Source organism: Carassius carassius, chromosome 20 (assembly GCF_963082965.1).
Source record: "Carassius carassius chromosome 20, fCarCar2.1, whole genome shotgun sequence".
Lineage (NCBI taxonomy): Eukaryota > Metazoa > Chordata > Actinopteri > Cypriniformes > Cyprinidae > Carassius > Carassius carassius.
In genome coordinates, this window is record NC_081774.1 from 28,692,145 (window position 1) to 28,836,323 (window position 144,179).

Here is a 144,179-nt window from a genome sequence, read left to right on the forward strand (position 1 = left end):
TCTGGAAAGTATTGCGTTACATTACTTTTGCAGAACTTTTTTTCATCTGGGCTCGGCTTGCTTGTTTTTTTTTTATTATAAAAAGGTTATAATTTTAGTATATGTAAAAGGCTGAAGGAAATGTAAATAAAAAATGGGAAAACAAAGTAACTGCAGTACTTATTTGAAAAAAGTAACTCAGATATTTTCTGCGTTATAACTTGCGTTACTTGTAATGCGTTACCCCCAACATTGCTGATCTGCAATCGAGATCATTATATATAGATCAGTGGTTAAAACATGCTTTTTGGGCATTAAATAATAGTACAAATACAATACTTTTTAATGCCTAAAGAGGGTTTGCACTGGTGTAAGGTATTAGTAAATCTGGCCCTAGATTTGATGCTGCTTCAGATTTTAAAAATGATACATTTTTAGTACTTGATACTTCTTAAGTGCGAGTGGTGTGTTAACCAAGTAAGAATACACTGTATTAACAGAGTGTTTTTGGAGGTAGATGATTAACTAGCAAAGATTTAAAGAGAATGTAACATGCATCCTTTTCGAAGTATAATGAGAAAGTTACATACAAATACTAAATGAATCTGAATTCTGTAGGTGAAACTGATGTGATGAATGGAAGCTAGATGTTTTCTCTAGTGAGGAGAAACTCAAACTCTTTGATCAGGCCCTTGAAGTCCACTCTGTTTTCTGGTGCGTGACTCCAGCACCTGTGCATCTGAGTGTACACCTGCAGCCACAGACACACGTCTATTCAAGAATCTGCCTGTAATGTAATATAATACAATAAAAAGTCAGAGAAAAGAGAAATCTCACCATTTCAGGGCACGAATCTGGACATGGCATCCTCCAGCCTTTCTCAAGAGCTTCTACCAGCCTGGCCATGGTCATCTGCCCATGAGACCGGCCAATCGTCTTCAGGAATACCTGCCAGAGAAACCAGGAATTATCCGATGAGTCTCTGTGATTATAATACCTGATGTATTCAATATCAGGTTTGTAAGGCTCACCTGTGGGGGGCTGTTGTCGCGGTCACAGTAGGTCATGATTTCATAGAGAGTGACCCCAAATGACCAAACATCAGATGCCTTGTAGAACTTCCGATTAATCAGACATTCTGGAGCATACCTACACAGAGGACATGACTGGGGTTTAGCTGGACCTTCAGCTGTGCATTTAAGCTTTGTCTCACTTTTTATCAATTTACTTTTTTTTTTTTTTTACTGCTTACACACAAAATCTTCACACAATTTCTGAAACCTTACACTCAGACACCAGAACCACACACAAAATCTGCAAAACCATACACTAATTCTCGGCCTTTGACTTCAATTTCATAAAACACAATGCACAATTCTCCATGTAACACAAAAAATCTAAAAGGAATTAATATTATAGCAAAGGTGTTTGCAAAGTTTTGTTTTTGAGTGCTTCATTTTGCAAGAGATGTGATGCATTTTGAGTGCAAATTCTTGGATTTGTGTGCAAAGTCTTAATAAAAAAAGGGGGGGGGGTTAGAAAATGTGTGTAAACAGTTGAAAAAAAAACTAATACATCCTTGCTTAATAAAAAATATTACCTTTAAGATGTAGAAATGTAGAAACGTTCTTTACAGATGCATTAATAACAAATGTATTTATTTAAAAAAATATATATATAATATATATATATATAATATATATATATATATATATATATATATATATATATATATATATATATATATATATATATATATATATATATATATATATATATAAATAAACACACACACACACACATGTAATTAATAAAGTACTATATTCAGAAAGCACAATTTGTTGCATTTTCATCATGGTACTGTAGGTGTTTGAATTCAAAGGGAGAAGATAATAGCTTTTGCAAATGTATAAATCATATGTCCTTTATAGAACTATTCAACAAATTTATAAGCAAAAATCTTAAACAGTGATTTACATAATGATTGTAATATATAAAGGAGTGTTAGCAGGAATGAGTGCTGCTTTACCAGTACACAGGACTGTCCTGTTCTTCGGTCACTTTGTAATATTCCTTATCATCTTTGATGCTCTTAGTCAGACCAAAGTCCCCGATCTTTACAAGTGCTTCATTCTCCACCAAGATGTTTCTCGCTGCCAGATCCCTGTGGATGTAGTTTTGAGATCCCAGGTACTCCATACCCTGATAAACACACAATATTTATACTGATTTAAACCCAAAAGATGGCAGTTATAGTGATTGCTTCTGTTGTGCAGTGTAAAAAAAAAAAGCATTTTGGAAACTTAAGTAACAAATAATATCTGAATATAAGTAAAAATGGGTGAAGCTATCTATATATCTGTTGTTATGGTTACATTACCTGACATATCTGAAGAGCATAATGCAGCAGTCTCTTCTGATCGGTCTTGGATTTGTTACGGGGCAGGTATTCTTTCAGACTGCCAGAGGGCAAGTACTCCATAATGAGTTTGATGTTCGCTCCTCCTGAGTGACACACATTCACCCCAAGCAATAATACAGTAAGTACATATAAATGGGCTATATATTCATTTGTAACAGAGGTATATAAACCATCAAGATTAGAAAGCGATGTAAACATTGTGTGTAAACAGATCCTTTGTGTTTGTGGCTGTGCTCATGCCTTGCCTTCGTCATTGCAGATGCCTTTGTATTTGACGATGTTTTCATGGTACAGGTTTCTGATGGTGCTGATTTCTCTCCTCAGGTTGCTGCTCTCATTTTCCGTTTTCAGAGATTTGACAGCCACCAGCTCACCTGTCTGATCTCCCTTAGGATCATACAGACACAGTTCCACCATCCCAAAGTTACCCTGGACAAGATTGATAAAGAACATAAGCAGATAATGAATCAAGAACATGGGATTATGGGATTTAGGAGGGATGAGAGGAAATGCAGACATCTCATTGTGAATGAATCAAGTGTGAGACTGTTTTAACTTGGTCCAGAATTCCAATTAGAATCACTAGTTCGAAATTCTAATGCAATTTGCACCGTATTCCTATTGAAATCTCTAAAAAATCTATAATATACTGTACACTTCCTGTAAACTGGTTTTGGTGTACTGGGGTTACTGGTAATCATAATAATCCTTTGGGAACAATAGTGTTGTTATTGTTAAATAAAACTTAAACAAAAATCAATTAACAATCATTTTCGTTAATATAAATAAATTTGGAATAAAACATTTAATATTAGATGAAATGAAATGATGCCTTATTATCTAAGCGAAATCAAATTAAATTTAAACTGTGAAAAATGTATTAGAATAAAGATAAATATATATAAAAATAAAGCATAGAATATAAAAATAAAAGCAAATTTTATATACGGATTACTATATATTAATACTATATAAATAATATTTATACACTTATACATACATTTCCAAGTACTTTTAGTACTTTCCAATTAGTGGTCGACCGATAAATCGCCAAGGCCGATATATCGGCAGATAATTGGCATTTTTCAAATATCGGTCTAATAATCAGATAGAACAGTTAAAGAAAGGCATTAATGTACACAGAAAGTATTTTAACGACTGTTTTTTTATATTAGGCCTATTAGTAATAGAAAGGCAAAGATTATAATACTTTCTCTTTTGCTGTCAGCATTAAGCAAATACGCATTTAAATAATTTAAATAAATATTTGAAAAATATGATTCCCAGTGCACACAAATTTCCCAGAATACTGAGTGCTCTGTTGGTTACAGTGTTTACTTCCTTTTTTTTTTTATATTTGTATTCAATATTTATTTGTGAAAAATACCTCCATCTAAAGTATAAGCATGCTTCTTTTACACATTCACTTTTTAATCCATTGTCAAATAATTTAAAATTTCTTAAATATTGCTAATAATAATTTAAAACATCATATCTGCTATCCCCCCCCCCCCCTCTGTTTTCCAAGATATCGGCATCGGCTGTCAAAAAACACATATCGGTCAACCCCTATTTCCAATATAATCCAGTAGAAATCATGTACATCATGTTCCTTTCTTTGACTAGGGAAAAGTAACAGTACGTGACAATCATAAACCAGGAAAACCTCAGTACCTCTCCAAGTTTTCGGATTTTCTTGAGAAATCTTCTCTTGAAATCTGTAGGATCAGTCTCCTGCGGAGGAATTGCCTCCATAAGGTGAAGCGCTGTAAATAAAAAAAATACAATAAATTCAGTAACGTATATACGTAATACAACCACAAAGGTTACTTTAAACTGTGTTTTAACAATTAAATAATACACTTTTAAGTAAGAGTAATAAGAACGAGATTTGTAAATGAAGGTTGTAAGTGTGCTGAATTGTCATGATATTTTTTTTAAATCAAAATATTTTCCTTCTTTCTTTTTTTTTTAATATTTAAAAATTGTATGTAATTGATGACAAGTTTTTTTTTTTCTTAAATTTACTGCATAAAGAAGAGGTAAAGACTATTAGTGTTTGTAATGATGGTGTGATATTATGTGACAGATACCTTTCTCGTGCTGCTCTTTGATTCGTCCCAGCTCTCTCACTATGGCTCTGAAGAACGGTCTCTTCTTGGGGTTATAGTTCATGCACTGTGTGATCAGATCAGCCAGTTCACTGATGCTAGGTGTGACCAGAGTACCGCACACCTCATAGAATCGCTCTTTCTGTTTATGCACACACAGATGTTAGATTAAAAGTATTACAGTCAGAAACAATAAAACAGCTGCTGCTTTGGACAAGTATAAATGTAGAGTCATCTTAGAATCGGAGTCTGGCACCTCTGAGAGTTTCTTTTCACGCAGAGGCACCTCGCCATTGTAGCAGATCTCCCATAGCGTGGTCCCAAACCCCCATTTGTCTGCTGCGATGCTCAATGCTTTGGGGTTTTTAACACACTCTGGGGCGATCCAGGGGATCCTGTCAATACACTCTGAGCACAGGCACAATCAGGAGTGTTAGCAGTGCAAAACTGTCATAGTAAAGTCAATACACATTATACTGTTTTTAGTAGGGAAACATCACTTTTTAAGACCTTCAAAATACACATTTTTTACAGTTATTTTTAAAGATATATACAAGAGTTAAATTTTTGGCTCATTTTGGACCCGGGTATGTATGAAGTACCACTAGGTGTCGAAAATACTTTTGTAATATGATCTTTGAAGTTATTTTAGTGTCAAAAGACTTTTGTAAAATATATTTAGCTTGTTCCCCATTATCTCACACACTTTTGGGACTAAACTTTGTTAAAAAAAGAAAAAAAAAGAATATATACTCCTATTGACAAACCATTGCAGCATGCAAAATTTATCATTTTTTTTCATCTGAAGGTGAAAAGTCTATGCAGGTAAAATGAATTTATTGTGTCTGGAAACATTTCAGAGTAGTATTTGCTGTTTTGATGCTGTTTTATTAGAAAATTATTTTAAATTCAAAGAAATGTATTCACATTACCGTATTTTTCAGACTATAAGTCGCACCTGAGTATAAGTCGCATCAGTCCAAAAATACGTCATGTATATATATATATAAGTCGCACTGGACTATAAGTCGCATTTATTTAGAACCAAGAGAAAACATTACTGTCTACAGCCAAGAGAGGGCGCTCTATGTCTTCAGTGTAGACTACAGGAGCACTAAGCAGCATAGAGCGCCCTCTCGCGGCTGGAGACGGTAATGTTTTCTCTTGGTTCATGTCAAATTAATTTTTATATACAAGTCGCACATGACAATCTGTCATCACTCTGCGTTTACGTTCGCACTCTCCACGAGCGTGTCTTCATTTATGTGGCCGCTCGCTGTCAGCATCCGCTGAACTACTGATGATAAAGATGGCGCCGGTGTGCTTGGCTGGCCGTCTGCTCTCTGTCCTGGCTTTGTTTTTTATTTTTATTCCTAAAGTTTTTACATTGATTACGTATGACCGTCAATTGCTTTTAAACATAAGAGAATCTATTGAGGCTGTATCAAACACTGATTTGAGATCTGAGAATTTTAACAGCCCACCCCCTCCCTTCTTGACGAATGTCCCGGCCTTTCGAAGCCAGCTGCCATGGAGCTTTCCTGGAAAGAAGCGCCGCAGAAGAAGGGGGAAAAGAGGGGGTATTGCGGTCAAATTAAAGTTGCATCTAACAAGCTTACATCCATCATGCCATGGCTTGGGTCGCTTTGAGTTGGGATGTGGCCGATTTGCATCATGGCGCTCGCTCGAAGTGGCGTATTATTGGATTTTACCTGTGACTCAGGGCAAGTATTCCAGCTCTCCTCGTCTCCGGACACCACGTCTTCGCCGCGGGGGTGTAAATCTCAACAATCTTCGCTCGCTGTGCTGTGCTACACAGACGAACTGCGATTCGGTACAGGTAAAGATGGCTTTGGTAAATTCAAGATCGTTGATCAACAAGACATTCATCTTGCGAGATTTCTTTACCTCAAATAAATTGGATTTTTTGTTAATTACTGAGACTTGGCTGACTGCGGGGGATACAAGCCCCTTTTCCGAACTTGTGCCAACAAACTGCTCGTTTTTAAACTGCCCTAGAACTTCTGGCAGGGGCGGTGGGCTTGCGTCGGTGTTCAAAAGCCGATTTTGTTGTCATACCCTAAAGACTGAATCCTACTCAAGCTTTGAAATACTACTCTATCAGCTAAATAAACATCAGTTATCGATTGCAGTGGTTTATCGTCCTCCGAAACCAAACAAGGACTTTTTAAAGGAGTTTTCAAACTTTTTGAGCGAAGCTGTTCTTAAATATGATAGGCTTTTAGTTGTGGGGGATTTTAATATTCATGTTTGTTGCGAGTCAAATTCCCTGGCTAAAGATTTTCTTAGTCTGGTTGACTCTCTGGACTTCATTCAAGTGGTAAATGGTCCCACTCACAAACAAGCTCATACCTTAGATCTTGTATTATTGCATGGTATACCAGTTTGCAAACTTGAAACTCTTGAATTGAGTTTTTCAGATCATATGCCTATTATGTTCACTTGCTCTCTTCCAAATGGTAAAACTATGAAATCTAAGAGGTTATCACAGCAAACTCGGCTTTTTAATCCTTCATCTAATGATGATTTTGCTGTTTATTTTAAGGAGGCCTGTTTGATATACAATCTTGATTCCTCCTTAAATAATTCAAATGTAGATGAACATCTTTCATTGTTTAATTTCATTTCAAATGATATTTTAAATTCTGTGGCTCCTGTGCGAGAAAAACGACTAAAATCTAAACCTGAACCCTGGTTAAACAGTACCACACAAGAACATAGACGAGTTTGTCGTAGAGCCAAACGGAAGTGGAAAAAAGATAAACTACAAGTATCTTTTGAAATTCTACGTGAATCATTAATTGGGTATCAAAAATCAGTTAAACTGGCAAAATCTCAGTATTTTTCAGATATCATTGCAAAAAATTGTCATAAACCTAAAACTCTTTTTACCATTTTAAACTCTGTTTTAAATCCAAATAGTGCTGTTTCTTTGAATGCCTCAGCTGCAGTATGTGAAGATTTTCTCAGGTTTTTCACAGATAAAATAGTTGACATAAGACAGCGTATAGTATCTTCAAATTATGACCTATCTGTCCCGCATCTCTGCACTCCAATTTGTAATGAATTCCAGACAATCTCTTTTAGCTCCTTTCAAGATATTATTAAGCATTTGAAACCCACTACATGCCCACTTGATATTGTTCCCACTCGGTTTTTTCTCGAGGTCTTTGATGTTGTTGGACCAAGTATTTTAGTTATAATAAATAAGTCACTTCTTACAGCAACCGTTCCAAGATATTTTAAACATGCAATTGTTAAACCACTGCTTAAAAAACCTAATCTCGACCCGGCCGTCTTATCAAGTTATAGACCGATCTCAAATTTGGCTTTCTTTTCTAAAGCCTTAGAAAAGGTTGTTTTAGAACAATTACAGAGCTTCTTAGAATCAAACAATATATTTGAAAAATTTCAATCTGGTTTCAGGAAGCGTCATAGTACGGAGTCTGCACTTTTAAAAGTTTTAAATGATATTTTATTAACTGTAGACTCAGGGGACTCAATGATACTTCTACTTTTAGATTTAAGCGCTGCTTTCGATACAGTCGACCACAAAATTCTTATATCGCGCCTAGAAAAATATGTGGGTATTCAAGGTCGCGCTCTGGACTGGTTCAAATCATATCTCGAAGATAGGACTTTTTCTGTTTGTCTTGATGGTTTTTCTTCATCCAGATGCGCCCTGATGTTTGGAGTTCCTCAGGGCTCCATTTTGGCTCCTGTTTTGTTCTCCTTATATATGCTTCCTTTGGGGTCTATTTTTACCAAGCACAAGCTGTCATTTCATTTTTATGCTGATGACACCCAAATTTATTTGCCCCTGAAGCACAACGACAAAACAGCTTTGAGATCCTTAGCTGCATGTCTGGCTGATATTAAGTATTGGCTTTCTTCAAATTTTTTGCACCTTAATGAGAGCAAAACAGAGGTTATGGTTTTTGAGCCTTCAGGCACCTTTAATTATGATTTGGGAGACTTAGTTTGCTATGAAAGACCCTCTACAAAAAATTTGGGTGTCATTTTTGAATCCTCACTCAAATTTGACAAACAGATAAACTCTGTAGTTAGATCTTGTTTTTTCCAACTACGATTGAACGATTAAAACCAAGAGTTTTTTAACCTTTTCTGAGTTTGAGAGAGTGATCCATGCATTTGTGTCATCTCGGCTGGATTATTGTAATTCTCTCTATGTTGGAATTAGTCAATCTAATATAAATCGACTTCAGATGGTTCAGAACGCAGCTGCCAGACTTTTGACTGGTACTCGCAAGTTCGTACATATTACCCCTGTACTGCGCTCCTTGCACTGGTTGCCGGTCCACTACAGAATTGATTTTAAAATTTTACTTTTTGTTTTTAAAGCTTTGAATGGTTCAGCCCCTACTTATCTTTGCGACCTTGTGAACCCAAAAACCTCTGTTAGATCTCTGAGATCCTCTGAACAAAAATTACTGATGTTCAGTTCAGTATCAGTGTTCTGATTTGCATTGCGGTCTTTATTATATTTATGTATGTATGTATGTGTTATGCATGTTTTTGTGTATAGGTGTGTACTGTGTGTATATACGCATGTATGTATATTTGTGCATGTGTACATGTGTATGTGTATATATGCATATGTGTATATCACTTATTTTATACCTTTTTTTAGTATGACATTGTACAGCACAGTGGTCAACTATTGTTGTTTTTACTGTGCTTTATAAATAAACTTTGATTTGATTTATAAGTCGCAGGACCAGCCAAACTATGAAAAAAAGTGCGGAAAATACGGTACATTCATTCTAATGGGGTTAATACTGGTTATTATCAGATCAGAATTATCAGATGTTCTTATGATTGTGACATACAATGATTTATGAATACTGAAATAGTTTTAATTTCACTACAGTTTATAGTATTTAACAGTTTTTTTCACGTGTAATTTGACATTAAAAAAAAATATGTTTTTTAAATGAATAAAAATGCAATAATAACACAGTAATAACCAGGCAACATTCAAAACCGAATTTTTTTTCACATTCACTCATTAAAGAGAAGTTGTTGATTGGTTTAAAAAAATAATAATAATTATGAATTATATTTTATAAAATTCACATTCCAAATGGACCTAAAATGCAAAAATAGTTTACAGATTTTCAATGCATTATGGGGGTTAAATTATTTTACGATTAATATATTTGATTAAATGTTAAATATGTGTTATTAAATAGTCACTGCACGCTTGTATGGTTCTCTGGGTGAGTGTGAATGAGTGTGTGTTACCTGTTTGGCTGAGCACAGTGATGGACAGTCCAGGATCACTCAGTTTAATGAAAGGACCACATTGTCCTTCCAGACCATCCAACTTCAACAGGACATTTTTAGCACAGACATAGCCATGGACAAGCTTCTTATCCTCCTGAAAGAGAGAAAATAAGACATTTCTGCCTCAAACATCCCATTAGAGAGTTCTGAATTATACAGTATATGTACTTTATGAGTAAAGCAGGATATCAATTCATCCCCTAGAAAATGGATACTTGATAATGTTATTGTTGTGATATAAGAATAACATAAATAATTACAGTAAACATCTCTTTTGTCTGTTTTTCAGTAACTGAAAAATACATTAAAATGCTGTTCATACAGACAATGATTTACAAACATATGTTCTATGATGATCACACTAAAAATTACTAAAACAAACTAACAAAGAACTGAAAATATAAAAATAAAAGCTAATTCAAAATACTAATAAATACTACAATATTATTATGGCTAAATAATTCTAAAATAACACCGATTCAAAACTAAAACATGTTCGAGGTTTAATTATTTTTTAAGATGTTTACACCTTAAATTCACATTTTTATTTAAAGTCATAAAATCACTGACCCATAAGTTATAAATAGTTCGCAAAATGTAAACAAGGGTGAAACTAAGTCAAAGTTCAAACTTAAATATTGTACCAAATAGCTGAGGACACTGGAGAGTTGCTCTGCCACTTGGAACTTCCAGGAGGGCGTGAGTTCAGAGCGATGATTTCTCATGAACAGATCCAGAGGGCCGTGCTGAACAAACTCCTCCACCATAATGACTGACAGAACAACGAGACATGAGATCATCTGCAGTCAAAGCTCAACTATTTCTTTAACTTTAAGTATTGCTGCAGTTTTGTCTGGTGGAGCGGGCACACTTACTGTCCATGCTGTGCATGCATACGCCATACATCAGAACCATGTTTTTATGTGAAATCTGCTGCATTACACTGACTGTGTCCAGGAAGGCCTAGGAGCAGTAGAGCAGGATTTGTGAAAGCAATTACCAGTAGTAGAGTTATATCCTACTGTATGTATCAATAGATGTGGTGCATCTTACAGAAATGTGTCCTGCTGCCAGCATCTTCAGAACCACATCCACCACCTCATGGCCTTCCAAACCGTCATCATCCTCATTTCTCAAATTCAGCTTCCCAGAATATATGTTTGTGCAGGTGCCTTGGCCCAAGTGTTTCTCCTGTTTTATTAATAACAGTTTCAATACATTGCTTTCCATTTCTAGGCTCCATTATTATTTATATATGACCCTGCTGGAATATCCAACTTAAACTCTAACACAATAACTAATCTATGCTGCTTCAGTACCTCGGACCTGGTCTAACCAGCTTCAAGACATTTTATTAATTCCTATTTTTTAGCAAAAACATCTAAACATAATCTAAATCACTTAATAAAATTTTGTTTTACATTTTACATACATTTTTCATTTTAAACATTAATCTCAATAAAATCTAGATTTATGACTAGGGCAACTAATAAATTAGTTGTTTTTGACCATCTTTAATTTAATAAATAAGCTTTTATGACACCATTTCAGTTCTATAATTCTCAACTCCAAAAACTACTAGTCTAAAAAAGTTAAGACGATCAAACACTATTAAAGACAACTGATATAGTTACACTGTAGCATATAAAGATACAAAGATACAAACTAAACAATGCTTTACGGTGTCCGAGCATGATTATCTGAGCCCGGCATGGAGCGCTCACAATGGAGTGGTCAAACACATTTAAAACACTTAAGACGTAAGGGACTGTTTTCAAGGATACTTGCCAAGATGGGTATTTGACAAACATTTGTATGTATTTGTCCATTCAAGACACAGAAAGAAAATAAGAGGCTTGCACATTGCCCGTGACACAGCTCTTTGTGTGTGCGCTATGTGCTCTGAACACACACACTGAGTTGTTATTTGCATCTTCTTGCGCTTGGATGCTTTAAAATCACTTGAATGTTCTAAATAGATAGATATATTTGTCTGTTAAAGTGCAATAAAGTTGTGAAAATAAATTCTTGCGATGTCAGAGACACAGCTCTCAATGTGCGCACTGTACACACAGACCACGGCACGCCAATTCTGAATTAGTTCTATCAATTGCACAATTGCAACTTTTTTTCTCTGAACAGGGTTCCTACACCTAAAAAATTCAAGGACCTTTCAAGGACTTTCCAGGTCCAATATCCTCAAATTCAAGGACTTAATGTTCATTTCAAGTGAGAGCGAGGTTACATCGTGTTATCTTGTAAGATACATTGTTATAGTTTTCATGTGTCAAACACAACTATGCAAAAAAGATTTTTTCGCATACATTTTTGGCCATATGACAGAGATCTGATATTCTATTTGTTGCATTTCTGTTTTGCATAAAACGGAAGAATATTCAGTTAATCCTATACTGTATTCTAAAATGATTTGATATTAATTTTGCATGGATTTTATTGAAAAGAGCTTAGGGTCATGTAACCAGAAGTTTTAAGATATATGCATATGCTTTTTAGTTTCTCTTGCCTCATGGGTTTATATTACCTTAACATAACAAGCAAAGCAATTCAACATTAATTTCCGTGCAAGTGACAAAATAAGTAATTTCCATTCCTAAAATACAGATTTTACAGTCACTGTTATGCATATTGATCATAAACACAGCTAAAAAAAAATCTTCCTACCAGTGGCCCTCCTTCAGAAAACTTAACATCTAGCACAGTTTTAACATGGGCAGAATGCAAAATGTTTCAATACAAGCATTTTAGTCAAATGTAATTTAGCAACATTTCAAACCTTTAACCCACGGGGGGAAATCAACCCATTAACAGTTTAAAAGTACCAATAGGAAGAGAAAAAAAAATGCGTACGGCAGATTTAAATACACTGTGTATTGATAGCGGCTTCCCCGTGGGAACCCTGTCTGAATTTTGTGCTTACATCACACAATTCACCCCGGAATCATTTCCTCCAAATAGTGAGTGATTTAGTCAATATTCAAACATAAATGCGAGTATTTATGTCACAATTTTGACCTTTTTTTCTTGCCGTTTTCTAATTTTTTCCCCCCATCATAAGTCACATTTGCCTCTCGTACATTCCTGTGTATCTTATTATTTAAAACTACAGTATGTGATGAATAAAAATCTTGAATCTTTTTTTATTCTGTGGAAGAATCAAGCTTCCATAGAAAATACTATTTAAAAATATGTAAAAACAGAAGCTGGTTAGACCTGGTCAATGTTCTGCTGGTCATTATTGTTATCTTTTACATAAAATACTACTTAGATTTTAGCAGTGCAGCATAATGGTTGCTTGATCAGCAAACACCAGCTAGAAACCAATGACTTCATTCCAAACCACAGATCCCAGTTTAGGAAATAACTTGAAGATTCAAGATTTTTATTTGTCACATACATGGTTATATGGAGAGCATATGACCAGCAGTGAAATATAAGAAAACTTCTCACTATAGAGAAGTTTGCTTGTTTTCTATGAAAACGGTTTGACTTATTCACATCATGCATACAAGCAAATAGCTTTTAGATGTCCAACCTGGGTAATGTCATTTCTGAGGATCTTATGGATGACTGCATTATTTAGGGAGGATTGTGGCAATGCTGAATCTTTCCTGGTCACCATGACAAGGTTGGATTGCTCTGTGAAGAAGTAAATGGAAGATTATTCATGTTTCTGCCATCTTCTAAGACATAAGGATGATTTTAGCACAATAATAATCTAGCAAAAAAAAGAGTAATATTTAAAATACACTTATTTTATACTAAGTATTAACAAATTAACTTGAGATGTACTGATATAAAACTATAATTAAAATTTCTTTAGATTACTACTTGTGCACAATGCACGTTTCTTAAAATGTGTTTTAACGATGATGATTGAATGATCTTTGAATAATATCGGTCTTTAAATGCAAGATATTAAGAGTGTACCTGAAGTATACTTGTAATATTACCACTTTTTTACTGCACAGTTAAATATACTTCAGTATGTATTTAGTTGGACTTCTGCACATTTAATTATATTTATAATAAATATATTTATTAAGCACATAAATATGTATATGTATTTGTAGTATACTTAACATGCAAAAAAGGTATTTAAAATATTTTTTTTATATTATTTTTTCACTAGGTATACAACCAATTACAAATAAAACATCTTCACTATCATACCTTTGCATGCCAATTAATTTGATCATACAAGTGTTTCCTACAGGATTTATTTTTATCCTGTTGTTCCCAACATACTGTACATATTCATGCAACTTTTATGTTTTAGAAAATAAAAATCTAGTGCAGTTTAAAACAAAAATGAAATGATTTTATTAAGAAGACAGATTATAAACCGCTAGCTATCTATATTTGAAATATCACTGTTGGTGTGAAGCTCCAGTACCTTTGGGTTGGGGTGGACAGCCACGCTCAAGTCTTAAGCTGGTTTGGTCTGTTGTGAGACTCTGGCCAGACAGGTGGTCAGTCAGCTCTCTTAGAGTGGGCTTCACAATATCTGTCCCAGTCAAGAGGAAGCCCTGTGCGCTTGCCTCAATCTGGAAGTTCTTGAAGGTTTTGGTGATGCTACCATGACAATCCCTCTAGAATAAAAAGGTCAGTTTTTGCGTTACTTACTCTGGATGAAACACAAACGTATTTACATATAATGTCTGTTTGTTTATTCTGTGTTTGCTTGACATACTGAACTTTTACTTTTAGGTTTCTTTCCAAAAGCAGCATATACATTAATAAAGCCAGTACCTCGTTGCATATGACAGTCAGGAGAACATGATCGAAGTCGTGAGTGCTCCAGCGCAGCAGATACATGCCCTCCTCATAACCTTCCTGCTTGAGTTTATGGATGGCATATTCATTACTGAGGGGTACAAAAGATATACCGTTACATCAGCTGTCCAAAGACATTCTTCTCCGTCATTTTTATATTAGACAGTTCCCTTTCGAACGTTCACTCCCGTTATGTATGGAAAAACATCTAAGGTTACGTATGTAACCCTGGTTCCTCGAAGGAACGAGACGCTGCGTCGAGAACGTTTGGGGAATGCGTCCAGCGTGACGTCTCTGAATAATGTGTATAATCAGTCAAAAGGAAGGGCGAGACGTCATAGGCGGGTGACGTCAGAGACCAGGAAGCATAAAGCATGAGCGGCGAAGCCGGAAACCAGCCTCAAAGGATGAAGCAAGCGCCAGCCAGAGATGCCGGAAGTGTGGCACTGCGACACAGCGTCTCCTTCCTTCGAGGAACCAGGGTTACATACGTAACCTTAGACGTTCCTCTTCAGGAACTCGAGCTGCGTCGAGAACGTTTGGGGAACGAGAATGCCCACGCCGCAAGACTTTCAAATGTCTGCCTAGTGTGGAAGAGCACAGCTAAAGCAAGAGAAGGAGCCTGACAGAATTCGGGGACAACCTGTCCAATGGCCAAACTTCAGAAGGAGTGAGTCTTGACCCCCAGGAGAGGGGAGATCAGAGGACTCTAGGCTTAGGATAACATCCTGATCACCGCTTAGCATAAACTTCTTCTGGCTGGAGGCCTCAGCCTCAGCGCACCATGGAGGAAACATGTAACCAGAGGGTTTCTGCCCACTGACTGGCCACCGAGAGGGGCGCGGTAGGCCACCATGGCCGCCACGTAGACCTTCAGTGTGGAGTGGGTCAACCCTGTGGAGAGCCTGCAGGAACTTCAGCACTGTACCATACGGGCAGTTAACTGGGTCGAGCTGGCGGTCTCCGCACCAACAAGTGAAAAGCTTCCACTTCAAGGCATACAGTTTCCTCATTGAGGGAGCTCTGGATTGGAGAACGGTCTTACAACCTCGGTTGAGAGACGGGAAGCTAAGAGTTGTGCCTCTTCAGAGACCACACCTACAGTCTCTAAGCTCCATGCGGGGGCTCACCCTCCGTCTGCGAGAGGAGATCTCTCCTGACGGGAACCTCCCATGGAGTGCCGTCAAAAAGAGAAATCAGGCCCAGGAACCATTCCCGGCCCGGCCAGAACGGGGCTACTAACAGCAGCCGGCTCCGTCCCGGTGCACTCTCTCCAGAACTTTAGAGAGCAGAGCAATCGGGGGAAAAAATTTACAGATGAAGCCTCGGCCACGTCTGTACCAATGGCGTCCAGCCCCAGTGGAGCTGGATGAGTCAGAGGAAGCCAGAGGGGACAGTGCGATGTGTCCCGAGTCGCAAACAGATCCACCCGAGTCTGGCCGAACTCTCCAACTCTGCTTCATCACCTTGGTGTGAAGCCGCCATTCCCCGGGCCTTGGCCCCTGCTTCAACAGGATGTCTGCTCCCATATTAAGATGCCCAGGAATGTGAACTGCTCTGAGCGAGAGGAATTCGTCCTGGGCCCACACAAGGATCTGGTAAGCTATTTGTATAAACGGCGTGAGTGCAGACCTCCTTGGTGGTTGATGTAAGAGACCACCGCTGTGTTGTCGGTGCGCACCAACACATGGCGACCTCTTAGGTCTGGGAGAAAATAACGAAGTGCACGAAGCACGGCCAGCATCTCCAGGCAGTTGATGTGCCATGTCAGATGGCGACCACTCCCCAGACCGCGGGCAGGGTGGCCACTCATGACCGCACCCCAGCCGGTGAGGGACGTGTCTGTCGCTAGCATCCCGCGGCGACAAGGAGCTCCCAGCACCGGGCCCTGAGACAAGAACCAAGGCTTCCTCCACATATCCAAGGCACTTAGGCAGCGCAGGGGCGCCACGGCCACCCCTGTATAAACTCTGGCCACCCCTGCGGCCACCCCTAGGATTATTTGCAGTGGGTCCTATTAATTTAAATGCAGAATGTAAATTCACAATAGTTTAAGAAGTGAAAAAAAGTGCAGCACCTGCTGCAGCCACAGTTTTGCGTCTCTGAGCAACATTAAAGTGTTTTGTTCCTGAATGAATCAACCGTTTAAATGATTCGGTTCAATCGCAATGACTCACTTATTAACAGTGACTCGCTGCCACCTATTGGCGGTTTTAATTTCACATTTAATGGAACGTTTTCATTTTTTAAATAATTTCAAACATCAGTTTTCAATGTTTTATCTTTAAAATATCAAAACATTATTTATTCATTTGTAACTGCAGGTTAAAGTATTCCATGTTCCACGGAGCTGCATCAAACAGTGTGTAAAAACATCTAAATGGCACTTCAGATGCAGCTTATTTTATCTGCATTGCAAAGATCAATTTTGTTGATACTGATTGCATTTGCTTGGTAACAGCCCAAATGCAAGTATTTAACCTAAAATATGGTGCACTCTTTTAGAAACAATGGTGTAAAGGTAAAAAAAAAAAAAAAAAAAATCAGGTGTCAGCACAATTAAAAATAAGATATCAGCACAATAACACTCAGCAAAATAGTGAAATTATCGTTATCTATAAAATCCTAGAACTCACAGAGATATAACTTTTTGTCTATATTGCAAACCCTTAATTTTTTTCTTTATTTTAATGTGCCACCCCCAAAATTTACTGTGGCCTCATTTGGCCACCCGTTAACATTTTCTAGGGGCGCCACTGCGGCAGCGCAGCGTGACATTTAGCATGCGAAGTGGGTTTCCCTTCAGGGAGAACCCCTTGGTCTTGAGCCACCACTGTAGGGGTCTCATGTACAGCAGGCCAATAGTATTCACGTTGGACGCAGCTGCCATCAGACCCAGCAATCTCCGTGACTGCTTGACAGTGAGTGACCGGCCTTCTCTCACTCCCGTGACTGCAGTGAGGATCAACTCGATCCGAGCAGGTGACATACGTGCCTGCATCGTGGTCGAATCCCACACCATGCCCAGATAAGTGGTTCTCTGAACTGGAGAAAGCACACTTTTCTTGGCGTTAAGTCTTAACCCCAGCTCTTTCATGTGAGCCAGAATGGCATCTCGGTGCAGAACCGTCATCTGCTCAGATTGAGCTGATATCAACCAATCGTCAATGTGGTTGAGTCGTGAAAGTGTGGGGTGAGAGTGCAAGGCCAGTGGAAGATCCGTATTGGTAGGTTTTTGCCCCCAAAAGCAAACCTCAGGAACTTCCGATGAAGAAGGATGGAGATAAGTGCATCTTTTGATAGATCGTGACACACCAGTCCTCGGACTTGGCCTGTGCAGGCGTGATAAACTTCAGTCCCCTGACTGAGAGGTTCAAAAAGCACAGATCTAAAAAAAAGGACACAACACCTCATCCTTCCTTGGAACAGTGAAGTACCGGCTGTAGGACCCGGACTCTGCAACCCAAGGAGGGACCACATCGATGGTCTCCGTCCTCAGAGAGTCTACTTCTGTTCCATTACCAGAGCCTGCTTAGGGCCCACCAGAACTGGATTCTGTGGCCTCTCACTACAGTGTGCCGGACCCACTGAGACAGCCAAACTAGTTGCTCTGGAAACCTCCCAGGAGGTTGCAAGCCTCTTACCACCGCTACGTTTCCAGGCGGTAACTGAGAGAAGCGCTCGCTGGAGACCGCTGTGCCCTGGAACACCGGCAGGGTTGGCAGATCGTTCTCCTAAGGGCACTGAGGAGAGACGGGCACCGTGTAATGCGGTGTATACCGCTCTTCCCCAGAGGGGCCTGCCCTCCGAGGTCCTGAGCCGCAGCATCAGGACTCTCGTAGCTGAAGTCTCCTAAAAACGACGGTCCTCAGACCCACGTCGTCTGCTAGGAATACTAGGCCAGAGCCTGCTCGGGGCAGGACCCCGTGAAGTACACTTGGCAGGGGCTCCCACACCGCCATGTGACCTCCTAAGGGAACCAGTCTTGCGAGACTGGCCTCTGGTGTGCCTAGAGTCACTAGCTCGGTGTCCTGAAGTGGCGGACCGGCAGGGGACGACCATACTAGCTGCTCTAGAGACCTCCGTAGAGGTTGCGAGCCTCTCAGCACCGCTACGTTTCCGGGCGGTAACTGAGAGAAGCGCTCGCTGGAGACCGCTGCGCCCTGGAACACCGGCAGGGTTGGCAGATCGATCTCCTGAGGGCACTGAGGAGAGACGGGCACCGTGTAATGCGATGTACACCACTCTTCCCCAGAGGGAGCTGGCCCTCAAAACGTCCTAGGCCTTACGCGTCAGGACATTATGATGAAGGCTATCCAGCGAAAACAACGGTCCATAGAACTGCTTTCCACTAGAAGCCTTCGGCCTGGGAGCGCCACTCTGACTCTAGCATCTGCGGAGTACAAAAGTGACACCCCCGGCACGAGGGGCTGGAACATGGTTGGGACTGCTCCGCCATGTTCACGTTTGTGTAGCTGCACAAACCAATGGCGGTTTAGCCCGCCAAAAGGGGCAAGTCCGACCGCTATACAAGTCAACCCGTAGTGCCATTCATCAGATTATTCTCCTTCAGCGACGAGGATCATCTCGTCGCTGACACTTCTGCAAGTAAAAGCCATGGAAGAAGCTCCAGTTTTGCTCACCGCCGTGGAAGAAGCAAGAGGCAGAGCAGAAGCAGAGGTCGACCTCTTCAACCACGACTGGCCCAGGGCTCACCTATATGCGTTTTCTCCTATCGCTCTGACTCCCCAGATCATCAGGCAAGTCAAGGAAACCAAACGCTCCCTCCTCTCAGTAGCTCCGCTCTGGAAGAACCAGGCTTGGTTTCCAGAGCTGATGCAGCAGGTAACGATGGCCCCGTGGCCCATCCTGTTGAGGAGGGACCTTCTCTCGCAGGTGAAGGCATGATTTGGCATCCCCACCCAGAGTTGTGGAGCCTTCATGTCTGGTGCCTCGACAGGAGTCTGATAGGCTCCCAGCAAGAGTAAGCAACACCATTCTTGAGGCAAGGGTGCCATCCACAAGACGACTCTATGGCCAGAAATGAGTAAGTATTCCTCAACTGGTGCACTAAATGGCAAGTAGACACGTTTTCATGTGACATGTCTTGCATGCTGATTATTCTGCAAGAGCTGCTGGATAAGAGACGCGCCCCATCCACACTCGCCACTGATGAATGGCGCTACGGGCCGACTTATATAGCGGTCGGCCTCGCCTCTTTTGGCAGGCTAAAGTGCCATTGGTTTGTTCAGCCACACAAATGTGAACAAATCAGGCTTCAGCAGAAAGGAAAAAAAGGAGTTCTCCCATACATAACCTTCGTTCCCTTATCTCAGGGAACTAAGGTTACGTTAAGTAACCGAAGCGTTTTAGATGCTGAAAAACATGCAGAAACAAATTAAATAGAACTACAGAAAGTTACATGGATTAAATGATGAATTCAAGTTATTAAATTAAGTTATTATTACACTACCACTAAAAAGTTTGGATTTTTTTGTAAGAAGTCTTATATGCTCACCTAGGCTGCATTTATACAGTCAAAGCAGTAATACTGTGAAATGTTATTGCAATTTAAAATAATTTTCTATTGTAATATATTGAAAATTTAATTTATTCCTGTGATCAAAGCTGAATTTTCAGCATCAATACTCCAGTCTTCAGTGTCACATGATCCTTCAGAAATCATACTAATATGCTGATTTGCTGCTCAACAAACATTATCAATGTTGAAAACAGTTTAATATTTTTGTGGAAACTGTGATGCATATTATTTTCAGGATTATTTGATGAATAGAAAGTTAAAAAAACTGCATTTATTTGAAATCAAAATTTGTTAAAGTGTTAGTTCACCTGAGAATGAAAATTTGTCCATCTTCTACTCATCCTTGAAGCATCCTAGGTGCATGTGACTTCTTTCAGAATAATCCAATCTGAGTTATAATAAAAATTGTCCTTGCTCTCCCAAGCCTTTCAATGAAGGTAAGCAGATGTTTTTTGTCAACAGTTCAGAAGACGTGAAAGAAAGTGCACGCATCGGTAATAAAACTTCCCGCACACGGCTCCAGGGGGTGAATAAAGGCCCCTGTAGCGAATCCATGTTTATATTTTTTTTTTTTATAAATATCCAGATTTCACATTTAATAAAACACTTTTTTTCTCACTTCTGCTGGCTGTGGGGAACTGGAAGACGTCTAGGCGGATGTTGTAGTTTGTCAGCGCTGTGTGGTTAGTGATGAGTGCAGAGAGAGAACAAAAAACGCTGGTCATGAATTAGAAGCACAAAATGAGGATTTGTAAAGAACAATTTCTGAGGATTTCGAAATAAGCCAAGAGGAGTTGGTTTTCTTTTGCTAAAGAAACAAAACTTTGTTTCCTTTGCTCCTACATTTCCCAGAGGCGCGCGTGTGACGCATATGTCTTCTGCCTCCGATTGGATTATTCTATAAGAGGAAAGTCACCTAGGATGCTTCGGGGATGAGTAGAAGATGGACACATTTTCATGCTCTTTAACATTACAAATTTCTTAACTGTCACTTAACAGTATTAATTTCTATAAAGAACATTTTGAAATCTTACTGACCCTTCACTTTTGAACGTGAACGTCGTGTACAAATAATATAAAGAGCATACTGAAAATTAGGTTGTCATTTACCCTCACATCGTTCCAAATCTGTATGACTTTCTGGGACAACAAGCAATAAAATGGCATTATAAATTGAATATGCAGAAGCACATCATATAATATTTTGGTCTGTTACTCTATTAAGGTATTTTTCTGATTCAGAAGTCAGTGCTTGACAACCACTGCTTACAGCTGGCCATTGTTTAATAGAAAAGAGCAGGGACCAGCTGCATAAACACTGCCATTGTGTCAGGACATGTCTTATGAACTAGTCTGACTAGAAGTTATTACGGTGCCAATCAGCCTCTCTTTTCGTTATCAAATTAGATGAAGCTACGTTTTTATGTAGCTGACTTCAATTAAGTTATTAAAGGGGTGGTTTTATGCTTTTTCAACTTTAGTTAGTCTGTAATGTTGCTGTTTGAGCTTAAAAAAGATCTGCAAAGTTACAAAGCTCAAAGCAGAATTCAAAAGGAGATATTTAATTTAACAGAAATCACTTTTCAAAAACTACAACGAATGACTCGTTTGGACTGCAACGCATATTTTCAAGGATTTGTGATATCACAACATCGACGAATGGGATAGAGACCTGACTGAGCCGCACTAGAGAAGAAAACGAGTGCTATCACTATGCCGGAGACGCTCTACTGTTCCCAAGACAGACGAGCTTAGAGAGGTTACAATCATCCGGGTTTAAATCACGCTCAAATTGATTTGATTTTGACGCAATATTTAAACTGAAGCTCGCAGCAGGCAGCTATGGTAAGAGGTAGGTCATCAATCATAACACACACTGGCCCAACTAACCAATCACACAGCACATCTCGTATTCCACTTCATTTGATACAGGAACTATTCGAGCCGTTCATGCCAGACTGGGGAGAGAGGTATTGTAATCATGTAAAATTGGGTTTTTCGAACAACCTAGTATGAGAGCCTGTTCTAGTACAAAATCAAAACTTTGTCAAAGAGCATAATAGGACCCCTTTAAATCTTAAACTTGTAAGACTAGTCTTAGCAGTTTATGTAGCATGAATATTTATTAAAACATCTCCTTTTGTGTTCTGCAGAAGGAAGGAAGAAAGACATTCAGGGTTTGGAACAATATGAGTTCATTATCACTTCTGGAGGAACTATTCGTTGAAGCATGACGATCAGTACATGTACTAACTTGATTGGACCATGGCAGCCCTCTCGTAGGTTCTTTTCTAGTGAGATGGGAGCCACATCCCTGCAGAGGAAATGATGCGCATCTACGGTGAGCCTAAAGTACCCATCTACCAGACTGGCAAAGGACAGCGCCTCATCATGGGATGCCAGCTTCAGTTCCTGAAGAAGATCACAAACACAAAACTGGGTTTACGAAAAGTTCTGATTTCCCCTAAATGAGCCAAACTGATCACAGATCTCACGGTAAGTCTCACCATGTTTTTGTTGTCCTGTTTGTGGATGGTAACCACGGAGTATTTGATGACAAGATGCGTTATCTCATTAAAGTCTGAAAAGAGTGTCCATCTGTCCTCTTCTTCATCATGTGATGCTACTTTACTCAGTTTCTTACTGTCTCTCTTTGATTTACGTCTCTGCTGACTGGTCCACACATCAGAACTGGCCTTAAAAAAATAAATGTGACATTAAAAAACTGTAGAATTAGAACTAATAGAAATATTGAAGTGTGAAACTATAGCACTGACACTACCATTCAGAAGTTTGGGGAGGTGTTTGTTTCGAAGATTAATAATTTTATACATCAAGGATGCATTCAATTGATCAAAAAGATTTACAGAGTAAGGAAAATTTATATTTAAAATAAATTCTGTCTTTTTTAAACTTTCTATTCATCAAAGGATCCCGAAAAAAGGTTTTAATTTGAATTTGAATTAATTTAATATTGAAAATGTTTAATATTATGAAGCACCAGGGTTATAAAATGTTTAAAACTAAAACCACTGAAAAATTAAAAAAAAGTTAACAAATAAAATCAAATATAAAGATTACATATACATTTACAACAATTACATGTATTTTTTCCAGCTATTTACATGACAACATTTCTCATTTTTCTTTAGTTTTACCTGATGAACTAAACTAAAATTAAAACTGAAATAAAATAAAAATTTGTGAAAAAAAAACTATATAGACATTTTTAAAAAACTAACAAAATTATTACAAATTAAAAATTTAAATATTCATTCATAATATGAAAATGAAAATAAAAACTTCTTCAAATGTACCTCAATGATGTACTATGGCTATTATTTGTACTTCTGCCTTCTTACCTCAATGGGAACTTTACACCAATGAATACCAGAGGTGCCACACACCAGGATCTTGTAATGAACACCAGCAGCACTGCTGGAGTCTGTGATCATTTGCTCATTCTCATGTATGATGAGAGAAGAGGGTTCAAACACCTCCTGGCCGAAGTGTTTCGTTAGAGTCTCTAAAGTAGACATATATTTGACCTTCAGGTCATGGGTTTTGATCTTGTTGCCTTGCACAGTGTTCCTGGTGAATTCCTCAAGGAACACTTTAAAGACGTTGGCGATGCGCATACGTGTGAGAATGTTCCTGTGACGTATGGACTTGTACAGGACCTTGGGGATGTAATTCTTGTACCTGACAATGATAAAGTGAAACAGTGAAAATTACAGGGAGTTAATAGTTCTATAATTACTCCTTATTGGTGAATTTGTTTCTCAGATCACAATGGGGTGAAATCAGAGATAACTGATGGCTAAAATTCAAATTTACACCTGTAAACTATCTCAGTGACAACGGCACCATAAGGATACACATTTCCTACAATACTGAGTCTACATGGTCATGTGCTGTATATCAGAATAAGGGCAGATAAAGATTTTTTTTTATTTTCTTTTTTTTATGGTTTTAGAATTAACATATAATTATTTTAATTTTATGTTTGCTGGGAATATAATTACATTTTACTTTTTTCATTGGTGATTCTTTTTTTCCCCCAGGTTTTATTTAGGTTTTTTTTTATCAGATTTTTTATTTATTTATTTTGTTTTAGATTTGTCTTTGCTTGCTTGTTTAATGTTTTTGTTTATTTTATCTGTCATGTATTGTCTTTATTTAATATTTATTATATTAAAATAAAATATTATTAATTTAAATTATTTTTCTTAACTTTATCTTTTGTTTATATATATATATATATATATATATATATATATATATATATATATATATATATATATATATATAAACACACACAAAACTCACCCACAAAAAAATAAATACATGATATATAAACAAAAAAATAATAGAAAAAGAATGTAATAAAAATTATATTTAAAAAAATCTTGCTATAGTCTGAGTCATAAAAAATATACTTTTAAGACTAAAAAAAGTAGCATAAAATACTCTTGCTCTTAAAATGCTCTTACTCAAAATCACAGACAGGAAGGTTTTTTTCAATGGCATCATGGGAGATGGCCATCACCGCCATCCCCAAACACTCATTTTCTATCTGCTGGACCTCATTCTCATTACGACCGATGCGCAGTGGTGCCAGATCACTCTGAAAGTCACACTGACTCTGCAAAACACACATTCAAATTAGCAGCAAATACTTTCTTGAACAGTACTTCCTGTAATAGCAATACCTGTAATAGCAGGCAATGTTTCTGTCATTGTACCTGTGCGTAGAGGTACGTAAGTGAAACTACATCCAGAACAGCCGTTCCTGTAGACCCCGTCCCTCGCTTGAGACAGTGTCTGGACACCGGAGGACATGTCTTGAGAGGAGCTGTCCCATGCCAGTTTGTAAAATAGAATCTGCCCCACAAATGTCATTATAACGTAAATATGTAACATCATTTCAGATATCACACAAAACAGGGAAGGAAAACTAAAAGAGAAAGACAAGTCCAGGAATACCTCAGGCGATAGTAAAGCTTCAATCTTGTAGTCTGATCAATAGTGAATGAGTGATTGGGTGGATACCAGATCTTGCTAAATTCATCATAAAGGGCGAACAAACTGCTACACAGTGGAGATATACCTGTAATAGCAAGACATTATTGAGTCTCCCTTATGAAAAAGGAAAAAGTTTATTTAAGTGTGCTATTAGTATACTTCTTTTAAACTAAAAATAGGTATGCTAAAAGTATGCTTTTAGTTTACTTTATGTACTCCTCGTAAATATACAGTACAGACCAAAAGTTTGGAAACATTACTATTTTTAATGTTTTTGAAAGAAGTTTCTTCTGCTCATCAAGCCTGCATTTATTTGATCAAAAATACAGAAAAAAAATGTAATATTGTGATATATTATTACAATTTAAAACAATTGTTTTTCAATTTATTATACTTTAAATTATCATTTATTTCTGTGATGCAAAGTTTCATAAAATGTTGACCGATGAAGAGGTAATATTTACAGTCAAGCTTTGGAGTGTTGATCGACTCCATCTACATTTTGATTATCATTCTGATTCCAATTCATAGTCTCTTTTCAGCTGTTTTTTCAAAATGTTATTTCTTTATTTTTTTATGAAACTTGCTCACATTAAAGTGTTTAAAAAAAGAATGCATCAAGTTAGAATAAAATGGTTTTGTTTACAAGCAGATACCCTGTTCTTTCTTTGGATGTTTTGGATGTTCAGATATTCATGTAACAAAATATATATAAAATAAAACCTAAATAGGGACATAGTAGTATACTTAAAGTATGATGTGAAGTAGGGCTGGGCGATATATAAAAAAAAATGATATCTCGATATTGTCAAAATTTTTACGATATTCGATATAGATCTCGATATGTTTGCATTTGCATTTAAATAATACAAAATAAAACATGATTTTCTTTTGCCCATTAAAAAAAAAAAAAAAAAAAACAATTTAGATTAAACAGCTAATTTAAGCAGTTAAAAAATCTAGACCAAGAGATCACTTACTGCTTTTTATTAAATGAATACATGTAGGCCTATATGTAACTGAAGCAGTGCAAATTAAGTAACAGTTACAGAAAGTGCATTCTGTCAACTTTTTAGTGCATGCAATTCACAATTTAAGCTATGCAACTGGGATAAGTATTTTATTTTAATTTTCAAATTTTTAAGCTAAGAACACAACTGTCTGCGGTTTTAAGAGAAGCTCTGTGGCATGAAACTATGTTCCCACTGACACTAAAAACCCTCTTAGATGGGGAGCTAGTTCCTGAAGCACATAGCTATTTCTTATATATAAATATATATAAATGAATACCAAAGACTTTTGCATTCTCTCTGTCTATATTATGGAAACTGGTAAACATATCAGTGAAATTCCCCAATAGTAATTCCAAATGGCCATAGCCTATGTTTCTCTATTCAAACATCAGCGGTCGAGTAAGTGCATTTATTTTGCGATCACAAATGCAAACAATACAGTTGAGATCTCACGACAGAACACAGACCGGCTGAACGACGCTTTCATTAGATCGCTCAATTCCAGCTTGTTAGTGTTTTCAGATTATCGTCGGCAGCTCTTCCGCAATGAGGAGTGAGCATGTGCGCATGGTTGCCAGATTGCTTAAAATAAGCAAACACTGGGCAGAAAATGTATCCTTGTAACAGTGGAGCTCTGATTCGGAGATTTAAACTCTTGTTATCTAGCAACCGCTATCATTAAAGCTCTCGTAGTAGAGGGGCGTAGAGCAGTCAGCAGTTACAGGTTCCTTTTTTGGACATTCAGCGCGTTCTTTTGGGAAAGTATGCTTGAATTTGAAATATTGGATATTCCCGATATATTCAAATTGTATATCGTCGTCAAAATTATTCCGATATTATCGCTAATATTCAATATATCGCCCAGCCCTAATGTGAAGTTCACTTAAAGAAAACTAATGAGTATACAGTACTTGCAGTATAGTTTACTGAGACTATACTTCAAAGTGTACAAAGTATTTAATTAGTAAACTCAGTATTAGAGTCCTGCACGGGTTCGGGTACCCGCAAATTTGGCTGAAACGGGTGAAAAATATCCAACTGTGTCGCATACGGGTGCGGGTCGGGTCGGACACAAGGGAAACACGGGTCTAAACACGGGTTCAAAACAGTCACGTGCAAACGTAAAAATAGGCCTACGTTCCACTTTTAAAAAAATCACAATTGCGCGAACGGCTGCATGAGTCATTAGTTAACAGACGTAAAAGATCAGCCAGCAGTTTTTTTTTTTTTCATTGTTTTTGTTTTCCGTTTATATATATATACAGAATCTGAATTAAAATGTGTTTGATTTAAGCCTATTCCAAAATTTGTGTCATAAAATTATATCAAGCATTCAGCTCAACTAATGCGATCGTTATAAAGGTGTTTAAACAACAAAACACTTCCACTTGCATTTATTTGACAATCGGAATATCAGATATTTCATTCCATAGCTAACACATTTTAGCCTAGAAATCTAGACGCACCCTAGCGGCAGCAAAATGTATTTTGCAGCCTAGAGTACAGTCTAGCAACTCTCAATACACCTTCTAGCAGCAAAAACCCAGATTGGGTCAGGCCAATCACGTCGTGTATAGAGCAGGCGGGGCGGGCTTAACATATGACGACAGAGAGTTGAGACGGCTGCCACTTGAAAACAAAGAATGGCGGCTGCAGCTGTCGAACAACGATCTTTTGAATCGGCTTTGGCCGCGACTCTGGAGGACTTGGAGTTAAGTTTCTCTTTAAGAAAAGAGCAAAGAACGGCACTTAAGTCATTTTTAAAAAAGGAAGATGTGTTTGGAGTTTTGCCGACTGGATACGGAAAAAGTTTAATATACCGCTCTGACTACGTCACCTTCTTCGTTGCTCTGATTGGTTGTAGCGCTATCCTATTGCATGCAGAGGGATTTTGAGAGACAGCCGTTTATCCCGCCCCTTGGAGTAAGCCTCGTCTATGGAGAGTTTCCAGACTAAACATCTTGATGTAAGTCTGGCTGGCCAGGCTAAACACATTTGTGAATATGGGCCTAATCTAGGCTAACCAGGGTTGTTGTTTTTTTTTGTTGTTTTTTTTGCATCTGAAAATGACTTTGTGCAGCTCATTAACATGTGCGCTCTGGTGCAGATCCGCCTCTCACGATGCTCAGCTGTGGACGATTTAAAAATGGGTGCGTTCGACTTGAAGCACAACCTCAGACGGTGGTATATGATTCGCTCTTTTGTTGTTCTGTTTTCTTTCAGGATCAAAAATACAACAAATGAAAGCATTCATCTGTATTTCCGACTGATGAGAACTATGCATATAAATTCATAAATCAGTCAATTTTGTATTTTATTATGAGATATTTTATTCTAATGTGATCAGTGACTCAAGCACTGATGGACCAAAGAGCACGTATTTCGACATTTGCAGTAAAAACGTGAAATATAAATTCTCAGAAAATGCATTTAATACCAATATATTAAAACGTCTGTTTATATAGCCTACTCCATTAATAAAGGAGTTCAGTCATTGGAAAAATATCAGTCCACATGCGTTTATATTTAATATGAGGGAAATAGACATGCATGCATGCGTGACACAAAAAATATTTAACTTTTAGGTAGCAAAATATTTTTTAGTAATTCTGTCAATTACACTATAAGGTTATTACATTGTCCATCCATCCATCCATCCATCCATCTTCCTCTTATCCGGGGCCGGGTCACGGGGGCAGCAGTCTAAGCAGAGAACCCCAGACTTCCCTCTCCCTAGACACTTCCTCCAGCTCTTCTGGGGGGACACCAAGGCGTTCCCAGGCCAGCCGGGAGACATAGTCTCTCCAACGTGTCCTAGGTCTTCCCCGGGGTCTCCTCCCAGTGGGACGCGCCCGGAACACATTCCCGGGAAGGCGTCCAGGAGGCATCCGGAACAGATGCTCGAGCCACCTCAGCTGACCCCTCTCGATGTGGAGGAGCAGCGGCTCTACTCTAAGCTCCTCCCGGGTGACTGAGCTTCTCACCCTATCTCTAAGGGATCGCCCAGCCACCCTGCGGAGAAAGCTCATTTCGGCCGCCTGTATCCGGGACCCAAAGCTCATGACCATAGGTGAGAGTAGGAACGTAGATTGACCGGTAAATCGCGAGCTTCGCCTTGCGGCTCAGCTCTTTCTTCACCACGACAGACCGGTACATCGACCGCATTACTGCAGAAGCTGCACCGATCCGTCTGTCAATCTCCCGTTCCATCCTTCCCTCACTCGTGAACAAGACCCCAAGATACTTAAACTCCTCCACTTGAGGCAGGAACTCTCCACCAACCTGAAGTGGGCAAGCCACCCTTTTCCGACTGAGGACCATGGCCTCGGATTTGGAGGTGCTGATTCTCATCCCAGCCGTTTCACACTCGGCTGCAAACCGTCCCAGTGCATGCTGAAGGTCCTGGCTTGATGAGGCCAACACGACAACGTCATCCGCAAAGAGCAGAGACGAAATCGTGTTGTCACCAAACCTGACCCCCTCCGGCCCCTGGCTGCACCTAGAAATTCTGTCCATAAAAATCATGAACAGAACCGGCGACAAAGGGCAGCCCTGCCGGAGTCCAACACGCACCGGGAACAAGTCTGACTTACTGCTGGCAATACGAACCAAGCTCCTGCTCCGGTCGTACAGGGACCGGATAGCCGGATAGTAGAACCTCGGATTCAGGAGGAACAGTGTGGTTTTCGTCCAGGCCGTGGAACACTGGACCAGCTCTATACCCTCTACAGGGTGCTGGAGGGTTCATGGGAGTTTGGCCAACCAATCCACATGTGCTTTGTGGATTTGGAGAAGGCATTCGACTGTGTCCCTCGCGGCGGCCTGTGGAGGGTGCTCTGGGAGTATGGGGTCCGGGGCCCTTTGCTAAGGGCTATCCGGTCCCTGTACGACCGGAGCAGGAGCTTGGTTCGTATTGCCAGCAGTTGTTATTACATTGTCTGCTATATATTTGCTTCTTCTTAATTAAATACGGGCAATTGATTGATAAAACATTAATCAAAATTAAGATAAAATGTATAAAAAACGAATATCTTTTAAAAAGAGTTTTCCTTAAATAACTTCTGTATGACCTGGCAATAAAATTCGAAAAAAGTGTGTCTAATGTGATTGGCTTAACTGATTTGATTTCAGGTGCGGGTCGGGTGTCGGTTCTATTTTAAGCGGGTTGGGTCGGGTGCGGATTTTAATTAGTGCTGCTGTCGGAAAACGGCTCGGATGAGGTTTTAAGCACTGCGGGTATGGGCAGGTGCGGATTTACAAAATCGGACCCGTGCAGCTCTCTGCTCAGTATACCTATAAGTTCACTTTTAGTATAATTGCAGTAAAATCTACAAACACAGAGGTAAACTAGTTGTGTACTCAAAGTTTGCTACTGTTATACTTAAAGTATACATAAAAGTATACTTTTATATACTAGAAAGTGGGCCAATTTAGTCCCAAGGAGTATTGAAACAGTACACTGTAAACAGTACAAGTATATTCCTAGAACACTGATATATGTATATTTGCTACATGAAGTATACTTAAAAATATACTTAAATTAAGTATATACTTAAGTATAAAACTTTACTTAGTAAAATAAACTTGAAGTATACTACTTTTTCGTAAGGGCTGTGATGATTACAGTGTTTATTTTGTGGAATAGCTGAAAAACCTACCCAACTTCTTGGCCGCTTCAACACACAGCTCCTCTGCTGTGAAACTTCCTGAGAGATGAATGATCTGGTGTGTCTCTGGCAAGTAAAAATGTATCTCGAGCCCCTGTAATATCACTGAGGCCATGGCTACTTCTTGTTTTTCAGCGCTTTATTAATGAGGTCCCGGCAATATTCCATTCCAACAATGTCCTAAGTATATTCAAATAAAATTCTGTCACCGCACATATGGTATAGAACAACATTTTCCTCTTTAAGAAACTTGTTCTTAAAGAACACTCTTTACAAACCGTTTTAATAGAAACTGAAAGTTCGCTGAAGAGCTCAATTCACGACTAACACATTTCACATTTCTCATCTATTTCTGACTGACATTAGTGTGTCTGGATTCTTACAGCGAGATCGAATGAACTTTAAAAACAAAAAAAGATAGAAATCGTGGAAAACGAATCTTACCTTAACGTCGAAAGGTCGTCTGGGCGAGCTTCGCTTCCGAAGAAATTGATGATGACGAGATTCGGATAACTGACGTGACCCACACTGAATCTGATTGGTTGCTTGACGTTGACGTCACCTCTATTTAACCCTTAATTCAGTCGAGTTTCTGTCACTGTAACATAGTCATGAGACAGACCTCTTGAGAAAGACTCTGCATCATTTTCCAACGAAACCTCGGTGTTTACGGGAAGTGGTCTTAATGAATGCCCGTTCAAATTTCCGCCCTGTGGGATTTTCTATTCTCGAATGTTGTCGTTTTGTTGATTTTCCACCCAATACAAACTTGCACAGTAAATTCGATTGCTTTTTAGGCTATTTTAAGATGAACTAGGCTAATATAATATTCATTGTTATTAGACAGACAGACAGATAAATATATATATAAATATAATTTACTTTATAAAATAAAAATACTTCAAAAGTATTTTTTTAATCTAGTTCATGTTTATTTCAACAGTTTTTAATATTCAAATCCAAAGTTTTATCTGGTAATGTTATTTAACGGACCTGAGCTAACATGTTTTAACAATAAAACAGTCCAAATCAAAACAGTTCATTATCAAAGATAAATAAATACTGTAACAAATGTATTGTTCATTGTTAGTTAATGCATTAACTAATAACAGTTACAGACAGAGACCGAACCGATGTAAACTACTAGGCTACTATTAGGCTAATAATAATAAAAACAACAATTATTTATATGTTTGTTTTTCTGGAGATCATTAGATTATTTTTTTATAGCCAAAAATCAGTAACATACAATATCTTATCAAGAAACAACAAGAAGAAGAGGTAAAAAAAAAAGTTCAAACGCGCGTATAAATATATATCAAATAAATAGTCTATATTATAAAGTTCACAAACTTAATAATAATAATAATAATAATAATAAGATCAGTAAATTCTCAATAATAATAATACTAATAATAAGAATAAAATAAAAGTTTTTGTAAGACTGCTCCTTTAAGGGTGTATGAGTAATTTGGTAGTTTGAGGAAATAGGAAGTCAGTCCAGTAACATTTAGTACAAAGACAGTAAACAAAAGGCGCTTGTGAATGATGGCAGGAATAAAAGGTAAAGCTAAACGATAATTCTTGTTCTGATCAGTGCAACACTTTATAACACTTTACAACACTTTAAACAGAACACGCCGATGCTATAACGAGTGCATCTGCTGTCGATAGAAACCTAAGTCTTGTATAATTTGTTGAAGTTTCATAACTACAGACTGCTACGTAAAAAGTCTAATATAACTGCAGATAGTGCAGATTGGTTAGTTAAAGCAAGTTAAAGTCTATTAAGTGTCATGTGGCGATGGTAAATAATACGTTGTCAACTACGGTTTAAGTTTTACTTAGGTTTACTTTAGTTATACTGTTGTGCTGCAGGCTTTTTTCCGGTCGTATTCAGTATTTAACCAATGATAATCAAATTGGGAAATGATCTTAGAGATGACAAATCACGGAATTTATTTATTTGTGGTTTACTAAGTACGTCACTCCTGCAGTTGCGAGCTGTGGCCGCAGGGGGGGCGATACAAACACACCTAATGTTTCAGCGCTCAAACCCTTGGCCCTCGACTAATCTGAATGATTGCTTTTCAGCTCTTGTTGCGTTATCCTTCAGTGGTGCACTTGGACTGACTTTTCTCCTTTTGGGATGTGCACTGGAACATTTTGGGTAGGTCTATTATTTTTTTGTCTTCTGTAAAGATCTGAAGTGCAGTAATTGAAGATAACCTCAATGTGCTTCTTTCCTCACAGAGTGTACTGGCCAATGTTTGTCTTGTTCTTCTACATCCTGTCACCTATCCCAAATTTAATAGCCAGAAGGCATGCGGACGACACTGAGTCAAGCAATGCATGCAGGGAGCTTGCATATTTTTTAACCTCTGGAATTGTGGTGTCAGCATATGGGCTACCCATGGTGCTTGCACGAAAATCTGTGGTGAGTACAGAATATGCTTTATGTCCTGCTTCTTGACCATTATGCTAAATAGTGAATAGTTCTCCCAAAAATTTAAATTCTTTCATCATTAACTGACTTGTGAGTTGCTTTCTTCTGTTTAAAACAAAAAAAGGTATTTTTAAGAAGTAATTTTTTTAAGTTGGCAACCAAGCATTTTATGGTAGCCACTGATTTACATAGTATTGAAAAAAGAAAAAAACTACGTAAGTCAATGGCTACCATCAGCTATTTGGATACCAATGTTATTCAGTATATCTTCTTTTTGGTTCAACAGAAGAAAGAAACTCATACAGGTACGGAACAAGTGGATGGTGGGTCATCATAAATAATACATATAATAATATTATAATAATACAATAAAACGTACAATTTTAGCGTATAATAAAAACATGTCCAAGTCACGTTTAACCTAAAAAAGTTTTTATATATTTTGTATTTAATTTCACTTACTACATTTTATAAAATGTTTAATCAATTAATATTTTTCATACATTTTAAACTATTTAGAGATGCTATTATAGTTAATTTATTATTAATATAGCAAGTTAAGTAATCCTTTGAAACAGTTTTATTTTAATATTTTCTGAATTTAGTTTTAGTCATTTTTTGTTGTTGTTGCAATATATATTTTAATAAATGTCTATATAGTTTTATAACAAAACTCGCTAAATTAAAATGTTTTTTATGCTGTATTTGATTTCAGGTAACATTTCATTTCAAGTAGTATTCATTTTAGTTTTTATAAAAAATTGTAATCAAATATAATAACTGATGAGAATGTGGATGTTTCTGCATTATTGAAAATTATGGTCGAATAAAATGCAGACACCTTACTGGTTTTCCGTTCTTTCAATTATTATTTCTTGCTTGTTTAATTAGATTTCCAGGTAAATATGACCCATACAGCTCAAATAATAATAATAGCTTAGAGGTTATAAGTGAATTCTGTTTTGTACAAGAGGAAAAACCTTCACTCTGATGGCATTGATTATATTTTTGTTTCATTTAGTGCTCACCGTGTCCTCAAAATGACTTAAAAGCATATACAGACAGAATACACTTTCTAAAATGACAAAGCCGACATTACACTGAATGAATTGTCATCATGAATGAAACTAATGGCTGACTTCCTCTGCAGATCCAGTGGGGCGCTTGTGGTCTGGTAATGGCAGGCAATTCTGTCATTTTTCTGACCATTCTGGGTTTTTTCCTGATATTCGGAGGTGGAGATGACTTTAGCTGGGAGCAGTGGTAAAATCTATCCGGAAGAAGACCATAACTACATTATATACTTTAAAACTTTAAATAGCTTGCCATGGCGATGCTGATTAACCCAGGCCTTGACAGAGACTGTGTCCATTGCTTTGTTTTCCTCTCGGTTATGGCTGCTTTGGTGCTCTGCTTCTGCCTTTTCATTTGCATTACATATGCATGACCCTGTGTTTACAATAATTTGCTTAAAAATGGTAATTATAAAAGTTGCATTTATAGAAATATTGCATATTTACTCAAATCAAAAGCAAAAAAAACAAGCAATTATGATTTGCGTAAATAATTTTGATTATTTTTTTTGTATTAAGTTTAAAATTAAGATTTCTCTCATCAACAGATGTGTTTGTTTGTTTTTGTCAACACAATGCTAAAATTATTTATTATTTGATATATTAAAAACAAATTTATTTTTTAATTTGCGGTATTACACAAGAGGTTGGCAATAATTAAAAATAAAAAAAATCCTAAAACTAGGCTTTTTCTTTTACACATGCACAAACAGAACACTTCGTGGTCAAATAATTAATTTTAGTAGGAGCTAGAAATCTTTTATGCGAGCCAATTGAACCATCATTACGATTTAGAAAGTAATAATACTGAAAGGTAAGCATAGAATGAACATTGTCTCTTTCCTTTTTTAGCAGTTTGAATTGTTAGTGCTTAATTATCCCAATTAAATTATGAGCGATCATCATTTGCACTTGATACATAGGCCTGCCAGTTAAGAGGCTTAATGAATTATAAAACAATGTCCCCTAATAGCAATGCTTTGTGTCTGCAAACAGAAGCACTGTAACCACGGCAGGCTATGAAGTGTTTTTGTCTTTGTTTTTCCAATGCCACATTACCAAAGCAAACATCTTGCTGTTCTGTTCCTTCATTCCTTGTTATATCGGTTCCATGTGGGTCTGTAGAAACAGGATGAAAAGTTTTAAATGCATGCAGAGTACAATCATAAACAGCCTTTCAGTGAATATAGAATGCTTATTATAGTTACTTTTTATTGGAACTGCATATGATTCATGAAATTCCAGAAACTGACATAATTGCACATCATAGCTTATGAAACACTATGATTATGTAATTTAATATATTGTAGGCTGTATAGCAAGAGTGTCTGAGATCCAGTTTCACCTGAAAGACAGAGTGTTCAAGTTTAATGATTGACAGTTTCGGACTACTACTGTTGTTATTAATAGTTTATAAAAGGTTATCATTTTATCCACTGTTTAAAATCTTCCTGTTTTGTTTCTTCATAGGTTAAACTGACTTTACATAGAATCACATAGAATCACTTTTATAAGGGATGTTTTTGATATACCTTTGTGATCTTGTTTTGATTATATGAATAAAAAAACACTTGAATTTTTCATTTTTCGTCTTGTCATAAGTTTGTCTTTTTCAGCGACTCTATATAATTAGCATCACCGTTTATGTTTAAAATTGCACTCCTTTTGACCAATGTGACTTTAAATCATAGCAATGGCTTCTGTTGATGTCAGCAATGCAAGTGCACACTACTGTTCAGACGTTCACACTAAAATATAATGCATGTGAGTGACAGCACAGTGACAGATTTGAATCTACATCTGGTTTACTTCCCATGTTTGCTGCAGACACAGGATGTCAATGCAGAGAGCAAAGATGTTACATACGAGAAAGGAGGCAAATATTTTTGGATCTGGAGGTGGCAGATATTGTAGGAGTGTGTGCAGAGGAACTGAGAAATCACTGAAGCTTGAATATGATGGGTATGAGAAAGCAAGCCATAAGGTTTTTTTCTGGACTGTTGCACCTGTGTGGTCTGTCAAGGTCAGGTGAACACCTTCATCATCTCAGATGTTTATTTATTTATCTGGAGGTCTTGGTCTTCAGAATCTCAATTCAGCAAATGGTTTTCAGAATAATAATTTTGATTATAATTGGGCCATAAATGGAATTCGTTCACTTTGGGATTTGTTTGGCAAACGAGACAAATAAAATACATTTAGACATTTTGGCAAGAAAAAGTTTTCTTTCTTGTTTTAAGCTTCATGTCACTTTATTCATATATTCTCTATATATTAAAGTCATTTTGGCCTCAGATTTTAAGTTTATTTTTGGCCTGTGTTCCTTTGAAACAAAATAATACAGTAGTTATTTAAATCCGTATTAGTCATGTTGACTATTTTTAGGATCATTTTATGAAGCTTTTGCATCCCTTTTTAATCTTGAAAGCTTCAGTCCTGGTTGCATGGAAAAGAGACACTGCATGACATCACTCAATATTTAATATTGTTACCAAATACATGTGCAAAAAAAAAAAATTGTCAAATTAGCTTTTGGCCCCCCCTTTCTGTATTTAAACTGTGCAAAAATGTATACAGTAGTTATTTCAACCAACATTTAATAATTTTATGATGCCTTTGCATCTCTTTTTTTTAATCTTGAAGCTTCAGTGTCAGTAGATTGTAATTGCATGGAAACAGACAAAACATGATATAAAATACTAAATATTCTCACAAAATACATAGGCGCATTACACACACTTTGTCAAATAAATTAGAAAAATACTATTCATTCAGATATATTCTAGTAAGTAATTTTGTAATTGCATGCAGAGACCACTAAATAATGAATATTGTCACAAAATACCTATGCATAATAATACACATTTCTTTATTCATACAGTAGTTATTTAAACTGGTTTTAGTCATGTTTACCATTTTTATAAACATATTCTTATTCTTTTGCATCCTTTTTTTTAATCTTGAAAGTTCAGTCCCAGTTGATTGTAACTAGAAAAGAGTACCAGTGCATACATTAAATTTTCATTTTACACACTGCATATTGCTTTTAAAAGTGGACCTCATTAGATAAACTTTTAAATAGCTAGACTTCTCAATACTTGGCAAAATCCCAGGCATAATGTGTAGCAAGAAAGCAGCTGAAGTTTCAAATATATTCTACACTTTAATGATGGAGGGATTAAATGACATACAGTAATATCACATCGCATGCAGACAGACCTGTCCTGCTGAGCTGCGTCTTTCTCTGGGCGCTTCTCTCGTGCTCAGATTCAAATAAATAAATGAGTGGTCTGCAGACACTGGCCCTAACGGCAGCGGTGCCACTCGCTAATGACCTTCCCTGGGGAGTTCTGCTCTATTTTTAAGCGCAGTCAAAGCGGCCAGACTGAATGATGATAATTAAAGAGAGGAAGCCTGGTCTTCAGAGCTGTCCTGAAGCAGATAAGAAACATCTTGTAACATATTCATGGTTTTGATTATGCAAGACGACAAAATATATACCGCAAATTATATATTATTTCAAATATTGATCTCTTAAAATTGTTATAATGACACATATCCTAATTAAAGAGGGAAACTAGGTAACAATGTTTTGCAGGGTTGGCAAACTGACAAGCATTTGAAATACAAGAGCATCATTCATAAGCGACTGCAGTATGTTTACTTTCAGAAAACATCAATGAATAAGCATATCTGAATGTGTAGTCACATGCATTCATGTCTTCAGAAAAGAAAAAAAACATTCAGGAAATAGTTCTCATAAATCCTCATGATACTTAATTCTGAGACACTGGAGAGATACAGGATAGTTCTTCTGAAAACAGTGGCTGTGGGTTAGGAAAGGGCCCTCCAGTGGCCATGAATCTCTGCACCTCACAACCGTTGCCTGGAAACAGCCCAGTGATCCTCTGATTTATTCATTTCATTCCTTTACCACATTTTACTTGTTCTGTTTTATTTCATTTCATATTTACTCATTAGGTAACGCTGACCTTGCAAGACTTTCTGACACACTGCAGATGGTCTGGCTGCAATCTCGTGGGTTTATTGATGCGTCTCGAACACATCTAAGACAACTTACTGTACACAGGAAACATGGACTGCATATAGAGAGGAAAGCTCGATGGAAGATTGTGAAACTTGACTGCACATTTTACCAGACACAGTTATAACCTTGAAGAGTCACTTTTAATTACTTTTAATTGATAGATAGATAGATAGATAGATAGATAGATAGATAGATAGATAGATAGATAGATAAATAGATAGATAGATAGATAGATAGATAGACAGACAGACAGACAGACAGACAGACAGACAGACAGACAGACAGACAGACAGACAGACAGTCGGGGACACCCCTAGATAGATAGATAGATAGATAGATAGATAGATAGATAGATAGATAGATAGATAGATAGATAGACAGACAGACAGACAGACAGACAGACAGACAGACAGACAGACAGACAGTCGGGGACACCCCTAGATAGATAGATAGATAGATAGATAGATAGATAGATAGATAGATAGATGGATGGATGGATGGATGGATGGATGGATGGATGGATGGACGGACGGACGGACGGACGGACGGACGATAGATAGATAGATAGATAGATAGATAGATAGATAGATAGATAGATAGATAGATAGATAGACAGACAGACAGACAGACAGACAGACAGACAGACAGACAGTCGGGGACACCCCTAGATAGATAGATAGATAGATAGATAGATAGATAGATAGATAGATAGATAGATAGATAGATAGATAGATAGATAGATAGATAGATAGATAGATAGATAGATAGATAGATAGATCGATGGATGGATCGATGGATGGATGGACGGATGATAGATGGATGATGGATGGATGATAGATGGATGGATGGATGGATGGATGATGGATGGATGATAGATGGATGGATGGATGATAGATGGATGGATGGATGGATGGATGATAGATGGATGGATGGACAGATGATAGATAAATAGATAGATAGACAGACAGACAGACAGACAGACAGACTGACAGACAGACAGACAGACAGACAGACAGACAGACAGACAGACAGATAGATAGATAGATAGATAGATAGATAGATAGATAGATAGATAGATAGATAGATAGATAGATAGATAGATTAGCATAAAAGCCATTCTCCAGTCTCTCTCAATGTATAGTCGTAATTCTTTGTTTTCCTGGTCTCTTACATCTTCTCAGTTGAAGGGAATGGGGTGTCAGGAGGATCACAGCAGCACACCATCAATGCCAGAGTCCCAGAGAGGAGGAGGAGGAGGAGGATGGGGGGAGGAGGGATGTCCCATCCGCTGGTGATGGGTGACCACTTCCAATAGGATAGGAGGGGTTTACGGAAAGGTCTGTGTTATTCGCTCTCACGCCGATTTTATTCGTTCATCGATGACTATCATCTCGAAACGACAGCGCATGCATATAAGGTAAGTTTGCACGCTTCTCTCGGTCTATTGTTCATTGTATACAACGACGCTACCGTACACTAGTTCGTGCACTTCGTTGACAAAGAGAACATTACATTGTGGCTTTTCTAAGCATTAGACTTGAGACTTGAGTCGCCCTCGATGATCGTGACTGTGTAGGCTGATGTAAGTTGCTAGTTGCATCCGTTAACGTGTTGACATCGTAGCGCGCGTGTATAGCTCATGTATGTACTGGAACAGTGGTCTGTCAAAGTACCGATAAAATTAAATTACGTGACTAAATATCTGCCAGGCTGTGGCTAAATTAAAATCCAAGGCCATTTGAAGTTCGTCTCGTTCTGTGAAATGAAGAAGTCTCGTTCAAACGATGCACAGTAGGCTACTGTCAGAGAATCGGGAAGGTTTTTTCACTGGACACGTCATGTTATTAAATATCTGAACTAATATACTGTTGTTTTATCCTTCCAACTACGCTTTATCATGTTTAGGAGCATCGGGTTGTGAATTATCATAATTAACTTGATGAACTTTATTGCCAGATACCGTTTTCATTGTCTTCTCTGGGAAAAGTGTGAAAGCCCATCATCGATTTAATTGACTTTATACAAATTCCATGCTATCAGACTTATATAAATGCGTTGCTTTGGTTGAATATAAAAGCAAAATGAGTCGAAGTTGTGCATTCATTCCTTCCTTAATATAATAATCTGCATTAAATTCAATAAACCCTGTAATTATTTATGGAGAAATATGGATACAGATGTATAAGTGGTATGATGTTCTTAATCTTTTATGTGTGTAGCACATTTACTATTTCAATACAGAAATTACTTGGTTTAACTTTTACATTAAGAATAGTCTTTCTGAGTGACAACTTTCTCTTTGGGAAAAAAATCAGTGATGTAATGAATGAAGTCTTAGCTTAATTAATAATTTCAGTTGACTCTTTTTTTCTCCAGGAAATTGTATTCACTGGCACCTTGAAACCTAATAGCACAAATGAAATACATCTTACACACACTGTTCTCTTCTACCCACCAACCCGAGCTTCTTATTTCCTCCAGGCAATATCTCTCCGTCTCTTATCTTGTCCATTGCTAAATACTATATTCTGCCATTTATTAGAAGTAGTGGACATATTACATGTACTGCATACTTGATCTGTTCCTGGAAGTCATCACACTGATTAAAAAAGAACAGCTTATATGCCCTTGTTGTGGTATAGTGGTAGTGTATTGTTTCAATAATAAAACCTAAATTGAACATTCTTGGGAGGTTAGATATTGGTTCCACGTCAAAAAATAACCTAATGGGATAATGGGGACCATACATAGTTTTCCTTTTTAGGCAAGATCAATGCAAACACAACGAACAAATTTTGGTCCTGAAAATGCTCTGAGAACTTTATGCTTCTTAATGTGCCCTTTTTGTGTATTTAGTTGACACTGAAAAGAACACTAGAATTTTTGAATAAAAAGACATGAAAACATAAAAAAAGAACAATCTTAGATCGTTAATAAAATTAGATAAAATAAATGGGATTCTTATATGTTAAGAAAACAGCTCATATCTTATTGTATGTTTTCAGGCATGATTGATAAAAGCGTTGCTTTTCCCTTTTGAGGTGAATCGTTAAATAATAACCAATCCATCTGTGTGCACCCGATTAAATAATAGCTGCAGATTTCAATTGGGATGTGTTTGTGAGATCTAATTGTCTGATGTTTATGCAAACAGCACACAAATGCATTTATCTTAAATGCCCATTTGAGCTAATTGCTTGGTGTTACATGATGTTTCTTACATGCTATTATGTAATTCTTACGTAATTGCAAAATCAATTGTGTCAAAGAACAAATCAAAGTAATTAAAGCAGATAGAGAAACAAAGACTTGGCATCCCCAGAAGCCGTTTGTTTTGTAATGAGATGTTGCAGTGTGTCAGAGAATTGTATGGTCATGTTACTGAGCATTAGTGAGTATTAATGAGTACACATCTCATACGTAACATTATGTTGTCCAGAGATTGTTTACAGCACAGAGCAAATGATTGCCCTCCAGGCCAGTAAGAGACATCCGCTAACCTGCTTGTGATTGCCATTCCCCCACAGGATATGACTCTAAATCTGGGGCTTCAGCAGGGGCCCGTAACCTCTGCGGTGTCTGTGGTGGTACTGTAAACAAATCTCAAACAAATATTTGTGAAAAGTATTATACTAAGTAAATGCTTTTTGAACTTTCTATTGACCAGTGAATCCTAAAAAAGGTTATGCTTTTCGCAACAGCAAAGCTATTTTCAAAACTGATAATAAATGTTACTTCAGCAGCATATCAGCATATAAGAATGATTTCTGAAGGATCATATGGCACTGAAGACTGAGGCTGAAAATCACATTTTAAAATATGTTCAAATAGAAAACCTATTTGGCTTATTTTTTATTATTATAACGTTTTAGTTATTTTGCATTTCTTACAGTGTAATTATATAGTTATATATATATATATATATATATATATATATATATATATATATATATATATATATGGAGTAATATTAATTAAGAACATGCACTTACTATAGGGTTAGAGAATTTGTGTTTGGTTTAGGGTTAGTTGCCTGTAATTCAACCCTCTACAGACACCATAGCAATTGAATCACCATTGGCTAGTAAATTTCTTAGATTACTCGTCAGACTAATATAGATATATAGATATATATATATATATACCGTGACTGGTGGTGGTGCTTTTTGGTCATTCATTGTTTCTGTAAAAAAAAAAAAAAACGTACTCGGTTACTAAACGTAACCTCGGTTCTCTCTAGAAGAGCGAACGAGTACTGCGTCTTAGCTAAGACGCTACGGGAAAAGTCTCTTTTCACGAAATACTGAAGCAAAAAATTATCCTTAATTTTGTATTTTTGTAAAGCGCATTTGCAGCAGTACACAGCCATAGGCGAGACGGCTCGTTCGCTCATTGGCTTGTTCTGCGGCAACTGCACAGCCTATCAGGCGCGGGCTGATGCAACATCAGACCAATAAGGGCGCTTCGCGCCCTTCTTGCCACTTCCCGCCGAAACGGGTGTGGCCCAACCTATAAAAGGAGCTCGAAAAGGCTGACTCACCTGATTTATTTCATCGCCGAAGCGAACCAGAGTGAATCGTGCGCACGGCAGAGAACGCAGTACTCGTTCGCTCTTCTAGAGAGAACCGAGGTTACGTTTAGTAACCGAGTACGTTCTCTTACGAGAGCTCTCTCGTACTGCGTCTTAGCTAAGACGCTACGGGAACCCAATGTAAAACGCCGTGCGCGCAGGGATCACACACCAATAAACCTGAAGCAACGCCCAGGATTTACAGTGCACAGTCACCTGAGGGACTCACAGAGAGTCCAGGACAGAAAAGGGAAAAAGCCCTCCGTCCCATATCTAGCAGCATCCGTAGATGCGGCAATATGACGTCACACAGCCGAGGCAAGGCCTGACCAATGTGGCAATGCGGGTCTTACGCAATACTGCCCATATAACAGTCGGCAGCGCATAGCGCTCGTGAACTCAGAATTCCCCTCAGGGCCCTGATTCGCCTATACCGACAGCAGCCTTGCTTGCAAGGCGGGAACCTCCAGGTTATAGAACCTGATAAATGTAGACGGCGAGGCCCAACCTGCCGCCATACATATATCCTGCAAGGAGATCCCAGTAGACCACGCCCACGACGAGGCGATGCCTCTTGTGGAGTGTGCTCTGACGCCCAACAGGCACTGAAGGCCCCTGGAAGCGTAAGCTAACGCTATGGCGTCAACTATCCATCTGGATAGAGTCTATCTCGAAACAGCCATTCCCTTGGAACGCCCACCGAACGAGACAAATAGCTGCTCCGTCTGCCGAAAGGCAGCAGAGCGAGACACATAAGCTCTTAAAACCCTGACAGGGCAAAGAAGACTCGAGTCTCCATCCTCCCCTGACACCGGCAGGGCAGACAGGGCAATAACCTGAGCCCGAAACGGTGTGTTGAGGGATTTCGGCACATAACCGTGCCTAGGTTTGAGTATGACTCTTGAGTCATTGGGCCCAAACTCCAAGCACGACTGGCTCACCGAGAGCGCGTGCAAATCACCCACACACTTCACAGAAGCGAGAGCCAACAAGAATACTGTCTTGAACGACAGATGCTGAAGGCTAATCGATTGGATAGGCTTGAAAGGGGGACCCTTCAAGGCCTCCAAAACCGCCGCGAGGTCCCACATAGGGACTGACGGAGGTCTGGGAGGATTCAGCCTCCTAGCTCCTCTGAGGAACCGGATGACTAAATCATTCCTTCCTATTGACTGACCGGACGCCGTTTCAGAAAACGCCGCGATGGTAGCCACATAAACTTTGAGCGTGGATGGGGCTCTGCCCTTATCCAACAGCTCCTGAAGGAAGGAGAGGACCTCCGTCACCTCACAACTAAGGGGTGAATAACCTCGAGCTGTGCACCAGCTGGAGAACACCGACCACTTCGAGGCATACAGACGTCGTGTCGACGGAGCTCTAGCCTGAGTGATGGTATTTAGCACTCTCACTGCGAGATCAGCGGGTAACCATTGAGTGCCCATACATAGAGGGACCACAACTCCGGTTGAGGGTGCCAAATCGAGCCCCTGGCCTGCGAGAGGAGGTCTCTCCTCAATGGTACCGGCCACGGGGCGACATCTGCTAACTGCATCAAATCTGGGAACCATGGTTGGTTCTTCCAAAGAGGTGCTACAAGCAGTATTGAACATCTCGTTTCTCTCACCCGTTCTATCACCTGCGGAAGGAGGGAGACGGGAGGGAACGCATAAAGCGGGCAGCACGGCCATCTCCGTGACAGCGCGCTTTCGTTCTTGGAAAAGAACGCGGGGCAGTGAGCGTCTTCGTGGGACGCAAAGAGGTCCACCTCCGCCATGCCAAATCTCTGCCACAACAGCCGGACTGTTTGCGGGTGTAGAGACCATTCGCCCGTAGGAACATTGCCTCTGGACAGCCTGTCTGGACCCAGATTCTGCAGTCCAGGCACATGCACTGCTCTCAGCGAGCACACGTTGCGCTGAGCCCAAATCAGGAGGCGTTCCGTCAGCCTGCACAGGTTTCGGGACCCGAGACCGACCTGGCGATTTATGTAGGACACCACGGACATGTTGTCCGAACGGACTATGACGTGGTGATCCTTGATATGGGGACAAAAGCGCGTCAGCGCGTTCTCCACTGCCAGCATTTCCAGGCAGTTGATATGATGGAGCTTTTCCCATTCTGACCATAGGCCAAAGGACGGTCTGCCTTCGAGCAGCGCTCCCCATCCCGAAGTGGAGGCGTCCGTCGACACCATTTTCACACTCGGGGAAGTCCCCAGGCTTACACCTGATCGGTACCAGCCGTTCGCTGTCCAAGGTGCTAGAGCCGCAACACAGCTCTGATCGACCTTGAAATGCAGCCGGCCAGACGCCCACGCTCTGCGCGGCACCCGAGCCTTCAGCCAGAACTGCAGGGGGCGCATGCGGAGCAGGCCCAGCCGCAGAACCGGAGATGCTGAGGCCATGAAACCCAGCATCTTTTGACAGTGTTTGAGCGACACAGTCGCGCCACAGCGGAAAGAACTCGCTGCACGCTGAATGCCCATCGCGCGCTGTGGTGACAGCCGCGCCGTCATGGAACACGAGTTCAGAACTATACCCAGAAACAGGATCGTCTGACTGGGGTTCAGCGAACTCTTCACCCAATTGACACTGAGGCCGAGCTTCTCGAGGTGATTGAGTAAAACGGCTCCGTGGTCCATGAGCTCCGCTCATGATCGGGCCAGAACCAGCCAGTCGTCCAAATAATTCAGCACTCGTGTGCCTCTGAGTCTAAGAGGAGCGAGCGCTGCATCCATGCACCTCGTAAACGTACGAGGAGCTACGGACAAGCCGAATGGCAGGACTGCAAACTGGTATGCCTGGCCCTCGAAGGCGAATCTCAAATATCGCCTGTGGTTTGACGCTATCTGTATTTGAAAATACGCGTCCTTCAGATCTATTGACATGAACCAGTCCCCTCTGCGAATCTGCGCGAGGAGCTTCCTGGTCGTGAGCATTTTGAAACTGCGTTTCATCAATGCCTGTTCAGCTGTCTTAGATCCAGTATGGGCCGGAGACCCCCGTCTCTCTTGGGCACCAGAAAGTATCTGCTGTACAGCCCCCCCTCGCTTTGAGACACAGGCTCTACAGCCCCTTTGCTCAACAGTTTTGATATTTCGGCCCGAAGTATGTGTGCTACTTCTGTTTTGACCGTAGTTTCGACGCGCGCTGAAAAGCACGGTGGGCGTCGAGAAAACTGTAGCGTGTAGCCTCTCTTTATAATGCCTAGCAGCCAATCCGAAACCCCTGGAAGCACTGACCATGCATTTGCATGAATGGCTAAGGGCTGGATGCGAAACGCGCTCTGTTGACTGGGCAACGGCGGCGCTCGAGTGTGCTGCGCATCTGAGGCGGGGAGCGCGTTGATCACAGCGGGCAGATCGCTCTTCCTCGACCCCGTTCCGGCGCTTAACCGACTGGAGGGAGGCTGAGCGGGTCCCGTGGGACTCGATATATCTGCGAGTAACCGTGGGCTGCATGTGTGCACTTTTACCACTTTAAACTCGCTGTCTGCCTGTGCAGAATGTACGTGCACGGGCCTCGTTTTTACAGAAGCCCCGCGCCGTATGTGACATAGTGTATGTGGGCACTGGGAAGTGGGCACGTTTACTATGCGGCGCGCTCGACCGATCTGTGTCGATCTTATGTGCGCTAGCCCTGTGTGCAGGGCTGTGCTTATATGTGGAGATGGGCACTGGGTAGTGGGCATCGTCACTGCATTTATAGCACCATCGGCCGTGGCCGGACGAGCATGCACGGGTTTCGTTTTTACAGAAACCACATGACGCGTGTGACATAGTAATAGTGGGCACTGAGGGGTGGGCACGTTTACTATGCAGTGTGCGCGACCGACTTGAGTCGACATTATGGGCGCAGGCCCTGTGTGCAGGGCTGTGCTTACATGTGGAGATGGGCACTGAGGAGTGGGCATCGTCACTACATTTATAGCACCATCGGCCGTGGCCGGACGAACGTGCACGGGTTTCGTTTTTACAGAAACCACATGACGCGTGTGACATAGTGATTGTGGGCACTGAGGAGTGGGCACGTCTACTATGTAGTGCGCGTGATCGACTTGAGTCGCTTTTATAGGCGCGAGCCCTGTGTGAAGGGCTGTGCTTATATGCGGAGATGGGCACTGAGCAGTGGGCATCGTCACTACATTTATAGCACCATCGGCCGTGGCCGGGATACCAGAAATTACACCTTTTTCGGGAAATATCTGGGTAGCCGTGATAACGGTTTTCGTGTGCAGGCAAGCGGGCAACCGTACAGACTTGCGCATTGCAAACAACGCTGAAACAGTCACAATCTCTGGAAACTGAAACAGCGGCGCGCTTAGGTGAGAGCCTGGCCGCAGCGGAACTCGTACACCGGCGCTTCGATGAAGCAGCCATCGTGTGTAGTGCCGACGCAGCGTCATGCAGCATGCGTAGATGGCTTTCCCAGGATGGCTTCGGGGCTCCCGGCCTCACCGTAATCCTCTGCCGCGGTCCCCGCGGCGCGGGGCGACGGCCAGTAGAGCGAGAACGGGGGTCTCGAGCTGCGTTGCTGAAGCTGTTGTGATAACGGCTTTTGTGTGCAGGCAAGCGGGCAACTGTGCAGGCTTGCACATTGCAGAAAACGCTGAGACAGTCACAATTCCTGGAACTGAAACAGCGGCGCGCTTGGGTGAGAGCTCGGCCACAGCGGAACTCGTACACCTGCGCTTCGATGAAGCAGCCATCGTTAGTAGCGCCGACGCAGCGTCACACAGGAGGCTTTAGATGGCAACACCGCTTTTGCCGCCGTCCAGCAGAGGGCGGACAAAGGTGCGTCGCTATCGCCTGTTCCACCGGCGGAAGTGAGTGGTAGTTCCTGTTTTTAGCATCATCAGTGTGGAGAATGCTAGTGAGACAGACGAACGAGTTCGTGCTGAATATGGAGCGTTCCAAGCCTTCGCCACCTCTTCGTGAAGCTCAGGAAGAAATGAGGCGGGCTTTGAGAAGTACGCTCATCCGAAAGGGAAATACCATCCAGCCGGGAACGAGAGGGGGGGCGCTGGTGCAAACCACTCGCGGCCGAGACTCATCGCGGCCAACACGATCATTCGCCCCGGCTCCTTCTCGATGTCAGCTCGTCTGCTGGGCTTCTGAGCAGAAGGCGCGAGATCCTCGGAGCTCGCCCAGCCCTCACTGCCCGAAGCTAGCAGAGAGCGCGTGTCCTCTTCCCCCGACGCGGCCCTGAGATCGACTTCCTCGGACGACGCGCCGGCAAACAGCGGGCGCTGCCCACCGGGAAGCGATGCAGGGGGGGGCCGGTGAAGCAGGGCGAACCGGCGAGCTCGGTTGAGCTGAAGACGGTTCCGGAATCCGCTGGAAGCGATGCTTTTACGGCGCCTCAGCGCAGCGGAGAATGCAGGCTCAGAGAAAAAGGCCAGGCGAGTCCTCAGAGTCACCATGGCAACAGCTCGCAGTGGGGGCATCCGCCGTCAGCGAGCGAGCGCTGCATGATCTTCACCCAGGCAGGAGACACAGATGACGTACCGGTCTCCCTCGCTGAGTGGGGCTCTGACGAGCCGCAGGAAGGCATCTTAAAAAAGACGCGAGCTCTTTTACGAGTGTGTGTCGCAGGGCGAACACACACACACACATAAAGAACAGCTTGTATATAACAGGATTGAAAGGATATAGGCGCCGGATAACGCAGCAGGAACGGCAATGGAAGGCGGCGATGCCAGCAGCTTCAGAATGGCTCGTCCTGCTGATGTGCTTTCTCAGACGGCGCTTGCTTCCTCCGTGATCCAGCGATGCGTGAGCTTCGCTGAAGAGATGAAAAATCAGGTGAGTCAGCCTTTTCGAGCTCCTTTTATAGGTTGGGCCACACCCGTTTCGGCGGGAAGTGGCAAGAAGGGCGCGAAGCGCCCTTATTGGTCTGATGTTGCATCAGCCCGCGCTCGATAGGCTGTGCAGTTGCCGCAGAACAAGCCAATGAGCGAACGAGCCGTCTCGCCTATGGCTGTGTACTGCTGCAAATGCGCTTTACAAAAATACAAAATTAAGGATAATTTTTTGCTTCAGTATTTCGTGAAAAGAGACTTTTCCCGTAGCGTCTTAGCTAAGACGCAGTACGAGAGAGCTCTCGTAAGAGAACACTGATTTGCACGCGTTACAATTTAGATGTAATTTATTGAAAGATTAATTTTTAGCATCATTGCTAATCATCTTTTGTCATAGCTATCTTCGTTACATATTTTGATTGCGTTGGGCAATCACTTTCATATTTGGGTGAAAATGTTCATGTGTTAAGAGCACGTGGTAAATAGCTCAGCATTCAGTAGACACAAGTAACTGAATACAGGCATCACGTTACATGACGAACCCTAAGTGTTGTTTTGGAATGACGTTTCAATCTCACAGGGTTTAATGAAACTCACAGTCCATTAGGAATTCACAAAATCCCGAACCAATTGCATTGTCACACTCATTTAACGCTAGTAATTGCTTTAGAAATTAAAAACCCTGCTTCTCATAGCTTGACTGGATTTGGAATGGTTGGCAGAACAAAAATAAATAGATCCTATTGAAGAAGTCACAAGTCTGTGAGAATCAACATCTGTACTGTTTGCTCTTAATACATACTTTATGCCAGGACACCTTATTTTATCGATCAAGTACACAGTAACTCATGTTGTTTGTGGGACAGGAACATCATTGTGGGTACAGCATGAGGTTATAACCAAGCACTGGTTCTGGTAATAAGATTGTGGAGCTGGTGAGCACCATGGAGTCATTGTTTCAGCTCAAATAACATATTGTGTCTGACTCAATACACAATACACGCCTGTTTGCCAGGAATAAGATCGCAAGAAGTGCATTTGTGGTAGAAACACTAAATGCACACATACCTAAAGACTGAACATGTAAAATGCATGTGCATGTTGTCGCTGTTTTCATAATTGTAGTTTAGCCAGCGATGTTAATTGTATCATTTTCAAAAATTGAAACCCATTGGATATCTTTGAAACCCATTTACAAAAGTTTGCATTTTCAAAAACACCATTGTCATGTAACCGAATGACCAAAACGCATAAATATGCTTCTGTTTTTAGTTGAAAATGGTCTCTCCACAAAATGCATCGTAATTTTGCATAAAACATGTATGGTTAATGCAATCCGCCAATCATTATATTTTGCCATAGGAAAACAATTGCAAGTAAATATTCTGTCATCTTTGCAGGAGTTTAGGAAAAAATTATATTTCTATTTAGCAACATTATAAGTAAATAGCAGGCACAATGTCGTTACAACCATAGTTATATATGGGTACAATATGCATCATCATTTTCACAGTACATCATGAAAATGGCATGTCAATTTGGACGAAAGGTCAAAATGTAGATATATATATATGTGGATGAAGACTTTATATTTAGTGTTTGATTTGGTACAAAGTAGTAGCTGTAGAAATATGGATATTGCATTGTAAAATGTAGATAATCTCATTCCAATTTACCTGTCCAAACCTTTCCCCTGACATGATTACAATTCATAGCTGCTGTTAGAAACTACATGTAAAACAAATTTCAACCTAATTGAATCCACCACCTTATGTTCTGTTGCAATTTTGCATGAACCAATCTTTTATCTTAGGAAAATGTGTCCAACGGATTGAGTAACCCCATCAAATTAGAGAAAGATGAGAAGGGGAAAAAAAGAAATGAGAAAGTGTGGAGCTGAAATGTAAATTGGCTAATCAAGGTTCTGCAAAAGAGGCAATGCAATCATTTTTCACCTCGCACATAAAAACTTTATGGAAGTGAGGTAGAATCCATCAAGACCTCATTATTTATCTCCCCCGACCTTCACTTTCAAGGTGTAATTTATTTGGGTGCAAAGGCAAATAAAAGGCATACAGTTTTATCATTGATGAATTTAGGCTGTTTATACTGTGAAACCTTGAATTTTTCCATTTGATAAGGTGATGATGCACATGAAAGTGTAGAAAGCCATGCCACTTTATTTGTGAAATGCTTGGTCTTAAAGTAAGACAATATCTAACTTTTAATTCATCCCCTGAACAACTCTTTTTGAAAAACAGGCTTCATTCAGTTTTGCAAAAGCTGGATTTACTATATTTGGTAATTGCTAAAATCTTAAAACTCCATGGCCATTTTTATAATGAATAAGTTTCCTACTGCCAAGCTCTAATGGTTTTATTATTTTAAAATATTTTGGCTTTGGAGTCAAAAGAGTTGTGAACCATAGCCTTGAAGACAACATAAGGAAAAGAGACATGTCAGAACAGTTCATTTGTTCCTCGAGTAAGATGTGCAACAGTCAGGCCGGAATTAAAAAATCCTATTCATTAGATTTTCTCCATATAGGAAATAATTTCAATAATAACTTACAAACCATAAAAGGCAGACCAACTGTGCTTTTGTTGAAGCCATTAGCCCTCATTTTGTTTTAAATATTCATGTTTAACAGTGGAATCATTGGTGAAAAACAACACTATACCTGTTTGCATCAGAAAAATCTGATAAATGCATCAAGCAAATCTTTAGTGCCGAGTCCGACCCACTCCCATGAAGCACTGTGCATGATGTAATCGAGTCAGTCTCCCTACACTCTGAAACTATTTAAATATTTCTGTATAACAAATATTTAATAGAATATCTCTCTATATATTCAACATGTTTCATTTGTAATTTAAATATGTTGAGTATGTACTTATTTGTCTGAATATGTAGTTATTTTCCTTATTTATATGTGTTTTAGTGTACCAGTGGTTAGGATTTTACTGTGAGTCTTTATGAGTGAGTCATTGAATCGTTACTTTAACCGCTTTGTTGGATTTTGCTGATTCATTTATCAGGAACAAAACAAGACTTTGTGAATGTTTCATTGAATTATTCACTTGATTTGACCCAATCAACCCAAAGTGTCATTGCTAATTCTGACTAGATGCTTTCAAATTAGTAATGGAGGCTTGGACTCATCTTTTCAACTAGCAACGGCAAGAAAGTACAACACACAAGAGAGTCTTTGGGACACTCCTTAGTTTCTTCTTGTTTATTTACATACTTGCAGGAGTGTGTTGCTGTGCTTTTCCTCATGTGTGATTGTTATTGCTTTAATGAACCTTATCTTATGAGTAGCTTCATACCTATCATCTTTCTTTCTTATTTTACATGTGGTCATAAATCAGTGGGGTTGCGAAATAAGTCCGCTCACTTCTAATAGCATGACAAACAGCAGTGAAAAAGCTATGCCAGATCCACATAATCAAATCCAGCTAACCCAGTAATTATGTATAGTTAAGACAGCGAAATAAATAGACTTATCAACTTTTGAAAGGGAGTAGAAAACATTCCATATCGTTTTTATTGACGTCAAATGTTTTGCGTCCAATCAAACTCTATGGTGTTCAGATACTCTTGGATGAAGCTATAAATATTTGCTCCAGTGTTTATTCATGTGTTAGGCTGGTAAATTACACTTTTGTTGTTTATACATTTACAAAATAGTTTTTCATTTGAAAAAACATCTTACCAAATGAAACACCATCCTTACAATAAGTTAAAACTGAACAACACATCTTTTAGAAATGATGAATGTATGGACCAAAATGTATGTTTTTAGAAGCATGCAGGGAAACATACAGTATACCAAAAGAAGTATTCCCATGCCTTTGTTTGTTTAGAACCGCTGTTTGGAGAACGTTGAGTGTTACAGCTGGACAGAGATCTGTAAGAGCGGGACAGAGCCATCTGCTGTGGCTCAGGAACACAAAGCCATACAGCGATCCAGTCAGACTTCTGATCTCAGTGTCAATGAGACATTGTTGTAGCACTGTTTGAAAACTGTCTGATTCACTGTCATCATCTGACCAACTTCAACAAGCTTTAAAAAAATCTGTTACAAAGAGCAGGCTGACATTATTAACAAACTGTATATGCAATGATGGCAGTTTACCCTAAAATCTTAATGTAACAATTTTTCTCAGTGATATTAGTCTATTTGTTTTGTTACAAAGTCAGCAAGTCTTTGAATATATTGTTATTAAGGCACTATACAGTAATTATACAATATATTATACAATAAAAAAACACATAAAAAAACTGTGGAAATGAATGGAGGTTTGGGTGACAAATGCCACTGATATTAGTAAAAACTCCAAAATTTAAATATATATATTTTACATTTATTTTACAATATATATATTATAGTTAAGTGCTGTTTTTCCTAAAATCCAGCACAATCTAAAATGCAGTAATGATTCAACTATTTTTAACAATTAACATTACAGTATATAATGTAAAAATTAATTATTTATATTTATCATTCATGGAACATTTTTTAGAATGTTTACAAAACATTTGCACATACAGAAAAACACAAAAAAAGTTGCACAAATTCATAGGTGGTTCTTTTTGCATTTATGCAACAGTTAAGAACTTAAAATAGACTAAATACCCATTTGTAATCAACAAAGCATTATACACTCTGTTCTGTTGATTATAATGGGTGCTATTATCCTGAGGTGTTGAATCGAGCGGCTCATTTACAGTATAGACATGGTTAAACTGTGCCAAGCACTAAAGAGCTTCCCACCAATGTAAGATTGACAAGCAATTTACTGAAACATGAGGACAGGTACATCTCAGATGCACACATGCATACACACACATGAACAAGAAAGTGTTTGTTGTATTTTGTACACAAAATGAGTGTATTTTCCAATTAGTTTCCTATGTCCATTCCACACCATTTCATTCGATAGTGATAGGCAGTTTTGATTTATGCTGTTTAATTTTTGATGACTGCATTATGTGTGCGTCTGCTTATATATGTTGCTTCTTCTTCAACATGTTTTGATCCAGAGTTTCAGTACTCTTTCAGTAGATGTGTAATAGTGCCCCCTACTGTATAACAGTGAAAACATGAAAAGCCATAACATTCTGTCATTGGCGGGGAAAGGGTTAATCATCATTAATCTATACATTTTGAATTTGCGGTATCTGCTGTTTCCAAAAATTTGATATTTATTTAATTATCTTTTAAGCTAAACAAACTTGCAATATTTAGTAGAACTCAGAATTTTCACATTTTTGAATGAAAAGTCAATATGAAACACAGTATGACATTATAGAGCTATAACCAACAGTTTATAATTTGGTGTGTCTTTGGTTTACTGTCTTCATTCTAAAGTTACTTATTTAATTTAACATCAATTCTGAGAAAATTGTGAATTTTGAGAAACTGGCCCAGTGGAGGATTGGATGAAAAGTTATGCTAATGGATTTTTTTTTCTTTGTCTGGCTACAGTTCACAGCTGAAGTTCATTTGTATGCTGGTGGAGAATCCCGAGAGACAGGAGAACCTTCTGAGCTTGAGCTGTCAGCAGAGATCATGAGGAAGAGCCGGAGTGTCTTGGCAGTGACACCTAGTGATGTGAGACATTTTACTGTTGTGTTTCAACATGAGTAGAAGATAATGCTATGTAGTGATTTTTTTATTCTGCCCCCAATACACACAGAGGTCCGTGCCATTTAGATGTTAAAAAAATCACTTCTTGTTTTTCTCCTAGCTTGCCCTTTATATGTTTCACACCTATGAAGCAGCCAGGTTTTCTCTGAAATATTATGTTCTTTGATTTCTAGAGAAAGAACTAAAACAATCAACAAGCTCCAGGCTAGTGTGTCTACAAGAACATAAACAACCAATTAACCACACACACAAACCCATATACGCACACACATGATATTAATAGCTATTTATAAGGGACATGAGAAAATGTGGCAGGCAGCATAAAACCTCAACAGTTGAAAAAAGGGCAGTCATTCATTTGTCTTCTTGATGTTTTTAATTACCTGAACTCAGTTGGTTGTAACCAAATTATGCTTAACATTTTACAGCCTTTGAATTCTAATTAACATACAGTAATATTAATAAAACACTTCTGTTTAAAGGTGAAGTGTGACAATGTTTCCCCCTAAATATTTATTCTGAGTTAGGATTAGGGTAAATCAGCATAGAAACTAAGAAATGCCATTTACCCATTTTACTTACAAAAACTGAGGTGAATGACTTTCCAATGGTGAAAGTGATTGGATTATTAAAATTGACTCTATGAAAGGTGGTTGTAGTGGAAGGCCTAAAAAGTTATAGTGCTTTTTGATGTTGGATTGTCATGTCAGGGATACATATCACCAAATAATAATTAGGATTGTCACTATACCAAATTGTTATGAATTGATCAAAATCTCACAGGTTTCATAAAAGACCTTAGTCAGGGTGGACGTCATATTGTATTATTGAACAACTTGTATATATAAAATTGAATGTAAATTCTATCCAACTTTATCCAGATAGATATAGAACACTCATGTAATGTGATGCCGCTATATACATATTGCAAAACGAAACGGCCTGGTTTTTAATCAGAACTATTATTGCTCAGCTATTTATGTAAAGTTATATATATAACTTTAAAATGAAAATCATATTATTGTCTGGCTCTAAATGCGACTATATGGTATGAAGATATTATAATCATTAACATCATGATTTTCTTTAAAGCTGCTTTGAAACAATGTATATTAAGAAAAGATCTATACAAAATTTGTAAAAAAAAAAAAAAAAATGTAAGTTTTCATTTAGTGTTGAATTTATTGTGCAGACAGCTGTATACTGATATATTCTCAGAAGAGTGAAAACACTGTCACTTAGTGACACTTTCAAGACATTGTCACCTTTATTTATATAGCGCTTTAAACAAAATACACTGCATCAAAGCAACTGAACAACATTCATTAGGGAAACAGTGTGTCAATAATGCAAAATGACAGTTAAAGGCAGTTCATTGAATTCAGTGATGTCATCTCTGTTCAGTTAAATAGTGTCTGTGCATTTATTTGCAATCAAGTCAATGATATCGATTTAGATGAAGTGTCCCCAAGTAAGAAAGACCAGACGAAACCAGTAGTTCAATTCCAGACTGCAGCAAAGTCAGATTGTGCAGAAGAATCATCTGTTTCCTGTGGTCTTGTCCTGGTGCTCCTCTGAGACAAGGTCTTTACAGGGGATCTGTATCTGGGGCTCTAGTTGTCCTGGTCTCCGCTGTCTTTCAGGGATGTAGAGGTCCTTTCTAGGTGCTGATCCAGAATCTGGTCTGTATACGTACTGGATCCGGGTGACTGCAGTGACCCTCGGAATAAGAGAGAAACAGACTAATATTAGTGTAGATGCCATTCTTCTAATGATGTAGCAAGTACATCGGGTGTTATGGGATGTGTTCCCGGTTCCGGTTTACCTAATTAATGCAGCCTAAAAATCCTTTAACGGATTTGGATTTTGAAAGCATATTAGTATGTTATGTGTAAGCCAGGTTAAAGAGATGGGTCTTTAATCTAGATTTAAACTGCAAGAGTGTGTCTGCCTCCCGAACATTGCTCTGTTTGTTTAAACAACTTGAAACTTCGGTCTCAACCAAAGCCATGATTTTGACACGGAACAACCAGTTTATCTGAATAATAGTTTTTTGGTAAACTCAGTATTTTCTTTATGTTATGCTCGTAATAAAAGTAATAAAGTAATAAAAGTCTGGTCTGAGATATTGTTTGATTTAGTTGGAAAAGTCATAAAACACCCTCAAAGTTCTGGATTAGGTTCCTGTACTTAGAAGAACAATACCTTTACTTCTTCAGTAGTCTATTTCTGCAAGTACACATGCACAATGAAGTGAAATAATGAGGCTGATATTGATTGTCTGTAAAAAGCAGTTCTTCACTAGCACTCAATGAACGCTCGACACACCTCTCTCCTGCCTGTGATTAACATCCACCTCTGAATCCCTGCTCAGTCCGTGGCAGCAGGCCTCTGTGACCCTCTTCACTGAAATCCTACTCCAGAACAAGTGTGTCTGATTACTTACGGAGACTTTCTCAGTCAGGAGTGGAGCCTGAGTTTGAGATTTTCTGCCACACGTGTAGAAAGACTGCAAACCCCATGTTGTTCTATTATTTTACAAAGGAATGGAAAGTAATACATTCAATTAAACATTAAATTTTGAAGTAGAAAGGATGAAATTATTGTATAGTGTACTTTAATAATCACTATTTTACAACTTTGCAACTTTGAAAAATCAGTTGCATAGTGTAGATTGTGACTTTTTTGATTGAGAATTTGAGTGAGGCTTTACTGTGCATAAGTTGCTATATTAGGACATTGTGGATGGTTTTTATCACATAGTCATGCAGTTGCTGGGCTGGTTGCTTATTAGTTCAAGCCAGTGAAGTGTCAAAGGTATATGCTGTGAAGATATGTGATGCTAAAAATATGTTGTCAGATTAAATGTAGAAAATGTTTATGATTTATACAGAAAAAGACAAAAAAATGCTACTACAAATATCTGTTAACTGGTTAACTCTAAATTATCTTACCATGTAGCTACCAAGGCAAATTTTACAGTAAAATACTGTCATACCATAATTAAAGAGAAAAATAATAAAAAACCGTAAAAGCATGACAATGTCGTATGCTTTTCCCCCATTTTTGTTATCTGCATTGTACATTATGGTATTTTGTGTTACATGTATTTAGTTAATGTTTATTGAATTATTGTAGTGTCATGTGTGTTACTCTTGGCCATTTTTCAGAACTAATGCTGGATTTCTGTTGTACCACCTGTATTTTACTGGTAATTATCAGTACATTTTAAGATACAAAGCAGATTTGTGTAGTTCAAGTATCTTGGTACAGTAAATTAAGTTGAATCACATTTATTTCTATAGCGCTTTATACAATAGACTGTTTCAAAGCAGCTTTACAATAATAAACAAGAAAATAAGAGAGTTAGTGTTGCAGAATTTGATAATTATGAAGCTAATTTAATTCTGGCTGTAAAGGAGCTCTTTAGAAGATAATGGTGTCATTATTCAGCTCAATTTAATTCAGTGTTGATTAATTTAGTTCAATAACAGTGTCACTGTTACAAAGTTCATCAGTTATGAAAAAAACTCAGTCCAACTATAAAGAAGCTCTACAGGAGAGAAGTTAATAGTGTCATTAATTATCTCAAATCAGTTTAGTGTTAATTCATTTCCATTCATAAATTATATATTATACATTTTAATTTCATCATCACCTAAATGAAATATAAATTAAGTTGTGAAATATACAGATACCAATATGCCATCCTGTAATACTTGGTTCATTGTCACCATATAGTTGCAGTGATCTTCTGGAAACCACAATTTGTTTTTAGTTTTTCGCGTTGGTTACTGTAAATTTAACAGAAAATTAAATATTCTAATAATTGTGCAATTTGAACTTTTGCACCTCGTGTTTGGTTTCAGCATCTGAGACAAAAAATGAAAATGGTCAACTGATATGAGTTCATATTAAATGTTAACAGCCAGAGTGGGAATTTTTGCAGATGGACAAATAGGTTGCATGCCTGCCGCGAGCTGTATTTGTCCAATCAATGTTATTGACATTGTAAATATGCAGAAATAGGACAGCAGTCCAGTGTACAGTGTGAAACAATTTCGAGTGGGAATAGCCCATGTGATGTTCTGAATGATATGCACCAGTGATAATAACATCTAAAGCTACTTATGCAATGCATGTTTCAAAGAACAAACAATTATTGGTCAGTTTCTCACTTGACAGATATTAAAACATTTGTAGGCTGCTTTTAGCGCTGTGAATGTGAGGCTGTGACTTTCGTTGACTCAGAGGCATATGACTGCAGGAAGGCAGAGGAACATAGAGGACATGCTGTCCATCTGTTCCTCTAAGCTACAGGAGAGAGTCTGTTTGTCTGATGCTCATGATCTCTCAGGGCTTTATTGATTTGTGCATTAGCATTTTCCTCAAACTGCAGCGCTTAAAGTAACACCATTATTCCACTCTTAATGAGCAGGGACATTTTTCTCACTTCAAATATTTGTAAGGGATTTTGTGAGGTCCAAAGGTAGCCAGTCCAGTCATACACAAACCACTCAAGACCCCATTCTCCCCTCGCTGAACTCTTGCCTTACGTGTTTACTGACAAGCCTTGTAGCTTAACCCTCAATCATACTCATTCTTAAAGGAGTGGTTGCCATGGTAACCTATCCTCCCAGCAACCGGCTGGTCTCTGGACATACATTCATGTATATCTTTATGTCTCTTTTATGTATTTGTTTACTTATTAATTTACTGGATCGATGCCTATGGGCAGCCTTGTCCTTCTTCACCATGTTACCCTCAATTCAGTCAATGAAAATATCTCATTCTCTCTCTGGGCCTGATGTTTTTCTCTTTCAGTGCAGAGCGGAGCAGCCTTCAGGGCTTTAATGCGGTCTGAGCTGAGGTGGCGTCACTTGTATTGCAATGGCTGTAACATTTGTAAAGTGTGACATGATTATTAGATGATACTTCATGCTCCTCATGGGATTCCCCTTTCTTTTCAATTAATTTCCCTTCCAATGATTGACTGGGCCTTCTAATCCACATGAAACCATTTTTACCTATGACCTTTTATTGTTACCCAGTAAAAAACATGTTGTTTTAAATTTGCTTTGTTGGTTAAAATTTCACTGTATAACAGATTGTTCAAGATAGATCCCAAAATTATTATATTATATTATATTATATTATATTATATTATATTATATTATATTATATTATATTATATTATATTATATTATATTATATTATATTATATTATATTATATTATATTATATTATATTATACATTTATGGATTTAGCAACTTACAGTGCATTCAGGCTATACTTTTTTTTTTTTTACCAGTATGGAGACCCATATCAGAAAGCAACTACAGTAATTGGGTGAATCTCACGAAAGCTGTCTAGAACAAGTCTGGGTCATACTTCATCCCAAAGCCAAAGGAAACAAATAGAAACATTTGATTTTACAAGAAGAAAACTATAACAGGACCGTTAAGGGTAATTTTCATTCAAAATTCTCATTACAGTAATGCATCTGGATTTTTTTATTTATGTTTTAGTTTACAGTATTTTTTATTTAATGGTGAGTAGCTAAAATGTATTGTTTTATTATGCATGTTATGTATTATTTAAATTCTTAAGTGTTACAAACGGTACAAACAGTAATATTGTGAAATATTATTGCAATCTAAAATAACTGTTTTCTATGTGAATATATTTTAAAATGTAATTTATTCCTGCGATGCAAGGCTGAATTTTCAGCATCATTCCTCCAGTCTTCAGAGTCAAACAATCCTTCAGAAATCATTCTAGAATCCTGATTTGCTGCTCAATTATAAGAAATTATTGGTGCTCAAATAATAAAAACAGCTTTTGCAAATAATTATTCTAGCATTTAAGTATTTCCCCCTCATTTTCCAAGACTGGAAAACTAACTGTAAACTAAAACATAAGTTTAAAAAACTCCAGACGCATTACAGTAATGAGAATTTTGAATGAAAATGACCCTTAATTGTCCTGTAATAGAGTTTTCTTCTTATAAAAACTAATTTTTTATTTGTTTGTTGGGATGAAATATGATCCAGACTTGTTCTAGACAGGTTTCATGAGATTCACCCAATTACTGCCATTGTTTTCTGATACGGCTCTTCATCAAAGTGTCAATGCATTTCCCAGAATTTTAGCCAATCCTAAACTCCCACTGACAACTCAAACAGATCCAGTAGCTGTTTTCTCTCTCCCTACTCAATATCTGGATTCTCATCAGTTAGCTTTCACAATCTACAGGCTGTGCTCGAGGAATTCCTGGTAACACTCCTCTCTTCTGGGCAATTCTGACTGAGCTACAAACATTTTACAAGGTGATATATTCAGTCTTCTGCTAAAGGCTGTTAAGAAAGGACGTTGTCCAGCAACTCCACTGACAGTGATATGCAATCACGCTGAGGGAGCCAGCCGTTAAGCACCCTGTATCTATAAAGAACTGTTAGGAGATAGAGTCAACATACTGGAGCAGTAGAAACTCAACAGGGCTCTACATCAGTCACGGAGCGTAAATGAGAGGCTCGCTCCCTAGAGTGCCATATATCACCCAAAGCTACTTCACTGACATCAATCTGAACAAACAGTTTATGGGCTGAGCTGATTGACAAAGTCCACTACAGGTTCCCACACTTGTGCGTTTGTAAAAATATTTTCTATGTAATAAGCCAATTTCGAACAGAGTGCAAAATTTTTGTTTTCACAAATTAAAAAATGATGCACGCTTGAATGATGCAATTTCCTTCTTCTGCATAACAAATTCATCATTAATCCATTCTTCAGTGTCACATGATCCTTCAGAAATAATTCTAATATGCTGATAGCTAATATTTGATAATACGCTATCATTCAAAAGTTTGGGGTATGTAAAATATATATATTTTTTCAAATAATATTTGACACGGACACATTAAATTGATCAAAAGTGGCAATAAAAGCATTCAAAAGTTTTCTGTTTCAAATAAATGCTATTGTCTTCAACCTTGTTTTCATCAAATAGTCAATTTCCACAAATATATTAAGTAGCAAAAACTGTTTTCATCATGATAATAATAAGAACTATTACTAATATTTGAGCACCAATAATAATTGATAATAACGGAGTAGCAAATCAGCATATTCGAATGATTTCTGAAGGATCATGTGACACTGAAGACTGGAGTAATGATGCTGAAAATTCAGCTTTGCATCACAGGAATAAATTACATTTTAAAATATGTTACGTAGAAAATGGGTATTTTAAATTGTAATAATATTTCACAATTTTATTGTTTTTACTGTTTTTTTTTATCAAATAAATGCAGCTTTTGTGAACATAAGAGACTTCTTAGGTTTATCTGTTCTATTTTGTGTTCAACTGGATATTCATCGAGGAAATAATGTTAAATGGAACTTAAAGGGTTAGTTCATCAAAAAATCTAAATTATGTCAATAATGACTTACCCTCATGTCGTTCCAAACCCATGACCTCCGTTTATCTTTGAACACAGTTTAAGATATTTACGATTTAGTCCGAGAGCTCTCAGTCCCTCCATTGAAGCTGTGTGTACGGTATACTGTCCATGTCCAGAAAGGTAATAAAAACATCATTAAAGTAGTCCATGTGACATCAGAGGGTCAGTTGGGATTTTTTGAAGCATCGAAAATACATTTTGGTCCAAAAATAGCAAAAACTATGACTTTATTCAGCATTGTCTTCTCTTCTGTGTCTGTTGTGAGAGAGTTCAAAACAAAGCAGTTTAGTGATATCCGGTTCGCGAACGAATCATTCGATGTAACCGGATCTTCTTGAACCAGTTCACCAAATCAAACTGAATCATTTTAAATGGTTCGTGTCTCCAATACGCATTAATCCACAAATGACTTAAGCTTTTAACTTTTTTAATGTGTCTGACACTTCCTCTGAGTTAAAACAAACCAATATCCCGGAGTAATTAATTTACTCAAACAGTACACTGACTGAACTGCTGTGAAGAGAGAACTGAAGATGAACATCGAGCCGAGCCAGATAGCGAACAATAGACTGACTCGTTCACGAGTCAAGAACAGTTTCTGTCAGACGTGTCCCATTCGAGAACCGAGGAGCTGATGATACTGCGCATTTGTGATTCAGCGTGAAGCAGACTGACACACAGAGCGTCTGAACCGAACTGGTTCTTTTGGTGATTGATTCTGAACTGATTCTGTGCTAGTGTTATGAGTAGAGATGTTCCGATACCCTTTTTCTCTTCCCGATACCGATTCCGATACCTGGGCTCAGGGTATCGGCCGATACCGAGTACTGATCCGATACCTGGGTGTGTATCTGTATATACAGCTGTATATACTACTAGCCCTGTGTAAATTTCTAGAATTATTTTATGGTGTGCTCCAGACTTATCCCTTGATAAAACATGATCAAATACATGGTTAACTACTGTATTTATTACAGTATTTTTATTATCTGACATGAATTTGACAGTAATATTATTTAATTTCTTAAGCGAAAAAGAACTTCAAATGCAGCCAAAAATCTAACACTGCAAACTAAAAAAGGTATTTTAGTATTTTAGTTTTACAATATTAGTGTATAAAAAACTACAACAAATAAGTCTAGGAATATAAAAAATTCTATATTAATCAGATAATCTCTTTACAACAAAACAAGTAAAAAACAAGCAACCGTCTAGGCATAATTATTATTATTAATAGAGACGTATTATTACTACATAGAGACGTAGCTAAATCTACTGTAGGCTACAACAGTAGCTTAATATATTGTCAATTTACTCGCCATGAAGATCTTTGAGTGTCTGTTTATGATATGACAGTTTTCTCAAATGAAACGTTAAATTCTCATGAAGTGACGGTTTATGCGTTCATGTCCTCATATAGTGACACACGGCAGAAGCCACAAAACAGCGAGCTCCCGTGCATCTGCGCCCGTCTCCTACAGAGATGTAGACTTTGCAGGAGTAATATTTAAATAGTATTTTGCAGTTTAATATTCACAGACACTAGTATATATATTCGGCTACAGTCTGGAGCCCTGCGCTTAGACTAACACGGAAGCGACTGAACGCAGCTGCGGGTAACGAATATACTCAAACTTACTACCGGTTCTACAGAGACGCTGGTATCATCACATTTTAAAATTTTCAGCACCGTCTTGGTCCCTAGTCGCCGTTTTACTGTCTGGTTGGTCCAGTCTGAAATACTGCTAAACAGCGGACATACTGCTAACCACTGATCTATAATATAGAAGCGGCTTCACTGTCTGTTGGCAGTTTAGAACGCGATGAGCGATCCAGTCATATATAGATCAGTGCTGCTAACGCGTTTTCATTTCTTCTTCGCTGCTCTACACAGGGGTTGCTTGTGGCATTACAGCACAACGTCCTGTGTTTGCAATGCATTCTGAGCAGCGAAGAAGAACCGTGCAGCGGTTAGGCAAAGCTAGCGTTCATAACTAGGTCTTGAAAATGGTATCGGATCGGTATATGGGTTCATGTACTCGCCGATGCCAGAATTTGTTGTGGTATCGGAGATATTTCCGATACTAGTATCGGAATCGGAACAACTCTAGTTATGAGCGCGGGTGAACCGAAGGCTTGAATCAAGGGCAATCATCGCCAATGACATTTTGTCGAGCACAAAAGAACCGGTGAACCGTTTTCTTCAACCGGTTTATTGAATCGAACTGTCCGAAAGAACTACTGGTGATCCGAAAACCGATGAGTCAATGTTTCATTCATTTTCTGGCTCGGCTCGGTGTTCATCTTCAGTTCTCTCTTCACAGCAGTTCAGTCAGTGTACTGTTTGAGTAAATGAATTACTCCGGGATATTGGTTTGTTTGAACTCAAGAGGGAGTGTCAGCCAGATTAATGCGTATTGGAGACGCGAACCATTTAAAACGATTCAGTTCGATTTGGTGAACTGGTTCAAGAAGATCCGGTTACATCGAATGATTCGTTCGCGAACCGGATATCACTAAACTGCTTTGTTTTGAACTCTCTCACAACAGACACGGAAGAGAAGACAATGCTGAAAAAAGTCGTAGTTTTTGCTATTTTTGGACCAAAATGTATTTTCGATGCTTCAAAAAATTCTAACTGACCCTCTGATGTCACATGGACTACTTTGATGATGTTTTTCTTACCTTTCTGGGCATGGACAGTAGACCGTACACACAACTTCAATGGAGGGACTGAGAGCTCTCAGACTAAATCCAAAATATCTTAAACTGTGTTCCGAAGATAAACGGAGGTCTCATGGGTTTGGAACGATGTGAGGGTGAGTTATTAATGACAGAATTTAGATTTTTCGATGAACTAACCCTTTAATCTTATCCATAAGGAATTAATTGGACTGTATATATCAGATGGCTTTAGGGGAAGTGTAGTGGATCATTCGGAAGCCAAGCACGTTATTAAAATCTGATTAAATATTTTGTTCTGTGGTATGACAAACCCTAATACAACCCGAATTCCGGAAAAGTTGGGACGTTTTTTAAATTTTAATAAAATGAAAACTAAAGGAATTTCAAATCACATGAGCCAATATTTTATTCACAATAGAACATAGATAACGTAGCAAATGTTTAAACTGAGAAATTTTACACTTTTATCCACTTAATTAGCTCATTTAAAATTTAATGCCTGCTACAGGTCTCAAAAAAGTTGGCAAGGGGAACAACAAATGGCTAAAAAAGCAAGCAGTTTTGAAAAGATTCAGCTGGGAGAACATCTAGTGATTAATTAAGTTAATTGATATCAGGTCTGTAACATGATTAGCTATAAAAGCTTTGTCTTAGAGAAGCAGAGTCTCTCAGAAGTAAAGATGGGCAGAGGCTCTCCAATCTGTGAAAGACTGCGTAAAGAAATTGTGGAAAACTTTAAAAACAATGTTCCTCAACGTCAAATTGCAAAGGCTTTGCAAATCTCATCATCTACAGTGCATAACATCATCAAAAGATTCAGAGAAACTGGAGAAATCTCTGTGCGTAAGGGACAAGGCCGGAGACCTTTATTGGATGTCCGTGGTCTTCGGGCTCTCAGACGACACTGCATCACTCATCGGCATGATTGTGTCAATGACATTACTAAATGGGCCCAGGAAAACTTTCAGAAACCACTGTCGGTAAACACAATCCGCCGTGCCATCAGCAGATGCCAACTAAAGCTCTATCATGCAAAAAGGAAGCCATATGTGAACATGGTCCAGAAGCGCTGTCGTGTCCTGTGGGCCAAGGCTCATTTAAAATGGACTATTTCAAAGTGGAATAGTGTTTTATGGTCAGACGAGTCCAAATTTGACATTCTTGTTGGAAATCAGGGAGACCTTCCAGCATGTTATCAGCGTTCAGTTCAAAAGCCAGCATCTCTGATGGTATGGGGGTGCATAAGTGCATACGGTATGGGCAGCTTGCATGTTTTGGAAGGCTCTGTGAATGCTGAAAGGTATATAAAGGTTTTAGAGCAACATATGCTTCTCTCCAAACAACATCTATTTCAGGGAAGGCCTTGTTTATTTCAGCAGGACAATGCAAAACCACATACTGCAGCTATAACAACAGCATGGCTTCGTCGTAGAAGAGTCCGGGTGCTAACCTGGCCTGCCTGCAGTCCAGATCTTTCACCTATAGAGAACATTTGGCGCATCATTAAACGAAAAATACGTCAAAGACGACCACAAACTCTTCAGCAGCTGGAAATCTATATAAGGCAAGAATGGGACCAAATTCCAACAGCAAAACTCCAGCAACTCATAGCCTCAATGCCCAGACGTCTTCAAACTGTTTTGAAAAGAAAAGGAGATGCTACACCATGGTAAACATGCCCCGTCCCAACTATTTTGAGACCTGTAGCAGAAATCAAAATTGAAATGAGCTCATTTTGTGCATAAAATTGTAAACTTTCTCAGTTTAAACATTTGCTATGTTATCTATGTTCTATTGTGAATAAAATATTGGCTCATGTGATTTGAAAGTCTTTTAGTTTTCATTTTATTAAAATTTAAAAAACGTCCCAACTTTTCCGGAATTCGGGTTGTAAATCATTTAAAATTAATACCTAGAACTTGGATTTATTATGAAAAGGGTCTATTTTGATTTCATATTCACTCATATTCATATTCTTGCATACATTATTTCATTTGTTTATTCGTGTATTAATTTCCTGATGAGTTCATTGATTGTGCGTGATCATACTGTATGCAGGTGATGATGTAGTATAGTGGACAGCTACAACATTTCTGCTCTGTTTTTATGATGTTAGGAAAGCAAGGACCTCTCAGCATGTACGTCTTCAGGAGCTACATTGGGTGTGGATCTCTGGCAAGGCCCCAGACGCCACTCAGGGACCCTTGTGTTGCCGCCGTTGTCATGGAGACTGGCAGAGAGGGCCCGCAGTCCTCAAGAAGATCACGTTTCCAGACCCACGTCACTGGGCTTCATTACTCCACCACGTATAGATATCACACCAGTGCCTCCTGATAGGTGAGCTCAGTGATAAATTTAACAAAAACAACTCTAGAATATTGTGTCAGCACATAAACGTTCAAAGGTGATTCAAGGTTCAACTTTTAACTTATTTATATTTTGTTTGACCAGTGAAATCCCAAAATATCAAAATATCTTAGATACCGAATGGATTATTCACTTTTTGGAACCTATAATGATGTCAAATGCCAAAATGTTCTTTTATAGAATTTTGCACTCAATTTCAAATGACACAGCGCTAACCGGCTAAAGGCCAGATTTACTAAATAGGGCAAATTAGCATGAGAGCGCAATTCTACAACAATGCCGATAGGCATGGAAATTTCTGTGGGTGATTTACAAACAATGCGCAAAAGTACACAGACACAACATGATCAATGCAATCTACCAAGCGCAGCTCAAATTAGCATAAGGATATGTTCGGATTTCATGTGTTCTTCTGGCATTTCAAGTAAGTTGCAAAAATAACTGTCCATTCCTTTTCCGCACTAAGGGCCCTATCATACGTCCGGTGCAATGCAACGCAAGGTGCAGCGCAAGTGTGTTTGCTAGTTCCAGTCCAGCGCTGTTCGCATTTTCCCATCCAGCGCCACGTCGATTTTTTTTTCCAATACAAATATTTAAACATCTTTGAATAAAGATATACTACAGATGCAACTGAAAAATAGAAATTCTTCTTGCTACAAATATCTGTGAGTGGGGTAAAAAACAATGAGCACATCTGGCAACTGGATGGTGCCGCAGGTGCAGTCTACAGAGCTTTATATATACCACTCAAGGACCAGCTTTCAGTCAGTGGAGCATTCAAGGTCAGAATGAGAAAAGCTGGTGATTTATACAGGACAAATTGTGATCGCACGGTGCCTAAGAACTCTCTGAAACATTGTATCTTATGTGTTGTTCTGTGTTGTTGCGCTGTATTGAGTATGTATCAAAAGTACGGTGGCCCAGTCATGCATAACACAACGCAGTTAAAGATTTTTGATTGTCCTTGGCTCCGTGTTCCTTCCGGCAGCATAGTGTGACAGAAGACCTGACCAAAACAGTGTAAATTGCGTGTCGACCCTCCATCTGTGTTTTTTTCTCAGTTCTTTTTTTTCTGTTGTGGGACGGTCCCCGGGGGAATTTCACTGCCTTCGTGGAGTGGACACTGGCGAGAAATGGATCTCCATTATCCACCTGGGGCCGGATTCACGAAAATCTTCTTAAGAAATAAATTAAGAAATTTCTTAAGATAAATTCCACGAAGTTCGTAAGAAGGTTCTTAAGTGCAATTCTTGAAAAATTCTTAATAAGTTCTCAAATATATTCTTAAGAACATCTTAATTTTTTTTCTTAGTAAGAAAATAACAGTCGTTATTTGAATGAATACATGACGTGCTGATAAACTCGCACTATTTTCTCCTTGCGCTTCCTGAAGATTACCCTAATAATCATAATAAGCACGCACCATAGATTTTATATTTTTGTCGCGACTTTGACTGGAGCTCAGCTTCACGTTTTTAATGCGGCCTGTTTTTGAAAAGTTACTTTTAAAACAGTCTGTCTCAAGCTGCTCGATACTTTTCTTTCATTTTGTGCTGTTTTTGTGCTCTCATCTGAGTGAACGCTACCGTTATTTGAGTCCGCGCTTCTACAGCAAATGTGTCCTGCGCATTCATATGAGCTGAATACTGCCAAAGATTATGTATTTATAAGCTAAAATTAACGCGTTCAATTAAAGCTCCCCATCTGACTCGTTTTAGAGTTGCTAATGAGTTTTGAAGTCAGCAAAAAGCAGCGTCACACACAGGCGAAACATGAGCGATCATGTTTACATTAACAGTCATCGCTGTCCCTTCAGAAAACTCGTGCACATCCCTAGTCCTCCTGTGTATCATATGTAGCTGTTGTTGTAATGCTTAAATATAACAATTAATTTGAAATAACCCAATAAATTCATTAAATAATTATTATTGTTTGGGATTTAAGACAAGTCTGGGGTTGTCCTAAATTTAACAAGTTATTTAAGATGATTTTTAAGAAGATTCTTTTCAAGAATTTGAATTCTTCTTAGGTTTTGTCTTAAGAACAATCTTAAGAAAAAAATAAGAACTTTCTTAAGAAGATTTATTGGGGAGTACAAAATATTCTTATCTTTTTTTCTTTAGTTAGAAAATAAGAAGAAATTGGCAGTTAAGAAGAATTTTATTCTTAAGAATGCTTCGTGAATCCGGCCCCCGTTCCCAGTGCCACTCCCGACCCAGAGCATAAGCCCGAGACCACCGATGACGGAGAGCCAGAGCCCAACCCATTAGACCAGGTGCTAGAGCCAGCTACAGTGCCCACCGCAAGGGAGAGAGCTGCGGATGGTGTAAGCGCAGTGAGTGGAGCTCTGCCTCCTGCACCGCGGCTGAGGGTGGGCAGACTATGGAACACCGAAAGGACCAAAATAAGGAGGAGGATCACATTGATTGGGAATCGGATCTGGAGGTTGAACTGCCCCCTCTCCTCTCTCTGTTGTCTCTGCTGGTCCCATCCTCTAGTGCCCATTTCTAGAAAGTGTTCTCCAGTGCCTGCTCCTAGAATGTGCCCTCCAGTGGTTGCTCCTTCAAAATGCCTGCCCTCCCACCCGCTCCTGACTCCTCCACTGCTGTCATCTGGCAGCCCCTCTGCTCGCCCTCAGCAAACCATCTATGCTGTACCCGGACTCCACCTCAGCCCATAGTCCCAGTGGATCCACCTCGGCTCCTAGCTCCCTCGCCTCCACATCAACCAATAGCTCCACAGGGCTCCCTTGTCCCTCTGGCTCTGCCTTGGTTGGGTGTCGACCCGCCATTGCCCCTGGACTCCACTACACTTGCTGCGCCTAGTCGCTCTGTCCCACCAGTTGTTGGGCTCCTTCCTCCCGCCAGCTCCACCTTGATCCTCAGATCTCTGGATCTCAGCCTCAGTCGCCAGAGCCCTCAGCTCCACCCTGGCCCCCCAGATCCTTGGCATCCCCCTGGCTCGTTGGCTCTCCGTATTTGCCTCGAGCTCCTCCTCCACCTGCTCTGCCACGGTTGGTTGGCCCCATGGAGTCGGTGGCCATTCCACCTCATGGCTCCTACCACTGCCGGCTCCACCTTGGGCCGTCATTATGGCTGTGGCCTGGGTCCAGCTGGATTCCTCCTGCTCCAAGCTCCTTCTGGCTCCTCCCTGGCTCCTCCCTCCGTCGTCTCTGTCTGCCAGCCCTCTACCGGGGGTCCGTCCTCCACCAGAGCCTCCTCCCAAGCTCCCACCTATGCCTCCTCCTGTTGTTGCCTACTGTGCGAGGACGCACCTTCCGGGAGTGGGGGCGGAATGTCAGATCTATGGACTTGTCTGTGTGTGTGTGTGTGTGTGTGTGTGTGTGTGGTTTTTTGTTCTTTTTTTCTGCGACCCAGTTTCTGTCTCTTCTTGATTATTAATTAGTTCCCAGGTATGTCTCCTTAGCTCCCTCATTAGCCTATCTTTATAGGCAATGTCCTTTCAGTTCAGTTTTGTCGGGTCTACCAGTTCTATACTTGTGTCTTCCTCCTGTTCTCCTTGTTGGATTTACTACTGTGTTGGATTAATAAAGACTATATTGATTATCCTCGGCTCCATGTTCCTTCTGGCAGCATTGTGTGACACTTACAACACAACGAAATAAAAAACAAACATAAGCTCACAACACAACAAAATAAAAAAGCAAACATAAGCTCACAACAAAAACAAAAAACAAACATAAACTCTCATCACAACGCAATTAAAATAGCAAACATAAGCTCACGATACAACAACAACAAAAAACATAAGCTCACAACACAACATAATTAAAAAAGCTAACATAAGCTAACAACAAACTAATAAAAAAAAATTCAACTCAAAGGGAAATTAAAAGGCAAATATAAGTTCACAATACAACCGAAACGCTCATAAATATAAAAATTTAATGATGGATGGTCATTGCATGTATTAGAATAAGGCTACCTATTTGCAATTCAGCCTATTATTACTTATAATGATGAATGAAATTGGCTAATTAATTGAACAATCGTGCCAATACACACACATATATATTAACTGACTCATCGTGCAGAGCTTTGGTGAATTCCTGCTTGTCCCTTAGATGATCTTTAACTTCGCACACGAGCAGATCGGTTTCTTTGCTTGAGAAGCGTTCAGTTTTTCCACCAACAACTTCCGCCATGTAAATAGTGATCCGCAATGGCGCGAGCGCATCTCGCTCTTAAAGGTTGGTTTATTGAACGTTATGCCCCTTATTTATTAAGAGAATAGGGACAACCGTTTTTCCATAGTTAAAATAGCAAAAGTGGATTTGGACATGTCATGAGTGCACCTGCGCCGTGTGCTTAACACTTTGCGTTTAGATCGTTAAAATAGGGCCTATTGTGTTGTGCACTACTGGGCCACTGTGTCAATTGTCAGATGTCAATTGTCAATTACAAACAGAGACTATGGCACCTGGATTCCTTGTTTGGCAGTGGCAGTGTTATGCTGTGGATTATGATTTCTTGGGACACTTTAGGCCCCATTATCCCAATAGCACAACCCCTGATGGCTGTCAGGTATCTGAACATTACTGCAGACCAAGAATAGCTGTGTTCCCTGTGTGTGATGGACGTTACCAGCAAGATAATGTGCCATGCCTTCACTGCTGAAATTATCACGTGGTTTAAGGAAGATTATGGTGAATTTCTGTTAATGCCTTGGCCTCTAAAATCACCTGAGATGAACCCAGTTGAAAAGTGTGTATGCATTACAGCACCACCACCCCACAATGTATGGGAACAGGAGCACCTGCTGTTGACATTATGGTACCAGATACCGCAGGAGACCTATCGGCACCTCGTCCAATCAATGCCTCACCATGTTGCCACTGTTTGTAGGTCCTACAGGTTATTAGATAAGTGGTCATAATGTAATGGCTCATCGGTGTTTATAAATGTATGTATGTTCAGTTCACGTTGTCCCCATTTATACCTGATTTAGTTAAATAAATAAGATTTTTTCTGACAAGACACTCTGCTGTTTATACAAAGTGTATCACTTAACGCTGCTTCTCCAGCTGCACCTGTCTTTCTCTATCAGGTTCAGGCTCCATATAAACTGGGCCAAGTTGAAACTCCAAGAACATTCCAGCAAGGCGACTCTTGGGAGGGGAGGGTGTGCCGGGCAGAGGCCTGACGAGTAGGCAAGAGGGGAGGATAGAGGGGAAAGGGTAGGACTGAAGCAGATAGTGACAGAGAATGAGTGTGAAACAGTGTCCGGCCTACACAGAACCTCAACACACACTTCTGCAGCCAAACTGCTGGATTCAAGGCTTTAACAAACGTCTTTATATGACATTTCCTCATGGATTTAAAAGAAGATGCTGACACATGCCCTGTCAGTCAGAGGATGAAGATCGGTTTGGACACAGGCTGTCAGTCTGATGTGAATGAGCTCACAGCTGGTGCAAAAAACGCACCCCAAAACTGCCCAGGCATGTTCAAAAAGCTGGTGGTGAATAAAACAATCCGCCAGCGCAGACGCTTCACAGTGGCTGTGTCAAATAACTGGTAAGATTCAGTGTTTGCAACCTTGTCTGGCTGGATCCTTGCTTTAATTGAGTTTACTGTGAATTTGGTCACATCTTTTTTTAAGGTCCAATTCTCACTATTAAAAAAACATTAACTATGACTTTTGTCTCAATAAACTCCTTTTTTGCAGCTTATTAATAGTTAGTAAGGTAGTTGTAAAGATTAGGTAATGGGTACATACTACTGTTTAAATCACATCTAAGGGAAATTTGCATGATATTTAAGTGTTGATGGTAACACTTTATTTTAAGGATCAATTATCACTATTAACTAGCATGCATATTACTAGCATATTGGCTGTTTATTAGCACATAGTAATGCCTTATTCTCCATGAGCATATTTAAGATTACTACCCCATACCTAACATATTTAACATACCGGTAACATACAAAGCTTTTTTTTTAACACTGATAATAAGTAATGTTTCTTAAGCAGAAAATCAGCATAATGATCAGAATGATTTCTGAAGGATCATGTGTCAGTGAAGACTGGAGTAATGATGCTAAAAAAACAACTTTGCATCACAGGAATTAACTGCATTTCAAAATTGTTACATTTATAAACTTTCTGTTCCCTTATTTGGTCACCTTCCTCCTTGTTTTGTTTAATTGATTATTCCCCACCTGTCTCCAGTTCCCTCATTACCTTCTGTGTGTTCAAATACCCGTTCTGGTCAGTTCCTCCTCGTCCGTGATTAAATGTGTCTATGTTAATGCTGTGACTGGTATGTTAACCTGAGATTGTATTATAAGTGTAGTATATTGTCTGTTTTATCCTTCTATCGTCAGTAAACTCATCATTTCATCCCGATCCTCCTCTAGCACTTTGTCTTTCGTTTAGCACTACACCTATTTGTAACAGAATCATGGACCTAAACAGTATAGTTTATTTAGCGGCGTTTTTCTTTCTTTTTGGTTTTTTATTTTTGTTTTCCTCCCTCTCTCGGAATGGCCATCTCAGCAGTCCGTCTCCTATGCCTGGAGCAACTGGACCGTTCGCTGGAGGACCATACCAGGGACTTTTTAGATCTGGCGTGCCTTACCCACTTCCCCGACCACTCGCTCTCAAACTTCTTTTACACCGGCCTGAGCGAGCGGCGTAAGGCACACCTACCAGCGAACGGTCCCCGAGAGGATTTCGCCGCTTTTGTGGAGTGGGTGCTGGAGAAAAATGGATCTTCATTTACCATCAGCACCGCCGAAGAGGATATCTCCAGCCCCACTCCCGACTCAGAGACCAGCCAGCCACCATCAAGGCGCACGGAGCCAAAGCCCACCGCAGCCGCAGAGCCCGAGCCAATTCAGGACGTCGAGAGCGCGACTGACCAGGTGTGTGAGCTGGCAACACCGTGCATCGTTGGAGTCTTAGTGGAGATCGAGGGCGTGGAGGAACGCCCTGCCCACACTTCTGCGACTGAGGGTGCGCTCTCGGGAAAGGATATGGAGCAACTTATGGATCTTATGGACTGGTCTATGGAGGTAATTCCTGAATTCCCTGTTTTTCCACTGGTTCCATCCAGCCCCGATCCCCCTGTATACCCTCTCAGTCTCCCACTCCTACCTCCTCCAGTCAGTTCCTCTGCTCCATTTCCGCTGGTTCCGCCCAGCTCTGAATTTTTTGTTTCTCCGCTGGTTCCGCTCAGCCCTGAATTTTCAGTTTCTCCGCTGGTTCCGCCCAGCCCTGAGTTTTCTGTGTCTCCGCTGGTTCCGTCCAGCTCTGAGTTTCCTGTGTCTCCGCTGGTTCCGCCCAGCTCTGAATTTTCTGTTTCTCCGCTGGTTCCGCCCAGCTCTGAATTTTCTGTTTCTCCGCTGGTTCCGCCCAGCTCTGAATTTCCTGTGTCTCCGCTGGTTCCGCCCAGCTCTGAATTTCCTGTGTCTCCTGTGTTCCCTCCCAGCCTCCCTCTCCCACCTCCTCCTCGACCTGCCAGTCCCTCTGCTCCACTTTCGCTGGTTCCGTCCAGCCCTGATCCTCCTGTGTTTCCTCCCATCCTTCCTCTCTCTCCTCCTCCTAGACCAGCCAGTTCCTCGACGTCATCTCTGCTGGTGCCAGTCAGTCCCGCAGCTCACCCTCAGTCCGCGTCATCTGGGCGCGATGGTTCGCCGCTGGACTGCCAGTCTCCAGCTCCGCCTTGGCGTGTTAAGGCCCTGTCTCCGCCTCCAGCCTCCGAGCCCTGGACTCCTCCTCGGTCCTTCGACCCAGCGGCTCCGCCTTGGCTCTTAGCTCCCTCGTCTCCACTGTGGCCTGGCATCCCACCTGCTCCACCGGGCTCCCTCGTCCCTCCGGCTCCACCTTGGTCAGTCGTCGACCATCCGCCGCCTCGGGACTCCATTCCTCTGGTTTCACCTCGTCACTTCATCCCTCCGGCTCTGTCAGGCTCCTCCTTCCCTCTGGTTCCACCTCCATCCTCAGTCACTCCGGCTCCACAGCGGTCTTCCAGGACCCCGCCTCCGCCTTGGTCGCCTGAGCCTTCTGCTCCACCTAGGCCCTCCGGATCCTCGACGTCACCCTGGCTCTGCGGCTGCGCTGCTCCATCTTGGGCTCCTCACCCACCGATGCAGTCTCCGCCTGTCGGCCCCCTGGTGTCGTCGGCCCATTCTCCACCATTGCTCCTCCCGCCGTCGACTCCACCATGGATCTCCGTCCTGGCTGGTCTCTGGAGGACCATCTGGCTCCTCCTGCTCCGGGCTCCTCCCTGGCTCCTCCCTCCATCCACTCCGCCCTGTTCCCTACCTCCATGCTCCCTCTCCACCTGCTCCTTGCCTGCTCCTCGCCTGCCTCCAGAACCCCCACCCTCCCTCCGCTGGTATTCCTTTACTGTGCGAGGACGCACTGTTACATTTATGAACTTTCTGTTCCCTTATTTGGTCACCTTCCTCCTTGTTTTGGTTAATTGATTATTCCCCACCTGTCTCCAGTTCCCTCATTACCTTCTGTGTGTTCAAATACCCGTTCTGGTCAGTTCCTCCTCATCCATGATTAAATGTGTCTATGTTAATGCTGTGACTGGTATGTTAACCTGAGATTGTATTATAAGTGTAGTATATTGTCTGTTTTATCCTTCTATCGTCAGTAAACTCATCATTTCATCCCGATCCTCCTCTAGCACTTTGTCTTTCGTTTAGCACTACACCTATTTGTAACAAAAATACAGTATATTACAATAGAAAACAATTATTATTAATTGTAATACTATTTCAAAGTATTACTCTTTTACTGTACTTTTGATTAAATAAATGCAGCCTTGATGAGCAGAAGAATTTCTACAGAAGTATTTATCGTTTAACAACCTTATATATTATAGAAGGCCTGTTTTTAGAGATTTAATTCAATTTAATGCATTATTGTTCAAAAAGAAATTCTCTATGGGGAAAATAAATGGGATTTTTATTCTTAAACTTAGACCAATAGGCAATGACCCAGATCACCCTAGCAACATCCTAGCAATTACACTGAACACCTTAGCAACCATCAACAACACCACAGCAGCATGTTGGTAAGTTTTTCTTCGGCAGGCACTATTCACATTTTCAGAAAATGTAAAAAAAACATTAAAAAAAAAAACACTGTTGTGTCCTCAAATTCCCTGTAGAGTATCTGCCCTCCAAACACCACTTATGATGATGCTGCATTTTCACCAGTAACTAGACTCTTGCAAAACCAGCCTATTACCACACACACTCACACACATGTAAGAGGAGGTGATAGTTGCTAGGCTCTTCTACCAAGGGCTTTGACAGCTTTTTATACCATTATGAATGTGTTGTTAGACACCCTTCACAACCCTTTGGCGCAAGACCCAATGTCATTTCCCCCAGTTCCTCTTAACTGTGTCACTTGGTGGCCTGTTTTTTATCAGCTGAGATGCCTTCTCAGTGTGCTTTCTTTTATACTTGTTTTACATTCTTTCTGTTCATTATGTCAACCCAAAACAGACAATGGATTGGTAGACACTTTTATAATATGTAAGCAATATAATATTAGCACAGATGCTAATGATAAATTTAAGTAAGCAAGCATGCAACCTATTTTCAAATTATTATTATTTTTTTTTTAAGAAAGTATGGCATTTATTTCCATACTCAGTCACTCAATAGAAAACTGCCAGATATGGCAATAATGTTTACTATCGTGAAATATTTTGTAAGGCCCACCCAACTGATCAAAACAATGGAATCCAATGTGTTTAGTCTTTCCTCTAATTCAGTTTCAGTTAAAATCTTACAAATTAATTTGATAATGGCTTTAGATTTTGAGCTGCAATGCCAGTTGATCATTGATCATTTATAATTATAATAATTTTTTAGACATTTGATTATCCCATTCCACTCTTTACTTTTGATTGTATTAGTTCATTGCGATTCCAGTGTTGCTCAAGAGTCTCATGCCGGCCATGTATGTGGATCTGATTGTCACAAACTCAGCACACTTGATCATTAGAGAGTGCTAACTGACTAATGCTATTTAGATGACCAGCCATGCTTGCTCTTCTTTAAAAGTACTTTATCTAGTCTTTATCGACCTATATACACTTGAATCAAAGCAATACTTCCCTATAGTCAGTGGCCATGACCATTACTAAAGATATAAGCAGACCAATATTACTTTCTCTAAAAGAAGCTGTGGTCATGCCATGGTTTCCCATGTACACTTAGCTAGAGTAATATTACATTGAACAAAGGATCAATAGGTTGGTTGAGCAACATTCTGTCCTACATGCTGACAGTCTGTGCTGACCAACTACCATGCGGCTTCAAATGCTCCACCATCATTCAGGTCCCCAAAAAGCCCAAAATCACTGGATTATTGACTACAGACCTGTCGCTCTTATGTCTTTGGTCATGAAGGACTGGTTCTGGCCTACATGAAGGACATCACTGGACCCCTTGCTGGATCCTCTTCATTTTACCTACAGAGATCTGTAGACGATGCAGTCAACATGGGACTGCATTACATCCTGCAACACCTCGACAGACCTAGGAATTACGCAAGGATCCTATTTGTGGACTTCAGTTCAGCTTTCAATACCATCATGTCTGACCTTCTCTCAGACAATCTCACACAGCTCTCCGTGCCCACCTCCATCTGTCAGTGGATCACCAGCTTCCTGACAGACAGACAGCAGCTAGTGAGGCTGGGCAAACTCACATCCAGGACTATCACCGTCAGCACTGGTGCCCGTTAAGGTTGTGTTCTCTCCCCACTGCTCTTATCCCTCTAAATGAAGGACTCCACTTCAAAGGACCCCTCTGTCAAGCCCCTGAAGTTTGCAGATGAAACCAGTGATCGGCCTCATCAAGGACAGAGATGAGTCTGCTTACAGACAGGAGGTTAAAGAGCTGGCTGTCTAGTGCAGTCCTAAAAACCTGGAGCTTAATGCGCTCAAAACTGTGGAGATGATTGTGGACTTCAGGAGAAACCCCCCAGCACTCCCCCCACTCACCATCGTGAACAGCACTGTGGCTGCAGAGGAGTCATTCAGGTTCCTGTGCACCACCATCTCTCAGAACCTGAAGTGGGACACTCACATAGACTCCACTACTAAAAAGGCCCAGCAGAGGTTGTACTTCCTTCGCCAGCTGAGGAAGATCAATCTGCCACAGGAGCTGCTGAAACAGTTCTACTCTGCTATCATTAAGTCTGTCCTGTGTTCATCCATAACTGTCTGGTTTAGTTCAGATACACATCAGACATCAAGAGACTACAGCGGACAGTCAGGACTGCTGAGAATATTATCGGTGTCCCTCCGCCCAGACTCCAAGATCCTAACACCTCCAGAGTGAAGAAAAGGGCTAAAAAAAATCACCTTGGACCCCTCACACCCAGCTCACTTCAAACTGTTGCCTTCTGGTCAGCGCTACAGAGAACTGACCACCAGAACAGCCAGGCACAGGAACAGAATTTTACGCAGGCTATATTCAGCTTAAACAATTAAACTTACATAATTATACATCATCCATCTCAACTGACATATTTACACACAGAATCCAAAATGTGTCGCTTGTAGTCGCACACTTATAACATATCTGTACATTTTATAACTATCTCTGTATATAGCACATTATTATTATTTTTATTCTTGTATTAGTGTTATATTCCATTGCTGTGTTATTCCTATGTATGTCTGCACTATGTCTGTACTTTCTTCTGCACTGGAAGCTCCTGTCGTCAAGTCAAATGTGTGTGTAAACATTCTTGGAAATAGAGCTCTTCTAATTCTACATGGAAAATCCAGTTTTTCCTTTTTCAACTGTGCTACATGGGAATTCCCTTTTTAGCCTTTACAGTCTAAGTTCACTTGACTAATGCCAAGTTGTTACGAGCTCTAAAATCTCATTTGCTGGACTCTAGTCTGTCACTTTGATGCTTTCCCATGCTTTTCCTTGCTGCTTAACAAACATAGTATGTTATTGTAGAAACTATCTAGCAATGTTATTGATGTCATGTGCAGAAGGTGGAGTAATGACTTCTACTAATACAGTGATTTGAGATCTCAGAGATGCTGCTCTGACAAGCATAGCTGATGACTTCATTATTTTATTTATTTTTTGTTTCTTGTGGTTTGACTTTATTTGATGTCTGATTCTAAAAAAAAAAAGGATTCTGATTCTGAAGGATCATGTGACACTGTATACTGGAGTAATGCCTGATGAAAATTCAGCGCTGCGTCACAGAAAGCAATACTATTTTAAAATATATTAAAATAGGAAACCAATATTAGAAATTGCAATGTTACTTCACCATATTGCACATTTTTCTGTATTTTTATTTTTAAAAAATACAGCTTTGATGAGCATAAGAGACTCATCAAGTAAAAAAAACAATTCTTACTAATCCCAAACTTTTGAACAGCAGTGCATCTAGTTTTCAACACTGATTAAGACTAAATTGAAACTACAGAATAGTTTCATACTGACTGAATGTAATTGAGGAAAATCTGATGGGGTTGACATCATATGGTGTATCACGCATGTACAGCTATGAAATGTGTGTGTACATATAGATTACTCTCCTAATATACCTGATATGAAAAGACAGAATTATTTTTTCTGTATTTATTTTTATTGAAGTAAAAATGTGTTTCTCATATGGTTCCCTTTGCTTTCTCACTGATGCAGGCAGCTCAATGACCTTCACGTTCAAAGCATCAATGTTGACCTGTTCTCCATGATTCCTTTCTTCAAAATCAATCTTTTCATCTCTGTTTAATGTTGTTTTCCATTAGCTCTTGACTGCGATACATTCTTCTCTATGGTTTTCTGCTTCTCTCTTTCAAACTCTGACATCCTTCTGCAGTGTTAGGCAGTAACGCATTACTTAGTAACGCGTTACTGTAATTTGATTACTTTTTTAGTAACGGAGTAATTTAACGCAAGTATAATTAGAGTATAGTTACAAGCCGAGGTCTCTACTGCTGCGTTACATTGCTGACAGAATGCAGTTTTTTATAATCTAGAGATAAAAAGGATGAAGCACAAGTACTGACGAGTCAAGTGCCAGTGGATTAGAGATCTTCTTCTGCGAGAGTGCAGCACGAAAGAAGATGGACAGGTAGACACTCGTGTGTGCGTGGTGTGGGAGGATAAAATGATTAACTCGACTAATATTATACATATTAAAATATTATAATGATAAAATATTCAATGGACTCGCGCAAAATAGAAATATCTAAACATAAAATATCTAAAACAAATAAATTGTTATTCATCTGTTGCACAAAAGCAACATGAACTAATATCAAATATAAAGGATTAACAGGCACAAGCGTATGCAGAGTTTCTACTGAGGCTATCACGTGTTTGCAGCGTTGAGCAATGCAGTGCTGAAATTTGCATGCTAATGAATCCTCTCATTATAACACACACATTGTAGACATTATGAAAGATTCATCATGCCTATATTTGTGTTATAAAAATTTGTGAGATTACAATTAACTGAGATGTCTTTAAGAGATTATAAATGCAGCGCTCTTTGCTTGCATTCTGCCAAACCATGCACGCAGCAGCCGCTTGCTTTAGTTAAAAATATTAGTGTTCTGTGAATGTTGATGCTTTAATAACAAATATTTATCAGGAGCGTGTATGCTGGGATTTCATAAATTTCATGGAGAAAGTAATGTAACTAATTACTGATTACTTTTGAAATAAAATAATCAGAACAGTAACGTGATTACTTTTGAAAGGAATGATCAGTAATCAGTAATTTGATTACATTTTCAGAGCCCACTTGCCCAACACTGTCCTTCTGTCTTTCTTGCATTTTTTTTCTGTAACTAATGCTTTCAATCAGTGGAGATACACTGACTCATTCAGGCTTGAGTTTTAGGCTTCTGAGCTTTTCTAGATTAGATTTGTTCTGCTTCAGGAACCAGATTTTAGATATCCTGATCCTTTTATTTTGCCCTCTCGGTCTCTCGTGATCTGTGCTCTGCTACTGTTTTCTCTTTGGCAAATGTATTCAGTCTAGTCCACTTTCTAGCTTATTCTCAATATGTAGACAGGAGGAAAATGTCAGACCATTATGTAAAATGACAACCACAAATTTGTTTCATTTTGATTGTCAGATTTAACCAATATATAAAGAGTATGACTTTGTATGCAGAACATCAGTTGTTTTCACGTGGCAGACTAACTGTTTTGTTTATGGGGTGGTATTTTATTCATCTGATCACCGTGTTGTTTTTCTGTGTAGTTTGGAGGTGGAGAATGGCCCCTCTATCGGCTGTAGTCCATTGGACCTGCAGGTCTCACCAAGCTCTGGTTTGGTCCTTCATCCCAACATGGCCAATCACGGTCAAAGGCGGGAGTCTTTCCTTTACCGCTCGGACAGCGATTATGACCTCTCTCCCAAATCCACCTCTCGCAACTCCTCGCTTGTTGGAGAGCAGCTGTGAGTAATAATGTAGCACTTTTTTTTTTTTTTTACATCTTTTTCAACATAGACCAATACTGGTGATATAAATCAAAAGTGTTCAGTCCTGCTGCAAATCACAGTGTGTTGAAAATAGCAATCTAAGGGTGATGTGTTTTTTTCAAGTGGATCATCCATGTGTATCCATGCATGCTTTTTGTTCAATTGTAGCCAGGCCCCAATGGAATTAGAGGAGCTTGTTATTGAAACTTTTTCAGTTGAGCAAAGTGGTGGGAAATACTATAGATGGCACTTCAACATGTGCTGCTGATATGATTAGACAATTAATGTTAGCTGCTCATTTGGTGTCGAGATCAAAAGATGGTGAGCTGAGGGTGAGCAGAGGGGCTGTCAGGAGACAGCGGTGATCATGTTGAGGACTGGTTCAGAGGTGGTGGGAGACGGAGGCTGGACGGGAGTTCAGGATGCTCAGGGGGCTTAGGGACGGTGTTTGCTGCCCAAACACACAATAAGGCCACATCCAGCACCATGAGCGCCAGCAATAGTGGAACAACCTCCATGGTCGCTATAGTATGACGAACAGTACAATATAAACAGACAGTTCATTTACGACCTCAATAGTCGTTTCAGGACAGACAGATGATTCAGGGCTGACAGAGAGTTCAATAACTCAATAAACAAACAAAACGTGGGGAAACACGCCATGTTGCTTTCACTTTTAGGTCCTGTCTTCTGTCACGCTATGGTAAGGTAAATGCATAAAGAAGATGATGAATGCAAATAGTCTTTAATAATGCACAAGAGGTTAGATACAGGCAGGATAAACACGTAGGGACGTTGTAGACTTGACAGTAAACGTTGAACAGAACACAACTTAAGTAGGTTGGCAAATGAAGATAATTAAATCCAGGTCCAGGGTTGTGACATTAGTATGTGCACATGAAAGGCTCTGAAACTTTATCTGCTGTTACATTACGGTGTGCTTTGTATATGAATTGATCTCATAGTACATCATGTACATAATGTTTTTTATTTTCTCATAATATTTTGAGGTCTTTGCCTCCACTGAGAAAAAGTCCTTGAAAAATTGTTTCACAGTCTAACATAACTTGCAGCAGAGTTTAGCTCAATCGGTACACACCTGAATCAGTAAATCAAGGTCTTCAGGTTCACCAGACACCTTCAAGCAGCTGTGTTTGAACAGGTTTGACACCAAACTCTACAGTAAACTCCATCTTCACCAACAGGACTGAGCACTTCTACGATAAATCATTCAACTCTTTGAAGCTGTGGTACAAACCTGAGAGAAACTACGGAAGCAGTGCAGAAATAATGCATAACATACCCTAGTTAAACCTGAGAGATAGTTTGGTCATGAGATATTGCTCAGTACATTGACAAGATGTAGCATGAAGTGCATGAACTAAAGTAAGCTAACCCAATGATTATCAGAAGTTTGGTTTTGTATTTATGCATGACTTTTGTGTTGTTTCTTTCTTTTTTGGTTCTCAGACATGGTGAAGACCTGATTGTCACTCCTTTTGCTCAGGTACATTTTGCTCTTGCTTTCTGGATCGGAAAACTAAGACCAAAATGTGAATAATCTGATGTGTGGACTGTTTCAAGTCCTTTCACATCTTCGATGCTGTCTTTTTGTTCAATAGGTGCTTGCAAGCCTTCGCACTGTTAGGAATAATTTCAGCATCCTGACAAATGTCCAGTGTCCCTCCAGCAAGTAAGTGATATTTACATTTTTCATAAAATACCACAAGAGGGCAGAACTCACTTAATATGACTTGTCGGACTAGATGGATACTACAGTACATTAACCCACTGTACTGACCTTCCTTCTTATAATGATAATGGTAAATGTCTATTGATATTATTTTTTTTTTCTTCGTTGTAACAAAATATACAGATCCTTTGACTTTATTAAAAAATGTAAAAATGTTATTCAGCAAACATAGGTCTAGTGTGCTAAGTTGGTGATTGAATTATCAGTGTCTATTAAATTTAAATTCCTGCTTTTATCTTATTAATGTTTTTTTGTTTGTTTGTTTGTTTGTTTTTGCTTTGCTTAACAGAAGATCACCTGTCAGCAGTCAACCACCAGTTACCAAAAGCAACCTGTCAGGTAAGATCATCCGTTCACAGACGTTAAACTGAAGAAAGTTCCCTTACAATTGTTGTTAAGCTCAGTCTGGCATCAGTCAGTAATTACAAAGCTGCAGACCTATAGCTGAATTACTCATATCATCTTCACTTGAAGGCTTACAGCATCATGAAGGGGATACTATGATCTGTGTTATGAATAAATATGAAACAACAAACAAGTTATTAGCTAAATTGAAAGAAGTACTGTGGAAAAAGGAGATGTGAAATGTGTCAAGTCTTGTAAAGGCTATCAAGAACCGTTTCATATTCCAGTCCAAAATAAAAAAAATTATTTTGTTAATAAAATCAGTATTTAAGACAAGTTCAGTTTTATTTTCCTTGTATATGGGATATATATATATAGGACATATCGAAAGACCCAATAAATTAATAAATGGATACTTTTAAACAGGGCCAGAGTATATATATATACAGCGCCGATGCACTACAGGCATCCCAAGTTCAAATCCTGGCTCGCAGGCCTTCCCCGATCCCTTCCCTCTCTCCCATTTCTCTTCCTGTCAGATCTAGACTGTCATGTCGTAATAAAGGCTAAAACACCAAAAATAAATATATCAAATAAAAATGTCCAGTATCGTGATTAGAATGTTACCTAAAGGTTGCAAAAACATTTCTTACAATTTTCTAGTAAATTTATTTTGACCCAAAATATAACATTATTTGAACATTTATTTTTAACATTAAACGAGCTCCAGTTTTCTTGTGATCAACAATATTTAAAAGTCGCAAAGAAAAACCTTCTATAAAAACCTTGATCTTGTTTTGATGATTTATTTATTTATTTATTTATTTTTCTCAGGTGAGAGTGGAGGTTGGCAAAAATGTTGAGTCATTTACAGAGTTTTTGAAAACATTTGCAGATAAATCAAAATGTTTCCATAATTTTGACAGAAAAAGAAAATATTTAAACCTAGCACCTAAACTTTTATTTTACAACTTGAATGCATAAGATCCCACCCTCCCTGCAAAATCAGTCTCCAAAGCCCCAGCTCCTGCAAAACACATGAAGGTGCACAGGCAGACCAGATGCTAACCAGCGACATGTTGCTGGAGGGTTAAATGCATGGCCACGTTCACACAGCACAGCAGAATACAGTTGTTAGTCCTGTTTTTTGAGTCCTTAAAGGTGCAATAGGAGATCTTGGAAAATGTTAACATTAGCCTGATAGCACTGAAAGTGAACGTTCCACCCTCCCTGCAATCGCCGTCCGAAGCCGAGCCCCTTGAACACATTTATGCTCACAGACCAGAATACCAGAGACAACATTACAATAGGCTACATCAGCGGTTCCCAATTCCAGTCCATGTTCCAAAGGGAAGTAAAACCCTGTTCAGGGAGTAGGGAGCAATGAACACCATGTTTGGAGCATATCGATCGGAACACAGTTTATTCACGTAGCTCACTTCTAACGAGTTGGTAATCTGAACTGGTTGTGTTAACTAAGCGAGACATGCAAAATATGTGTGCTAGGATTGGAATTGGGAAACCCTGGGCTACATCATGTGTCATTCACCAGTGAGAAAACTTTAAAAGTACTACAATACCATGAAGGAAGACCAGGCTGTTGATGTTTGTCTGCCATTCTTGCTCTGTCTGCACAGTGTGTGTGATTGTGCTTATGCCATATTCTGTCAGCGCAAGCAGGGTGCGCAGAGGTATGTACTGTAGATACTGTGGCGAGAGGAGCAAACGAAAGACACAGTGGGTGTGGCATCAGGCCTCGGAGAGGCTTTTATTAACAGAAAATAAAGCAAAAGAGAGAATAAAAGTGGCCAAAGGGGGAGAGTGTCCAAAATTAACAGGGGATCTGGTGTCCTTGTCGTGCTGCGGGATTCGTGTGGGTCGGGCAGTGTTCATGGAGGAAGGGTCCAGGTAAGGGGCGGAGTCTGGCAGCCGCACGCGCTCCCCTCTTTGGTCCGGGGCATGAGGAGCGGCGGCTTCTTCTAGCGGTCGCATCCTTCTTGTTGGCCGCGCGCTTGCAGGGGATGGACGACCCAGCATCCTGGCCCGTCGGCCGTGTAAACGGGTGCGGTTCTCGTCCGGACCGCGGGTCCGGCAGCTCACATCTCTGGCGGCGTGGGAGTCCCTCAACGCACCTTCCTGGATTTAGGATGGGGTGCCGATGATAATCAGGGAGGGGGCAGCTGACTCGTCACATCCCCCCCACCCCAAGCAACATCCCCGTCATCAGTGCTACCATCCTCAACCAGGCTCCAAACGGTCGGAGTGGGCGGGGTGGGGATTCCTCTTTGGACAGTTCTCCCTCTCGCACCGCGCTTGAACAGGGACAGAGAAACCAGGTTTTAGTCGACAGCCTCATCCAACCACAGGGTAAAATGACAATAACAGAGAAGTCACTTACCCCTTTGTGTGGCTGGGAGGCTGTCTCCATTGTTCCTCCGTCCCAGTCCAGGTTTTCGCGAACTTTTGCGAGCAAGAGAGGGAGTGACGTCATCAGGTGTTTCCAAACTGCGCTGTCTAGGCTCCGCCTTGCCTGCATTCTGCACCAGTGTGGCGGGAGGAGCAAACGACAGACACAGTGGGCGTGGCTTCAGGCCCTGTCGGCCATGTAAACGGGTGCGGTTCTCGTCTGGACCGCGGGTCCTGCAGCTCACGTCTCTGGTGGTGCGGGAATCCCTCAACACACCCTTCCTGGACCCACGAGGACACCAGTGTGCATGCACGGGGAAGAGACCGGTCTCCCGAGGAGAGGCGCATTGGGCTTTTAAACAGTGGAGGTGATGAGGCTCCATTTACATCAAGTGTACTCCATCACACACCGCCAGCCTTGGCTCATCCAGTGCCCCGCCTCTCTCACACACCCACTCCTGTCGGGAGCCTGGTGAAGGACGGCGATTTAGGACGGGGTGCCGATGATAGTGAGGTGACACAGCTGACTCGTCACAATACATACGTTGACAGGCAGGTAGGAAAGCTATTTAAAACACTCGGACCGAGCGTTTTGAGGTATTGTTTCTACAACCTCCACAGAATATATAAATACAGATAAATACATTTAGACTACTTAATGATTGCTATAGGGATGGGAAGAGACTTTCAACCAGCATAACAAAAATGTTTCTGAAGACAATCGTCTATTGCACCTTTAATGAAGACTTGACTGAAGAACAGTACATGACAATGTTAAGGTCATTTCACACTAAGTGTGATGCAAAAAGGTGTGGCGAATCGCGACAAACGGTGCATTCACACCGAATGGGAAACGATTGATCATCTTCTGCTTATTGCTATTTGCTAAAAACCCACTTGATTCAGTTATAGGCAGACATGCATTCTTTTTATGTTTAATAACGCAACACTGCTATTGTAATATAAAAGTACCATGAGCTGCATACAAAACACATACAGAAAATATATTGTCATAATCATATGTCTATTTGCATTCATATTTCATGTGTTGAAAAATGTTCCAGTAAATGTTTTTAATATGGAAGATCTAAATAGTGAACGTGCTGTAGAATTTTCGTGTTCAGTATGAAAAGCCTTTATTGTATTTGGTCTTGGCGGAATAGATCTGCTACACTGCTGCTGCTGCTGCAGAGCAAGTAACAAGACTTGCTACTGCCAATACATTCACAGACATTCTGCTGTGAGCATGTAAGAAATACGACTGCTGCATGTATAGCATATATGAATAATAACCCCCTAGCATACATAATCACCCCAAAGCAGATCTATACAGGTGGAGCTGGGGAAGGCTGAAGTCTGCTGCAACTGCTACCAAAACATTAGCCAGATATTTGAATGTTTAGCAGTGAGCTCATTGGCTATCAATACAGGAGAGAACCAATCAGCTGTGACATGTGATGATGATGTCATTATGTCATATTAAGTTAGATCTATCAGACTGCACCATATAGAGTTTCATGCCGGAAATTTGTATTTGAATATATTTAGACCACTTAACTTAGTCATTGCTATTGGGATGTGAAGAAACTTTCAACCAGCATAACAAAAAACCAAATCACCTTCCCTGCCTTTAAATAAAGTCACAGCCACATAGCTTGATTTGCTAGTGCCACTGTTAGTCAGAAGTAGGGAGGAGCATTCTGATTCCATTGGACAAAATTTGATTGGACAAAAAAATTGGTATGTTTGTGACTACAAAGTTGAGTCATTTTTGGTCAGTTTTTCCAGTTCAGTTTTTCATAGTGTCTAGAATATAGATGGTAGACTAAGAGTGTTTTCACACCTGTCTCATTTGGTGCTTTTGTTTCAGACCCTTGAGCATTTCTATCTTAATAGGTGTAAAAAGGATGAGCTTCAGGTTTCTTATTAAATTTTAAAAGATTGTCTAACCACCTATCAAAAGTCTGTCAGTGATGCAACATCTCAATACTTTTTAAATTTGATTGCCATGAATGCAAACAGACCAAAATGTATTTTTAAAACTATAAACAGTTCTTAATCCAGCCACTTACTCAGCCCCTGTTGACAATCCAGAGACCTGCGTAGAATTCTTAGGTTTCATTGTGCAGAAAGTACAAAATATTACCTCTCTTCTCGTGACATGGTTCATTCTCACCCAATCTCTCCTTCTAGCAATTTCACTTATTTTAAACCAGTGACTCCATCTCAATTTAGACCATTAATTTCTAAGATGAAATTTACATATTGTCAATCCGATGTACTGCCTGGCCGTTTGCTTAGAGAGGTGTTGGACACCATTAGCCCTTCCCTTTTAACTATTATAAACTGTTCTTTGACTTGTGGGGTTTTCCCAGAGTATTTTAAACATGCTTCTCTGTACAGTCCCTGTTAAAAAGATCTCACCTTGATCCATCTGTTCTTAGTAACTACCGGCCAATTTCTAAACTCTTATTAATTTCTGAGGTTTTAGAGAAAGCAGTGCATTCACAGTTTACTTCTTACCTGGATGCTTTTAACATTCTGGATAAGTTCCAATCTGGTTTAAGAGCACTTCACAGTACAGAGTCGGCCTTGCTTAAAGTTATGAATTATCATTTGTTGTCCATTGATTCAGGGTCATCTGCCATTCTGATACTGTTAGATTTGAGTGCAGCCTTCGACACTATTGACCATGACATCTTCTTGAATCGACTCAAATGTGTAGTAGTGGTTCAAGTTACAGCATTACAGTGGTTCACCTCTTATTTAAAGGGTAGGACTTTTTCAATAAATATCGGTTCGTTCACCTCACCTTCCGCGCCCATCCCTTATGGTGTTCCTCAGGGTTCTATTCTTGACCCTTTATTATTCTCGCTCTACATGCTTCCCCTATGCTCCATTCTCCAAAAATATAATATTAACTATCATTGATAGACCAATGACCTCCAACTTTACCTTCCAATCAAACTTGAAAATTACTCTTCTTTACAACTTCTTTTCTCATGTTTTGACAAAGTGAGAACTTGGATGGCTAATACATATTTGCAATTAAACACTGACAAAACTGAGGTGCTTCTGCTAGGTCCCACTGCACTCAATACTACCCTGGTGATAACTTACAACACCATGTAAAAAATTTAGGGGTCAATTTCGATCCAATACTACAATTTGACAAGCAATTAAACACAGTTGTAAAGAGTAGCTTCTTCCACCTCAGATCTGTTGCAAAAGAAAAAAAATTCTCTCTCAAAAAGATCTTGAAATTGTCATCCATGCACTAATCTCTTCCAGGCTGGACTATTGTAACTCTCTGTATGTCGGCCTTCCACAAAGCACTCTAACTTGGCTTCAGATGGTTCAAAATGCAGCAGCCAGATTGTTGACAGGAACAAAAAAGAGGGAGCATACTACTCCTGTTCTTGCTTCATTGAACTGGCTCCCTATCAAATTTAGAGTTGATTTCAAGATCCTTCTTTTTGTATATAAGGCATTGCACAAGTCAGCCCCGGATAATATCTGTGATCTTATCCAGCCATGTACAACCTCTAGGTCATTAAGATCTTGTAACCACCCTTGTTTTTGTTGTAAAGGCCGGGACACACCAAACCGACTTCAAAGAACTAGCGGCGACGAAAGCCGACGGTGTTGTCGCCCTCGCGTCGGCAGCGTTGGACCAAAAAGCGGCACTGGAACACACCGCACAGAGCCGACTGCAACCTAACGTGTGTTCTGCGCATGTGTGAGAGGAATGAGCTGTTCATATCAGCAGCTATTAATAGTATATATTTGTCATTCAAAAGGAGGAAACGAAACAAAGATATACGAGATAAATGCAGATATACGAAATGTAAACAAAGCAGCTATTACTTACCACTTTGAATATCAGTAAACTTAATAACTTTAATCATTTTAAGTGGCTCATGTTGTTATGAAAACATTTGCGTATTAGAATGATTGGGAAAGATCAGAAACATTTAAACAGCCTTCTGCTTGTACCGCTTTCATTCACATGCTTGTTTCCATCACTTTTGCTTTAATTCTCGGCACTGACTCATTCGCTAAACTGAACATCCAATCAGAGCTCTCTTTTGCTGACGGCCTGACGTCCCCAGCGCTGTTGAATCGGGCAAACTGCCGCCGATGTGAGCCCGACGAGAGCCAATGAGTGGAACACACCAAACAAACTAGCCCGACCGTTGCTCTGGGTCTGCCCGACGATAGCAAATGGCCGATACTTGGCTTGGTGTGTCTTGGGCTTAAATCCAAAGGTGACAGAGCTTTCACTGTTGCTGCTTACTATCAGGGCCTCTCGATCTCTCTTTTTCTCTTTTTTAAATCAAACTTAAAGACTAATTTTTCTACCCTTGTATTTGAATGATGCTGTGTACGGTACTTTTGATGTATGTTTTTTGTATATATATTTTTTTTTTTTTTTTTTTTTTTTCTTTTAATTTTTGATCTCTGTTGCTTTGCTAATTTGCCTTTATTGTAAAGCACTTTGGATCAACTGTGGTTGTGTTGAAGTTGTGCTCTATAAATACAAATTGACTTGGCTTGACTTAATAATATGCAGAAAAACTGAAAAGGTAGTGTCTATTTTCTGCCAGGACATTTTAGTATGCTTTCAAATGTTGCATTGTGAAAGTGAACCCAAACCAAGAAGAAAATGCAACTTTGTAGCAATTTAAGTCCCTGTTCCGCAACGAAGCAAAAGGTCTGAATATGTCTTGTTCAAATGCACTCAAATGCAATAAATGATATTATAATAGATAAATACTTAATACATTCGTTAAATCGATTTTTATAATTATAATTTTCATAACACAAAACATAATTTCAGATTTTTCTTTCTATTTTGAGATGAAATATGAGCCAGCATGTTTTTGTTTTTGTGAAATGAAGCAGCAGGTGTTGTTGGTCTCTTGTGCATGTTGTAAAGACTCCTCAGCACCATTTGTACGATGGCACACTCCATCTGAGTGGCCTGAAAATCCCAGGCTCTTTGAAGAAAAGAGAAATGAGGGTGTAAGTGTGGGTGGGTGGCTGGGCGAATGAAAGTTTGAGTAAGATAACATCATAGTTTCTATGACCTCTTACACACACACTCACACACGCACACAAACCACAAAGACGCAATGTGCGTAAATGCAGCACAGCGACACATATAACAAGCTGTGTTTATTGCTTGCTTGTGTGTTTGCGTTTGTGGGGGTGTTAATAGTCATGCATGCATATGCATGCATACTTAAAAAGAGCAGGATTGTGTGCGACACAGCTCTGTGCATAATGTTCAAGTGTGTGTTCAGAGGTTTGTGTGAGAATTGACAAGTTGACAAACCTTGTTAAATCCGTTATGAACCCAGTCCAGGTCATATTTCAACACATATATTATTTAAATAAATTAATTAAATTTTTTTATTTGCTGGAGAGAAAATAATAATTTTTTTACTTCTTGGTTATGTGAACATTAGCGGAACATTCCATTCCATCAATTTGAAATTGTACTGAGAATGATCGATCAGCATCATGTTCCCTGTTAGATGATCCTTCGAACGATTAAATGATTTTCTGAGAATAATGTCATCAAATTTGATGTCATTTTATTTTGTTATTTCACTGGAACTGAAAAAAGGAACACTGTTTCAGATTGTTCCATTCCAGCTGTTCAACATGGTAGTATTTGTACATGTAAACATATAGTAAAAATAAAATATTAACAAAATTGAGAATAAAGGGAATCATGAAATCAATTCAAATGTAAAAAAGTCAAGCATTCTCATTATAGTGAGTAAACTTTGGAGGAAAATGTGCTTAACTGTCATGAAAATAATATCATTAAAAAAAAAAAAAAAATTTATTTTTCTTTTGATATCTGAGGCCAAAACATGTGTACGCAAGAATTTTGTGAGTGGTTTTCGGTTTATGATGAGAGAGGGAAAAAAAGCATGCTTGTGTAGTGAATGTGCCTGGGTGAAAGATGAAACGTCCCATTTTGGTGTCAGAATCTAATTTACAAATGTTAAGTACATAAAAAGTATATTAAATGCAAGTAAAAGGTGTATTTTTATTTTAATAACTTTTGTGAAACTAAAATGTCACAATATCGGTTAATGATTTAGCTTAACAGATATATTTATTTAAAAATGAAACAACATACAGTCAGGGGCGTAGTTTATGGGGGGGAGGTAACCCCCCCAATATTCAAATCCATCAGTTACAACCCCCCCAATATTTCAACATGAAAATCACAGTAGATCAAATGAAAAATATAATATGAAAAAATAGAATTCATATATTTTGTAAAAATAATTTTGCTCCTAATCAAATATGAGTATGTCATAATAAATCAGACAAAAAATACTCCCCCTCCATTGAACCGATTGGTAACGCCCAACCAATGAGTCGCACTTTCACCAAAATAAGCGAGTGGAATGGGAGGAGTTTGGAAGGAGTTTAAATCGGAGAGCACACGGTTAATGTTAGCACCAAAAATGAAGAGAAGCACTGCACAGCGGACTATATTTAACTTCTGTTCAGAGAGGGATGCAAAAAAATAAAGCATGTACTGAAAATGAGGTATGAGAATATTGTGTAATAGTTTGTTCACACCACTCCATTGCAATGTATTTAGCTATAACTAACTATAAGTTACCAAAGCAGCTGCCTGTTTTGCTAATATATTTTTCAATAGTGTCTATAATTATCAACGACAAAAGTATTCCCATCGGTGTTTATTTTCTTACTAAATTAATCTGACTTTTGAACGAATTGGATGAATGAACGATAGAAGTGGCTAACTCATTAAAACAGTGAAACACTGCCGCCTACTGGCGGTTTCAATACTTAATTTCTTTCTTTTGATAATCTCTACTATGTTAGAATTTTATGAATGATGATTATACACAAATTTCATAACGTTATGAAGTTTATAATCTCTTAACATGTTTTTATAACAGATTCGATGTAAATATAGCTGCAGGGTAGAAAAGTCAGCAGAGGGAAAGGAGGAGCAGGTGATCAGGTAAAGAAGATGCCATTGATTAATCAATAAAATAAAATAGGAAACAGTATAGAAAAACAGCAGCTTTGTAAAATTAGGCTATACATTAATGCCTTTAATATTTTAAAGATGTGTTTCCCTTTAAAAAAAAATTAAAATGCATTAAGGTGGAATGTAAAAATCTTAAAATAAATGTCTAAATGTTGTCTCTTTCATATTTGTATATGTTGAATTTGTAATCAGTTAAAGCATGTTGCCAGATAGATAGATAGATAGATAGATAGATAGATAGATAGATAGATAGATAGATAGATAGATAGATAGATAGATAGATAGATAGATAGAAAGAAATTATCCAATAACAATACACATAAAAAAAAATAATTGAAAAAAAAAATAACGGGGAGCATACAACGTTCAACCCCCCCAATGTTCAAACCAAATCTACGCCCTTGCATACAGTACATATTCTGACTTGTACCTATTAAAATATATAAAAGAATAAGCAATACATTTTATGATTTTGTAAATGATTAAAAGCTTCTTGCTGACAAATGGGTAATACAAAATAGGTGTAGGATAGTGGCAAAAAATGACAATGAAATGCATGCATTGTGATTTTTTAAAAAGTCTTGTAATGTCATTCAATGATTCTTGTTTTAAATATGTCGGACGAGATTTTTGATATATAAACCATTGTTACACTGAATGACATTTTAGTAGGTGTCATCTGTAAATCATGGCAAAAATGCATGGTAGTCAACATTTTTTGATTAAAAAAATAAAATGAAGTCAAGTCACCTTTATATATATATATATAGAGAGAGAGAGAGCACTTTATGTCAAAGTAACTGAGCAACATTAATCAGGAAAACAAAAACAAATGCCAGTTAAAGGCAGTTCATCATTTAATTTCATTGATGTCATCATCCAGCTTAGTTTAGTTTAAATAGTATCTTTGCAGTCATTTGCATAGCATTAAATAGGACACATTCTAATGAATGAGGAAAAACTAAAGCCGTTTGAAACACTTATCTTCGTCTTTTCAGGTGGTTTTGAGCTGTGTGTGTGTGTGTGTGTGTGTGTGTGTGCTACAGTTGTAAAGGCTTTAGCAACTGATCTACAGAGCTGAGAGCTGCAAGGAGGGGCAAAGGATTGTGGGAAATTTTGGTTCCTGTTTCAGAGCACTTTTAGCCTCATTGACGTCATTACCAACCACCTACTAGTACCTTCACTTCCTGTGTGTTTGAAAGTGCAGACACCTCATGGTCCTGGCAGGAAGAAGCATACACTCACGCACTGAAAATGGTGGAAAACTGTGCTCACTTACGTTGCACAAGCATATCAAGAGCACCGGAGGAAATCAGATTATGTGTGATGCTGTGCACGCTGCTGTCCCCGCTGGCTGCTGCTGTGTGTAAGAACATAGCTAAGCATGTGGCTGCTAGTTGATTAGCAGAGCTTCATTTCTCAATACTTTCACTGAAATGCTTTACTTTCACTTTTACTCCTTTAATTCTTACAGCAGCAGCAACTTATTGATTGCTTAACACATACACATGCATTAATAAATCAAGAGGCATGAAATAAATCATTCAGTTAAACTTAAAGGGATAGTTCACCCAAAAGTAACATTCTGTCACCATCATTGTACAGCTGTATGAGTTTCTTTCTTCTGCTTATTTTAATAGAAGATACTTTGTAAAATACTGATAATACCAAACAGTTTTGTTTCCCTTTGACTTCCATGGTATTTTGCATTCATACAATGGGAACCAAAACTGTTTAGTTACCAATAACCTTTAAAATATCTTCTTTTGTGTTCAGCAGAAGAAAGAAATAGATACAGGTTTGGAATGATAACGTAAATGAAACAGACAAATAATTACAGAGAAATGAATAGACTCTAATCTGTCATTTATTAGCATGGCTACAATTTATGTCTGTGCTGATGTAAAAATAAATCATATGTGTTATGTAACCTTTACTGTATTTTAGATTAGAATGGGTATAAGTAAATAGATAGTGTATTGTTTTCATATGTCCTTATGAATAAATTTAAACAACAAAAACCAGAAAAAATCAAACAAAACATAATGTACTATCAGTGGTCCTGTTGTTTCTATAAATAATTATCTTACACCTTATGTTTAAGTAAAACAGCCTTTAACAGACTATTGAAAACAATCTTATCATTTCAACTGCATATCTTCAAGAGTCAGAGCAGCAGAGAAAGGGTTTTTATTGTCGTTGTGTCTTCATAAGTTTCTGTTGCCAGTGCCCTGGCCCTGAACCGCGGCTTCATAAAACACTTCCAGAGAAATTAAAGAGGAACAGAGAGGCAGAAAAACACACAGAAAATAAAGAGAAGAACTTTCATCATGAGCCAGGCTCTTCGGGGAGAGAGGTCTCATCCTCCGGACTCTGTTTATACTGTACTTTCTCATGTAAATCTCTCTCTCTCTCTCTCTCTCTCTCTCTCTCTCTCTCTCTCTCTCTCTCTCTCTCTCTCTCTCTCTCTCTCTGGTGCTGCCTACCAAATGCTGGAGCAGGAAGACTGTGCAGCTTTAATGAAAACAAGAGAAACAACACTGCCTGGATGATCGGCCTCATCACAGTTTTACAAACTGTAAACTTTTTTTATAGTCAAAAAGTTGATTTATTTCACTAATTATATTATATTTTATTTATTTATAATATTATATTTATTCATTATACACAGACTGATATATGTTTATTTCAACTTAACTTCAATAACTTTCAACAATAAACTTCAAATGTTTATTTCTTTTAAATTTGATGTTTATAACTGACAACTAAGGAAAATCCCAAATGCAGTATCTCAGAAAATTAGAATATTGTGAAAAGGTTCAATATTGAAGACACCTGATGCCACACTCTAATCAGCTTATTAACTCAAAACACCTGCAACGCCTTTAAATGGTCTCTCAGTCTAGCTCTGTAGGGTACACAATCATGCTGACTTGAATACTTAAAATACAACACATGTATATAATACAATGATGTTTAAAATGAAGACTAATAGACACAAACTTCTTTAGACACAAAAAGAGAACTGACTTCATACATCCTACCAGCTGGTTAAAAGTTGCAAAACTGGCTAAAAAAACCCCTCCAGCATTGTTTCTATGCAGATTCTACTTTAGTTTTAATATTTAGACATCTTTGCACAGGAATCAAATTATCCAAAAACTGTATGATGCCACTAGTTAGCTGAAGATAGTATACAAGACTGGATGTGTATCAGTAAACAGTTTTTGTGGTTACCGGTGCTGATGCACAGACGTTATTAGCGGTTGTGAACCATATTAGCAAGATTGCTGCAGACTTGCTTTTGTTCATATTCTGACGAGGTGTTACAGGATGTGTAAACATCACATCCACACCGTGCTTGCATGCTAGAGTATTTGTGTGTTTACATGTTTTTGCACGTAATACAGATAGCTCATGGGACATGAAGCCCTAGTGATACAAGCTTGCAGTCAGTTCATAATAATATTTGATATTATTATTAATAATTATATGGATTTATATGCAAACTATGCAGACTTCATTAACTATTACTGCTAAGTCTAAATCCATGAGAATTGTTATATTATATATATATATAAGTGTGCAATTCATTATTCAACCAGTTTTATTACCCTGGTTAAGCATTTTAAAAGATTTATCTCAAAGATCAATTTATGACACTGCTCGAAAAGGACAGTAATCCTTATGGCTTCAAAGTGCTTGGAAATACATTTCTTGTTGCTTCGATTTGAATGTGTTTGCAGGAAAATATTCTGTGTTGCTCTAAAATTCCTAGATGTTTTCTCACATTGCAAATCCAGTCCAGATTTTCTGTTCGCCCATGCAGGCTGCAGAGCGGCAGTGCAGGTCTTAAAGCCTTGCACCCGGTTAGTATTTGAATTATGCCATTGACGTCAGCAGAGCTGTAAAGCTGACCGGCGTCCCTTCCCTAAAGTCATTTCTGGCCAAGAGCTCTCTATGGTGCATTGTGGAGGCTGTCAAACAGGCACAAGATGAGTTGCAGACGTGAAGGAGAGAGCGTAAGAATATGAAAGAAAGCAAATGAGAGAGGGAGTGTGTGGAAAGTGTTGTTTGCAGCAGAAGATGTAGGTTGAGATAAAAAAACCACTGCTGTAGACAGTGAAATTTAGACCCTGAATAAGTGTTTCGTAGGAGCAATACATGTCAAATAACCTACACAAGACCCTCTTGGCCCATAATGCAGATTGTGTGGCAAAACTGCAAAAGATCCACAGAATTACATGAGGATTAAACAGCGTCAATATTCTTCCAATTGCAAAAATAATGATATTTAAGATTTTTTATTTAAGATCAGCAGATAAGCACGTCCGCCATATTTGGCAACCTGTCTGAATGCAGTTGACCCCAATCATACAGTGTTGAGAGCCGTCTGGCTTTGTAGTCCTCCTGCCCACGTGCGAAGCCCAGACAAACAAAAACACGAGTGGGACGGCGAGAGCCAATGAGCCATGCCAGAGAGCAAACATGTGTGTGATCCAGTCAGCTAAACTCCAGCAATCCATCAGCTCAACCTCCACGCTCCCTTTGTTTGTGTGTGGGAAGCTATCCCAGACTGCTCTATTATTTTTGGATATGTAATTTGGATCAAAACAACACTGACAAAAACATGACAGCTGTAATATCCACAATATGGGTCAATGACGTGACAATCGCAAAATTACACAAAATGTGATTCAGACATAAAACACAATGGCTTCTGTTAACAGATTTTAATTTCTCTATTGGGCATACAGTCAGAAAGGGTAATGCAATTGTCCTGATAATATAATTAAAATAGGTAACACTTTATTTAAAGGAGCCATTCTCTCTATTAACTAGTTGCTTATTAGCATGTTTATTACTAGCTTATTGGCTGTTGATTAGTACTTACAGTATAAAGCACATATTAATCCATATTAAACATAATAATCCACCTCATATCTAAACTCAACAGCTACTGTGCCTTACTAACTAATAATAAGTAGTCAATTAGAAGTTTTCTGAGGGAAAACTCTTAGTTAATAGTGAATATGTGTTCCCTAATCTAGAGCATTAAATTAAAATGATTTAATTCTTGATCTTTTTATGACAAGACAAGGTTAGTTCAGACTAAGTATTTTTCAACACCTTCATGATATATTTAAATAATAATCCAAGGTAAACTAGTTTTGTTTAGCTAAATTCAACTAATCTGAATTATTTATTATTATTGACCCATATAACAAAGTTTGAACAAATATTACTTGTCCTACACATTTAGTATATGAATGATGTGCGGCTTGTTGAGGAGAGGTGTGTGATTACTCACTTTTTGTGTTTTGCAATTGCACTTTTTTGTGCAATCTGACTTTTTGCATGTGAGATGTTGATGGATGTTCTGAAGTGACACAGATTTGGCCGTGACTATCAAACGCGTCTGAATCACACAGCTGTCTGTCGTCACTTCATGAGTCACATTCAGCAGACCAGCCGAAACGAGAAGCTGTTTCTCTTTGCCTCTTTATGAGCCAAATCAAGAAAACCTGGCCCATATATCAGCGGTGTGGCCCGGGACACGAGCACACAGAGAGGGGCAGTGTGTGCCGGCGAGGGGAGGAGGGGCCGCTCTCACAGAGGTGGATTTGTGGGTAAATTTGCACTACACTCTTTTGTGAAGAGAGTCATACGGTAGGCCGATCAAACAAAGTCAGGCGCTCTGTTGACCTTAGCGAGGAAGGTTTGGCTTCTTAAAGGTCAATGGTAAAGAGTCTCACCGTTCACACACTGCTGATCGTCACAGGGTTGGGCGAAAGGGAAACTGTGAAAAACCTTATGACATTTACTTATCTAATATATTTACAGTCTAATAACTGTATCAGATGTGCGTGTTCAGTATGAGGGCACTGAAAATGTAGTGTCTAAATCTGAGAAATCAGTGTTCATGTGATGTCTTTAATGTGCCCAGCATTTGAGTTTTGTTGCTGTCATTGAATTTTTTAAGAATTGTGTAAAAGATAATGCAGAGGCTGATTGATATAAATGATGCTTATGTAATCCACAATACTGTAAAGTTGTTGTTTTTTTCTTTTGAGAAGTGTAGGCTGGATGAGTTCAGTTCAGGACAGATTGTCATGGTGGTTTTTGCGTTTTGTTAAAGGTGAGATGCTTCCTGTTTTTATAGGAAACCATGATGTTGTCTAGATTTGATCTGCTACTGTACCTGTTGTATTTGAACTGTTGAACTTTACCACCCTTTACCCTGGTATCAGCGGATTGAAAGAAGATTCAAAGTATTTTTTTTTCTAGGGTGTTTTTGGTGGTTGTTAGGGTGTAACTATACTTTGTTCAAATCCATCACTCTTAGTATGAGTAATAGTAGTCATTATGTTTGACACTATGAAAAAAAATTATGTAGGATTTTAATCACTCACACTTTTCAGATACTCTAACAATGCTTGTTGTATTTACAAAACACACACACACACACACACACACACACACACACATATATATATATATATATATATATATATATATATATATATAGTGTGAATAAAACAAAATCTTTGAAGAATAACCATGTTGTTTATATGATAATAATAATAACAATACAGTTTTTGTAAATTAAGTGCATGTAAATAGGGCCAAAAACCTTTTGCCACACAAATATTTTAACCAGCTATGAAATGGTATGTGTATTATTATTTTGGTAAAAACAGGCAGAACAAAATGGGGAAATACATGGAACCTAATATTTATTTATTTGGATGTTTGTCTGTTTGTTTGTTTAAAATTATATTTAATCAAATTATAAATAATACTATTGAACATAGACCTTCATTTAATTGATATAACTTATTATTATCATTATTATAAAATAATTAAATGAATTATAATGCTATATTACTATATATTTTAATAATATATATTAGTATTATCATTAGTATTCAAATCTGGGGTCAGTAAAAGAGTTGTGTTCACCAAGGCTGCATTTATTTGATCAAAAATACAGTCAAAAACTGAAAAACTGAAGAAGAAAAAAAGAAATAAATTAAATTAATCATGTTTGAAATTGTCAATTGTATGTTTTCTGTGACAGTTAAGCTGAAGTTTATATGATAGTGTGTGTGATGAGTGGGGCGGGGCCAAGGGACGTGGGAACGAGCGAGGCCCCGCCCCACTCGTCACAGTGTGTATATAATTAATATAAGATTTTACTGGTAAACTGAAGAATGTTATGCAAACAAGGTAACGTTGTTCAAATTTGTACTTTTTTTTTTTGCAAAGTGCAGGGTGGATGAGTTGTCAGTTCAGGATAGATTGTTATGATAATTGTTCTGATTTTAAAGGTAAGATGCATCCTGTTTTAATAGTTTGTGAAGATTTGATCAGCTACTGTGCCTGTAGTATTTGAACTGTTGAACTTACTACCCTTTACCCTGCATCAACACGAACAACTGAAAACACACAATCTGCATCAAACAGAGAAATCACAATCAGACTGAAAGCAGATTAAAGTAGGGTTTTCTTTACTCTGACACTAGTGTGTTTTAGTGGTTGTTATGGGGCATAACTATACTTTTTTTTTTACTATGTTATTATTATTATAGAAATAATTCAATAAATTATACTAAATACTATATATTTTAGTACTATTATTAGTATTCAAATCCGGGGTCAGTAGGTTTTTTGTGTTTACCAAGGCTGCATTTATTAAAAATTGATTAAAAATACAGTCAAAAACAGTAAGACTGTTAAAAACTGTAATAATGTTTGAAATTGTCACTTTTATCTTTTTATGTGACTGTTAAGTAGATTTTTTCCATAATAGTGTCTATGTAATTATTTATTAAAATTGCTACTTTCAATCCTCTGGTTGTACAAGAATGACCCAGCCCATAATTTTAGGCATCACTAGTTGTCAGTGGCATATGCTTGGCTTCACTTAGGCCCCTGGTGAAAGTTGCCCATTCGTTGTTCTCTCTCAAGCTCCCGTGGTGATGACATATTGATGCTGTTTTTCGTGTGTATTCATGCCAGGCTTCAGATCTACACACGCCGCTTAAATGGACTCCATATGTGAAACATCTTGAGCGCAGGAGGCTTCTCTCAAACGACCTTATTCATCAGGAGTAATGCACTGTATATCCCTCACAGACGTCAGCAGGGTTAATGCAAACCCTTCGCCCACTTTTACAGTGATGGCATCCGGAGCTCGTGGTTGGATGTGGTCACTTTATTTGTAGATGCTCTCTGGAACTCACCGATTCACTCAGCGGTTATACTCTAGGGATCGGATTTATTGAAGTGCTAGCATTCATGCTAATCGATGCATGTGGTATTTCTGCCACGTGAACAAACATAGGAGCATGATGAGTACCACAGTAATTAATTGATTTTCTTAGTCCGCAGACTCTTGCTTAATGTTTCGTTTAAATCATGCCTTTTTATTCTTGACAAATGTTTGGATTGTTTAGTCTGCTCCTCATCAAATGTTTTTTTAATGCCTTTAAAGGATAATGGTTTGCATTAAGATATTATTGTGATTTAAAAGGGTAAAATGTTCATATGTTGGGAACAATACTCTCGATCATTCTTCATTCACATACCACTGCGTTCCTGACTGTGTCAGAGTGCAGTTCATAATGCAACGTAAGGACTTTTTGAGTTTTTTTAACAGTTAAAAAACAAACACAAAACACATTACAAAGGAAGTAGTCTGGGCACAGAAGTACGCATTATATTTCCCGTTTCTGTATTGTGTAGCAAGAGGATATAAACATAGGGAAAATAGTTACACTACCATGTACTACCAAATGGGGGGGGGGGGGGGGGGTTTGATCATCAAAGCTGCATTTATTTCTTCTTTTATATTTTAATCATTTTAAAATAGCATGAGCATCATTACATCAGTGTCACATGATCCTTCAGAAATCATACTAATATGCTGATTTGAGCCTCAAAAATGATTTTTGAAGGATTCCTCAATTAATATAAAGTTCAGAAGAACAGCATTTGAGAAATATTTCGTAACATTATAAATGTCTTTACTGTCACTTTTGATCAATTTAATGCAGCAGTTTATTCCTTAGTAAAAGTTCACTGCCAGTAATTTGGTTTAGAATTGAATATGCACTTTGAAATTGCCAGTTAATTTCACATATATTGAATGTTAAATTAAACCATACATTTTAAAATAAAAAAGACTCAAATGGTAGTGTCTTATAAAATGTACTGCAATAATCTTTGCTTTATTTAACTTCAAAAATTGGGTATTATTAATTTCTCAAAATAAATAAACAAATTGCCCCCAAATTCGTCTTTCAACTGCATCACAATAGGTCAAACGGATGCATTTAAATGTTAAAGAATGTCAAATCATCTGTGGACCCCACTGCCTTTCATAATATGGACAGAAAAACACTGAGACTTTCTTCAAAATGATGACAGAAGTTTAATTAATCTTTTAACTAATATAAATCTCAAATGAACTGTTTTTATTTAAAGGAACACCTTTACAAATTAAACTGCAATAACAAAATAAAACATGTCGACACATGACATTTATAAGATTTAGGGAGGCATGTGTCATTTTCATGCAGACCGTCCCACTTTAATTACACATTAAAAGCAAGTTGTATTCTGGCCACTGACAAAACAAACTAAGGACCGTTTATACATTTTTAAATAGCCTTTTAAGGATAAAAAAAGTCTAATGTTCACTTTAATGATTTTATTTTTATTATAATAAATATATATAGTAAGTGAGCAAAGAGCACTAAAGCGGTCCATGACTTTTGTCTAATGTGAGCTATGCACTTTCGCAAAAACTCCCATAATCATTGAAGCAAATCAATGGCTTACATTTATTTAGCACTTTGTTGTTTATGATTATGACAGACTTTGCGAATGCAGATACAGGATTCAGTCAGTGAGCGTGCACACTTGAACAACTCCGCCGTATATCCCATTCAAATTTATAAACAATAAACAGGTCACAAGTAATCTAAAAGTAATCCAAAAGTAATCAGATTACAGTAATCTTAAATACATTGATGTCTTACATTTTTCCTCATTGGAATCCGTAGCAGACAACAATTTGTAAGTAATCCACAGTGATAATGTTTTTGCGTTCTTGTATACAGTATGTATCTGACCTGAGATTTCTGATTGTGAGTATAGTTGTGTAATACAGATCCATGAGTAGAGTTTAAACTGGAATCCAGATGAACTTGTTAGTGCAACATGTCCCAAGTTCAATAAATGTTAATTTAGACAACATATTATTCTTTCTTCATGCAAAGTTTTACCGTCTTTGTGAAATCTATAGCTGCAGCCTGAGGGGACGCTCCAGTCTGAGCGACGCACAGAAATCTGCCCCATGATTTAGCAGCGTCTCAACCTCAGGGGAAGTGATTTACTTTGCTTGGCTCCTCTTGAGCTTTGACTGGATGCTGGCCAGCAAGGGGAGTAAAGTTTGCCTCTCGGGTTGCTCCTGCAAACACAGCCCTGGCTTTGATTTCATAGCTCCTTCTCGTTAGCTCTATCGGGGATCAAATGGATGTGGGGGGTTCTGTGAGTCGTGATCTCTCAATAAATATAAACGCTGATACCACCTTGGAAAAGCCTTGTGTCTACTAAAAGATCAAAGAGTCATTCAAACCGACGGATGCATTTGTAGTGGGTGTGATTCATTCCTCTCAGCTTTAGGCCTTTTCTATGTTGTCTTGTCAATGCTTTGTCCAGCAGCCTGTCTTTATTGTTACTAGTATGCTATAGTTTCAACTTGTTAAATTAGGCAAAAAAAAAACCTAGATATTTTCAGAGTCATAGTTATACCCGTCTGAGATTTTTTTTTCATCCCCAAAAATGTTTATGTATAAAGACAATTAAACATATTTAGGGACAGTTCTGTTTTTGTTTTGTTTTATTTTTTATGGCATTACTTTAATGATATTTATGTACATTCTCTCTCAATATCATAATGCACTGCTATAATTCTCATTATTCTAATACTAAAATATAGTTTAATATTTCCTATTTATTATATTGGTATATTATATTATATATATATATATATATATATATATATATATATATATGGAAACATAATTGTATTAAAGTATTTTTTTCATTATTTTGTTTTAAAGCTAAAATTGCATTTCAATATATGTATTATTATATTATTTAAATAATATTTTTGTCATTTATTTAATTATTAATATGTTAATATTTACAATGATTATATTACATTTAAAATTCCAGATAATATTGTGTTTTGAATTACCCATTACATTGTGTTGTATTTTACAATTGAAGAAAATGTTGTTTAACTTCACAGAAAATGTCACATCAGAAAATTACAGTATTTAATATATATATATATATATATATATATATATATATATACATATTTATGTATGTGTGTGTGGGTTTTTTTTACACTACAACATAAAAATCTAATGAGAATCACCAGCATTGAATTTATTTTACAAAAATAAAAACTCAAAACATGTTATGATAATGAATTAACAACTATTTTACAAATGCATTGCGGTCCTAAAAAAGGCTTTATTTACTTGTTCTTTTGGCTTTAAATATGACCTTAATGTGTGTTTTGGTGAGATTCATCCATCAAGATCATTTACTAACAGGATAGTTAAGCATTAATCATTCTCTCCCCAATTTGGTTTCAATTAACTACATTTTCAGTAAAAAGAAGAGGAGAGAAATAGGGAATGAGTTTTTAAGTCCCTCCCACTAAGCTCCCCTGGGTCTGAGGCTCCTTGACACATCAGCACAGACAGGCAGACAGACTGCACAGTAGGTGAGTTTGGAGACCGAGTTGGTAAGAAGGACTATGAAGTGAACAGTGAGCTATTAATCCAGCTACTATCAGTGTAGAATGACTATATCAGCAGCACTCAGCCCACCATGAAAGATCACTGCTCCTCTATCTGCATCCCTCCCACCGGACCACCTTTTCTGGCCATGCAGCAGAGGCTGGATCCTGAATGCATATCCGTGTGTCTCTTACCAGATGAATCCTTCCAGAAGCTGGCCGTGGAGACCATGGAGGAGCTAGACTGGTGCCTGGACCAGCTGGAGACCATCCAGACGTACCGCTCCGTCAGTGACATGGCCTCCAACAAGGTGAGGCTCCCACTTTACCTCAGCATTGCTGGATACAGCAGTCATCTTTATGCATGCTTTCAGAGAAATTCACATTTCAGTCCTCTTAGAAATAAAGGTTCTTTATTGGCACTGACGGTTCCATTTAGAACCTTTAACATCCATGGAATCTCTCCATTGCACAAAAGCTTCTTTATAGTTCCAAAAAGTTTCTTTCGATGTTCTTCACACTAAGAAAAATGGTTCTTTTTTAGAAACTGTTCATTGAAAGGTGTTTTTTACGGCATTGCTGCAAAACCTCTCTTTTGGTATTTTTATTCTTATAAATGCATACTGCAAAGCTTGTTTGTTTGAGATTTCTCAGTTTGTGTCAAAAGAGTCATTTTTATTGCTTTCCAGATTCATGTGTTATTTCAAAGCCTAGTAAGTTTTGTTGGAATATCAATGAGATATTGATTTTCCACTCTATTGTGGCATTTTACAAACACTACTTATGGCAATAGTCCTTTCAAAAATTATAATTCTGTCATCATCCACTCACCCTCATGTCATTGCAAACCTCTGTGCAAACAAAAGAAGATATTTTGAAGAATGTTTGCTGTCAAACTGTTTTGGTCCCCATTGACTTCCACTGTGTTTTTTATTCATACAATGAAAGTCTATGGAAACAAAAGCTGTTTAGGTAACAACATTCTACCAAATATCATATTTTGTGTCCAGCAGAAGAAAGAAATTCATACAGGTTTGTAATGACATGAGTGTGAGTAAATTGTGACAGAAATTTTCTTAAAGGAGCATTGCGTAGGTTCTGAAATTTCTAACCGTTACTGACACCAGTGGCCGTTAGAGGAACTGCAGCCAGTCTCATGCTCGTTCTCAGTGCGCACGTTCTTTTTTTTTAACTTACGAGGAGTGTCCGTGGGTGTCTGAATTGTGCTGGAGTCCATTTGAAAACACTATTGCTGCTGCTTACTATAATCGCTGGCGTGCCGTACGGTTGTAAGCCCAAGTAGACGAGAACGCGCATGACGTCACATTTTGTGAATTTTCGCACCATATTCGGGCCCAACTCCTCCACACACAATTGAGCCTACAGGCTGATAGAGGCAACCGTGGTGGACAGTCGAGGTGTCATTCTTTTTTTTACATCATGGTTGGCTCATACATGTACAAATGAAAACTCTATCTTACAGATTTTTTTAAGTAAAAACCTCCACATAGCTCCTTTAAACTCAACTATCGCTTTAAGTATCTTTTATGATGGTTTATTAGTTATAAGGAATTATAAGATGCTTGTCTTAAACAATGTCTGAACATTTTAGTCATCCTTTTACCATAGCCTGCTGGTATTGTTTAGTCACAGCTCTCAAATGCAGCTTTGAATCCTGGATTTCTTAGTGTTGATGCATGAATGCAGTATGTGGTTATTCATGTAGAACAGTGTCTATGAGGTATATACTGTGAACGTCATTGATGATGAGATGTTGATGTGAGATCTACAGATATCACTACATTTATATGTCAACAGTAAAGCATGCAACTTGACTGATTATTCCCCAAATAATTACAGAAGAAACATTAATACAATATCTTAGTTACAGTTTGTTGTCTTGGTGAAAGGCAGTTGGCCCAAGCAATTATTTTGATCTTTTTTAGCATATTTTATCTCACACAAGAATTAAACTCTGTATGTGTGGGTGGTTATGGATTCAGTGGATTAACTGGAATCAGTGTTTAAAGGAAACTGTTAAACAGTCACTTAGAGTGAAAAACTAAATGATTAAACCTTTTTTCACACGGGCATTACGTGGGTACCTACACTGGCACTGGCCTCTTCGTCAGCTGTGACCTCATTGCTTTGTTTACCTCGAAATCTAATCAGATGTAGATAGAGAGCATGAAGTAACAGAGGCCACACTGCCTCACTGACATCCAAGCAGTACACTGCATTTTATCATATAATGCAGTTATTAATTATATTTCAGATTGTAAAATTATAACTGTAGCATAATGATATTTACAAAAAATAAAATAAATATGTAAAATGCTTTTTTGAATTTGTAAATAAATCAAAGAATATTATAGTATGCTTTCCGGAAAGAAAAAAAAATCAGTCTTTCTACAGTACTTTCTTTTTTTTCTACTACCACAATTTCACATTTAATTCAACATTACTTGCCATTTCTTTGTAATTATTTGTGAAATGTACTATTCTTAACAGTACACCAATTTTATATCACTGTATATATGCTACAGTTATTTGATGATATGAGATAAAGGATAAAAGTAACAAAGAATACTTTTATTTTGGGGTCTGTTACTTTTTTTTCCATTTGTAAAAATCACTTGGCCTTGGCGGATTTAGATACAATATAAAACTGATGCCTGGTATATCTTTCACAATACACAGAATAAAATAATTCACAGAGTCAAATTAGATTTCAATCTATTATTTAACTTTCTGTAATATTTGCTACACATATATATATATATATATTAAATAGGGCTGGGTTTTTGACACAAATTTCATGATTGGATTCGATTCTCATTCACAAGCTTGCGATTCGATTCGATTCGATTCCCAATTCAATTTGCCACTCATTCAACTTTATTTTATATTTAATTTTCTAGCTGACTATTGAGTTTCTGGTCACCAAATATATTTGTTTTGGCGGGGGGTTCTGAGGTGACTTTACATGACACATTGTTTACAAGCCGCTATATTAACGCAGCTGAAATATTAATTAAGTGATTACATGAGACAGGATACAGATTGCAAAGTTGCACTCTTTCTTTTAACTTACCTTCGGATGTTTAGTCATGTTTATTTTGTGCTGAAAATGGTATTAATGTGGAGGAGATGATCAGTTAACGTGCACCACGCGCTGCCGCATCTGTTGATCGAGGCGCTACAGCGATCTGTCACTCCACATAAAACAGCACCAAATTGACTTTTATTGTTTGAATACTAAAATACAATGGACATAAAATGATATGATATATTATAATATCATATCAGATATATTGGATGGGAAGTGCCCTTCAATGTTCCTTCCAAAAGCCTGCATTAATCAATTCTTGGAATTTAAGAATCAATATGGTTTTGTAAAAATAAGAATCGATTAAAATCAAGATATCAGTATTTTTTACCCAGCCCTAATATCATAGGTGTCAGTTTAAGTGTTAATTAATTAATTATGAAAAAATAACACGATTAAAATATTTTGCAAATATTTATATCATAATAAATGATATCACACGAGCAGCGAGAACAATATAACATGAGTACTGTTTTTGTCACAATCAACACGAGTGCAAATGTTTTGCCACAACATCAACAACAGTTCCGTAATTAAAAGTTAATAGGCTATTGTTTTATATTTTAAACAAAAGTTTTTGTTCAGTTTTGCCAAAGAAAATATGACCTTTAAAGCCACAGCAGAATTGGTGTGCATCTCCGCACAACACTTTCTGAATGAATCCTCCTATTGAACAAATCATTTGAACCAATGATTCAGTAGCCTATTTATAAAGTGAACCGTTTACTTCATTCCTGAATGAATCAGCCGTTTGAACGAATAGACATTTACTGCCAGCTGCTGGTAGTTTTAGTTTCTTCTTTAGAGTATAAGTTTGTTTATTTAATTTTTTTTAGAAATAAATAAAAATCATTAAAAATAAATAATAATTCTGTCATCATTTAGTCACCCTCATGTTTTTTTTTCAAACTTTCTTTTGCGCAACATAAAATAAGGTATTTTGAAGACTGCTTGGCAACAAAGCTGTTTTGGTTACCAGTAACTTTCATTGCATGAACAAAATAATCTTGTTGCATACTTACTGTTAGGCCTTTGTAGCCTAAACATTTAGCACAATAACGGCTTTAAATGATCTTTTGTGGGTATTTTCACAGCCAAATTTAGTTTGTGATTTAATTTAGAAATTTAGATTACATTAATTACAAATTTAATCGACTGACAGCCCTATATATATCTATATTGGTTTATTATATATTGTTAAACCTTCTTTGAACCAGAAAGATAACACATAATGAGATTCAGCTACGTTGTGCAAGTCTTCGATTCACGTCATAATCTATGAAAGACAAAAGCCTGAGTCTTCTTGTCATGTCTTTGAAGTTGTGTGAGTAGTAATTGAGCGAGTTCCACCCGTGTGTTCAGTCAGAACATGAGTAGCGCGGTACCTGCGGCTGCAGACAGAGAGAGAGAGAGAGGGAGGCGCTGGGAGTCGTGAGGGAGGAGAGGTGAATCACTCAGAACTTAGTCTAAAGCATTTCCTGACACCCGTCAAAGTGAGCTCACAGGCACTGCCTTGCCACATGCTCACCAGCAGTGCACAAACACCAGCGCTGCAACAATGGGACTATGCTACTCAGAGAAAACCAGAACGTTTGGTGTGCTAAAAAGCTGGAGAGAGGTGAGTTAGTGAACAAATTCTGGTTACAATACTGATTGATCTATTATTACAGATCGGTTGTCCTCTTTTGTTCAAGGGATAGGCTTATACTTTATGTTGTTATAAGAAATGAGAACATGAGCTCAGAATTGTCTTTTATTTTTGGAAGTTTGAATATGTATAGATGTTTGCAAAAATGACAATATTGGGGAGAAAATGAGAATAGCACAGCAGTTTGACTTTATCAATTTGTATTTTTATTATAACTTTTATTAGAATTAATTTTACAACTGCACGTTTAATTATATGGTTACATGTAAATACTTCATTAATACTACTAATTTATTTAAAAATATTTAAATACTATTTTGAAGTTAAATAGAAATAATTAATTGATACTATTAATTTTTTTTAATAGTTCATTTAAGAAATATTTAAAAGCATGCTAAGTAATATCCTGTTCTATAAAAAAAATCATTATATTTTATAAGAATAAATTTAAAATAAATTGGAAAATGTGTTCTTATAGACAGTTCAAGTCTAGTTCGAGTATAATGTCAGCTGAAGCGCACTTACATTGCATTTATGCATTCACCAGAAGCTTTAATCCAATGCAACTCTCAAGACATATATTTTTAGAAATTTAGCATTCTCTGCGAAAAAAAAAAAATTTGCTCCATTGAGTAAAAATATGCTTCTTCGAAACCACCTTCATAACTTCCCATTAGAAAAATATACTGCGGAAATTCAGCTGATAGGAACATATATCATTTGGTATTAAATGTGGATGATGTGTAGGACTGATTGATAGACTAATTGTATTATTTGTGTGTGTGTGTGTGTGTGTGTGTGTGTGTGTGTGTGTGTTTTGACTGCATGTTACTTTAGCCTGGCATTTTTTTTTTCATGCAAACATTCATGAGAATTTGTTCAGATATGTTATAGACAGAACTATAACTAAAGTTGCTTCTAGCATGCATGGATATATATACATATATATATATATAAACATGCATATAAATTTAGATAAATTTAAATCCAGCAAGTAAAAAAGCAGAGCATTGTGTATCAGGTTTTGTGTGTTTACATATGTCCGTCTTTGGTGCAGCAGTGGACGTGGAGTGTAAAAACAGAAGAGAAAGAGAGAGAGAGAGATAGACAGAGAGAAGAAGGAGGAGGAAGGTGAAAGGGAGACAGAAAATAACCGAGAGAGAAACAATACTTAGTTGGAAACACACTGTATGGTAGATGCAGCAGATCTCCTGGAATTCTGTCTGGATCTCTCCTGATGGATGCTGTTTATCCGAGCCTGGCTGGGATGTGAAAGGGAACGCAGACGGATGAGATGAGGAGAGACAGTGCGGAGCCGCTGGAGTCAGTGCTGGGCTTTAGTTTGAGTTCAGGGTTTAGGCGACTAACTGAAGACTCCAACATGCCTGAAGTCAACTATTTGCTCTCTGTGTCCTGGGGTTACATTAAGGTGTGTGTTTGTGAGAGAGTTATTCACTGCAATACATTGTTGTTAGCATGTATTGGTCGTTTAATTCGGATGTTGCTCGGGTTTCTTGCAGTGCTTGGTTAAAATATAGTGTGAGGACTGGCGATTCGTGCAATTAGAAGTGTAGAAATATTGATCATGTGTATGAATTTGACAAGACTTGTCTTTTTTGTGTGTTTTAGTTCAAGAGGATGTTGAATCGGGAGCTGACACATCTTTCTGAGATGAGTCGCTCTGGAAACCAGGTGTCGGAGTTCATCTCCAACACATTCTTAGGTGAGTCTTCATAACATGATTCAAACGCTTGTAAGAAAACATTACATGGTGACTGACCGTTCCTTTGTAAACCCTTTGTTTTTGAGTGTTTCAAAAGCTTGGGAATTCAGGAAATAGATCACATATATTTTATTGCATATACGAATAAATAAAAATTGAAAATGTTATATATTCCATGTACTAAAACTCCAGTTGATAAGAAAGCAGTATGCAATAATTATTGTAAATGCCTTTTAGTTGGAGCTATCCTTTCAAATACTGGGTGTTCAAAAGTTTGGGGTCAGTAGATTTAATTGATTTAAGTAAATCAATTAATACTTTTATTCAGAAAGGATGCAATAGATTTAAAGTCAAGTAAAGATTTATTAAAGCTAATTAAAGATTTCTATTCAAATAAATGCTGTTCTTCTGAACATTTTCGCTTTCAACATTGATAAATAATAATAAATGTTTCTTGAGAATCAAATCAGCATATTAGATTTAGATTTCTGAAGGATCGTGTGACTTTGGAGTAATGATGCTGAAAATTCAGCTTTGCATCAAAGGAATAAATTACATTTATTCAAAAAGAAAGCCGTTGTTTTAAATTGTAATAATATTCAAGAATTTTACTATTCTTACCATATTTTTGATTAAAGAAATGCATCCTTGGTGAGCATAAGAGACTTCTTTCAACAACATGTCATACTAAAAACCCAGAAACGTACATGTCGGACATGATCTATTGATTATTGAGTTTTTACTACAGTATACAGTGTTTCAGACTAGTGAGCTAAACTGAGAAATATGGTGAAAGCCATACTTCAGATGGTGATAATAATAAAAGGTTGTATATAGAGAGGATGAGAAGCACCTCTATGAAAACACTGATATCTAGAAAGAGGAGTTTAATCATTGCTGAACATCTGAGGTTCGCCTGCACCTATGTAATTCAAACCAGTCTGATCTGGTCTTGCGTCCACGCAGCGTGAGAGAGTGTGTGAGAAAGAGAAGGGCTGAAACTGTAGTCTGCGTCAGATGCCGCAGGGTCACTGTACTCCCCTAACCCTGCCGTTCAGAGCCCTACAGCCTACACACTTACTCACAGAGTCATCAGTGGGGAGATTTTCAGACAAACACTCTTAACATGCAGTGTTAGCGAGAGCTCAACTCTCCTGAGTGAGAAACAAGAGATGTTTGAGAGAAAAGAACAAATGTGTGGTTCTGAGGGACGTCACTGGAGAAAAAAATCAAGAGATCGCTCTTTCATCTCAGGAGACTTGGGTTGTTTTCCCAGGCATGTTTTGAGTATCAACTTTTTCTCTGATGTCTCTCTTTAAAAACCTCAGTAGATATTACATTATATAAAGCTGAAATGGGTTGGCACCAGCATACACTTAAAAATTATACTTTGTAAAAATAAAAAACGCTCATTTGTTACAGTCAAATGTATTATTTTTTCTTACATTTTTATTATTTCACTTTTTTTTTTGTAATTTAATTTTGATGTAATATTTGGACACATTATTTGTTTTCCAAAGACAAAAACATTCATACAAAGAGTGTTTATTGTAAAGGCCATAATGACGTTGTATATTTTCTTTAGACATGAGCCAAAATGCTACTTATGTAGGTCAGTATAATAATTTTATAATACTTTTTATAACTTCATTTCACAGTATTTATATTTCGTTTAGTTTATACCTTAAATTGTGATTTAATAGTATTTATCAAAAATATTTATTTTTACAAAAAACATTCATACAAAGTGATATTTATCATAAAGACCATAATTTTGTTAAATATTTCACTATAATAATGTTACTTAATGTAGGTCAATGTAATACTTTTATGTTTTTTATTTCACCATAACCAAAAGCTAAATGACCTATAGTATGAAAGTAGAATTTTTACTTAAAACTAAAAACATTTTGTTAGTCAATGTTTAATTTAGTTTACTTACCCGAACTAAAGGCAGCTTCAGAAGACCTTGATGTTCGTTGTGATGTCTTTATTAAAACATGCATCATATTTTCTGTGATGTACTACCAAAAACATAAATAAATGAAATAAAAATTAAACAAATGCACAATAATTTATGCAGTCAATAAAGCTAGCTATTATCAAGTGAAAACACAATTTAAACAAAATTGTTTTTACGTTGTTTTCTTTGGGGAGCGTTATTTGCTTTTAGAAAAACTGAACAAAACAGGTTTAATCTTTTTTTATTTAATTTTGTCATTTCATCTTGTTCATTGTATATTCAGTATTTGTCCAGCCTGGACTATAACTCTATTCTAAGCTCTCTTTGCATCAGGGAATATTTAGCTGTAGCCTAAACTGTTGAACTTGGCAGAAACGTTCTTGTAGGTGGCTTTTACTAATATCGAACTTCATTTTGCTGACTTGAATTTACTCAGTGTGTGTGTATAGTCATTTAGTGTGCGAGTGTTGAAATGAACAATTACAGGACGAAACCTTTCCCCCTGTAGATAAACAGAATGAACTGGAGGTCCCATCGCCCACTCCAAAATCTCGGGACAGAAAGAGGAGGCAGCAGCAGCAGCTGATGACTCAGATCAGCGGGGTGAGGAAGGTCACGCACGGCCCGGGTCTCTCCAGCAGCTGCAGTACGGCCCGCTTCGGCGTGAAAACAGATTTGGAGGACTTGCTCTCAAAGGTATAGTCATACATTACAGACCACCTGTTGCATGGAAATCGTGCACTTTTGTCCAGCTGGTACCGTAATTAGACGTATATCCTCTCTTGCCTTTTGTAGGACCTGGAGGACATCAACAAATGGGGTCTGAACATCTTTAATGTTTCAGAGCACTCTCACCATCGGCCTCTGACCTGCATCATGTACGCCATCTTTCAGGTTAGAGTGCAAAACGCAAAAAAAAGTCCAGAGATGTGTTTTTAAAAATGAAATGTAACTGAAGCAATTTTCTTCTGTAGGAGAGAGATTTAATGAAGACATTTAAGATCCCAGTGGAGACCTTTGTGACCTACATGATGACCCTTGAAGATCACTACCACGCAGACGTGGCCTATCACAACAGTCTACACGCGGCTGATGTGGCCCAGTCCACACACATCCTGCTGTCCACACCTGCACTGGATGTAAGGAACTCCTATATGTCCTAGAAATGTAGTTATGATGTAGTAAAGCTTTAAGGCTTTATTTATTTAGCACAGGGCTTTATAAAAAAAACCATATAGTTTGGTTTATTAATTCATAAAGCACATTTCAAAACAACAGAAGTTGAAGACAAAATTAAAACACAGAATCAAAATACTTTGATATACTCAAACTAAAGCCCAGATTTTAAAATCCTATATAAACACCCTCATATAATGAAAACAAAATGTAAAAATTAAATAAAAATAAAAAATATTTTACAACTGCATATAAATACATGAGAAAATAAATGTAAAAAATATAATTGAAATGCTTAAAATGAACATTATTTTTTTTTTAAATGCATAAGGATTAGTTAATAAAATTTGAATGAATAAAAAAAAATTAAACATAAAAACAATAGAATAAAATAGATATGAATGAAAAATGAAAATACATAAAACATTTTTTTTATTAAAATGCTTAAAAGAAAAGAAAATCATAAAAAAGAAGTAAAATGCTTAATATATGATAAGAGATTATAATACAAATAAATGGAAATAATAAAAATGCATAATAGAAAAAAAAAAGTATAAATAAAATAACTGAATAAAATGGTTATTAAAAAATTGAAATACAAAACAAAATAAGAGAATAAAATGAAAGCAAAATATTTTCTCCTCATTCCACATTTCCAGCCAGTCATAGCTGTTTCTGGACCCTTTGAACTGATTTATCTCTCATTTTCCTGATGCATGACCCTTCTGATCTCTAAAGTGTTTAGTCTGCAGCTCTTTTTTTTTACGCAAAAATGTAACTTGAAAACACAAGCTGTCTTTTATCTGCAAAATATTTTGTTTAATTAAAGGTCAATGGCAAACAGAGTCAAAACTGAAACAGTTTCAACTTGCAGAGTTGTGTTACAATGCTTATACTGTGTGCAGCATGCTTTACTCAGTTCAGTGCATTGCAGAAAGTTGATCTGGGTCGTGTAACACTGTCTTTCTCTACTATTATCCACAGGCGGTCTTTACAGACCTGGAGATCCTTGCTGCTATCTTTGCAGCAGCCATCCATGATGTGGACCACCCAGGAGTCTCCAACCAGTTCCTAATTAATACCAGTGAGTGTGTTTTTATCAACATATAGAAGACCATGCATGCTTATGGGTCCAAACTGCTGCAGTTATTGGAACGCAAACCATATGGAAGAACAAAGCCTCAATGTTATGACTGTTTCATGTCTCTCATAAACATCATGCCTGTCTTTACTGCAGACTCCGAGCTGGCGCTCATGTACAATGATGAGTCTGTTCTGGAGAACCATCACCTAGCGGTTGGTTTCAAGCTCTTGCAAGGGGAAAACTGTGATATCTTCCAAAACCTCTCAAAGAAGAATCGACAGACTCTGAGAAAGATGGTCATTGATCTGGTAGGCATTTGTGCACGTCGATTTTAACAACTTTAAGCTTTTAGTGTTCAAACAACTCTCAAAGAAAGTTACTTTCAAACCAAGCAGCTTTTTGTTGGTCAAATATATTGACCCAACTAATCTTGTGCCTCATATTCACATTTTGAATAGTCACAGAAACACTGGGTGTTGTACAATCAGTCATTTCAATGTTTGAGGAGTGTCAAATGGTGACAGCAATCAAGTGAATGGGAATGGCACTTTGACCAATGAGAGGGCATTTATGTGACACATTTCGATATGTTGCCTTAAGAAAGTGAAGAAAATGCAACATTTTAACAATTTAAGCAAATGATCTACAGATCTGAAAAGTCTCAATTTCTTTCCATAGGTATTAGCAACAGACATGTCCAAGCACATGAGCTTACTGGCTGACTTGAAGACAATGGTAGAGACGAAGAAGGTGACCAGTTCAGGAGTGTTGCTACTGGACAACTATACGGACAGGATACAGGTGAGTCCTGGCCTGCGTGTCCTCAACAACATTTGTTTCGTCACTACTAGTTCCACAAGTCAGTATCCTTCAGTGTCCTCTGTCTCACAATGTCCACAGGTCTTACGAAATATGATTCACTGTGCCGATCTCAGCAATCCCACTAAGCCATTAGATCTGTACCGGCAATGGACAGACCGCATTATGGAGGAGTTCTTCCACCAGGGTGACCGAGAGAGAGAGCGAGGCATGGAGATCAGCCCGATGTGTGACAAACACACTGCTTCAGTGGAGAAGTCTCAGGTGGGCATCCAAAGGATCTTTCACATTCAAGTCATTCCACACTTAAGCATACTTTATTGTACTTATTATGGAAATAATATACTTTAAAAGCGTATACTTGAGTGCGAAATCAATTGCACGGTATATGTAAATAAAAAATGGACTATAGTTTAAATTGACACTAAATGCAATTAACTAAACTTGGTGTTTTTTGACCCACTTAAGTAGAACTATAGTGCATCTTTATGTCCAGTTTCAAAATTATATTGTCTCTGAAAAATGGTTAAAGCATACTGTCGAATGCACTGATAAGCATTTATGGTAAACTAAAATACACTGAAATGTAATTTCTGTTTGAACTTGCACGTCATGTATTTAACAGTATTTGTAAAAACACGTTTGTAATAATGAGGTTGATAGTCAGGAGCTTAGCATGTGCCTCACTTTGTTAGTCAAAATACTTTTCTAAAGCATGAAAAAATGATTTAAAATGGACTTTAAAGTAAAACTTTTAGTTTTACATTATTACAAAGTAAACTTGTCTTTAAAATTGTACTTAAGTGTGCTAAGAAACATAGTCTTGAATGTGTACTCTTTAAGTGGCCCTATCTGCAGGTACAGGTTAAATCTGCAGATTTAAAAAAATATATACTTCTTAAAAATGTAAAGTTGTTCTAAAATATACTTAATTGTACATTTCAATACAATTAAGCCCACTTCTTCTTTACAAGGTATCGGTCAAGTCGAGCAGTTTCTAGAAGTAATTGTTCATTTGTTTTTTGTTTTGTTTTCCTTTTAGGTTGGTTTCATTGATTACATCGTGCATCCACTATGGGAGACCTGGGCAGACCTGGTGCATCCAGATGCACAGGATATCTTGGACACTTTAGAAGAGAACAGAAACTGGTACCAAAGCATAATACCGCAGAGTCCCTCTCCTCCCTTCTTCGAAACAGGAACTGATGGTGGAGACAAGTTTCAGTTCGAGTTGGAGGTTGAGGAAGGAGCCAAGCATGATACAGAGAACCTCTTAGAGTCAGACTGTGTAGAGATAGTGACACATTCGCCTCCATCCACCGAGACGTAGCACCTCACTTCAATGGCTGTCATGTTGGCCATATTTGATGAGAGAGTAAAGTGGAGGAACGTTATTCTCCTGCTTCCTGAGAATCCCTCAGAGGACCGCTGTGTCTGTTGTTTCAGAGCCCAAATGGGGAGTGAGCAAACACCTACACAGTCTAACTGGACTTTGCAGGAATCCATTCAAGCTGGACATTACCAGAAATGTACGGACGGAAGGCCATACTGAAAGTGCCATAAGCTGGATTTTCTTTACAGACGTTACAGTCTGATCCGAATGTTGGAGTGGGTCTCTGTGAAGGGGAAATGATGACCCTCTTATAAGAGGGCTTTGTACTACAACGTCAAAGTGACTTTTTTGTAAAAAAAAAAAAAAAAAAATAGTGACTGCTTTTTTTGTACTTGTGTGTTCTAATGTGACTTTTTTTGGTGTCACATTCAACTACTCTTTTGGAAACGTGAAAGATGTTGTCATGCTGAAAGCAAAAGCACGTTATTCCCAGTTGTGTATTGGGAATGCAGTCTTCCTGAATTTTGGATTTAAGAATAATCTAGTGCCAGCGTACTTTATTCAAGTAATACAAAACCTTTGTATTTTGTAACGAACAGTTTCTCTTTTAAAAGGCGTTCTTATTAAGCGATTCTTCTGGTACAATTAATGTGACGTTTTATGTCGTATTAACTAAAAACAGGATCCAAAGACTCCAGGTTTTTAGTGGTTTCTCTTACAGGAATGTTCTGGGGTGAATATAAATTGAGCTATTTCGACTGTATTTGTGGCGCTTTTATGCTGATTGCCACAGAAAATAATTTCAGTCTTTTTATTTTTTTATTCTTCCATTGTAAGAGCCATTATAAGTACAGCAAGGAGCTACTTTTATAAATATTGTATTAGTGATTTTTGTGATTTAGTTTTTTTTTCCTGTGGTAACTGACATTATCCCACAGATGCTGTCGATCAAGCACTATTAAACCCAGATTATTTCTTCTAACCACTTTAATATGGGAAACAAACATCCCAACACTCAATAGCGATATTAAACCGATTTATAACTAATTGTTTTTTATATACTATATATTTAAAAAATGACTTCTTTGTGTCTGTAAATGTCGCTAAGATACATTTGTCAAAGCAACAAAAGAGATTTAACATTCAAAAAATGTACTCTTAAAAAACAAATTTCTCTTTATGCCTTTCTTTTCTTAGAATCTAAGCTTTTAATATTCACAGAACAAAGTCAACAATAAACCTCAATTACAAAATTGCTGATGTCAAACAATGCGGTTCCTCCTGATGTGCGTTCTTACTGGTCAGGAACGGGATGTGGTGAACGTGCGTCATTCTGATTGAGATTAGTCTTTCGTTCGACCTAAACAAGTATCTTTCTTTCCTAACAATATGTACACTGTTTGCTTTTGCTTACCTTTTGTGTTAATGCATTTTTATTTTATTTTTTATCAGCGGAGGACTATTATTCACCGAAGCTTTGCCACAGACATGTGTAACTCACCCAAATCGAATTTACGGTGACAATATGAAGCTGTAACTGCAGACTTTGTCTTTTTTACGCATGTTTGTCATTGTGAAACCGATGATGAACATGTACACTGTAGAACAACTGTGATTTCACTGGTGGAATCACTCTAATCTCTATTATTATTATTATATTTATTACTATTATATTATCATTTTTAGTATTAAACCTCTGTTAAAGTTGTTGCACATTTCTTATTTGTCCAAATAAAGAGAAATAAATTAAACAGAGACATAAATGAAAACGTTTTGGTCTGTAATTGTTGCTGTATTTCTTTTTAAGGTCAGACAACCTAGGATTTTGTTTGTCACAGTAACAGTCGTGCACATACTCTAAACCATACTACATCTGCAAGAAAAAAAATGCAAAAATGTGTTATGCAACAGCATATAATTATGCAATCAGGCAAATTTGCTTCAGTAGTTTATTAGACAAATGTTTTCCATCTAGCTGCGAGATGTATGGTTGTGCTTTTAGGCTCAGTCTGCTAAGTTAATATATAATTCTGTATGTATTTAGGTGTTTTGTTAATATTTGTTAATTCAAAACTAGTGGTGAAGTAAAAACTCCTTAGAACAAATGTGTCAAGTCAGTATGAGACAGTATAAGAACACTATGGCACCCTATTGCATTCATTACATACAGTACAGTATTGCATAAATACTGTGTGTAATAAATTCTTTCAAAGTATTGCATAAATTCATACCCCTTTTCATACTATTGCATGTGCCTTCATACTATTGCATGAATGCATGAAAAGGGGTGTAATGTATTTAAAACTATTTTACAGTTTGATTTTAATTGTTAGCTATTTCTCCTGATCACACAGACATAACAAAACACCAAACACAGAATGAACCTAGCATTCATTCACCACGTATCAGAGTAAAGATCATGCAGACGTGACATCTGCCACCACACAGAAGCAACTGAAGCGTTTCCTGCACAGCGACTCTGGTTTCATTGAGTAACATTTATGCTAAAGTTTACCAGTAATGTCTTTGATCAACTAAAGCCAGATGACCTTTGTGTAGTAAACATTGTGTTTGACTGAATTTAAGTTGTTATAAAACATCTAAGGATATCATGATATAAAATATTTGATTCAACTGTAACAAACCCCAAACCCTAAGTATGTTTGTGCTTAAATTGTGTCTAGATATATAGCCATGGCTATATCTGAAGTCCTTGGAGCCGGTTGCATAAACTGCTTAGACTGACAAGACTTATTACATTTTACATAATTATTCTTAATTAAAATGAAGACTTTAAACACTTCTCATAGGTTTTTAAAGTCAGTTACTGTATGTGAAAAGGGATTGATCTAGTTTGAATCTGAAATGTAAGACTGATTAGAACGTGATTGCTGGTTGGTTAAACTAGTTCATGCAGTCTCAACATGGTGGCTGTGTTTATGCAACTGGCTTTAGAATATTAAACAAACCTAGTTACCACACAGAAGCACCTTAGCAACCATAAACAACACATTGGTGTCATGTATTACAAAAACAAATGTTTTGGCTCAACAAAAACTTGCAGTTTGCATCTGTTTTTCTTTTTAAATAAGATAACTACAAATTAAATGATTTTCAACGCCATGTGCTGCATAAACTCAAGTAACAAAAAAAAATAAGTATTTTGAAGAATGCTGGTAACCAAACAGTTGACGTAGCCAGAAAGAAATTCAAACAGGTTTGGAACAACTTGAGGGTAAGTAAATGATGACAGAATTTTATTCAATTATTTATTTTTACTAAACTAAATACATGTACATGTCTTTCCCTTTACTAAAAATAACACTTAAGGCGAGACACTGCAGGTGAATAGGGCAAAAAAATAACTAATAGTTATCACCTTACTTACCCAGTTGATTGATTACATTGATTATTGCAAACATTTTTTGTATTACAAGTTTTCAAAAATGTTATGTTTAAATATGCAAATGAGGCATTATTTAATGAAATATGTGCTCATTTGCATAAATGTCTAGTACAAAAATCTGAACACTAGATGAAGTCAGTTTTCACATTTTTGTTTAATTTTTTTGACATATTAGAGTCAAATGTTTTTACAGAGGGAATTCTGGTTATCTTGTTTTGTCACTCCATAATTCAGAAAATACTTTGAACAGCCAGAAAACAATATATTTTCACAATTTTGGGGGGAATAAAATGTTGTATATAATCAAGGAAAATATATATGAACAAATCCCTCTGTAAAAACCTTCAGAATATAGACAGGAATAAAAATGTCAAGTTTGGTGTGTGTAAGTGCTACTGAAGTGGAGATTTATGGCTCAGTGTTGAAGAAAAAACTCATTTTGAGAAAACGGCCTTTAAAAATATGTATTGTAATTTAAATCTATTGACACAAACAGATAAAGTGCTATAAACGAAACACTTAACAGTGTCTTTTGGATGTTTTCCTTCCACTAGTTTGAAAAAGCACTTTATGAAAAACCAAAAAGCCCAAAATCTCAAAATTGACCGGTGCTTGAAAAAACAGTCTTTTTGCCTGCAGTGTCTCACCTTAATTTCACATTTATTCTCCTTTTTAAGCCCTGTTCAAGCATCTGCTGCGTTATCAAGAAAAATGAGTACAGAAGACAAAAAGTAAAAAAGACAGAAGCTACTACTACAAGACAGTTACTACAACTAACTGAATCAAAAATTCAATTAAATTAGAAATTTTAGTTAACATTATTAACATTATTATGTCAACAGAACTCAGCAAAATAATGTTTACACTTTTAATTAAATCAACTAGCAACTATGCGACTAAATCAACTTGCAACTATGTGTTTGAGTTAATGGGTCCCCTGGATTTCTATTTTAGAATGTGGCGGGAAAGTTTTTTATAGCTTAGCGCCACTCTAAAAACCAAGTTTGGTAACATTTCTCTGAAATATATTTTATGACTTGTTATTGTTTATATTAGTACTTGCTTGAAAGAACAAAAAAGAGGCAAGAGTCTAAGTTATCAGAGAACACGGAGAAGATGCTTGGGACGTGCTATTTAGGGTACAGTCACTTATTACTAAAAATCCCGGGACACTTAGGTCAACCTTTTCCATTGCCACCATGTCAGAAGCCATGAAAGCTTGGGAATTTTTTTTGGGGAGTGCCACAAAATGTTTGCAGTGTTTGACGTCAAAGTGCTTGTTGTTGCAGTGTGCAGCACGTGGAAACTCAATACATGTGGGCTGCTGGAGGCTTTTCTTACGACCCTCTGCTCCAGAGGAGGAAGCGATCAAGGCAAAAACAAGTCTGATCACTTTCCTTTCACAGAAAAGGCAGATTTTCCTGATAGCATGATCCTTTATCGTGCACTCAAGATGAGGGCCATGTTGCATATCTGATGATGCTTTCAGAGAATTCATTCGAGGAGAATAAAACAAGGAGTTTGTTGACAGAGAGAAAGGCAGATTGAATAAGTTCAGGCATATGCTACCAGATATATATCTATGTCAGTTTTTTTTTTTTTTTAATAAAAGTTTTTCAAGTTACATTAACTGATTCATAACAATAATCATTTTATTCATATTGGTTAATTTTCTGTAAAATGCACAATTCTAATGCCATTTATTTGATTTAAAAAAAGCTGGGTGTACAATACATGGTTCACTGTTTTTTCTCTGCAATCTGAAATACATAGTGTGTCTGTGTTTATTCCTGTTAACTAACCTACTCTAGTGTAGTTAGTCATGTTTCTGTGAAATGGCCTACCTGTTTTCAATCAGTCATCTCAGATGCGAGATTCCAGTAGTTGTTGACAAGATTTCAAGATTTCATTGGCCCTATTTTGCAATCTTTATCATCTGAAAATCAGTTTTGGCTGCTGACCCCTTGTGGCTATATATGGTACTACAGTTGCAGAAGACCTTCAGTAAGGCCGGCGACTCACTGGCTGCGTGGCGTCTCTGCTGCGTGCCAGAAGCGTCCCAGAAGCGTGGCGGATGCTTCGCGTTTTCTTTGTCTTTACCCTGTTTTTATACAGTCTATGGTCTTTACACACCAGAAGCGTCTGTAGGTGACATAGAGGGAGACCGCCGACAGACGATGCTCTTGTCTTCATGACAACAATATCAACTTTTTTTACACACCTACACTTACGCCTACTGATAAAGCACACCGTCAACAGTATACGGCAAAATAGACTATGTTTGACAGGTGCAATATTTAAATCGATAATTATTTATTTATTTTTAAAATTACATTTATATCTGAATTTATGTCAACCTACAGACTTTCAAATATCAAAATGTCATGAATTAATATGTATTTGTGTACAAAATGACATATAAACATATTTTCCTATTATATTTTGCCTGGAAACGCTTCCAACACGCGTGCGTGTCGCGTGGAAAATAGGCGTCGGTTCTATTTCTAGCATGCACGCGTTTTCCGCGCGGCTCGAGCCGCGCCTGAGACGCGCTCTCACGCAGGCAGTCTGCAAGCTCTAACCTGTTTTAACATGGGAGCCGAATTAAAAACTGACACGCCACGCGGCTGAGACGCTTGCGCCACGCATCCAGTGTGTCGCCGGCCTAACAGTGTACAGCATCATGTGCAGTCTGAACAATCATTTAAGGGCTAAAAAAAACTTTTAATTCAATAAAATACAAAGGGTGATTTAGTTCACCCAGAAAATGTACTCGCCCTCAGGACATCTTTTTCTTCATCTGATCAGAATTTTGGCCAGAAGTGATTAAGGTTAAAATGTTTTAACAATGGAATTGTTTCTTAAAAACACACACCTATTTACTTAAAAAGATATTAATTGATAGTCTGGACTATCAGCTGTTTGGACACTTATTCTGACGGCACCCATTCACTCCAGAGGATCCACTGGTGAGCAAGTAACACAATGCAAAATTTCTCCAAATCTGTTCCAATGAAGAAACACATTCATTTACATCTTGGATGACCTGAAGGGGAGAACATTTTCAGCAAACATTTCAAAGATTATGACGTCAAAGTACAGTATTTTTCCACAAGCACTGAGTATAAGGTGAAGGAGGGAATAATATTAATGCATCCAAACTGTCAAAATGAAAAATATACTTGAATATAATAGAAAATATAATCGATTAAATTACAAAAATGCTCAACTGAAGTATTTTCACTAGTGGCCTCATACTTTAGTCCACCAGCATGCGGCGCCTTATCGTTCACCAAAGTCCGGTTGCCCCTTAAATCCCTCTTGTGAATGTACAGTACGAACCCTACTACGGCTTTGCGCAGGTCATGAATATTAATTACGCACCGTGACGCAAACCTATCTGATTTGCTGACGGAGAACGCAAGTAAATCTGCGAACCAACGAATCCAACTTCGTTGAAAGGCTTGGCTCATGAATATCAATTCGTTACCTTACTGCACGGTCCAGGAAGGTTAACAACCTACATCGACATGACCTCATTAATATTCATGAACGAAGCCTTCGCCATACTACGCTTCGTAATCACGCGACCCTCCCACCCTCTCGTTCTCCGTTCATCAGCGGCTGTCCTCAGCATCCCCTCTGTAATGATGGCGTGTATGGATGCTGCTGATGCGGCGGTGCCTGGGGCCTAACCCACCGGTTACCGGGAAACCCGAAAGAAGAGGACGCGAGGGGCTGGGCAGGATGAGACCGGTTACCGGAACACTGCTGCTGTATCTCATGTCAGTTTGTTTGCTCGCGTGAAACCGAGGAATGAAGTGCTGCAACAATGATGCAAGGTAAAAATCCACTTTGGGCCCTTGAATTCTTCCCTTTTATACTAGCGCGCTAATATTCCTTGTGCATGACATCCTAATACACCACATGATTGTTTTGGTGTCTGTCTCCTTGAAGGAGATAGTGAAGGATTATGTGTCTCACGTTGTATGGCCAGTGGGCATGTGTGTTTGCACCGTGACAAACACACACACAAATATCACGATGGCACTAAAATTAGGGTTTTCTGTGGGCCAGATTTACACATTTAGTCCAGTGCACAAAATAAATCTGCCATCAGGATGCTTGTGTGCCTTTGCTCTGTGGTCCATAGTCCCACACTCATGATCTTACAGGTCACTGCATGCCATGATTTATTTCCTCTAATTTAAAGGGATAGATCACCCAAAAAATGCATTTGGTTATTATTTATTCACCCTGGTGTAGTTCCAAACCCGTGTGATTTTTATTTTTATTTATTTATTTTTCTTGAGAAATTGAGGACTTTTTTAAAGAATAAAGTGGTCTCCTTTTAAAAGTTTGGGGTCAGTAATGTAAAATAATAATAATTTTCAAATAAAACAATTATATTTCAAATAAATGCTGTTCTATTCATCACAGAATGCTGAATAAATATGTGTCACAGTTTTCCACATTGATAATAATAATAAATGTTTCTTGAGCATCAAATCTGCATCTGCATGATTTCTGAAAAGTCACATGACACTAAAGACTGAAGTAATGATGCTGAGTATTCAGCTTTCCATCACAGGAATAATCACATTTTATAATGTTTTCAAAAAGAAGAAGTTCTATGAAACTTTAATAATGTTTCATAATGTTGCTGTTTTTACTGTATTCAAATAAATGTAGACTTGATGTGCAAAAGTGACTTCTCTGCCCCCAAGAAGATCTTTTTAATAAATTAGATGATACCATTCACATTATTCGAAATAAGCAAGTTTAAGTAAAAATTGATTATATTGGTTTGAATTAAAATAACTGTTTGTCCACAAATTGGATGGATCCAGATCTCGAGCGAATGATGGTTTACATTTCAATAAGTTTCTCAAACCAAGCTATCAAGTGGACCGATCAAAAACACAGAATGTTATGTTTGTGTTGTATGTACAACCATTATGATGTGTTTGTGTCCTTTTGTGGAGCTTGAAAGCTCAAGTCCGCATTGATTGTCAGTGCGGTCAGTTATTGGAAAGAGCAGCCAGTACATTTCTCAAAAATTCTCCTTTTGTGTTCTACAGAAGAAAATAGTCACACAGGTTTTGAATGACAAGGGTGTGTAATGACATCATGTTAGTGAGTGAGCTATTCCTTGAATGCAATCTTGTAAAACTGTTTTTAAGTGTCATTTTAGGATTCAAGTGTTTAAGCTAATGAGAAAGCTGCACGCAGTTTCGTCTCCTCATATTTGTTTTGGAGTAACTCGACTTAATTGCTTCACGTTTAGCCAAGCGGAGGAGGAAATGTCAGCTTTTCCCTAGAGGTCTTTAAGACCAGAGGCATGATGGGTGAACTTACAACTAGAGGCTTTTACACTGGCACTGAGCCCCGTCTGCCATCATGCCAAGATCTCCAGGCTAAAAATTCTTGTGCCTTATCTGTTTATATCAACAATGATGCCAGTCGTCATTAGGGGCTTTTGTTTCTGCATACAAGTAAACAATATAAGCATTAGATATTGCATATTTGTTGCTGCTGACACCCTTCCACCAATAAACGACTGCATGGCCTCATCGCAAATTTGATCATTCAGGTTGAAAATGCTCTTTGAATCCCAGTGCAGTCACGGAGTAATGTTGCCACGATGGAAATATTTATAAATAACAAAATCATAATTTATTTCGGTCCACTTAAAATGGATTTTTGGATTTTTTTTTTAAGGTTGCAGAAGTTGAAATATTTATGTGAAATGTCACTCCCCTGGTGACTGAATTCTGTGTTTGTATTTAGATGTTAATTAATTTTCTACTGTTTAAGTTTGTACTTCGTGATTGGGTTGTTGATAACATTCAGGGACAGACGTGTAATATGTAGTTTATCTAAAAACATTTACAGGGAATATTTCTGGTTTACTAGTACTGAATTTATCAGTTTCTCTTATGCAAAGTGACTTGGATTCAGGCTATATGTATTACGGTAATCTAAAACATTAACATAATTAAATTACAGGACTATCTACAGTACAAAAGAGAAATAAAATGTAAACATACATTCCATTTAAAAGACTGGGGTCAGTAATATTAAAAATATTAAGTAACAAAACTGTTTTCATTATTGATGTTTCTTCAGCTTTAAATCAGTATATTTGAATTATTTCTGAAGGATCATGTGACACTGAAGACTGGAATAATGATGCTGACCCCAGACTTAATACAGTATATATTTTTTCTTGTTCCTGATGATAACCATGATTTTAACAGGACTGAAAAAGCGTACCCGAAAGGCCTTCGGGATACGGAAGAAAGAAAAAGACAGTGACTCCACGTGAGTAAGAGCAGTCCGTGTTGTGACCGTGGACATCAGCTCTACGCAGATCTCTAAAGAATATTCTGATTTGCTCAGTGGTGCATGTGTAGAAATGGCTGCCTAGTTTATTGTGATTTGAGGGACTTGTACTTTCTATAATGATGCATTGCTAAGACTTGGCTCAGTGTCATATTGTCAAATGTATAGTAGTAGAAGAGCCAGTCTTTGACTATTGGCAAAAAGTCTGGCCCACTTTGCATCTTATTTTGACCAAGAACCACCCACTTAAACAGGAAAAGACAGACTACATGTTCAATAGAGCAACCAACAGTTTGCTGTGTTTTCATGTTGTTTACCGCAGTGATTCTTAACCTTTTTGACTCCGGGGCCCTTATATTGTCCACAACGATATCAAATGGCCCCATGACTTATCTAGTTTTATATGATTTACTGTATAAAAATCATGTGTAGTCACAATTTCTATAATAAAATATTTTAGAGTTCATAAGTTCACCCAAATTTTTATTAATTCACATGACTTTTCCAGGGCTAGAAATCTTTATTTTTATTTTTTTACATCATCATATATCGAAAAAATATATTGTAAAAAGCCTTTGAAAAAAACAACCTTTTGACGGGGTAAGTTAAATTGGGAAGTATTCCATAGTAGTAAATATTTAGTGATTTCAGCTTATTGTAATTTTGTCATATTTTAAAGTCATATCAAGGCCCCCTAGATAGTTTGCTGAAGACCCTTAGTGGTTAAGTACCACTGTTCAAAAATGCATAATATATCATAATAATAGCCATAATTGTGTGTGTGGGGGGGGGGTAGCCACCAATTTCCACAAACTGTTGTAATTATTGTGAAATCAGAATTTGTTTTTTTTTTCATAAATATGTGCAGCTTTTATCACAATAAAAGCGAAAGTCTCTGGAAGCATAGTATACTAAGGTGCCCAGGAGAGGATATGGTTGGTTCACTTAGGTTTGTCGTGGCCATAATAACTCATGGGAATGTGATCGAGATCATTTTGTCAAGGTAATGACATCCCTATGTCATGGCCTCAAGATGCTATGTTGAGGGAACGACATCCATTTCTCGTGGCCATGACTTCTTATGTTGAGGGAACTCTCATGTTGAGGTGTCACTTTCTTTAACTTTGAAAAATAAACATTAAAAACCTAAAAAAAAAAAACATTTAAAAAAAAGTGCCTAATACGTGGCCTATAAACAATTTATATTATGGAAGAGGAGTCAGGCAAGCAACACACAAACTGTGCGCAAGAGTTATGTCGATGAACATCAGTCAATTCACCTATCGAGAAAGTGTAAGTAAAAATAAATAAATATAAAAACACTGACAGCTCATTCTAACGCTGCATTAATGGCTGATATTCTCTGAGAAAATGAGACAAAAGACAAAACTACTTCAGCATATGCTGAGAACAGTATATAACTGTCTTAAATTATTTCCTTAATATTTCTCTTGTGGAGTATATAGTGAAAAACATGAGAAGATGCATATTGTTAAACAGGTTGTTTTTGAAAATCCTTATATAACCTATAATATAATAAATATTATTGGTTATTTAAAATATAACCATTTGTGAATAAATCAAATTGTGAAGTTGGAGCAGCTGGCAGAAGATTCCACTTGGTCTTAAAGTCTTCCTCAAATGCCTGTGTTCATAAATAACAATGATTTTCACAAAATTAATGATTAATTATCAATTAATAATTATGGGCTGCAAAAAAAAAAGAAAAGAATAAAAAGAGTAGGGCTGCTGTAAGAGCAGGCAGCATATTTCAGCCCAGTAACATGACAACACACCGTTCCTCGCAGCCAAAAAACAGACCGAATTCAGTTCAGCTGGAGGGGGTTGGTTTTTTTTTGGGGGGGGGGGGGTAGTTCTGTATAGCTTCTGGGGGTTGAAATAAAGGTGTAAACCAGGTAACAAATAACAAAGTATGTGTGTGACAAAAATACAACTTGTTTTATTAAAGGTACTTAAAAAGTATAAATTAAAATAAAGGCCTAATATGTGAAAATATTTTCATTTTGCATATAAATCCATGTAGCCTAACTCACCAAATGTAGCCTATCTCACTTTTAATGCTCCGATGCAAAGTTAACCACAATTTCTTTAGAATAATATAACCCATAATTCATATTATATAAATAATACCACACATCTATTAAATGCAGTGTTGGGAAGGTTACTTTGGAAATGTAATAGGTTACAGATTACAAGTTACCCTGTTTAAAATGTAATAGTAGTGTAACTTTTTCAATTACTTTATTAAAGTAATGTAACTAATTACTTTTGAGTACTTTTTGATTACTTTTCTTAAAATTGATTTCTTGATTAATTTGTGAAAATTAAAGAATAATAAATAAAAGCATATACATCAACTAAAATACAGTTATCTAATAAGCATGTGACGTATTCTGTGTAATAAACTCCTGAAACATTGGTGTTTTTTTTAAACTGCTGTCTCTTTGTATATGATGATAGTTTTCTTAAAATAAGTAAAATGCACATGAAGTGACACAGAGCAGTTCTAGAAATTATGTTTATGTGATCATGTACTCCTATATTGAGGCAGCAGAGGTTGAAAACGCTGCGAGCTTCAGTAGGCCTATGTGTAGTAAATGAAACCATGTCTTTGCCATTAATTTACAGGAGGGGCGGACTGGGAAAAAAATCAGACTGGAAAATTCAAACTCATACAAACAAATTCATGGACAAAACTATTTTTTTGTATGGACCTGACATAAAAAAGGTTTAAATCTTTAATTTGGGGACATGCAAAATAATTAAAAGTTCTCTCCTGAACTGCACCTTCACTTCCATTTTTCTCTTCAGTTTCTTTATTTTGCTCTGTTATCCATCTCTCTCGTGACTTTAATACTCAAGATTGAACAAAACTATACTTTACAATACAATACTCTACAATACAATATCTTTATAGAAAATCCTAATACTGTACACGATTCATGTTTTTCCCTTACAAAAATTAACCTTGCTTTTATTAGCCTATATAAAAGTAAAATAACCTTGTTTTGTTTTTGTTTTTTTTGCAAATGGATTTGTATTTATTTTTAAATAAATACATTTGTAAAATAATTTTACATTTTTGGTTACCACAGTTAAACAATAGTAACCATTTTCTCTGGATTTATAGTTAAATATTAAAATGTTAATTTTCGTAAGGGTTGTGTTGTCTGTCGTAGCTCCCCCTAAACCTATGAAAAAATCGGATTTTTTTTCAGCTAAATTCCTACTGTAACATTACAACAGATAATAATGATGGCCTTTATATAGTATTTTGAGTGATGACTGATGAGCAACGTGCTGCTGCTTGATTAAATAAATAAAAAAACAAAGACAAAAAAGCATCTTTACAGATGAAACTGACCTGAAACCCTGAACAGTAGTTCTGCTTCTCTGCTCCAGCTGTGCGCTTCCACAGTCCACTTTATTCTCTCTCTCTCTCTCTCTCTCTCTCTCTCTCTCTCTCTCTCTCTCTCTCGCATTGATTACTCGGAGTCTGATCCAAACCGTTTAGCGGAGGCGCGGAGAGCACGCGAGTCATGACTAACACTTCATGACTTATTAGAGATTTAATTATCAAATGGCGGATTCGCAAATGATCGCTTTAGTACATTCGGCAGGCAATTATACAATAACGATATTAAATAGTGGGGCAAAATCGGCTGCCAGGCCACCGGGAATTGTCCCGGTTCTCCCAGTGTCCAGTCCGCGCCTGATTTCCACAGACACGCAGAATGTGCAAGTCATATATTGCATTTTTGGGGCTTAATATTCACAGACACTAGTCCATGTCATGTTTTGATTCAAGTGTAGGCTACTGACCTACTTTTGATTTAGTCATCCAAAATGTGGCATTTTCCGTCCGCGTTAGGCATTCCGTTTTTATGAATGACTGTATTTCCGCATCCCGGCAATTATTAGGGCGGTATGTCTCAGAATAGTCAGTGCAATTTGGGAAAGAAATCAGTTAAATCTGTATGTTGATGTGTGTAAATATTCAAATGTAATCCCCTTTGTAATCGTTAAAAATTTCATAAGTAACTGTAATTTAATTACTCATTTTTTCGTAGTAACTGTAACTAATTACAGTTACAATAATTTTGTAATTAAATTACGTAACGCCGTTACATGTAACTAGTTACTCCCCAACACTGATTAAATGTGTCAAATCTAAAATATGGTGTAATACTGTGTAGAAAATATAAGCATAGGCTAATAGGCTTTACATTTATCCTGTTTGAATTCGTTCTAAGAAACGCACATAACTTCAAGTAATAAACCTTCATCTGTGAATATTAAATATTTTAACTACAGTGTTTTTCTTTTATTTTCCCCTACTGCAGCCATCAAATGTAACACATCGGTGAGGCAAAGCTGACGGCTATTTGCGAAAATGTGCTTTGATGCGCTTGTTTGATAACTTGTGGTTAAAGAGCCACTCAACGGTCAAAAGCTGCAAATGCATTTTGCAGACTCGGCGGTGGCGGCACTCGCGGCGGCAGACAGCTAATTTTGGTTGGCAACCTACTGTAGCATCTTGAGGCCACGACATATGACGTTTCCACGAGGTAATATGATGTTCCTACAAATTAATATCTCGTGGCCGCGACATATTATTATGTTCCTACGAGTTATTATGTCGTGACCACGACAAAACTAATTGAACCGACCATTATCTCTCCCGGGCACCGTAGTATACATTTTTGCTTCTGTATATCTAGTTTACTGGCATTTAAGTTTGTCATAAATATTTTCCAAAGATTTGATACAGGCTATCTCACAAAATTTAGAAAATCCAGTGATTGTTTGTAGCAGCCCTGTTGCCTTGCAGACACTTTGTATATGAAAATCGTATACGTAACTTTGGATGTTACATATCAGCTAGCCAGTTATACTGAAGATTATAATTTTCAGCCAGTTTGCAATAATATTTTTGTGTGCAAAGTGTATGAAATTGTTAGTATAACATGCTGATAGCATGAAAAGTAATCTTTGTTTAGGGTTACACAATCACATTATATTATCTTGATGCCCATTAATTTGGTAAATTTAAGATATATTGTGTACACTTATTGTTTATGCTTATCATTCAGTCACGTATCTAAAATTTGAACATTTGATTTCATATTTTTCAGTGGATCCCCTGACAAAGACAAATCTGTGAGTAAGGCATAATTCATGACAATGTAGACTTATATACCTTGTTGTGAAATAACATATCATTGTTTTTTTCTTACAATGTCTCGTCCCGCATGTTTTATTCCCAGAAAAAAGCCAATGGTGCACCTAATGGTTTCTACGGTGAGATCGACTGGGATCGATATGTAAGTAAACCACTCCAAAAGCTGATTATTCATATTCTCTCTATAGTTCCTGTGAATATAGTGCCTCATCTCTTTGTCTGTTTAATAACAGAACACTCCTGATGTGGATGATGAGGGTTACAGCGTTAAACCCGGAGAACATGGGGGAAATATCCTTTCAGTCTATGTTTGCTTATTGACCTGTACTGTTTCTTTAAATAGTAAAAAAAAGACTAAAAACTATGTAGATGGGACTCTTTGTTCTAAAAGGAATCTTCTTTAACAAGACCCACCAGCTCCAAAAGTCTCCTCCAGTGAGTCAGAGGGAGAGGAGGAGCATGGGAAGAAATTTAAGATCAAGATCAAGCCGTTGACAGCAAACAGTGGAAACTGCACAGTGTCTACTATGGATGAGCTGAAGGCCTCAGTGGGGATGCTGGCTATCTCTCCTTCTCCTCTGGTTAGTCTCGCAGTTATGCTTTACAGTGCTGATGTCCCATAGTAATATTCACAGTCATTCAAATATTGAAATGATTTCCTCTGTTCTTCTGTTTCCTCACACAGAGAAAGAGTCCGGTAAGCAGTTTTTTTACACTTCCTTAGACCTTTAAAGATGCAAATTAAAATTGCATAAGATCTGTTACGTATCTTAGCCCTTAGGATCATAACAGCAAATGCCAAATCATTCCGATGCCTTGTTCAAGATGGTGTATTAATACATGATACTGTATATCAATGATTTCTTTTTTGGATGATATTGGATATATAATTGTGCATGTTCATATCCACTACTAGAATATATTTGTCATCATCTACTGCTCACTTGTAGACAAAAACACTAATAATTCTATAACACCATTACATGTAATATAAAGCTCAAAATGAATATGCATTTTTTTTTACGTTTTCAGTTTGGAGTCAGTAAGATTTATTTAAAAAAAAAAATTTAAAGTCTCTTATGCTCACCAAGGCTGCATTCGTGTGATCGAAAGAAGTAAAAAGTAATATTGATTTTAATTTATCCTTGTTATATTATGGTCTTTTATAAAAAACAGAAAAAAAATCAAATTACTGTTTTCAAATGCAATTTATGCCTGTGATGCAAAGCTGAATGTTTTACTCCAGTCTTCAGTGTCACATGATCCTTCAGAAATCATACTGATATGCTGAATTAGTGTTTTAAGAAACATTTCTTCTTGTTATAAATGTGGAACTGTTGTGTTGCTTAATATTTTTGTGGAATCCGTGATACATTTTCGTGATCTTTTCATAAAACTATAAAAGGCTTTTACTGACACTTGATAAATAATTGATTCAAACCCCAAAGATTTGAATGATAATGTATTATTATATTATTGTTAGTGTGTTTTTATTTCATACATTTTTATGCTGTGATGCCTTGTACACTTGTACTATTTAAAATGTAAAATATATATTTTTTTAAATGTAAAGCTGTTTGGACAAAATATTATTGATACTGGTTATTGCCCATAACATTAAAATAATCTTAACAGTAATGAATTTTAATATTGACCCAGCATCCCTACAGCTATGTTTGTATAAATACTGACAGAGATATTTCTCAATTTTTGAATTTTTTGTGTACATTTACGTTTATGAATTTTGCAGACACTTTTATCTAAAGCAGTTTAAGTTACATTGCATTTAAGTTATACAAACCAATGGCCGTGCTATTGCTATTAAGTTGCTGTACTCTTCGAGTTAAAGAAAAACATTTATAATGCATTTACTGTGTGCATCATGTATAATGCAGAACTGTGCTTCTACAGTTTTGTTAAACTTTTTAATATCACACACAATTAGTAGTCAGGTTTGCCAGTTTTCTAGTTCTATTAAGAAAATGTAAACACATTAAAAAAATGTCTTGTTGGTTTGGTTTGAAGCAGGTGGGGAAAGAGCCATGACAGACATTATTTATTTTTTGTTAATAGTACTGATTTGTGACTCACTCTCTGACCAGGTCTGTTCTTTCTCCTTTTTTGCTGATCTCAGAGGCGAAGTCCAGTAAGTATGGATCTTGTTAATATACTACAAAACATTGAGTTATGTTGAGCCTTCCATTATGATGATGATGCTTCATGCTGTGTTACTGCTGTACTGACAGCTTGATGCCCTTGTGGATCAGTATGAGTGAATCATTAGATCCTTGATATTATCTGCAGCTTCAGCATGGATATAAATGTTCCAGCGTTGGCACATGGACTCTGTTTTCCATTAGCTGAAGATGTTTGTCAATCATCAGTTGTAATAAATGGTTCTAATGGAAAACAATGGCCAGGTGCCAAATAATACCCTCTGCCTGTTATCTCTTAGATTTGTAGTTTTATAATTGATGTTGAACTGTTTTTGACTCTTTCCTGTTTTAATAAATTACGCAAAGTTTTGGTCATTACATACGGAACCCTGCACATGACATGCAGAAAAAAATAGAAGGCTAAATTGTGCACACGATTTATAAATCAAGAGAACAAATTAGTAAATTGTGCACACAATTTAGCAAATCAAGGGGATGATTAAGCAAATATAGGGAACGAAAAAGTAATCGTGTGCATGTTTTAATACATTGAGGGAATATTAATTGGTAAATCGTTTGCACAATTTATTTATTTTTTCATGCATGTCATGTGCAGGGCTCCATAATTATAAGATTTTATTTTTAAATAATATATGTGTGTACTGTATATGATTATTGTTTATATATAAATACACACACATACAGTATATATTTAGAAAATATTTGCATGTTTATATTTGTGTATATATATTTATATATATATATTAGGGGTGTAACGGTACGCAAAAATCACGGTTCGGTACGTACCTCGGTTTTAAAGTCACGGTTCGGTTCATTTTCAGTACAGTAAGGGAAAGAAATGCAAACATTAAACTGCAGGTTGTTTATTACTATAAACTTTTTTTAACAATTTGTTTACACTTTTTTTTAAATACTTTTTAATAAAATATATATAAAATAAAAAAGTATAAGAAATAAAATACTGCTGCAAAGTTCTCCACTAAATAAAATACTCTCAGTCTCAAACCAATATCATATAATAAAATATAATGAAAAATATAAATAAACAACTATGATTACAGTGCAGCATTACCAATCCCAGCTTGTAGGCCTGCTCATATTTAAAAAATATATATAACTTTTCCAAAGTGTAAAGTGCAGCATCAACAGTTTCAGTTTTTAGACCTGCTCAGATTTCGTTATTGGGTTGGATTGGAGCTGCGTTTAAATTACAAACATTTTTGTCCTAGTTGTAGTGATGTTCACAGTCACGTGATGCCTTTTGAAAACCTTAGGCCGGTGACACACTGGCATATTGCACCTGTCGAACATAGTCTATTTTACCGTCAATACTGTTGACGGTGTCCTTTATCAGTAGGCTTTATATTTATGCTCAACATGAAGTATAGATATTGGTGTCGTGAAGACAAGATCCTGGTCTGTGGGCGGCCTCCCTCTATGTCACCTACAGTAGCAGACTCACGCGAGTATTCACACTGGAAGCGTACAGCATCACAGCAGCGGCTGCAAAGTGTGCTCGGCAGACAGTATAACCATTTCAAACAATGGGTATAATTCTTTCAACATTTGTTTTTATAACAATACACCATACTTTCACCCAAAACGATTAATTAAAAAGTTTAAATGGGTAAATACATATTTGTTATACTTAATTTTCTTTTCTGGCATAATTGTGAAAACACTAGACATTGGCATTGTTGTTAAAACTCTTGACCTGCTTATTCTGTGCATTTTGAGTACGTTTTGTGTTAAATCACATTTATTGTCCATCAAAAGTGTGCTTTCACTTTAATTGAGCGTGAGCAGCACAGCAAAAATAGACTGGACGCCGAAACCCCCGCTGCACTGCTGTTCACGCGACGCTCCTGCTTGACGCTTACGCGCTGCTCCTGGTCCCGGTGTGAAAGCACTAATTGGTTAACATGGACGCCGAAAAAAATACGCGCTGCTTGCGCGCCGCTCACGCTTGCGGTGTGAAAGACGGGTTAGAATCAGCTGCAGGGCGGGATTTGCGCTGAACGCGGAGACTTCCGCCACTTAATATGTTCGTTTGGAAACACGAAAATGTACCCATGTTCTGAATACAAAATATTGCATTCGGTCATTCGGTACACACGTGCACCGTACCGAAAGCCCTGTACCGAAACGGTCCGGTACGAATACACGTACCGTTACACCCCTAATATATATATATATATATATATATATATATATATATATATATATATGTATATATATTTATTTATTTATTTAATACATGAACATAATTTTGAAATATACATGCATTTGTGTGTATTTATATATATATATATATATATATATATATATATATATATATGAAGTGACATTCAGCCAAGTATGGTGACCCATACTCAGAATTTGTGCTCTGCATTTAACCCATCCGAAATGCACACACACAGAGCAGTGAACACACACACACACACACTGTGAGCACACACCCGGAGCAGTGGGCAGCCATTTATGCTGCGGCGCCCGGGGAGCAGTTGGGGGTTCGATGCCTTGCTCAAGGGCACCTAAGTCATGGTATTGAAGGTGGAGAGAGAACTGTACATGCACTTATATATATATATATATATATATAATTCCTTACATTTATATAGCGCTTTTCAAAGCACTCAACGCACTTTACATTGTCAGGGGGTATCTCCTCATCCACCACAAGTGCACAGTGTATATACAGTAAACACACATACATTATGTAAACAAAAACTTTTATTTTGAATGCGATTAATCGTGATTAATCATTTGACAGCAATCACTTCTTTTTTAACCAAGGATGCATCGATTTGATCAAAAGCGACAGTAAAGATAAATCACAGTTTCAAAAGTTAAAAAAATATAAAGCAGCAAACTGTTTTCAAAATTGACAATCGATAAAATTATAAAATGTTTTTTGATCAGCAATCTGCATATAGAAAATAGAATGATTTCTGCCTGACTCTAAAGGCTGGAGTAAAGATGCAGAAAATTTAACTTTGTTCACAGGAATAAATTACATTTGAAAATACATTAAAATTGAAAATAGTTACTTTGCAAAAATATCTCACAATATTACAATTTTTTGTCTATTTTAATCAAATAAATGCATATGTGAATGTCAAAACAATACGGTTTTTATCCCCTAATGTGAATTAATATAAATGTTTTACAGTCTTTATTGTCTTAGAAATGTCTTTGTTATTGGCATTATCTTCTTTTATGACCTTTGTTACAGTGCCCGATGAAGCGAAATCTATCAAGTGAGTGTTTTTTGGAAATATTGACTTCCTGTGTATTGTCATATCGCGCCAGTTTGTATAGTAGTCAATTTCACTGTGAATATTCCAGATGAGGAGATTGCCAGACCACGACGATCTACTCCAACACCCACGACTACTCCAGGACCTGGTTCAGACCCGCCCAGGTTAGTACACCACCACAAACCCTTATGGAACTGTCTGTGCTTCTGCTCACTATTGAATTATTCATTTTAAATTGAATAACATTACTAAAATTCATTGCCTGAATACCCTTGGAATGTTTTGACCTTGTATTTTCCCCTGTCTCATAAAAAGGGAAAACACAAGAGCGTTCTTCGGCCCACCATTTGAGACCAGTTTTGAAGCACACGACTCAGAAGGTACAGAATTATTCTTCAATAACCTAATATGAGTTAATTTATTTGCCAAGATAAATGTGGTTTACAAGATCAAATTCATGAGAAGTTTTAGAAAAAATTGCGACCGAAATGTAATTTGCTCTTCTGTGTCATGCAATGCTGTGATTTTATACATTATTTAAGGGTGGTATTGATGGGTATTTCATTCATGAATGTTAATGACAGTGTTCCTGGTTGAGCCGGAGCTCAGGTGTCAGTCCACTTCTCTCTCCACCTGTGTTCTCAGCAGATCTCTGCCCACTGGAGGTACTGCATGTCAAATGTCCAAAATGTTCTTGATAATGCCAGATTAAAGGCACCAGCAAAACATGGACAAATGCTAAAATAGTTCCTAATGAAAGGCTTGAATGCTACAAAGCATCACATTTCACTGCTCACTGCAAAGATCTACATGATTAACCAGAGAAAAAAATCAGATGTATTAGCAACAAGATGCTTTCAATGGGTCACAAAAATAATCCACTTTAATTTATAATTATTTTATTTTATTTATTTTTTTAACCCTCAAAGACCGAGACAGCCGCATATTCAACCAATAAGTCGTCTTTTGAACTACTACTTAACATATTTGTTTCGAAATATGAATGAAAACAAAGTGAAAGTAAAGTCTGTCATGAGTTCATGAATACAAACACAAAATAACACATTTGCATGAGAAAAAAAGCACAAAAAACACACGACATAAAACAAAACAAAAACAAGGATGAAACAGTGGTACATATCTGATAAAGCACTAGGATTTATGTCTTGGGTCGCTAGGCAATATACCGGTAAAATCGATTCAGACGCAGATTACAGCCAACGGATCGATCATTTATATTATGTATATTATGAATATTAAGTAAATAATTATATAGTTCATAAAGATAGTTTGCACTATGTTTTTCTTTTGCACTCTGATTTTTTTCTCACTCATTTTGTGTTTAGTTTGTGAATCATTTGCACTGTTTTTGCACTGTATTTTTAAAGACAATTTGTGCAATTGTTTTTACTATATGCTGCATAGTTTGTGTTTATTGTTCATACTCAGATTGAAAATATATTTCTCAGAAGAAGAAAAAAATTGTTTTGTTTGGTTTTGTTATCATATAACACTCTTTCCATTTTCTTTACCCATTAAAATGTTTTTAGACACATCTCTATTGTTAGTTAACGAAATAGGCCTGTTTTTCACTTAAAAGCGTTGATAACAGTATTGTAATAAATGGATATAACTTGCTTGGGGAATGTTATATGTAAACAAAATTTTATTTGGAAGTGTAAAACACCCAGACACAACTTTCTAAAGAAAAATATCCAAACTTTAGGAGATTCTGTTTGAGTACACAGTAAAAAACACCTAACTGTTGCTTGCATTTTTCTTAAAATTCTGTAATTTCATTCATTCTTAGAAAAAAACGAAAGGAAAATTGAGACTTTAAATTAGTTAAACTTAAACTGCAAGTTCTCTTGTTTATAACTATATATGGCACTTGATGCCGACTGCTAGAATAGGTCTGAAAAACAAAGAAAAGTGCAGTTGTGTCAGGCGCATGTTCTAGGTCTTTAAGGGTTAAGTAGTATTTTGAGTTAGCTTTTATTTTTTTTAATTAAGTTTACTTTTTTGGTGATTTTGTTGTGCTTTTGTCATTTTTATTAGTTTTTTTTTTATAAGAAATACTTTCAAATAGTTTTAATTCGTTTTTATTTTAGTTTTCATTTTAGCATTATTTCAGTTTGTAATTTAGATGTTAGATGTAAGATGATGCGTTATGATATTTTAATCATCATAATGTAAGCTATTTATACTGTGCGTGCAGTATTTAGTAAGAAAGCACTTTCTTCCTTTCAGCTCCGCCTCCACTTCCTCCAAAGAACATTCCTGTCACCCCACCTGGACGCAGTTTTAGCTCTGTAGAGTCCTCCGGTATGTACTGACACTTCCAATTTAGCATCCAAAAACACGTAGTTTCAATCTCTTGAAAGAAAAGTGTCTTAGTACAGAATACTTGTTCTCAGCACTATGTTTGTGATATCAACAAAAATTATATTGATGTTTTCATTACATTCTTTATATTCTGTGCAGTGGGAAGATATTTGCCACCTTAAAGTGATTTACAGACATTTTTATCTTTGTGTGCGCATAGTAGTTGCAGAAAAACACTGGGAACAAGTGGAGGTAAAAGGGTAAAATCCATGTAATAAGAGAAAAAATATATATAAATATATATATTTTTGTGCCTTTTGATGTCAAGATCGGAATGCAAATAATTTTTATAGAATACTGTCTTCAAAGACGCCATTTGAAGCTAAACGCTGATGTTTAAATGGACATATTTTGGATGAACTGCTATGATTACTTTAAAAGCATTCATTTGATTTAAACAATAGGTCTACATAATATTCACATTTGCTGTTCAATGATGCATTGTATTAGCCCTACAAACCTTACTATTAACATTTACATAACATTTACTTATTTAATCTCACAAATCTGACTTTTTTTTCTCGCAAATGCAAGTTTATATATCCAAATTCAGACTTTATAACTCGACTTAACTCAAAATTAGTGAGTTTGTCAATTCTGAGGGAAAAAAAAACTGAAGAGCTGAGGAGAAAAGAGAATAACGTGTTGTTTTTCCTTATTAGAATTGTGAGATATAATCTCAGAACTGCGAGAATAAAGTCCGAATTTTGAAATTTTAAATCAAATTTACTTTTTTATTAGGGGCAAAGCACCAAAGGTGCTTAGGCACCTATTGTAATCATTGGAATTCTTTTTCCTATTATCATTCTTCTTCCGCTTCCGCTGAAAGTCTACGGCAGCCCATAGAACCACTTGCAGGAAAGTTGTGAAATTTGGCACACTGATAGAGGACAGTCTCAACATTAACCATAGCAAATTTGAAGTCTCTAACTCCAACTCTCTAGCGCCACCAATGTCCAAAATGTCAATATGTTTGTGCTAATAACTTTTGAACCATAAGCCAGAAAATTTAAATTATTTTTCCGCTGAATCCTTGGCTCATACCAAGTCGAAGGAACTCCACAATTCAAAAATCGCAAGGTGGAGTTTTTTTCACTATTTTCAATTGTTTCAATGTGTCCTAGACGGTTAGTCCGATTTTCACACCAAACTTGGTGTGTGTTATAACAAGCATGACCTGAGACTACCTGCAATGTTTCGGTGCAGTGCCACCTAGTGGTCAGGAGATACGAAAAATGCATATTTTTGCTTATAACTTATGAAGGGTTTGACCAAAAATCACAAAACTGATCTCTTTAGATTCAGTGGATCATGTCGGGTCGAACGATGTCCAATTTTCCCAAGTCAGTCATTTTGGGCATCGACCATTTTGTATTATGTTATAAAATGCTGTATTTTACAAACGCATTACCGTATCGTTACGAGATTAACTACAGAAATCATCAGCACCATGCCCTGATGGTACTCAAAAAGTTTTTGGCGCAGTGCGACCTTGTGGTCAAAAGTCATAAATAAATGTACAAAAATACTAACAACTTTTGAATAAATTAGACTATTGAAATGAAAGTAGTCTCCCTATATTATTTGGGTCATGCCGAGAACATTGATATCAATTATGCCAAAAATTGGCCAAACTTCCTGTCTGCCATTTCGATCAATGTTGATAACATACTTTTTCGAACTCCTCCTAGACTGTTACTCCGATTTTCACCAAATTTGACTCGGATCATCTTCAGACCAAGCTGGCAAAAGGTTATGGATTTTGTGGCGATATACAAAATGGTTTTTGTTTAGTGCAACAACGAATTTGATGGAAAGATGCCAAAATGCATCTGAGGCTGTATCTCTGCAAACCTTTGACACATTTGCACCAAACTTTGTATGTGCGATTGTCACCTCACACTGAGGTGCGCCACCTATTGGTCAAGAATAGTAAACCATTCATAAACCAATAATAACTGCATTTATAAAAATGCTAATAACTTTTTATTGTATTAGCTTATTGCAATGAAACTTGCCTCAAAATATTCAGTGGCTTATGCCGACAACATAGATACCAAATATGCCAGAGTAAGCTGAACTTCCTGTCCGCTGTTTTGTTTTATGTTGAAGATCTTCTTTTTCAAACCCCTCATCAACCGTTGGTCCGATTTCTACTAAAATTGAGTGAGATGATCTTGACTGTGCTGACAAAATGTTATGGATTTTGTGTCGATAGACAAAACGGTTTTTGCATAACATAGCGACGAATTTAAGGCATGATGCAAAAATGACACTTCAGCCTGTATCTCTGCAATGCTTTGGCATATTGACACCAAACGCCATTGTTACCTAACACAGAACACACCAAAATGATTTGATTACAGCACCACCTGATGGTCAAAAGAGATAAGCCATTCAATCAGATTACTAGTGGTTGTATTTCTGATTTTTCAGCCATTTCAATTACAATCATCCTAAAATTGCTGTATTTGCTTATTGTTGCATTTGGTGTGATGCTCCATGCCATGCTAAGCTCCTCAATTTGCCGGTGGAGTGCTTGGCCCCATAATTGCTGCTTGCAACTATATTTTTTATTTACCCTTTTATTGCAGTTGAAAACCGTCATTTTCTGCCACTAGATAGTCTCCTCACACAAAAAACGTCATCCCTGTTTCAGATCTGTAAGACCATACCACCATCTAACGTCAATTTCATTGAATAAAAGTGCTTATCGCTGAGTGACAAGCTCTTGTAATATGCAGAGAACATTTTGAAAATGACATCTAATCAATATAATTGGCCATCTTTTTAAACCTAACAATTTTGTACTGTATCCATATAATTCTCTATCCGTAAAGGCTATTCGGATTTTCTGCAACCATGATGCGCGCGCATCCTGAATGTTTACAAACCTATGATTGGTCTATTGATAGCTATATGAATTTTGCATTAAAAAAAATTATGCATACCTCATCTTTTATGTCAAATTCTTAAATGTAATCAATAAATTCAGCTAGGCTATTACCAATCAAATTCAATTTAATTCTATATCAAATCAAATCAAATTTTGTTCCCAAAAGTTGTATAGAAGTAATTTAGATGTGTTTACACTTCAATTACATTTTTCAGCAAGGATGCATTAAATCAAAATATATATGAGGATAATATGCTTTATGAGGATAATATTTTTACATAATAATTTAAATATTGAAATATAAAATTAAATAAAAAATTAAATTATACTTTAAAATATGTAATTTAAGATGCCAGTGGGTGGCGACAAGTCACTGAGTGAGTCATTGAGTCATTCATTCAGACAACTGCAGATTTGTTCGAAACTATTTTTGTTTGTGAAATAGAGCAAAAACAGACCAGATTAATAACTTGTTGAACTGTATAAAATCAATACCATATTTGCTATTGTGCTAATATTTGGGGGTGGGAAAAGCATGCTTTGCCCCCATATTTTTAATTTTGGGGTCACTAGCTGCATTCTACTAGACCACACAGGCTGTACGAACATGTTTTTGTGAGTGACATACTCAATAATGTCAGCTTCTACATTATTGAAACATCAAGCCAATAAATATCAAGCAACCCAGTTCATGGTGGTGAATGTTGGTATAGTATTTGACAGCTTGTTTTCATTTTGTCTGAACAGGTTATTATAGTGTGGTTCCTAGCATCAGAGGAGATGGATCAGCTTCAGTCTGTCAGGATACCCCATTATCT

General features: G+C 37.7%; 4 protein-coding genes across 7 annotated transcripts in view; 3 read left to right on the top strand and 1 right to left on the bottom strand.

Annotated features, from left to right (window-relative positions):
* Positions 1-324: 324 nt before the first annotated feature.
* Positions 325-31,418, bottom strand: LOC132096797 (tyrosine-protein kinase JAK1-like). Its single transcript, XM_059502404.1, has 24 exons — positions 31,326-31,418; positions 30,873-31,061; positions 25,163-25,286; positions 24,922-25,060; positions 24,670-24,821; positions 23,539-23,878; positions 22,684-22,872; positions 22,431-22,588; positions 14,611-14,725; positions 14,255-14,450; positions 13,394-13,497; positions 10,894-11,031; positions 10,716-10,803; positions 10,485-10,612; positions 9,799-9,934; positions 4,769-4,920; positions 4,495-4,654; positions 4,076-4,167; positions 2,647-2,830; positions 2,360-2,484; positions 2,009-2,181; positions 1,011-1,128; positions 817-927; positions 325-730 (listed from the first exon to the last, which is right to left on the bottom strand). Exons 2-24 carry the CDS (start codon positions 30,994-30,996, stop codon positions 623-625), a joined length of 3,354 nt encoding a protein of 1,117 aa, XP_059358387.1. The 5' UTR covers positions 30,997-31,061; positions 31,326-31,418; the 3' UTR covers positions 325-622.
* Positions 31,419-32,345: 927 nt separating this feature from the next.
* LOC132096799 (leptin receptor gene-related protein-like) lies at positions 32,346-34,884 on the top strand. Its single transcript, XM_059502405.1, has 4 exons — positions 32,346-32,445; positions 32,976-33,051; positions 33,135-33,318; positions 34,478-34,884. The coding sequence occupies exons 1-4, from the start codon at positions 32,427-32,429 to the stop codon at positions 34,592-34,594; spliced, it is 396 nt and encodes a 131-aa protein (XP_059358388.1). The 5' UTR covers positions 32,346-32,426; the 3' UTR covers positions 34,595-34,884.
* A 4,847-nt stretch (positions 34,885-39,731) lies between these two features.
* LOC132096804 (cAMP-specific 3',5'-cyclic phosphodiesterase 4B-like) lies at positions 39,732-118,028 on the top strand. Of its 4 annotated transcripts, XM_059502412.1 has the most exons (17): positions 39,732-39,865; positions 54,309-54,434; positions 66,736-66,956; positions 81,234-81,431; positions 82,926-82,962; positions 83,078-83,148; positions 83,498-83,547; positions 105,033-105,145; positions 111,221-111,314; positions 113,786-113,973; positions 114,073-114,171; positions 114,252-114,416; positions 115,438-115,537; positions 115,691-115,845; positions 116,216-116,338; positions 116,438-116,620; positions 117,399-118,028. In XM_059502412.1, exons 2-17 carry the CDS (start codon positions 54,393-54,395, stop codon positions 117,684-117,686), a joined length of 2,127 nt encoding a protein of 708 aa, XP_059358395.1. In that variant the 5' UTR covers positions 39,732-39,865; positions 54,309-54,392; the 3' UTR covers positions 117,687-118,028. The 4 variants fall into 4 exon arrangements, with proteins under 4 accessions (XP_059358395.1, XP_059358396.1, XP_059358397.1 ...); XM_059502413.1 differs by lacking the exons at positions 39,732-39,865; positions 54,309-54,434; positions 66,736-66,956 and adding an exon at positions 72,204-72,523; XM_059502414.1 differs by lacking the exons at positions 39,732-39,865; positions 54,309-54,434; positions 66,736-66,956 and adding an exon at positions 75,946-76,038.
* Positions 118,029-133,075: 15,047 nt separating this feature from the next.
* The window catches only part of LOC132096803 (SH3-containing GRB2-like protein 3-interacting protein 1), a 27,597-nt gene continuing 16,493 nt past the window's right edge, over positions 133,076-144,179 (top strand). Inside the window, exons 1-8 of the mRNA XM_059502411.1 lie at positions 133,076-133,236; positions 134,778-134,789; positions 138,056-138,080; positions 138,169-138,244; positions 138,396-138,460; positions 138,665-138,745; positions 140,331-140,405; positions 144,109-144,179. The exon at positions 144,109-144,179 is cut by the window's right edge and continues 583 nt beyond it. Of these exons, the coding sequence (XP_059358394.1) occupies positions 133,171-133,236; positions 134,778-134,789; positions 138,056-138,080; positions 138,169-138,244; positions 138,396-138,460; positions 138,665-138,745; positions 140,331-140,405; positions 144,109-144,179 (471 nt within the window). The 5' untranslated portion in view covers positions 133,076-133,170. The remainder of the gene's footprint in view (positions 133,237-134,777; positions 134,790-138,055; positions 138,081-138,168; positions 138,245-138,395; positions 138,461-138,664; positions 138,746-140,330; positions 140,406-144,108) is intronic.

Bases quoted from the DNA above. Each gene is read 5' to 3' on its own strand.
- LOC132096804 (XM_059502412.1), top strand. From the start codon at position 54,393: ATGAGGAAGAGCCGGAGTGTCTTGGCAGTGACACCTAGTGAT. The intron at 66,957-81,233 runs GTGAGCTCAGTG...TTTTCTGTGTAG, and splicing joins ACACCAGTGCCTCCTGATAG to TTTGGAGGTGGAGAATGGCC. The intron at 115,846-116,215 runs GTAGGCATTTGT...TTCTTTCCATAG, and splicing joins GAAAGATGGTCATTGATCTG to GTATTAGCAACAGACATGTC.
- LOC132096799 (XM_059502405.1), top strand. The intron at 33,052-33,134 runs GTAGGTCTATTA...CTTTCCTCACAG, and splicing joins TGTGCACTGGAACATTTTGG to AGTGTACTGGCCAATGTTTG. The intron at 33,319-34,477 runs GTGAGTACAGAA...CTTCCTCTGCAG, and splicing joins TGCTTGCACGAAAATCTGTG to ATCCAGTGGGGCGCTTGTGG.
- LOC132096797 (XM_059502404.1), bottom strand. From the start codon at position 30,996: ATGGCCTCAGTGATATTACAGGGGCTCGAGATACATTTTTACTTGCCA. The intron at 25,287-30,872 runs GTAGGTTTTTCA...TTGCTATTACAG, and splicing joins TGAAGCGGCCAAGAAGTTGG to GTATATCTCCACTGTGTAGC. The intron at 14,451-14,610 runs GTACTGGCTTTA...TTTTTATTCTAG, and splicing joins TGACTGTCATATGCAACGAG to AGGGATTGTCATGGTAGCAT.